General features: G+C 41.3%; 2 protein-coding genes across 7 annotated transcripts; both read left to right on the top strand.

Annotated features, from left to right (window-relative positions):
- Nucleotides 1–14,116: 14,116 nt before the first annotated feature.
- Nucleotides 14,117–59,615, top strand: LOC111149151 (zinc finger CCHC-type containing 4). 3 transcript variants are annotated; one of them, XM_022506099.1, is made up of 14 exons: nt 14,117–14,253; nt 15,045–15,163; nt 15,953–16,035; nt 28,034–28,309; nt 28,766–28,846; nt 36,456–36,528; nt 40,814–40,964; nt 42,855–42,955; nt 47,644–47,703; nt 50,481–50,602; nt 50,834–50,909; nt 52,868–52,919; nt 53,435–53,579; nt 57,500–59,615. In XM_022506099.1, the coding sequence occupies exons 1-14, from the start codon at nt 14,127–14,129 to the stop codon at nt 57,648–57,650; spliced, it is 1,617 nt and encodes a 538-aa protein (XP_022361807.1). In that variant the 5' UTR covers nt 14,117–14,126; the 3' UTR covers nt 57,651–59,615. The 3 variants fall into 3 exon arrangements, with proteins under 3 accessions (XP_022361807.1, XP_022361809.1, XP_022361808.1); XM_022506101.1 differs by lacking the exon at nt 47,644–47,703 and having other exon boundaries at nt 57,524–59,615; XM_022506100.1 differs by lacking the exon at nt 47,644–47,703 and having other exon boundaries at nt 57,515–59,615.
- A 6,437-nt stretch (nt 59,616–66,052) lies between these two features.
- LOC111148974 (anaphase promoting complex subunit 4) lies at nt 66,053–106,242 on the top strand. Of its 4 annotated transcripts, XR_002640727.1 has the most exons (31): nt 66,057–66,160; nt 66,249–66,387; nt 69,243–69,348; nt 71,271–71,403; nt 73,699–73,773; nt 74,124–74,150; nt 74,243–74,287; nt 74,939–75,023; nt 75,701–75,805; nt 77,904–77,987; nt 79,069–79,155; nt 79,324–79,410; nt 79,587–79,651; nt 80,340–80,382; nt 80,509–80,585; nt 82,221–82,321; nt 82,402–82,453; nt 88,267–88,322; nt 90,770–90,816; nt 92,046–92,102; nt 92,450–92,506; nt 94,481–94,574; nt 98,101–98,198; nt 98,792–98,853; nt 98,932–98,970; nt 99,070–99,171; nt 99,966–100,040; nt 100,924–101,097; nt 101,782–101,905; nt 102,410–102,694; nt 106,211–106,242. XR_002640727.1 is itself a non-coding variant. In XM_022505834.1 (30 exons), the coding sequence occupies exons 2-30, from the start codon at nt 66,259–66,261 to the stop codon at nt 102,635–102,637; spliced, it is 2,514 nt and encodes an 837-aa protein (XP_022361542.1). In that variant the 5' UTR covers nt 66,053–66,111; nt 66,249–66,258; the 3' UTR covers nt 102,638–102,768. The 4 variants fall into 4 exon arrangements, 3 of the variants coding, with proteins under 3 accessions (XP_022361542.1, XP_022361541.1, XP_022361543.1); XM_022505834.1 differs by lacking the exon at nt 106,211–106,242 and having other exon boundaries at nt 66,053–66,111; nt 102,410–102,768; XM_022505833.1 differs by lacking the exon at nt 106,211–106,242 and having other exon boundaries at nt 102,410–102,768.
- Nucleotides 106,243–122,948: the final 16,706 nt, after the last annotated feature.

Here is a 122,948-nt window from a genome sequence, read left to right as displayed (position 1 = left end):
TAATTACCTCTTTAAAGGCTCTATCTCCAAATATACAGTCCCAGCCCTCTTCTTCGTCATATGCCTAATGGAAGAGGAAGATCATCATAAGATCTTCTGAAGTAAGGTCTGAAAGGCTTTTTTCTTAACATGCAGAACTTTTCAACTGGATTTATAATAATTATTTTGACTACTGAAATACCTTCTTGCTTATTGCTGGGTTCATGGTGAACAATGAGTTGTGAACCAGAACGGCTCATTTCTCAACATCGGCAGATACATGAATTTGCTCTGGCTCTTTTTCATTTCCTAAAACCCCAACTCCTGGCTGGATAACAGTGTGTATAATAAATATAAATCACTCATTGAATTCAACAAACATTTGTCAGGTACTCTGTATGTGAAATTCTCTAAAAGCTAGTAGGACTACAAAAATCAGTAAAATACATTTTTAACTCTTGGATTCGCACTACAAGGACTGCTCGAAGAGAAAAGAAAAACTCAAAATGATAATAGGACTAAAATCAAATATTTTCTAGAGAATAACGTTCTAATCTTTGTGTGTCTTACACTTGCACTTTCATACCTTTGCCTCTTAGCTTGTAAATTCCTTGCATACAAAGAAGAGGGAGTAAATGCTTTGCAAATTAAATGCTTAACTGCCTTTGGCTTGAGCTCTCAACATATTATTTCTAATAGAAGCAAATGTCTAGATTTCTCTTGGACTGTGGAGGTGTGGCTTTTGTTCCAGCACTTGATATATTTTTTGGAGGTGGCGAGTAGATCATCTCCAAAGATGGTTGCCATTAGTTCCTTCCCACTTTGTAAGCATGCACTAGTCCACCCATCAGGAAGTGCTGTTCCCCTCTCCTTTTCAGTCTGAGCTGGCCTTGCAACTGCTTTGAACATCAAAATGGAGTTAAAGTAAAGCTCTACCAGTATGGGGCTTGGCCTCCACCCTCATCCTGAGAAGTCACCCATTTAAGACATCCAACTCCCCAGAGTCCACCATGCTAGTTACGTGGAGAGACCATATTGAAGGAGAAAGAGAGTAAGGCCATACTATTTACCACAGCACCATCTCTCTGAAGAAAATAAACAAAAGTCTCTATTATCTCATATACCAACAACATTCAAATATCTTCAATTATTTGCCAAATACAAAATTCTACAGCTAAATTTCCTTGAGTTGGGATCCAGTCAAGTTTTATTCATTGCCTTTGTTTGTCCCATCTTCTAATCCAGAACAGTTCCTTCAATTTCCCACAACAGTAACTTTTGGAACATCCTCCCTTCTGAATTTGTCTCATTATTTCCTCTTACTGTTTGGCTTGATCTTCTCTCCTCTGTATTTTCTATAACCTGAAGGTGAGATCTGAAAGCTTGACTAGGTTCAGGTTAAACATTTTTGACAAGAATATTTCATAGATGACTCTGCACATTTCATATTGCATTTACATCAAAGGTTAGATAAAAGAGATTTCATTTTTATTGAAGAATTCATCATGGTGGGAGAGGAAGTCCCAAAGGATCCGGAGAGCTGTGGCAGCAGGAACTCAGTTCACAAATCAAAAAATATTCTTGTCTATGCAGACGGTGGTTAGATACCCCCCATTTCTTTGAAAACTTAATTTTTGTCCCATCTTCTTTATCAAAGACTTTTTCTAAGTTAGCTCTTCTTTTCAATGATGATGATGATAAAGGATGGATGATAATGATGAGTTGGTTTTCATCAAGAAAATGTACTAATCTATCACAATATCAAAAGAATATTGTCATGAATGATATTCATTAAGCCTAAAATCTCAAGAATAAAATTCCTAACTTACAACAAAGCTGTATTTCACTTTTGTGAGCTGTCATTCTTTGCTGTGAGCTATTTTGCTATTATTCAGTGCTTTTCATAGGAAGATCCCTAAATATTAAGTGGGCTCATGGGTTGAACAGTGAAAGTATATAACAAAAATGAATTTATCTAAGCAAACTGCATTATTAATCAGAATCATTTTATTCAGTAAATTTTTAGCCTGTTTCAAAATCCATGTAAAGAGTTCTTTGAGAAAGTAAATCCTTAAGCTTTAGAGTTTTTATTCTAACACCAAGTAATGCAATAGATTTGACTTTTGTCATTTCAAAATACTCTAAACTTACTTATGTTCTAATGTCGCTTATCTTCAATAAATGGAAAGTATGCCACAATTCTCTTTTGACTAAGAATTTGAAATTGGAATAGACCTGTATCTAAGTCCTGGTTCTGCCCCTTATTAGCTCTGTGTCCTTGGACAGAACTTGAACTCTCCCCAAAACAGCCTTCTGGCCACATGTGAAATATATCAGCTAATGGTGACTTCAGAGGTTTGTAACAAGGACATTTAAGATACATTTTGTTAAAAGTGTGGTACAAATTCTGGTAGTTAGGGGTGCCTGGGTGGCTCAGTCCTTTAAGCATCTGCCTCCAGCTCAGGTCATGATCTCTGGGTCCTGGGATGGAGCCCCACATCGGGCTCCTGGCTCAGCTGGGAGCCTGCTTCTCCCTCTCCCTCTCCTGCGATTCCTGCTTGCTCTCTCTCTCTCTCTCTCTCTGTCAAATAAATGCATAAAATCTTAAAAAATAAATTCTGGTAGTTATAAATTGGGTTTCTATCCAAGCATCTGTCTGTGTATATTGACGGTATTTCTGGATTTTCTGCTTTAGATGAAATAAGACTATGTCCGTGTTTATGGGTTTGGATTATTGCATAAAGAGAGTATGTGCACATGCAAATATATGGATTTGAAAACATCTTTCTGAGGGCATCGGCCTCAGATTTGGAATCAAAAGACTATCTTAAAGCTCTTCGTGGTGTGTGACATGGGCTTGACTTGGGGTTGAGAGGAAAACACACCTGAGGTCACTGGATAGAAGTAAGAGATTTATCCAAAACTGATCCTCTGAGAAATGAAATGACATCTCAAAAGGTATTTGTTTCTGGGGTGCCTGAGTGGCTCAGTGGGTTAAAGCCTTTGCCTTCGGTTCAGGTCATGATCTCAAGGTCCTGGGATCGAGCCCCACATTGGGCTCTCTGCTTGGCGGGGAGCCTGCTTCCCTCTCTCTCTCTCTGCCTGCCTCCCTGCCTACTTGTGATCTCTGTCAAATAAATAAACAAAATCTTAAAAAAAAAAAAGGTATTTGTTTCCAATCCTGACTCCAGGTTCCAGCCCATGAAATGCTAAGTGGCCGTCCATGGCTGCTGCTTCAGCCTGTGGGTTTTTTAGCCCTAAAAATTGAAAGCATGTGAAATCAAAAAGCAGCAGCAAGGCTACTCTGTATACAAAGAGATGTGTTCATTTTTCCTTTGACTCCACGAAGCCTGTCTGCACCTCAGCTCCGTTACACAATTCCCACCGGACAGTTCAGGCTTCTGAAACTACAGAGGCTTGAGGGAAGAGCGGAAAAAGCAGGGTAACCCTGCTTCTCCCTGTTGTATAAACGTTCAGGGCTGATGCCTTGGCTGCCAGGGAACTGGTTTAACCAGATTCAGAGATGCTTATGCCTGAATGCCTGTCAGGACAAATAAGACTGCCTTTTATCTCGGTGTGGCTTTGGGACCCAACCAGAAAGCTATTCTATCCTTCAAGTGTTTGTTTTAAATTGCACTACTTAAAGGTAATCAGGAACTGTATTTAAACCAAGGTACTGGTTTAAACCAAGGTCACCACCGCCCTTAGAATAGTTTCTTTCCTTTTCCTTTTTTATTTTTTTTAAAGACTTTATTTATTTGACAGAGAGAGAGAGAGCAGAAGTAGGGGGAGCAGCAGGCAGTGGGAGAGGGAGAAGCAGGCTCCTTGCTGATCAGGGAGCCTGGTGCAGGGCTCTATCCCAGCACCCAGGGATCATGGAGCTGAAGGCGGATGCTTAAAGGACTGAGCCACCCAGGCACCCCACCCCCCAGCATAGTTTCTAAGTGAGTTAACATCTCTGTGTACACTTGTTATCCATGCTGCATGTGAGGAGTTGGAAATGCATAGTTCCTGGAATCTCTAGCTAACAGGATGCTTGTTTTTTTCTGGATAGCAGACCCCTCGATATGTTTCAAGGAAGAATATTATCTTTAAGTTTCAAAAAGTTTCACCGGTGGCTCAGAGAGTGCAAGTTGTCATTGTTGATGCAGAAATTTGGCATAATCTGTAGAAGAATGAAGAAAAAGAAAAAAAAGCCTTTGACTGGGACTTGAAGAGGTTGAAAGGTAGCAGAATAGGCCACTTCCAAATGTGGAGCTTTGGCATAAGGCTGATTTTGAGCTGAAGGCAATGGAAGAATGCAGATTTAAGAAGAGCCCTCTGCATTCCCCCTATATTTGCCTAAAAGCAGGACATAATATGTAAAGATGCTACCCCCTCCCCCAACCCACACCTACAAGGAGGGAAGCTAGTCACTGCAGACAATTCTAGACCCTTCCTTACCATTAGGTTCCCCATATACTTTGTCTTTTCCCAGTTTAGGAAGCTCAAAGTCCTTTTCCTTTGTCTTGTCATGTCCTAAAAATACACCGTTCCTTTGTGAAGGCGCCATCTAAGCCCCAGTTCCAACCAGCCTTTTGAGATACTTATCTCTGAGCTCCCCAGCCTATGCTAAACGCACCTGCTAATGGACTTCTGCTGGTTTTTTCTCTTGCTAGTGCGCTAGTGTCTTTTGTTAGTCTGATATATGGGACCCGAGCGGAAGCATCCGCGATGGGTAGAAGAAAAAGAGTTTTTTCCCTCCCCTCCAAGATCAGGTAGCTTCTAGTGGAGGTTCTATTCATAATTTGGGGAGGTATTTGCGTTTCTCATGCATGTATGTGTGTATGTGTGAATGTCCCTCTAACAGCAAGCACTACCACTTACAAAGTCCTAGTAGTCCACCTACAAAGCTTGCCAGGGGCTGTGTTGAGTGTTTTTCATGCTGGACATCTTCTCATTGCCCATCCAGGTCTGCTTTCCACATTTCCCCTCTGGCGCTATGCTCTGGCAGGCTGACTTCCACGGATGCCGTCAACAGGCACCCCCGTATCTCATCTCCAGTGGTTTTTGCCAGTAGGAGCCACTGACAGATGAAAGCTCTGGGGCCCAAAGAAGGAGGGTGAGGTTGGAGTATTTACCCCCCAGCTTCTTCCCTGCGGGCTAGTCATGGTTGACTGAGGTCCTGCGCTGAAGGTCTTGGCTCTTGTAAAGCTGCCCCTTACAAGTCTCCCCTCTGCCCTGGAGACCCGGGGAGGGAACAGCTCCCTGCTGCTAATAGCTCTAAGAGAATGCACAGTCCCTGGGAAGTGGAAGGGAACTCGGCCCCCAAGCTGGTGAACAGACCCCTTATAAAACTCCCCTCCACCTCCCTCCTGGAGTATGTCCTCTGTTTCCTGCCAGGATCCTGACTGTCCCATGCCTGATCTCATCACATTCTTTCTGCAAGCCAGAAGACTTGTATTATTATCCCCATAGTACACCTGAGAAAGCCTCAGAAATGTTAAACAGCCTGGGGGAGCTTACATAATTCGGTTGTAGATCATCTGGCAGGATTCAAAGGAAGGTCTTTGTGACTCAGCTGGAGTGTCTGCCCTTCACCCTCCTGGACAAAAGATTGTGGTCCCAACCTTTTCCCTTTGTCCTCTCTCTGTAAGGAAGGCTTCATAGATGCCCCTGTTTCTCGTGAAACAAAATTCATACATAATATAATCTACCTAAGGGCCCAATTTTAAATAAAATATAATTTTTTTTCTTTCTTTTCTTATTTTAAGTAGGTTCCACACCCACTGCAGAGCCCAACATGGAACTTGAACTCATGACCTTGAGATCAAGACCTCAGCTGAGATCAAGAGTCAGACATCTGGGATGCCTGGGTGGCTCAGTCAGTTAAGCATCTGCCTTCAGCTTGGTTTGTGATCCCAGGGTCCTGAGATTGAGTCCCAAGTCAAGCTCCTTGCTCAGTGGGGAGCCTGCCTCCCCCCCAGCTTGTGCTCTTTCTCTCTCTGACAAATAAAATGAAATCTTTAAAAGAAAAAAAGAGTCTAACTGAATGAGCCACTGAGGCATCTCTGTAAAATATTTTAAAATAAGAGGAGAGTTACTTACATGTGTTTCCTATGTAAATACTTAGCATGAGTTCCTTGTTATAATATAACAAAGTAGTCAGAGGCACGTGCTCTCTTATAATGAGGACACTTGGATTTAAGAAAAGTAAGGCAAAACTGAATTTTTTACTTATAAGGACATTTTTTTTTTAGACTTTATTTATGTGAGGCCGAGACTGTGAGAGAGAGAGCGTGCACGAGTGGGGGTTGGGAGTAGGGGCAGAAAGAGAGGGAGAAGCAGACTCCTCACTGAGCAGGGAGCCCACTGTGGGACTTGATCCCAGAACCCTGGGATCAGGGCCCAAGCCAAAAGCAGACACCCAACTGACTGAGCCACCCAGGCGACCCTATACAGGACATTTTAAATCAGTGCTAAGTTAGGAGATGAGTGTAGGATCACTCCTCTAAGGTGGATTTGATTTTTTTGCCCCAAAATATTCACTCTATCCCTCCACCTCCGGGGCAGAATACTTTTATTTTTCCAGCCCTTGATTTTTGGGCTTGCCAACGTGGCCTGTTTTGGCATAAAAGCAGACAAGACTGAAATAAGGCTTGAAACATGTCATGCAGTGGGACTTGCCCTCTTGTACCTCTGCCCTGGTCATGAGAAGAGCTCCTCCCAGCTATCTGTTGGCCCTGCAGCCTGGGCCCACCGTGAGGTGCGCAGAGCAGACCTGAGCCCAACCCCAGTGTGGAGCCCAGCCCAGCAGACCAAGTTTGAAGCAGAACCGCCCAGCTGAGCCCAGCCTAGATTGGCCAAACCCCAGCCAACCTGAGATGCATGGGGGAGAATGACTGCTGTTTTCAGCCACTTTGTTTTGGACTGGCTTGTACACTAGAAATTGCTGGCAGATAGAATATGGTGACTGTAACAGCTATAAAGACAGGTAAAGAGGGGTTGTTTGGGGGGGGCACTCAGATAACATGAGTCGTGTTGCTCTCACTCATGCATTTTTTCCACAATGGTGCACGATTCTTTTTTTCTACCCAGACAAAAGCAAAGTATAATTTCTCCTTTATATGCACAGCAGTTGCATTCCTGGTATATACTGGTACATTAAAATTGTACAAAAATATTTTGTGTTTGTGTAAATCAAAGTTAGATTCTAGGTTCAAATAAGTAGAAGCGGGTTATTCACATACATACATGTCTTTCCAGATTCTGAAAAAAAAAAAAAGTTGTGCAAGACTTAGTGGAATTCATTCTTCCTCAAATAGGACTGTCCCAGCTGTTACAGATCATTTGGCACCTAACCCCTACCCCCACATTCTAGTAGGGCACCCCCAAACCCTGTGATAACCAAAACCTCTGCATATTTCCAAAATGCTCCCTGGGAGGTGGCATTGCCCTTGTTGGAGTCACTAGATGAAGTGACTCAATGGTCCCTTCTGTGTCTGATTTTAGTTGTCATTTAATCAGTAAATATGTATTAAATGTCTGTTACGTGTCAGCATCGTGGATAGAAGACTCATATACAACCATTGCTGTCAAAGGGCTTACAGCATGGAGGGAAGCATAAGCCAGCAATTGGGCAATTTTAAATGTGGAGTGATAATTAAAACCACTAAGGTACATTTGGGCTGCTTCAGGAGCACCTAGAAGGAGCAAACAACCTAATCTTGGGGGCTTGGGGCTAAATAAAATCTTAAAAAAAAAACACAAAACTTAAGTGGCTTGAATAGATGAGAGTTTATTCTCACATACAAGAAATGTAGTTAGACCAATTCCTCCTATCTTTTTGCCTTCTGTCTCGAGGTTACCTCAAGGCCCAAAATGGCTGCTGAGCTTCAATCATCACATCTGCATTCCACCAGAAGGAAGGAAAAGGGGTGAAGAATAAGCTGATAAATCTCCCAGTGGAGTCAGTTCCTTTAAGGGTCTTACAGAGGACATCTACTTAGTCTGGGGTTAGAATTGAATGATTGTGAGGTATAGTAGAGCTCCCCTGAAAGGCAACGCTGCAGGGCTGGTCATGCATCAGAGCTGGTCATGCATCATGCATCAGTGCATAAGGCTGAGGATCAACTCAGGCTGCAATGACATCTCTGCCTCGGCTCTACCCCTGCCCTTTCCAGCTCCCCTCACTTCTTTACAGGTTTTTTTCTTCCAAAGACCACTTGCAGAAGAATCTGCAACCCAGGGTCCACATGCAGGAATTCTATGTTCCTTTTTAGCTTAAATCTGCCTTCTTATAATCTCACCTGGGTTCTGCTATGTCCAATGATCTGGAATACATGGAATTCTCTTCTTTACAGAGGCTCCCTCAAACCTTGTGGCACAGCCCTAAAGGAAGAGTGTAATAACTAATGTATACATATCACTGGGCTGTTGACAGAGTCCTATGTGTTCTTTTGTCGTGTCCTCCAACTTGCCTAGTCCTTGATAGCAGTCATGGTTATTTTTACAGGGGAGGGCATGGTTATTTTTCAGGAGGACGTTCAGATAGTGACCTTCCCAAGGTCACTGGGAAGATAAATGGCAGAGCTGGGATTTCTGAGAGGAGGACTTAAAGCACTAGACCAGGTGTGTTAGTTTCCTAGGGCTGCCTTAAAAGAGTGCCTCATACTGGGGGACTTACAACAACATGGAAATGTATTCGCTGCTCTGGAGCCGTGAGCAGCGCTATGCTCCCTCCCAAGGCTCTGGGGTCGATCCTTTCCTGCTTCTTCCTAGAGTCTAGCAAACCCTAGGGTTCACCTGGCTGGTGGCCGCAGGGCTCCCATCTGTGCCTCCCTCCGTCTTCACCTGGCTTTCTCTGCATGTCTCTCTGTGTCCTCTCCACTCCTCAAAAGGACACTCTTGTCAGATTTAGGGCTCCTGGAATCCAGTAGGACCTCACCTCTGTCCTTAACCCATTACATCTGCAAAGACCCTATTTCAAGGTCACATTCCCAGGTTCTGGGTGGGTGCAAATATTTGGGGGAGTCCTACTTAACCCACTACCCATGGAAATTTGCTTTTCATAGATTTATTTATTTTTAAGTTTCATTTCTTTCTTTCTTTTTTAAGGGTTTTATGTATTTAAGAGAGAGAGAGGGTGAGCAAAAGAGCACAAGCAGGGGGAGCAGCAGAGGGAAGAGAGACGCAGACTTCCAGCTGACCAAGGAGCTGCACATAAGGCTCCATCCCAGGCAGGACCCTGAGATCATGACCTGAGCTTAAGACAGATGCTTAACCAACTGAGCCACCCAGGCACCCCTTAAGTTTCATTTCTCTGTGTTCCCAGCAACAGTCCCTGTCATGCATATAAACACATATTCTCTTGTGTCCCTTGTTCTCAGCTCTCATGCTAGAGGGGCAAGCAGAGGCAGGAAGAGATGAGTTGGCAAAGCCCCTTCAGAGCCCCTGGAGTGCTTCCCAGGGGCTCCTTGTCTCTGTTGTTCTCTGAGGTCCCTTCCCCCGGGGGGCTCCTCTCTGTCTGGCCCCAGGATGCTGCCAAGTCAGGCACCTTGGAAATGACCAGCAAGTCTCAGTAGCTTACCCAAATGTCCTTACTTTCAGCATGTTCGGTTCAGAGTGTTGCTGTTTTTCAAAGATCCGAGGAAAACCGCACCAAGTACCTTCGGATCCAAGTCCTTCCCCAGCCAGGTTGTCAGAATTCAGGCTTCTCAGGGGTGGGGAGAGGGTTGGTGAGCTTTCCCTTCAGAAATCAAAGCAGAGAGGGAAAGTCAAGGGTATGCATGACTGTCTTGGTCAAGGGCGGCCACAGCAATACCCCAGCTCTGTGGCATAAGCAGCAGAAAGTTATTTCTCACAGTTCTAGAGGCTGAGAAGCCCAAGACAAGGTGCCAACAGATTCAGTCCCTGGTGAGAGCCTGCTTCCTGGCCAGTGGGTGGTCTGTTCCTTGCTGTGTTCTCACAGGGCAGAGAAAGAAAGAGAGAGAAGGAGAGGGAGAGGGAGAGAGTAGGAGGGAGGGAGAGAGGTAAAGATAGAGAGGGCGAGGAAATTCTGATGTCTCATCCTTTTCTTATAAGGGGACCAGTCCTATCTGCGGGCTCACTCTCATGACTTCTTCTAAAACCTAATTATATTCCAAAGGTCCTATATGATAACATTGGTGGTTTAAAGTTCCAACATATCAGTTTGGTGGGGTTTGGCGGTGGGGGGAGAGGGACACAATTCAATCCATAGCACTGACCCTGTGAGCAGGGAAGTTAGGATCCATAACCAGAGAGCAGAGACAGCCAAGGTGAAGTCTGTAGATTTCCTTCATTTTTGGTGGTCTCCCTGGGAGCTTTCCCTTTAAAAAGAAGTAGGTCCATGGGGTGCCTGGCTGGCTCTGTCAGTGGAGCATGAGACTCTTGATATCAGGTTCGTGAACTGGTGTAGAGCTCACTTAATAATAATAATAATGATAATAATAATAATAATAAAGTAGGCGTATGTTCTTGCTTTGGGGCAGCAAGAAGAAGAGCAGGTTGGGGGACAGGATTCCATGACAAAGGCCAGAAGAGAGAGATAGGGAGGAGGGCAGGCAGACTGACAGGGGGAGTGGCAGGGAGAAAGGAGAGAAGGGTTCGTTGGTCTTGACTGGTAAAGGGTTTCAAGGTGTATTAATACACAGATACATCCATCCCATGTTATGGCCACAGCCATAGACCCATGGAGTTGGCATTCTTGGGTGTGGTTGATGGAACCAACCGCATCTCAAACTGGCTTAAGGAGACAAAGGAACTTAAGACCCTTATAACTGAAAACTTCAGGCATGGCTGGATCTAGGTGCACATATGGTATCCTCACACATTCCCATTTCCTAGTTCTGCTCTGGCTTTTCTGCCAAGGCAGGGGCTCCTTGAGTGGTGGGAAACAGCAGCAACCATAACTACCGCAAATACAACAGGCCCGTGGTTGCTGCTGTGAAAGTGCTTCAGGGACGGATTGTGCTGCCCGCTCCACTTCATCACCCCCTTCTGACCCATGCCCTTTGCAAGGTTCACCAGGCTTGGGCACATGACTCGCCTGACCCAAAAGCATATGGCGGAAGTGACAGGGGCAGCTCCAAGCCTAGGTCTCCAGATGCTTGTCCCTTTCTCTTAACTCTAGTGCTCTGGCCACTCCCATAAGAAAACATGTCCAGGCTGGCCCTCTGGTTCCAGGAGGGGGATGAGAGACACATGGGGCCGAGATGAATTACCTCCGCCAAGGCAACCCTAGACAAGCCAGTCGCCTGTCCCAGGCAAGGTGGGAAGGCTGAACGTGTGTGACACATGAACAGTCAACATGACAGATGCCACTAAGATGACAAATGTAACCCTTGTAGTTTCTTTCCCAACCTTTCCAGCAGCGGCCCCCAGTCATCTGCCCAAATCCAAGCCAGCCCCTCTGGTCCTTTGCATTTCTCCCCCTACATGGGCTAAAATTGGGAAGAGTTGGATTTTCAAAGGGAAACTGAGGGGTTGATTACAGAGAACACAGAGAAGGCACTCAGGCATTACTTAGAAAATGTTCCTCATGCATGAACCATTTTCTCTGTAGTAGATTTGAGGGTGGAAGTCCTTCTGCCCCACTAACAAAGTAAGGAGCGTGCCTTCCTGATCCCTGTGGGGGACCTCATCCTCATCCTCTGGTGGGGGAATTGTTGAGTCTGAGCCCATCTTAGTGATGTGGGAGAGTCGGCTCTGTATGAAGGCGTGCACCCAAGTCTGTCTCCATGCTCTGGCCTCAGAGGACCCGTTTCCAGCTCTGCCCCTCGTTTCCTCTGAGCATCCTGCTGACATCCCTCAGCTTCCTTCTGCTCAAGGATTTTCCTGAACACATAGACAATAAAAAGAAACATTCCCAACTTACTGTTGTGAGCCCCTATCTATGCCCCTCTCAGCAAATATTCAGAGAACATGAATTTTACCATAAATGTCTGAATCTAAGGTGAGGTTTTTTCTTTTTTCCTTCCCAAAATTGTGCCCCAGAAAAGAGGGAACTGCCTTATTTTTGAACCTGTCAAATTCTCTTTCACTAAGGGGTACTCTCTCATTTTCCTTCTTTGGGTCAACACTTGCTATGCTTTTACTGTTTGGGGAAGGTTACCTGTCAAGGCTGCAAATCCATGCTGGTTTGGTCTGCCTCTATAGGTCACCCCACAGCATCAGAGTTGTTTAAGACAGAATCAGAAAATATAGATGCAGTGACAATTTTTGGTGGTATAATCTCATGAACTCAACTGCAAATTTTGTAAAGAACTCTTTTAATGATCACAAATCTGTACCTATAAGAAAATTTTTTAAAGATTTTATTTATTTATTTGAGAGAGAGCAAGAGTGAGAAAGATCACAGAGGCAGAGAGAGAAGCGGACTCCCCACTGAGCAGGGAGCCCTATGCAGAGCATGATCTGAACTGAAGGCAGATGCTTAAGACTGAGCCACCCAAGTGCCCCAAGAAATTTTTTTAAATAGAAGTGTTAATGTTAATGAGAATGTGTAGTTAAGCCTTGAGATAAAATTTCCCAAAGTATCAACATAGCTAGATCTAGAGTTTTCTATCCAGATGACGAGCTCGTGCACATAAGGTGCTCCGGCAACTTGTGCTGGGCAGTTTGAATAGGGACCTTATTACGTCAAAGACTAGATACTACAGGTGAAGGTGAAGGATTTAAGTGAAACTACTGGATGAAATGTGCATGGAAAAATGCAGTGTTTCTACATTAAGACACCACAGAGCGTAAGTGTGTGATGTTACCATGGGTGTGTAAATCAATTCTTCAGTACTGTAAGAGACATTTGACTAGTCCATCTACAACTCTGTGCGTGTAGGTGTGTGTATACTATCATGTCTTGAAGTTGGTTAGACTGATTCCTCCTACTTTAATATTTTTCAAAGTTCCTGTAGCTATTCTAGTTCCCTTGCTTTTCCTATGAATTTCAGAATATCATTTTTATCTACAAAAATCTGGCTGGGATTCTGATAGAAATTGTGTTAAACTTTTTGTTTCTGAAGATTTTACTTAATCACTTGAGAGAGAGAGAGAGAGAGAGAAAGAGAGAATTAGCTGGATGGTGGGGAGGGGCAGAGGGAGAGGAAGAAGTAGGCTCTCTGCAGAGCAGGGAGACCAATGCAGGGATGGAGCCCAGGACCCTAGAATCAGGATCTGAGCCAAAGGCAGACGCTTAACCAACTAAGCCACCCAGGCACCCCTGAAATTGTATTAAACTTGTATATGCACTAAACCTGGGGAGAACTGATATCTTCACTATGTTGAGTGGTAGTAACAGTCTCTGTGTTTATTCAGAGCATTGATTTTTTCATTAGCATTTTGTTGTGTTCTGCATACAAGTCCTGTACATATTTTGTTAGATTTACACCTAAGCATTTCATTTATCTGAGCAGTTGTGTTTTATTTCTAGTTTGGGTGTTCATGGGATCATTCTTAGTACACAGAGGTATGATTGGTTTTTGTGTGTTTGTTTATCTGGTATCTTGCAACCTTGCTGAACTCAATTTCAGCTGGAATTATTTTTGCAGACTCCTTGGCATTTTCTATGTAGACCATCGCGTCATATGCAAAGAGGGACAGTCTTGTTTCTTTCTTTCTGATGTATAAATGTCGATGGATACGCAACTACAACGTGCAATGGGAAGCGTTGCCCAAGAGGTAGAAGAGGACAGTGTGACTCTGACTTTGGGGGAAAAAAAAGAAGAGGATTTTTTCCTCAAACGGGGTTGTTGCAGTCATTTCTGTTGTCAGGTGCTGGTGGTGGTGATGCTGCCTTTCGGTCTGAAAACCCCACCAAATCTTTGCTCCAGTAATCTCATCTTCAGGCTGTATTCTTATGGGAGGAGGGTACTAGAGGTGCTGAGGGTAAAGCAGAAGATAGGTGAACTTATTGCACAGGTCCAGTAAATTGCCGGCAACTCCCCAACCCCCGCCCCCTACTCCCCAAACCCCTACCCCTGCCGGTCCACCAGGGAGGGATCCCTTAGGGGAAGCCTGGGCAGAAGGGACTGCTTTTTCGGGGCTCAGTTCCTCCAAGGAGCATGGGGGCGCTGTGAGTCCTCGCGGAGCACGGCGGCACTCTTTCTCAGCCTCCTTGGTAGGACTGAGACTTTCGGGACGGTGGCGGGAAGATGGCGGCACCCAGGGATTGGCTGGGAAGCGTAGAGGCAGAGGGGATCGCGGGTCGTCAGGGAAGCTCGGGAGTGGAGGTGGTATTTCCTTCCGATCCCGCCACACCCGCCCCGCTGTGCCCTCACGGTGGGTGTGCGTCTGGGTTCAGCCGAGCGGTCCGGCGCGAAGGGCGGAGGTTAGCCTGAAGATGCCTTGGGCTTCTCAGGGCCCCCACACTGTTTTCCCAGATTTTTACCTTCCTCTCTTTTCACCACAGGTGATGCCGAAAAATGCCCTTTTCCGGGGACGTAGTGTTTTCACTTTACTTAAGAAAGTGTTATAGAAAGTCCTCACTGTGGTGGTTTTGGCTCCGCGGCTGTTATATTTTATTTTTCCCCTCAAGGGAAGAGGCGAGCTAGGCAAAGGCGATGCATGTTACTGAGTGAATCCGTTGTCAGGTATTTGGGGGATTTCATTGGTTGTTTTGCTATCCTTTTATGTTAAAAAGTTAGGAAGAAGGATAGTATGAATTGCTCAGAAACCAGACCCAGAGTTTGTTATTTGTGTAGAGAGTATGTGTTCAACTCCAAAAGCCCAGATTTTCACCGAAATGATAATTGGATGGAGGTGGCAAAGTGCTCCGTTCTCTGGATCCCTTCCAGATTTTATTCTCAATACCGGATCATTCACTACGTAGACAGCAACTGACAATGGCATTTTATTTCTGCAGAGACTAGTTTTCAAGAGTTACGTCTCAAGTGATCAGTGCCTAAATATAATAGGTTAAAAAAAGTAATTAAATGGAGTGGTGGGCTTAATTATGACAAATTGTGCATAAAACCAAATCAAGTTTTATTTAAGGGTGGTGAAAACTAGGTACTTGATGTAGATGACTCTAGTTTTACATGTTTTTTTTTTCCCCCCCATTCTGGAACTAGGACCCACTCTTCTGTTTGTAAAGGTGAACCAAGGGAAAGAAGAAACACGGAGATTCTATGCCTGCTCAGCCTGTAGAGATAGAAAAGACTGTAATTTTTTTCAGTGGGAAGATGAAAAGGTATATCAACTCCTTAGGCGTATTTTAAAAAAATTTTTGAAGTATGTGACAATTTGAGAATGTCTAAACCAATAAAAACATGCAACTTGAGCATTAAATGAGGTAAATCTCTTTAGATAATTGAAGATACTTTCGTTTTTGGTTTGAGAGATTGGAGTTTATGCTTACTCTAAACTTAATCTACTCTGAGTACTGATGTTGTAAACTGTCTCAAATACCATTCGTTTTTAAGACAATGAGGTATCAGTACTGGTTGGGTGATCATTTATTTATTTATTTGCAAATACAGATTTCTCCATAAAGAGTTTAGGTTGTGATCATTCTAGGCAGTGTTTTAGAAAAACTTTTTTTTTTTTTTTAAACATTTGCATTGAACATCCTTTACACAGCTACTGTGTAACCACTGAAGGCACTTAGAGATTTGGCTAGGAGCTTGGTATTCTCTTGGACTCAGCTCTAATTAGAGTTTCGGAAAGTTTTGCTTAGAAAAATTTCAGCTGTCTTAGATTTATTGGAAAACAGTCTTGTTTACCACTTCTGCACACCTGTTAAAATCACCATGTGTGAGATAATCTCGCAGTCTTGCTTTAATATGTTAGGTATTGCTTCATAGTACTCTAGAACTTTCCCAGTTTAATGTGTTCTGTTTTTATTTTTCCCTGAAACAGATGCTTGTTTACAACATTGAGCTGCTTTAATTGGCTTTTTAATGTTAGCATGCAAAACCAGTTTTTCTAGGATGGTAGCAAGTTTGACAGTTTATTAAATGATGTTTTTATTCCTTTTCAGTTGTCAGGAGCTAGACTTGCTGCCCGAGAAGCTCATAACCAAAAATGCCAGCCTCCTCTCTCCCGAATGCAGTGTGTGGAAAGGTGCTGATGTGTTATCATTTTTATTTATTGTTTTTGTTTTCTTTTTCCCTGTACCTTTGCATTTACTTTCATTTAAAAAAAAATTATTGTGGTAAAATATATATTACGTAAAATTTGTCATTTTAATAATTTTAAGTATATAGTTCAGTGGTGTTAATTATATCCACAATGTTGTGCAATTTTCACCATTACCTATTTCCAAAACCTTTTCATCACTCCAAACAGAAACTCTGTTATTATTAAGCATTGACTCCTCATTCCAATTCTTCCCAAACCCTGGTAACCTCTACTGTACTCTGTGGATTTGACTATTCTAGCTACCTCATGTAAGTGGAATCAAATATTTGCCCTTTTATGCCTGCCTTATTAACACGTTTTCAGGGTTCTTCCATGTTGTAGTATGAGTCAGAACCTCCTTCTTTTTATGGCTGAATAATATTCCAGTATATACACATACACCACATCTTGATCTGTTCATCCATCAGTGAACACTTGGGTTGTTTTTCCCCTTTTGGTTGTTGTGAATAATGCTCCACTGAACATTGGCAGGCAAATATCTGTTTGAGTCTTTGTCTTCAGTTCTTTTGCGTACATATCTAGGAGTGGAATTATTGGATCATATCATAATTCTGTGTGTAGTTTTTTGGGGAACCACCAAACTCTTTTCCACATTGGCTGCACCATTTTACATGTCCCACCAGCAATGTACCAGGGTTCCACTTTCTCCGTATCCTTGTCAACACTTACTATTTTCTGGTTTTTTTTTTTTTTTTTTTTTTTTTAATTATCTTAGTAGTTGTGAAGTGATATGTCATTGTGGTGTTGAATTTTGGGTCCCTGATGAGTAATGATCTTGATTATCTTTGTGTGCTTATTGGCCATTTGTGTATCTTCTTTGGAGACATGTCTATTCAAGTCCTTTGTTCATTTTTAATAGGATTGTCATTTTTGTTGTTGAGTCATGGAAGTTCTTTATATGTTAAGGGATTTATGCCCTTAACAGATGCAAGATTTGTACAAGCTCTCTCCTGTTCTGTAGATTGCCTTTTCACTTTCTTGATGATGTTCTTTGATGCACCAGAGTTTTTAAATTTGATGAAGTCCCAATTTATCAGATTTTTGCTTTTGTTTTCTTTGCTTTTTGGTAATATAGCTAGGAATCCATTGTTATATCCACTATTAGGAAGATTTACCATACTATTTCTTTTTTGAAATACTAATAAAACTAAAACATTTTTTGAATGCTGTGAACATCACTTTTTAAAAAGCTACATTGTTGAAATGTTTTATTGGGTGGCTGGGAGTTGAATCCTAGATTTAACTCTTTGGAGACGTGTGAAAAGCCACCTCTTCCTATGTCATAGGCCTTATTTGTGTATGCTCGGAGAGGCTCCTTAAGAAGCCCCTGGTTTGGGTTGCTGGAGGTTTTTCCTCTCAAGGCAACTCCTTTGGTTACCTGGGCTGCCGTGTTCAGAAGGATTCTGAGGTCTTTTCTATGTTAAGTGGAAAGGAGAGCTGGGCTCTATTAAAAATACCTTCTTGAACTTTTTACATTTTGAAGTCTTTTGATGGAGTAGGCTGTTTCTTAAGATAACTCGATCACTCCTAACCCAAGTACTTAATCAGTGATAACTACTTACTACATGGAAATTCAGTCAACAACAAAACATATTTACAAGGGAATTGTAAATTTAGCACTACTGTGAGCTGGCTAGTGTGCTGTGTTTGACATGAGAATTACTTAATCTTGCTAAGGTAGTTTACTTAGATGAGAAAATTGAGGCCCGGAGAAGTTGAGTGACTTCATTAAGCTCTTACTGCTAAAATGACTTAGCAGTGACTCCGACTTACGCCTCTGATTCTAAAATGTTATTTTTAAACATAAAAGCAGATAGTAATTAACATATGATGTGTAATGATTTAAGGAGATTTAAGAAGTTAAAACGTGAGTTATATAGAGATATAATGAGATTATCGTAATGACATAAAATGGAATATCAAAGATGCAGAAAGTAGAAAGCATAAAAACGTCACTGGTGGTTTTTCCTTTTGAACCCATCACCTTGTTCATTTTGTAGTATTTTCTCCTGACTTTTTTTACCTGTACCAAAGTTTGTTTGTTTGTTTGACAAGGTCCTTGCCTTAATGCGTACATAATCTCCTGTACTCTGCGTTATGGATTTTATCTGATAAGCCTGTTTTTATGTTATGACTTAAGGGTATTAATGATTCAGTTAAACTCTATAAGAAATCTAGGTGATCTTGTTTCCTTGTGTAACCAAATTTTAGTCTGGAGCTAAACCACTGTTCTGTCTTTGTAATGCCAGGGTGTGTTTTTTTGATAATTTTGGAAATTCATATTTCATGTTAATTAGAAAAAACTGGCTAAAATGTGAAATATTAAAGAATTTTCAAAAGTTTATTTCTTGGAGGTCATACTCTTATCTCTAATCTAGTGTCGATTCTTGAGAGCATATCTTAATATTTTAAATCATCATTTTAAATCATCTGTAACTCATTAACCTTGGATTTTGTTACCCAGGCTTGCTTCCTTCCTTCCTTCCTTCCTCCCTCCCTCCCTTCCTTCCATCCATGTATTCATTCTTTGAGGACTCAAAAAGAACTTAAAATGCTAGTAGTGGACTTGAGATATGTAAAGATAATGCAGTGCTAAGAAGAATATGCTAAACATAGAAAATAGTGATAAGAAAAACCGAGTGCTCTAGAAAGTCAGCAACGATGCTGCTACCTTGTGCCATCGCTGATCAGTACAGTTTAAGGACATGAGACTTGAACAGGTCTTGGAGGATTGGGAGAAGTTGAAGCTTTTTGACAGGTAGTATCACTGATTTCGCTGCCCCCCTTTGTGATTGATGCTGTCATGCTTGCTTAGGGGCTTTCTGTGGAGTGAAACATTTGAAATCAGTCATTCCTCTAAAAATTTAAGCTTTTGGCTTTTTAAAATCCAAAGTTTACTAACGGACTTACTCCATGTTATTAAGTTACCTATTCTCTTAGATAAGAGAATTGAGACTAGCCGTTCATCCTTGTGTGTAAAGGAGCCTAAGAATGGTGTACTGTTACTCGAGATTGTAACTGTTTTCGAAGTTAACTTTCTACAACTCATTTATAAATTATATTATGAAATAAGTAGTCCATTTGAAAGTATTAAAATGCATTTAAACATGATTTCTCTTCTATAATGCAAGCCTTCATCTGTCACTGTGGAGTCACAATAGCTTTTCACTGGTAATTTCTCTTCCAAATTTTTAGAAAGGAATTATGGTAGCAAGCAAGAAAAATGGGCCCATGTTACTTGATTTTTATGACAGAGCTGGGACTGCTCCACAGATGTCTAGGTGCTACAGAACGGGATTTGATAATTCGTTTTTTTAATCTCACTCTTTGAACCATGCTTTATATTTCATGTGCTCAGTTGACAGATTACCTTTTGTGTCTGAGATTTGACTTTCCTTATAGTTGTTAGCTGCCTGTTATGCCTTGAAATGTTATTCTGTTATGTAGTATGTTGGCACCTTATTGTGACCTATGAAGTCTTAGAGAAGATCTATTTTCATGCTAAAATAAGTATTAATTTATGTGCATCCATATAGTTTTGTTTAGTTGATATTTCATTTGGTTATGTGTTTTCAGAGCTCATTTAAACTCAGATTTTCAAGGTCTGCTATTAGGGAAATGCCATAAACATAATTCGTCTACTCTAGGAAAGGCAAATGGAACATCAAACAGAGATCAATAAAAATGACATTTCAAAATGCTAGCCTGCAAATTGTGAATCATGCTGAGCCCTGCGGCAGACTGGATTTCTTCTGCACACCCCGGGTCTGTGCAGAAGGGACAACGAGGAGGTGGCGCTGAGTAAGCCTCAGCCTTCCACTCGCGTGTTCTTCCTCCCGTACTTCGAAAAAGGCTTGTTTCTGAGTGCAAAATTTAAAGCAGTGTCCTTGAATGATTATGATGTGATTTTTGAATAGAAAGAAGTATGCACGAGATCTCTGTTTATCCTTTGTCAGGAAAAGGTTAATAAACTAGCAGGAAAGCTTTCTGAGGAACAGTTTTGACAAGGCACAAAGATAATATAAGTGGAGGTTCATTTAACAGTATTTTTTTTCCCATTGTTTAAAAGCGATTAAACTTGGAGACCTAAGCGCTGTCAGACAGTCCTGCGTATGAGCAAATTATACCCCGGTCCTTCATGGTTTCAAACGGTCTTTCATCTCTTCCTGGTGATTCGGCAGCTTCTCCTGCCCTCAGTGGCCATCACGAGGTGAGGGCGAGGCAGTCCTTCTGATTGCGTTTAAGTAACAGAACCTGACACAGTTCTGTCTATGGGGATCTTCCCTCTCTTTTTTCCTGTAAAGCCCTTGATTGTTGTCATTCTTTCAAGGATGAGTATTTGCTTCCCTAATAATCAAACGTACACTCTGTTGCTCGATTGTGGTTCCTGACTGCATGTATATACCTTTGTGTTTTGGGACTGAAATTGATGCATCAATTTCAATTTCAAGTCTGAGGCCAACCTGATTTTTACCACCCAACAATACACCCTACTCGCTTGTAGTTCCAACAGTCTGCTGTGCTGAGTCGAAGAGATGACAGCATGAAGGGCTGGGACAGGTTTGCACATTGAGGGACCATCCCAGCTACGTCATGACCTCAGTCTGGCTGATGGCATTATATATCCTATCTCTATGTTGTAGATGCTAAAATGTGAAAACGTGCGTCTTAGAAGTGATGAAATGGGATGGTTGGATTTTGCTTTGTGATCTGGTCCATCGGGGTTTCTTTTCATGGGTAGATTTAGCTCATTTGCAGACTGGATATAACAGGTGTGCTTGATCTTGGTTTTGCTGTATTATTTTATGCTTTCTGGTTTCCTTCTCTTTGCTCTTTCACTGTGTGGTGTATGTTTTCTCTTTTTAATATGTTTCTTTTTTTCTTTGTTTTTGTTTTTGTTCTTATAATTGCCTTTGTAGCTTTTTATGCTATATTTAAATGTTTTGTTTTTTAGATTGTCTTCATACATCTAAAAATGAGAAATGATAAACTTATATTTCATCTTCTGATCTCTTTCTCTACAATCACTATCCAGTTTTGGTTATTTCTTTTTAAGGATAACCTTTATGCCTTTGAATATTGCTTATAGCTTTTACTTGATTTTTCTATTTTAAATATCTTTTGGCCTTTGACTCTGACACATGAGAAAATCAGTATATTTACAGCATCTCCCACTTTCTCTGGGACTTCCCCCACCTCTTATATTTGGATTTATATTATTTACATTTTATACTGTAACTATAATACCCGTATTGTTCTGTTTTCATTCTGTAGCTAAATGGATTTGGTACTTACTGATGGCCCCTTTGCTGTAGTTCCTTCATTGATCTCCTATTTGGCTAGAGTTCATCCTCTAGTGGTTTTTGCTTTTTAAATAAAAGTCCTATATTAACCAAAATTTTGAAATCAAAATCCTGTGTTGCTATCGTATGGTTCCATTTACATGAAATATCCAAAACAGGCAAATCTATTGAGACAGAAAGTAGATTAGTGGTTGTTAGAGGCTGGGGGTCGGGGAAAGGGGAGTGACTGCTGAATGGTACAGGGTTTCTTTTTGAGGTGATGAGATTGTTCTGGAATGAGATTGTGGTGATGGTTACCCAACTTCATGAACATTCTAAAAATCACTAAATTGTATACTTTAAAAAGGTGATTATATGGTTCATGAATTAAATTTCAGTAAAAAAATGAAATCTGTATGTGGCAATGGAATCAAATTGTTCAAAAACAAATAGAGGCTTTGCAGAGAACAATACCCCTGTCTCCACCTGTGCATTTCCCCCTCCCCAGAAGCAACTATAGTCAGCTCTTCTGGCTAATTAGTTTAGAATTTTACCTTCCTGTCTGTGAAATAGAAAACATGCTTATATTGCTACTTCTTGATTTATCAAGTTGTGAATTATCTATTTCCTGTGGAAGTTGAGGGTTTATCTTTCTTTCTCTCTTCTCCTGCCCTCTCCCCTCCACCTCCCCATAATCCTATGCCTTTTTCCTACCCCATTTGTATATGGTTATTTCATAATTTTAGTTAGATTCATATTTTATTGTTTGCATTATTATAACCCTTACATGCTGCTCAGAGCTAAACTGTGTAATAAATCAAAGTAAGTTTTTTTCTTTCCTACACGACTTTTTGGTTTTTTTGGAGTTAATAATAGACTTGGATTTTTTATTATTATAGCTGCTGTTTGCTTATTTATGTACATATCATTACTTCAACTGCAAACTCAGATGTCTGAGTCCTTTAAGAACATTCAGATATAGCATAATCCATTGATTTCATCATCTTAGAGAAATCCATCCCAGGGCTTTCAGAAATGCTCCAGTCTGGAATGGCCCTTTACCTGGTACCCAGCTATCCTGAAGGTTTTTCATTAAGGACCCAGATTCTATGACTACATAAACCTGAGTTCTCCCAAGTTCCAAAATATTTATTTCCTTCCTTTATTCTTGAATGGCACTGATCCAGCTATAAAATTATTCAGATTACATATTTTCCTTGGAACAAATGCAGGATTGCTTCAAGGCCTCCACAGTAGTATTTCTTAAATGATCTCTGTGAAAGGATCAGTCTATTGTGTGCTTGTATTATGTTCTTGTTTTTATTCCCTACCCATTAAGATCAGATACTTCTGTAAATATAATGAAAATAAATTACTAGGAAATTAAATGAAAGAAAAGAGAATACATACAAACTACAAGCCCACATTTTTTATTAGTTTGAATACGCGTAAAAGTGCTCTGATTGGTATAAAAATTTCTAAACGTAGACTCTTAATATCTGTCTTTGTCTCATCAGGAACTGGTAACAGTTAACTGCCAGCACTAGTGCATGGCCACTCTGTGAGGAACACTGTTCTAGAGTTAAATTTGGTATTGTAGAAATCTGAGGCCAACCTGATTTTTACCACCCAACAATTTTGAAATCTGTGTTTCTGAAAAAACTTCTCCAGGCTGATACTTGGTTGATCCCTATACAGATGGATGGAATTCTAGGTTGGAAATATTTTTCCCTCAGAATTTGGAAAGCAGGGTTCCATTTACTTTTGTATTCATTGTAGCTATTGAGAAGTTTAAGTTCAGAAGGTTCATTCCTGATCTCATAAATGAGCTGTGATCTGTTTGATCCCTTTGTCATTTTTTTTTTTTAAGAATCTTACTATTCCTAGACATTTGGGTCTGACATTTCATGATTACCTATTTGATGTGAGTCTTTTATATTCTCTTTTGCTGGGTATTGAGTAAATCCTTTCAAACTGGAAACTCATGTTCTTTAGTTCTGAGAAATTTCCCAGATTATATTCCTGTTGCCAAAGAATGAAAAACCAAATTGCATGTGATTTTGGGCTGCATACAACCCATTTCTTGCTTAGTATTTTCTGGGGTCATCTTTGCTTATTTTCTTTGAATTTAATTCTTGCCTTTTCTTTAAAGCACTTTTTAAAATCAATTATTATGGAAAATTTCAGGCATACACAGAAGCAGAGAGAACAGTATAAAGAATCTCCTACACCCACACCCAGCTTTATCAGTCATCAGTATGTGGCTAATTTTATTTCACCTGTACCTTCTACCCTGACTTCCAGTGTAGATATGTATAATTTTACCCATAAATATGTTCCTATGTATCTCAAGAAATAAGGCCTTCTAAAAAAACATAATTACAATATTATTAAAAATACCTGAAAAATGAACAATTCCTTAATATATAACATGTGATTAGTATTCACATTTCTCTGATTACCCTATAAATGCCATTTTATAATTGGTTTTTCAAATCAGATCCATACAGGGTTTATGCATTGTAATCGGTTGGTATCTTTAATCATTTGTTGAAGAAACAGAGTAATTTGTCCTATAGAATTCCTCACATTCTGGGTTTGTTGATTATATGCTGTAATGTTTAACATTTATTCTATCCCTGTATTTCTTGTAGCAGTATCATCAGACTTGTGTTCAGTTTTAGGGGACAGTATTCTTTTATAAGTAATGGGGTATATTTCCTTTTGTATTACATAGATAATGTCTGGTTATTCACTTTGTGTGATTTTAAGATTGATGACGTGCAAATTAGCCAGTCTGTAAGCAATACAGTTGATTTTGTCGATTAATCTTTTATCTTGTAATCTTGATGAGCTTACTTTCTAGTTGTAGCAACTTCTTAATAATATTTCTCCAGGACTTCCTACATAAGAGATCATGTTGTCTGTGGATAAATTTTTTTTTAAAGATTTTATTTATTTATTTGACTGAGAGAGACACAGGAAAAGAGGGAACACCAGCAGAGGGAGTGGGAGAGGGAGAAGCAGGCCTCCCACTGAGCAGGAAGCCCGATGTGGGTCTTGATCCCGAGATCTTGGAGTCATGACCTGAGTTGAAGATGGATGCTTAATGACTGAGCCAGCCAGATAACCCTGTGGATAAAATTTTTATGTTTCCTTTCCAATCTCTGCCTTTTATTTCTTTTTCTTGTCTTATCAAAGTGGCTGGAATCCCTGGTCAGTGTTGAATAGAAATGGTAAAAGTAGACATCTTTGCTTGTGTCCCAGTCTTGGGAAGAATGTGTTCAGTCTTTTACCAGTATGGTCTTAAACTATAGGTTTTTCTCAGATGCCCTTTATGAGGTTGTAGAAGTTCTCTTCTGTTCCTAGTTTTCTGAGAATCTTTCTCGTGAATGAATGATTTTTGTCAAGTTCTTTTTTTCTGCACTTGATGAGATGATCTTTTTTTTTTTTTTTTAACAGTTGTTAATATGGTGGCTTATGTTGATCGAATGCAAACATTGAAGCAGCTTGGCATTCCTGGGCTAACCTACAGTTGGTCATGGTCTGTTACTTTCTTTATATACTGTGGTTTTGATTTGCTAGAACTCTATTAGTTTCTGAGTTTGTGTTTATGAGGTTTATTCATCTTTGTTTTTCTTACAATTTTTTTTTTTCTGGTCTAGTATTGGGGTCATGCTGGCCTGATGAAAGGAATTGGGAACTGTACTTTCCTCTTTAGTGTATTGGAAGGGTTTGTGTGGAATTGGTATTGCCCCACTGTCTTCTTTTTTGCATTGCTTCCAGTGAGAAATCTGGTATTGTTCTTAATCTTTATTTCTGTACATGTCTTTTTTTCTTCTGATTTTAAGATTTTCTCTTTCTCACTGATTTTGAACAATTTTATTATGAGGCATCATTGTAGTTTTCTTCATGTTTCTTGTGCTTGAGGTTCTCTGAGCTTCTTCAATCTTTTGATGTAATTTTTGGAAAATTTCAGCCATAATTTTTTCAAAAGTTTTTCTGCCTGCTCCTCTTGGGGGTCCATTTTCATGTATTTTGATCCTTTGATGTTTCATTTTGGATAATTTCTAAGGCTGTGTGCCTTCATATACACTGATCTTTTCTCTGTAATATCTAAATTGCTATTAATCCCATCTAGGGTATTTTTCAGTTCAGACAATTAAAAAAAACTTTTAAGTTCGATTTGGGTCTTTTTAATATTTTCTGTGTTTTTACTTAACAGGCTCGTGCTTTTTTCTACCACTTCAACATACGGAGTATAGTTACAGTCGATGGCTCTGATGTCTCTGTCTACTGATCATAGCATCTCTGTCATTTCGGACTCAGTTGGAACTGATTGTTGGTGTTGTGCCCCTAGCCATGGGTCATGTGTTCCTGTTTCTTACATACCTGATAATACTTGATTCAGTGCTAGCAGTGTCCATTTTACCTTCTTGTATCCTGGGGAGTTTTTATTTCTTTCCATATCTTTGAGCTTCATTCCTGGAATGCCGTTGTTACTTGGCTGTAGTTTGATACTGTGGAGCAGGATTCAGGAAACTGCAGGGCGAGGGCCAGCTGTGGTCAGGCCTGTTCAGTAACACTGGGTTTTGTGCTACAGTCAGAGAGTGGATGAGACCGAGAAACCAGATGGCCTGCCAAGCTTGAGATTTATTACCTGATCCTGTACAGAAAAGGTTTGTTGTTCCTTGCTTTTAAAGGCTTATCTTTTAAGCTTTTTGGCAAGACTGGGGCACCTTGGAGGGTAGGGCTACATGCTCCCCACTCTGAGGCAATTACCCTCCTTAGCACTGTACCTGATGCTTGTGTCTTAGAAGATTTCTTCATTTGGGCTTGTTGATTGGAACCATTCTGTGTCCTGTTGGGTATCCGGTGATTGTTCCGCCTGCTCCTTTCCAGCGGTTCTCTCCCTCGCTCTGGGGTCTTTCTTCACATGCACATGCTGCTTAATACTCAGCGACAGACTTGAGGGGAATCTTGGCAAACCATGGAGCTCCCTCTCAGTGGCCTGCTTTCTGGCCTGTGGACTCCACATGTATCTTCTCCAGTACTCGGCCTTGTGGATTCCAGCCTCCCTCGCCTCCAGCACTTCTTAACTCTGCCTGGTCAAATCATTGAGCTGTGTTTGGGTTTTCTGTGCCCGTGTCACCAGCTCTCCACAGGCAGTAAACTGGGCAGGTGTCGCAGTCCCTCATGTGTTCCCTTTTCCTCTTCACTGTTGGGGCTGCTTGTCGTCCATTATGTTATAACTGTACTTTCATATGTTTTGTCTGTTTAAGAATTTTTTGAGGGCCACGATGGGTATATCTGGTCTCTGACTCCATCATGGCTGGATGTGGAAGCCTTCAACTCTTTACCTTTAATAATGAAAGGTAGTAATCGTAAATTCAGTGTTTCTGTTGCTGGAGAATGTCCTGGTTCTTTCTACTGCATTTCCTGTCTTAGGGGCTCTTTTCTCTACTGACATTCTTACTTTGAATTACTAGAAAAGTTTCCCCTAATACCGCTCTCCCTTTTCTTCCCAGCCATAGATAAAGCTGTCAGAAGCACAGTTATCATGGAAATAGAAACATGTAAATTACTGACACGATAAGCTTATTTCTTGCTGTAGCCATTCAGAGTATCGATTTGTCACTGCCTTGGGTGCTTTCAAGTGAAGCTGTGCTTAGATATAAAAAGTTTTAAAGCCCACTTTGATTCTATGTGAAGCTCACAGTTTTTCCAGTGCAGTTCTAGGTGTTCGTCAGTTGAAACTGTGGGCCTCTTCTCGAACTCTAAGAACCCTTTAGTGCAGTATTCGACATGCTTAGATTTGGACATTGCCGACCCGCTGCGGGCCTTGATACTGGTGTTTGTTTTTCTTTGGTTTCTTACTCTGATTTCATAGCTGCTACTGCATGTACAAAATCAGCAGTTTTAAAATAATGTGCCATGATTATTTTCTCTCTCTAATTATCTCTAATAAAATGAAAGGGGGGGGGAACCCCAAAGTGGTAACTTTGAAATCAGGTAGGAGGATGACTTGAAAGGGATCAAATGGGATATCAGTACGGGTTTTTTTTTTTTTTTTTTAAAGGCTTTGGATATTGTCTTGCTTTTGGGGGATGAGCTTTTTCAGAACTGCTTTCCTCCATGCAGCTAAGAATAGAGCAAACTTTGTAGCATTTTTTCTCCTAGGAGGTAATTTTTCTTGCTAAGTATGCCATAAAAAATTGAAGAATGATCTTAATTTCTCATTTTAAAATGACTGTCATACTGAGCCAGACTATTTAACACTTCAGAGTTAGAACACATGGATTTGTCAATAAATTTAAACGTGATGGTAGTCTCCATTACTACTAAGTTGTTTGAGTAATATATTATATTCACATTTTAAATGGATATTGATCCTCATTCAGTGACTGAATTGGAGCATCTCAATTCTTATAAAATTGCTGATTCTTTTCTACTTTGTAGGTATGCAGCCGGACATCAATTCCAGCCAACATTCCACAGATTTTTCTTACCTTTGCTTCTTTACACAGTACTCTTTAGGAGGTAATAGTACTTTGTGCCTCCCAAAAAGAGCAAACAGAAATTGTCTTTAAAACACCAAACTTAAAATCTGTGACTTTGTGTTGACTTATGTCTTGAAGGTACGTGAGGTTCATTGAGTTGTCCTTGTCTCAGAGGAAGTTCTGTCAGGGCTGTCAGCAGCTGCTGTTGCCAGATGACTGGGAGGAGCATCAGGAGCACCGGGTGGTAGCTGATATTTCTATCACCCAGTTGAAAAGGCCCAGTCAGCTTCTTTATCCACTGGAAAACAAGAAGACAAATGCCCAGTATCTGTTCACTGATCGGAGCTGTCAGTTCTTGGTAGACCTACTTTCTACCCTTGGATTCACAAGAGTCCTGTGTGTTGGAACACCGAGGTATGCTATATGATTTTTTAAAGACTTCTACTATCCCCACTATTTAAACTATAAGAAAAAATGATCACGTAGTTATTTACTATGTTCTGGGAAATCGCATGCAGTTTCAAATAAGCAAGAGAAGTATAAAGCACAGTCCCTCTCTTGAGGAGTTCGTAATCTACATTATATTTCAGAGAAATCTTTGTAGATTTCTGATATATGACAGGAGATTCCTTCTGATTTGATTTTTTAATTGCTTATCATTTTAGACTCCTCTTTTTCAGATAAGTTCTACCTTTTTAAAAAAACGTTTGAAAAACCGAAACCTTGGTTATATCTGCCAAATTCTCTTCAGTGTTTCATTGAAATATTAGAAATACCAGGAGAACATTGGTGGGGTTGTTTTGGTTTATTTGCTTATTATCTGTGGCATTTGTGATTCCTCATTAAGTTTGCTTTCATGAATTGTTTTAGGTTGCATGAGCTGATCAGATTGAAAGCATCAGGTGAAAAGAAGTCTAACATTAAAAGCCTTTTATTGGATATCGATTTTAGGTAGGTTTATAAAGTCTGATATTTATTCTTGTTCACTGTCTCCTGTTTCTGTTTAATGTTTTTCTCTTATTTGTTGTTTATTACCTGTTGCAGTCCTTTACTGTTCAGAAGTAGTAATTGGTTAGAAGCCACCTTTTTAGTCATATAAACTCCCCTTGTAATCTTCCATATTTCAAACAGAAAGGCAGTGGATTTCTTTTGTTGTTGTTGGGTGTGCTTCCTAAATTTTTCAGTGAATGTGTCTCATTGACTTGGGCTTGTAATTTAGAGATAAATTCTTACTGACTGAAATTTCCTCTCATACACTTATTTTTCAAAAATAAATCTGAACTTCTCCCAGGATTTTGTTTCATCATGTTTTAATATATTTATTTAATGCATATGTATATTTATTTATTTTAATTCATTTTATTCTAATTCTTTTACTGTATTTTACTTTAACACATTTTATTCATCTGGTAAAACACATTTTACCAGATGATGTGCATATTGGCTTTCACTGGATATAGCCTGAATTCAATCAGGAAATAGGTCTTAAAGCAGAGGATTAGCAGACAGCTGGAGTCTGAGGGAGAAGGTCAGAATTAAATAGCATCTGATGTGTTGGGACAAACAGAGAGGAGCACATGTGGCCCTTTAGGTGATAATTTAGAAGCAGATGTGTCCACCCACAGTCTCTGGGATCCTATAAACTTGAAGTACTTTTCCTACTTTCTGCAGTTGTTTGAAGTCTTAAATTGAGACACAGTGCACTGAAAACCCACCAAGTTAAGGTGTATGTGCCAGTGGTTTGGGGTATATTCATTATGTCTTGCAGTAATCACCCCCATCCAATTCCGGAACATTTCCATTACACCGAAAAGAAACCCTCTCCCCACTTGCTGTGATGGTCAGTGATCTGGCTTCTGTCCCTGTGGGTCTGTCGGTTCTGTGTGTGTCCTGTAAATGGCAATCCCCATATGTGACCTGTGCTTGTGGCCTCTTCCATGTGCCGCTGTGTTCATCCAGCTCACGGAATGGAACAGTACTTTACTCCTTTCGAGGCTGTATTGACGTTCCACTGGATAGATGTATCAGATTCTTGTTTTAAATACCACATTCCTTTTCTAAAGAATGACTGTTAAATTATTGTCAGTGTATTATTTTAAAGGTAGAAGTTTAACTCTGGGGTTCTTATCATAACAGTGCAAATAGTAGCTGGTGTTTGCATTGGGTCTTCACACTGAGTGCTTGTCCTGGGTGAAACCCTGCTCTCCCTCAGTCAGTCCTCACAAGAGTCTCCCCTGTACAGTACGTGCTGTTATCCTCCTCGTTTTCCAGATGTGAAAATCAAGGTACGAAGAGGTGAAATAACTTGACCTAACAGTGATGAGTGGCCAAGTCAGGATTCAAACCCAGTCATTGTGGCTCCAAAATTAAGATACCCTCTGGGAATAACTTGCTTTTAAATTTGTATAGAAGCTTTTTTTATGTGGCCTATTTCTCTCTTGTCCTAATGTCTCTCCCTTTCCCCATTTTCCCCCATGCCTGTTCCACAAAGGTTCACATGAGTCAGCAATGGGTTTACAGGTTATTCATATATTTGGAATAAAGCTCTCCTTCATCAGGCACCTTTCCTTGGAGCCTGGAGATCTATTTATGTCAGATAGGACGTATTGGCTCACATGACTGGAGCCTAGGATCTAGCAGGCCTCCATGCAGGCGAGGTCCTGGGCCTTGCCTGGTGTTGTTCTGGCTGCATCTTTCTCTTTCCGCCTCTCGTTCTTTCTCGGGATTGGCTTTATGCTACCATTTACTTCCCGCTCACTGCCAGGGATTTTGGTGGCAGCAGATTTTAGCTCAACTGTCTAGGAGACAGCTCTCTTTCCTGAGAGCCCCAGCAGCACAGCTCCAGGGAGGAACTGGCTTGGCTGGAGCTGTATGCCTATTCCAGAACCTTCTCTGTGGCCTCACAGGTAGAATTCCCTGGCAGCCCTGACCAAACACATTGAGTGGGTTCACCAAAGGAAACCCTCTCTGACCATAGGTACAGGGGAGACACACACACACACACACACACACACACACACACGTACGTCACGTGTCCAAAACTGAATTAGTTAACATAATGTGTATCAGTTGTCAGCAGCACTCACCTTCCTACCTTTGGGACTTTTACTTCAGTGAAAATGGTACAGGGTTGTTTTTCTAATAGTACCGTTCTTTGAAGTTACCACACAGTTTGTTTTTTTATTTCATTCAAGTTTTTTCTAAGCTAGTTGTGGTGGACTGGTTTCTACACAAACTAGAAAAAAATCAGTGATTCATCTTGACTTGTTCAAATTTCAAGGATCTCGTTTACTTTTTTTTTTTTTTTAATAGCAGCTTATTAAAGAGACATGGTCTTTTATTCTGTCACCCAAAACATTATGGATTTTGGCTTTTTAGACCTTTTTATGCATATAAACATTTTAAAAAGTAAAATCAGTCTTTTTTCCCCCACCAAATATCAGGCATATTTTTGTCTTTTAAATTGAGACGTATTTCACATAGAGGAAAGAGGTTTTTAGTATTCTTCACAAGGTTGTGCAGCCATCACCACTACATAATTCCAAACATTTCCCTCATCTTTGATGGTGTCTCCATCATGGTCCCCAAGAGTGACCTCGCCTCTTTCCCCGCTCCCCCAGCCCTTGGCCATCACTAATCTACTTTCTGTCTCTATAGATTTGCTTATTCTGGATATTTCATAAAAATGCATTCATACAATATGTGGCCTTTAGTATCTAGCTTCTTTCATTTAATGTAGTATTTTCAAGGTTCATCAAGTTATACCTTCTTATGGCTAAATAACACTCCCTTATAAGGATATACCAAATTGTGTTTATCCATTCATCAGTTGTTTATGGACATTTGTGTCACTTACGCATTTGGTTCTTTTGAATAATGTTGCTGTGAACATTTGTGTGCAAATTTTGTGTGAATATAGGTTTTATTATCTCTTGGGTATTGTGCGAATTTTTTAGGGCTGCGATAACAAAATAACCATAGATAGGGTGGCTTTAACAACAAAAATTTATTGTCTCAGTTCGGTGGCTAGAAATTCAAGATCAAGGTATCAGTAGGTTTGGTGACTTCTGAGGTCCTTCTCCTTTGGTTGCAGGTGACCTTCTTCTCACTGTATTCTAACACGGTCTGTTCTCTGTGTGTGTACATCCCCAGTTTCTCTTTGTGGGTCCAGATTTCCTCTTTCATAAGGACACCAGTTATCTTGCATCACAGATAACCCTAATAACCTCATTTTATTTTAATTACCTTTTTAAAAGGTCTTCAAATACAGTCATAGTCTGAGATACTGGGGATTAGGCATTCAGTAGATTAATGTTGAAGAGTTACAGTTCAACCCATAACAGGTATTTATCTTAGGAGTGGAATTGCTGCGTCACGTGGTAGCTCTACTTTTAACTTCTTGAGGAACTGCTAAACTATTTTTTAAGGTGACTACCATTTTACATTTCCACCAGCAATATATGCAGATTCCAATTTCTCCACATTCTTGTCAGCTCTTGTTATTGTCTATCTGTATTTTTAAATAAATTAATTACTTATTTTTTTGAGAGAGATAATGAACACAGGCAGGCAGGGGGAGGGGCAGAGGGTGATGGAAAGAAAGAATCTTAAGCAGGCTCCATGCATAGCATGGAGCCCAATGCAGGGCTTGATCTCAGGACCCTGAGATCATGACCTGAGCTGAAATCAAACTCAGCTTGGTGAGCTTAACCAGCTGAGCCTCTTGGGCGCCCCTGTTGTCTTTCTAATGTGGTATCTCATTGTGATTTTGTTTTGCATTTTATTAATGGCTCATGATGCTGAACATCTTTTCATGTGCTTATAGGCCGTTTGTTTATCTTTTTGGAGAAGTGTCTATTCAACTGTCCATTTTTTAATTGGTTATTTGTCTTTGTTTTTGTTAAGTTGAAAAGTAAATAGATTCTGGATACTAGACTACTAAAAATTAAATTTTTTTAAACATTTCATTTTGTATTGTTCATTCCTAGCGTCCTGATTTATTTTTTAAAAAACGGTGATAAAACACACATTGGTTAAAATTTACCACGCTAGTTATTTATGTGTACAGTTCAGTAGTGTTAAGTAAGTTGAAGATCTTCACGTTGTTCTACAGCCAGTCACCAGAACTCTCCATCATAGCTGAATTACTTTTAATTTGTAAGATTTACATGGACCCTTAACTCTTAATTTAAGCTATATGTCTTTTAGTTTTATCTTTCTTGAGCCTGTATATTAAAATTTCCTAGACAGAGTAGGGGGATGTGGATAAAGTTATTTTGTAACTTGTTGAATATACTGATACTTTTTTCTTTTTGTATCTATAAACTTCTGTGTATATGTTGGAAACAAAAACTGAAGGTATTGTAATAGCTTAGCTGCTTTTATACGGAGTCAGTTCTGTAAAAGGTTGACATTGGGTATTAAGAGAGAGCTCGTTGGGGTACCTGGGTGGCTCATTCGGTTGAGTGTCTGACTCTTGGTTTCGGCTCAGGTCATAATCTCAGGGTTATGAGACTGAACCACACATTGGGCCGGTGTGGAGCCTGCTTGGTATTCTCTCTCCCTCTCCGTATGACTCGTCCCGGTAAATTAAAAAGAGAAAGAGAGAGAGATTTCATTTTATTGAAACACGTTAGTGGCCAGAGTGAACAGTCTGTTGCCTCTACTGACGATATTGTGGGGTGTGGAGTAGCTTCAGATTTTTCACAAGGACCACAATTAAATCAGGAACAAATTCCTATGTGATATAGAGTGACAGCAAGTAGTTACTTTGGGCACTTTGACTTTAGTTTGTCGTCAGCCTACAAAAGGTCTGTCCAAGGCTTCAGAGAACTACCCCAGCTCCAATGTTACATATGCTATAAATATCCTCTTTAGGGGGTCTAAGATGCGTAGTTAACATTTGCTAAGATGGATTTTTATATGCTCCAATTTTAGCATGAAAGATGTGAAACTCTGTTTGGCAAACTATCATCCAAATAAAGTTATATCAAAAAAATGGATTTCTTAGGTTCATTTCATGGACTAATTTTATTCAGCTCTTGATTACATTTCCTGTGTATAGAGCATGTTTCACACTTGGTAACTGACTCTCATTTAAAGAGAATGAATGGCCAAATTAAATGAATGTCCTTTTCCAGTTTTCAAGTGCATGCATTTCTGATTGGTTTTGTTTGCCTTATTCAATACAGAGAATAATTCTTCGAGGCCAATTTCATTTTAAGAGGGTAATGTTCAGTGATTTTTCATAATTTAAAATATGAAAAATTATGCTCCCTTGTTTGTATTTGATGGAAACTCGGAGCTGAAATCTTGGCTTTTTTCTCTTTCTGACTCTGCCTACTGCTGCCCAGAATGTTTTGGACAAGTGTGCTGTGCTGAATTTTATGTAAATAAAATTTTCTTTTTTAATTTTTAGAAAAAGACTATTGTATCTTTGAGAAGCAATACAAAAAAAATGGAGAGGGGGTAGAAATATATTTTAAAAGGAATTCTATTTTCCTTTGTTCACACTTAACAGCAATGCAAGAAAGAAGAAAATCCTCAAATGATAGTCGATCCACAATGGTACTGGTATTGAGATATACTTATATATAAAATAACTGATATATCTATATTATCTGTTATTTGGAATTTAGTTAATTAGGAAGACATTTGTTTATTGATGGCAATTGACATTTTCCCAGCATTTTGGAATGTTCATCAGGTTACAGTCTATTTCAAATGTTTTTTCAGTTATCCAAACCTTTTGTTTATTTCTTCAGTGCAAATTTATGTTTTATGAAATCCGCAGATGTACTGACAGTATCTCAAATGATATTAGGGGACATTGTACTTAGAATGAACAGCTGTTCTTCTGTCTCTACAGAACAAGAAGAAATGGGTTTAGATTATAGGAGGAGAAATTTTGCTTGGACATAAATGTAATTCCCTAACATGAGGGGCATTAAGACGTAAATCTTTATAGCCGATACTTATTAAAGTAGCAATGCCTAACATTTCAGTATATGCTATGTAGCTGCTTTGTATTAAACACTTTACATATATTTTCTCATTTATACTTACCAAGTCCAATGAAGTAAGACACTATTATTTTTTTCCATTTTGTAGATGAAGAAAATGAGGCTCTGGTAGGATAACTAACTGACTAAGGTTACATAGGTAATAGTGAGACACCTAGTGTTTTGTTTTGTTTTGTTTTGTTTTGTTTTTTAAGATTTTATTTGAGAGAGAGAGTGTGTGTGAGAGAATATAGGAAGGAGTAGAAGGGGAGGGAGAGGGATAAGCTGAGTGTAGATCCCTGTGTGGGGCTTAATCCCACAACCCCAAGATCATGACCTGAGCCAAAATCAAGAGCTGAATGCCTAACCGACTGAGCCACCCAGGCCCCCCAAGACCCAGTGTTTGAAACCAGACTGTCTGACTACAGAACCTGTATAACTTTTAACCATAGTGTAATATGAAAGGGATAAAGCAGGTCTGTCCATTAGACTACATGCTCATCATGGGTGGCAAGTCAGTTATGGGCAGTAAGGGAGGAGTAGAAGTAGAAGCAAAGTGTCACTCTCACGATTTGGTTAAAGAAGTTGTATAAATAAGCATGTGCCCCTGGATTTTTTTCACTAGGTTATGGATTCTGTACAAGGATAGTGTGGTTCGTGTGTGAATTGTTTATAGCAAAATTTTGGAGGTTCACAATGCTATCCTGATATTATACAAAAAATTCAGAATTCAGCAAGAGCTAACAAGACCCAAATATATAAAAAGGGGGAAGATGCAGAGACAGACAATACAAATACAATTAAGGTGTAAAGAAAACTCAGTCTTGTAAGAAATCAAGTAAATGCAAATTTAAACCATAATGTGCTATGAATTTTTAGTAAATTAGCAAAAATTTATAAAATGTTAATGCCCAAAGCTGGTACTTTCATTCATTACTGATTGCATTTTAAAGTAGTATCTTAGAAGAATAAAATTGTTCAATCAGTAAATAAATATCTCTCTTTCCTGGCACTAATTCAGTAAATATGAAATGCACATGCTTATTTTTCTTATATATTGAGAAGCATATTTTATTGAGCTAATCTGCAATAGACAAGAAATGCTTTGTATTAAATATTTTTTTTGTTAACCACGGAAGAAAATAATTAACAGCTGTTGAGCCAAAATGTTGATTCAATGTTTTTCTTAAAATTATTAAGTATGAGAGATGTATTTTAATTGCCAGCCCATCTCAAACTTAAATTGTATAACAATCTATCAGTAATATCATTGTTTCTGTATAATTCTGTAGTTTGAAGGAACATGTGAATTTTGTATGTGAGTCTTCTGTAGTTTTCTCACTGGTTTATTGACTTGGGAACATAATTTAAGTTTGATATTCATTCATTGTTACTGACTCCCTGAGAGTTTGGGAAAGTATTCTTTATTTCAAGAAACTAAGGAATGATGAAGTTGCTTTTATTAAGGGTGTGATTTTATGGTTTTAAAACTTAGTTTGTATTTACTTACTATATAGCCATAACTGGGGAAATAACTACAGTAATAAATTATTTTACAGGTATTCACAGTTTTATATGGAAGATAGCTTTTGCCATTATAACATGTTTAACCATCACTTCTTTGATGGAAAGGTAAGAATTGCAACCGTTATCCTTGTTATTGTGGAAGAATAAGTTCCAGAGTACCTCCTTTCTTATTTTTTAGAATCCCTCAAGATCAAATCGTGGCTGTTGCACCATTTATTGATTGGCTTTTTTTTTCCTTCATCCACTGAGTGTGTATCGAGCATCTAGAAGTGATTGTGCTATTCTTCTTTTGTGACTTTTCACTGCTTTTTGGATACAGACACACTTTCTTACCACGGCCTCCAGGGCTTTGCCCGATCAGACACCTGCCACCCTCCAGTCTCTCTTCTCGTTCCTGCTCTGGGGTTTGTGTTTGTGTTCTGGATGTATGACTCATCTGGGGCTATCTTTTCCACCACACAGGCTTTTGCCCATGCTGTTCCCTCTGTCTTCTAGTTTTTGTTTACCGCACCTCATCCTTCAAAGCTCTGTTCCAAGTCGCTTTCTCTAGGCTTCCCTTAACCCCAGACAAGGTCAGGCTGTCCTCTGTAGCTATATGATACTGTAATTAAATAACTCTGTGGTTAGTTGTTTGATGTCTGCCTCCCTGGTAAATTTCATGTCCCAGTTAAGGGGATTCATAGTTTTATTAGACTAATTCTTAAAAATTAGACAATTTTGAGAGTGACCCCTTATCTGTGAGCTCTGGGTGATAGTGTTGGTGATAATGGCAGGGGCCCTCAATGGGTAGCAGGGGGTAGCTTCTTTCAATAATACAATGTTAGTAATGTCACTATGAATAAGCAGCATAGCAGAGCTGATACTTTTACTCCTAGATTGAGCTCTTTGTGAGTCATATTACAAGATAAAAACTATACCCAACCAAGTAATCACACCTGACAGGAAGTTAGCCACAACTGTTTGAAATGATCAAGACTACCTGAAGCACATATCCATATATGCATGTAAATCAATTTTTCAAAAATTGTGAACCGTGTATAAATATATGTTGTTTCTTAAAATGTTAATGATAGAAGAAAAACCAAGCAAAACTAAAAAAAAAAACAAAAAACTAGTATCTAGGAAATGAAAACAAATTCTAAATTGTTGGTTGGGATTAAAAAATGAGTCTCCTGATTCAGTCCAGCCAATGATGCACTCCTTCCATGAGACTCAGTCAGCATTGGGGTATATATTTTTTAGCTGTGATCACCATGAAAACCAAGTATTGAAATAAATAGCAGTTAGAAATAGACATAGTTCAGTTTCCCAAAGGGCTTATGTGGTCGATAATCTCTAGGATTTGAGAACTGATTAGATGAGTGTGAAGAAGAGAGAAGAATTGAAGACTCACTTGACAACAGATGACGGTGGACTTCTCAGCTAGGCCAGTGGTGGTGGGGAAAATAGAGGTGGGTTCCGTGGGCATTTCACAGATGGAAGCCAGAAGGCTCGGTGGTAAGTGTACTGGGGTAGAAGTCACAGATGACTTGGTTGTCTGGCCTGGCTTTGTATTTCATTCTTCAAAACAGAGGAGGGAAAGGTAGAAGTGGAAGTTGGAAATGTTGGGTTTGGGGGGCAGGTGGAATATTGCTGTAGAGGTATTCAATATGGCTTCTTGGAACTCTGGGGCCTCAGGCTCCAGGGTGTGGTCAGGGGCATGTGTGTCAGGGCCAGCGTCAGAGGAGGTAAAATAACCGAGTGTCTCTTACTGCTGGATGCTGGTTGTGTATGTGCGTCTTGTTTTTCATACCATGACTTTGCTTTCTATCTTGAATAGTAATGGTGAGATAAGAGTGAAATGACATTTGAATACCTAACAGTTGCCTAACCATTGCTTATATTTTAAGAATAACATGTAGGGGCACCTGGGTGGCTCAGTGTGTTGGGCATCTGCCTTCAGCTCAGGTCACGATCCCAGGTCCTGGGATGGAACCCTGCATCGGGCTCCCTGCTGAGGGAGCCTGCTTCTCCCCTGCCTGCCATTTCCCCTGCTTGTGTTTGCTCTCTCTCTCTCTCTCTCTCTGTGTGTGTGTCAAATAAATAAAATATTTTTTAAAATGTAATATGTAATTAGCCTTTTCCTAGAAAATTCTTTTTAACTTTTATCAAAAGCTTATGGAATTATCTCTTAAGTTTCTAAAATAATGGTTGGAATGAGCTGCCAAGACTGAGCTCTACTTTATTTTTCCCAGAAGAAAACAATTGTGTAGCCCAGGCTTTCCTTTCTCTATATTTTAGGAGCAGCCTTTACATAGCACTGCAACTGTAGAGATTGATCTCCAGAAAACTATTGTCTTGGATGATTTCATGATGGGCCCTTTTTCTGCCTAGTTCCTGAGTCAAGGTTTTCTGTGGAGGCTTACCATCTACTAATCAATCGCTGAGTATTTAAGTATCAGCCAGGTGCCTGTGAAGGTGTGCAGGGTGCTTTGGGGGATATAAGCCCCTGTCACGGACCATACGCACTTCACAGCCCACTGGATTAAAAAGCAGGAGTTCCCTGTGCAGGATTTTCTCATAGAAAATCATATAATCTTTCAGGTAATAGAAAATGTCATATGCCTTAATGGGCAAGGAGATTGAAGTATGTACAGGGGATCGTTACTTAAAGTACCAAGCACCTTGGGGGCTCCTGGGTGGCTCAGTAGATTAAGTGTCTGCCTTTGGCTCAGGTCATGATCCCAGGGTCCTCGGATCGAGCCCTGCTTTGGGCTCCCTGCTCAGCTCCCTGCTCTCTCTCCTTCTCCGTCTGCCCCTCCCCCTGCTCATGTGCATGCACTTGCGCTCTCTCTCAAACAAGTAAGTAAATAAATCTTTAAAAAAAATAATAAAGGGGGCACCTGGGTGGCTCAGTGGGTTAAGCCTCTGCCTTCTGCTCGGGTCATGATCCCAGGGTCCTGGGATCGAGCCCCGCATCGGGCTCTGCTCAGCGGTGAGCCTGCTTCCTCCTCTCTCTGCCTGCCTCTCTGCCTACTTGTGATCTCTCTCTCTCTGTCAAATAAATAAAATCTTTAAAAAATAATAATAATAATAATAAAGTACCAAGCACTTTTTTAGTGGTTGAGATGAAAGACAGAATTAAGACACTGTCAGCATTGGTGGCATAAGCAAGCATCTGGTTTCCACAGGTGGCCAACATTAGGACCCTCAGCAGGTCATGACGGGACGTCATACCATTGATTCTTACCTGGAAACAAATGTACGCTATTGGTTTTTTAATTTGGCTAAGACTTTAGGTTTCATTTACTTGTTTCTTTTATTTTCCTACTTTTAAGTCTAAGGAACTGGAAGGTTTTTCAATAACATCATCTGTACTGTAAGTCCTTGTTCATGTAGGCAGGTTAAGGAAGTGCCAGGCGGCACTTGAAAAATGATTAACCTTCCTGACACGCCATCCCTTGCTCCAGGACTTCAGCGGGAAGTTAATAAAGACTGTCCCCGGGAAAGGGGATTAGGATGTTGTCGTTTTTCCTCTCATCAATTGAGTCTTCTAAATTGATTTAGTAGTAAAACAATATATTTTTTATTACAAAGTACATATGGGTTTATTAAAGTTTAAAATGCCATTAAACTTTAAAGTCTTAGGCTATTCTGTATACTGTTGATTTGCCTTCTATAGGTGAGTGCTTGAAATGACTGCGAAGTCAGTAGACTGGGGTTAGTGTTATAGGTATATCTCTTATTATCTGTTCTCCCGAAGCAGAAAATAATAAATATGCTAGACAGCGCATAATGTTAATTTTACAGTGACTAAAAACACTTCGTTAATAGCCTGGTTTCGTGGCTTGGCCAAGCTTTGTTGATTGTGGACTTTCATTCATTTACTTAGTGTGCGTGTCCAAACATGTCTATCCAACACCTGCTGCCCAGTGACGTGTGCGAGGTGACTGGTAACGCGTAGCTCTTATTAAACTGAACTCGTGGTGGACAAACCAGACAGGAAAAAAATAGGTCTTATTCGTCTTTGTGTCTCCAGTGTTTAGCTCAGTCCCCGCTTCTGTTTGTGGGATTGAATTTAGCGTTTTAGATAGTCTTCATGGGTAATGAGTTTTTCTCTCTTGGGTTACTAAATTTAGTTTTTTAATTTAACCATTTGAAATGTGTAGTCCTCTGATAGTGATGGTGCTTGAATTTGCAATTTTAAAAACCTGCTTATCAAGGAACCCAAAAGATAAAATCTCCTGGGGGCTGAATGAGAGAGGCTTCCAGATGTCACTGAGGGACTCTGGGGTGGCAGGATGGGTGAAGTTTCAGGACAAACAGTGGGACTGAGCCTAATGCATTCTCTGAATAGGATGGAGTGCCTCCCTCTAGTCTTCATTTAGAAATGAATTTTTATTTGTTCCAGGCTGCCCTTGAAGTATGCAGAACATTTTTACAGGAAGATAAAGGTGAGGGAGTCATTATGGTGACAGATCCTCCTTTTGGTGGCTTGGTTGAACCTCTGGCTGTTACATTCAAGAAGTTAATTGCTATGTGGAAAGAAGGTCAAAGCCAAGGTGTGTAATTTATGACTTACTGCAAAATAAACATGTATCTGTGTATCTGCTTCCTGTCAAATATTAGCAGAGCTCAGTGAATCAGAGCTCTGATAAAATATACATGTCTTGAGTTTTGTGTGTGTGTGTTTTTTTTAAACAGGCTTATTTGAGAATGCGAGAGACTTCATTATCATGATACACTTCGCATTATCCTAATCACGTGTTCTCAACATGACTTGTAGGTGAACATAAGGAGACCTTATGAAGAATAGGAGTGAACTGTTGTCATTTATTCAATAAATACTTACCGAGTGGCCCCTGTGTGCAGGTATTGTTTAGGTGCTAGAAATAGAGACTGAACCAGACAGATAAGTATTCCTGCCCGCATGGATCTTACATTACACGTTCCTGAAGTCTTGCCCACAGCTCTAAGAGGGGGCCCAGTTTCTGGCTCAGAGCTCTAAACTGTGCCAAGATTTGGGTAGGAAGATCGGATATGCACGAACCGTACAGTGGTTATCAGTGACAGACAGATACCCACATGGACAGAGGTGGGTTAATGGCTGGGGGTTATTATTTAGTTTAAAGTGCCTTAGGCCTTCAAAATATTTTATTTTATTTTATTTATTTATTTATTTTTTAAAGATTTTATTTATTTATTTGACAGAGAGAGATCACAAGTAGACAGAGAGGCAGGCAGAGAGAGGGAGGGAAGCAGGCTCCCTGCCGAGCAGAGACCCCGATGCGGGACTCGATCCCAGGACCCTGAGATCATGACCTGAGCCGAAGGCAGCGGCCTAACCCACTGAGCCACCCAGGCGCCCCAAAATATTTTATTTAATTAACTGTCTAATTAGTTGGTATGATCATTTTTTAGTTTCCAGTTTGCTAATTGATAAACTGTAAGAGTGTCAGGAATTTGTGATCAGGTTTCTCCTTTAATTATGCTACATAAATAATGTGCTTTGGAGACAGAATGCAAAAGAAATCTGAAACATGACTCATAGTGTTAAGTATTCCACTTATTTTCAGTTCTTGAGTCCACTGATCAGAATGGACAAAGTAAGTCAGTGTTATTGAAGAAGCAATGAAGAGCTCCTCTTCTTTGAATTTCAATGGGCTTGAATTTCAGTTCTGCCACTTATTAACTGCATGAACTTGAAAAAATGACTTAAATCTTATGGCTTCAGTTGCCCTGTCTATGAAATGGGATTATTATTATCTAATTCCAGGGGTAACTATAAGGAGGTAATATATAGAAAGTACCTGGCATTGGGCTCAGCCTGTATGAGGTGCTCTGTAAATAATAGCTATGTCCCCTGTCATTGAAGTTAATTTTGATTGTTTTTAAGAATCTCCCATGCTTCAGGAAAGATTGATTCATCCCTGAAAACAGACATAACGAGTTGTGGCAGAGCTGGGATGCTGACCTGAGGCCTTCTGCCTTCTGGCCCAATGCTTCCTGCCACCATAACGCAATGATCTTGGGGCTTCCAAGTCAGGCTCCTTGTCATTCCCCACTTAATGATGGTATCTTTGCCTTGACCTAGAATATAGAGATTGTGTGTGTAAGGACTATTCTTACATACCATTTATACCTGCATTTAATGTAAATGTAATATTTCCTTTAATGAATTAAATTCATTCATTCATTCATAAATTAATTAATTAAATGAATATTTCATTTAATATTGTAAATGTAATGTAATATAAAAGAATATTTCCATTGACTTTTGGGAAAGGTCAAGTTGTAAATGGCACTCTGGTAAACATTCTTTTCTTTTGTATGATTTAAGTGCATTGAACAATTGTAATTTCTCCCAATATTAGAGGTCTTTCAGTTACAGCTCTTTTATTTTTTGTCGATATCAGTTTCTTATTTTCTTTTCCTTTTTTGTGACCCATTAGATAGCAGTCAAAAAGAACTGCCCATATTCTGGATTTTCCCCTATTTTTTTGAATTCCGAATTCGTCAGTTTTTTCCAAGCTTCTGCATGCTGGATTACCAGGTATAGTAAATATTCTGTTTTCTGGCACAGTTGATGAATGGGCATTCTGCTTAAGTAAATATTCTGATGAGACAATCCATCGATTTTAGTAAATGAAAATATCATAAGCTGTATTAAACATTAAAATTGAAACATACATGGCTTAGTCCAGAGGTTCCTAAATGTAATTCTTAGGGTTCTGAAATCTATATTAAAAATGTAGATTCTTAGGTGCCAAAATATACATATGAAGTCAAAATTAGAGGGTACAGCCCCAAGAAGCCACATTTTACCAAACTTCCAAGGTGATCCTGCAGCGCAGCCAGGCTTTAGACTAGCTGACCTCACTGGCCCCAAAGTCATTGTTATGAACAGGAGTTTTGTCTGTTCAGAGGTTGTAGAGAAGTCAGTCGCTTTTTCTGGTCGGTGGAATGTCAACTACACTTTACTGTGCCACTCAGAGGATGCCAGGAGCTCTGAAGGGAGGTGTGTCTGAGGTGGCAGGTGTCAGAGAAGCAGAGAGGCTGAGGTCCGTGTGTGTGGGCGAGTGTGCTGATTTCAGGGTGGAGTTGACTGGCCCTCCTTCCTACCTCTGCCCTCAACTCTTGCTGCTTTAATGTCCACTTTCCTGCCTTTATTTCCTTGGGTTCTGAAGTTAACCCCCTTGTCACCATCACCGTGTGGGGTCACCAGGTGGCCACTGCTTCTTCTTTTGTAATGAGATCTTTCTATTTGAGCTTTCTGAGCAATGGACTACCTTGATGAAGGCTTTTTCTGCCCTAGAACTAAAAATGAACATGTCTTCACTACCCGTTCCAAGCTAGCACTTGGGTCTCATCTTTCTAATTTTGAAGGCATTTACCATTAGGAAAATTATTTAGAAATTCTGAAAGAAACAATGTTACCAAAAATGAGAGGGCAAACCCTACCTGTGATTCCATCCCAAGTAGCAAAGATCATAATTTGACACGTTTTACGGGTTTGTAATCATAGCAGATGAATCTGAATTCTGCATTCTGCACTGTGTCTTATGTAAGTGTACATTTTAAAATGTAGCTCCATAGTCTTTATGCTATTAATCACTTTATTTTCTTTTAAAGATTTTATTTATTCATTTGACAGCGTGCACAAGCAGGGGGGAGCGGCATGCAGAGGGAGAGGAAGAAGCAGGCTCCCCACTGAGCAGGGAGCCCAATGTGAAGCGTGATCCCAGGACCCCAAGATCATGACCTGAGCTGAAGGCAGATCTTCACCAACTGAGCCTTCCAGGCACCTGCTTTTAATCACTTTAAATTATTTCATTAGCAGGTTATATTATCAATTGTTAGCTTTTTTTTTTTTTTAGACACACAGGTTGCTCTCACCTTTATGGTACCATAAATAACACTGCCATAAACATCTCTGATTCACATAATTTTTTCCATATTTTACATAACTTCCTTAAAATAAATTTCCAAAACTGAAATAGTGTTCCAAAAATTATGTTATCAAATTTAATAGACATTTTTATGGCTACTGAACCGTATAACAGTTCCTTTCCAAAGTTTATAGCACAAGCCATTTTAACCTTGACTTCTTGAGCTCTGCATTAGGCAAAGTCCACATCCTAATTCTTCCCAAATCTGGTTTACTTTCCTTTTCTGGAGCACATAGTTCTGTTTCTTGTCTGAGGGGTACTTCTAGTATTGACATTTGCAGTACAGAGATAGCAGGCATATCCTAAAGACGTTAACTAAATAAACTATTTTCAGTTGTCAGGAGCGCCTGCTGCCTTTGACAGTGAATAATCATCTAGTACATCTAATACAGTGTCTGGCACAGAGTAGTTACCTTGCACTTGTTGAATTTTTGAAAAACAGTGTGAACTCCAGAATTGAGAAGGACCTGAGTTTTAATCCTGGTTCTGCCACTTACTTGTGAGGCCTACACATTTTATCTTGTGACTTGTTAAATGAGCAGAGTAATAATATATCTGCCTCATAAGTTCTTAGGAATTATTTGAGATAATACATGAAGAGGCTTAGCCTAGTCCCAAACACAAAGCAAATGTAGACCAATGGTTATTGCTCTCAGCATTGTCAAGACCAATCAGGTAGTCTCTGGGTGCAGGTAAAACTCTTCTTTGGGTATTTTATTATTTTTTTTGTACAGTATATGAAACATAAGGTCCCTCAGAAAACTGTTCCATGCACATTTAGAAATGAGTTTTCACTGCAGACAAGAGTTTGAAATGGCAAAGAAGCCAAAGAAAGCAGATCCAGAGTAGAGTGCACGAGAGAGGTTCATGTGGAGAAACCAGCCATGGCTTGTTTCGACGGTCTGTGTTACTAGAAAGGAACTTGTGGGAATTCTGGAGTCTCAGTTTTGAGAAACCGTTCCAAGGTCCCAGTTTACAGTGTATGGGTGAAAAAAGTTTCTCTAACTAGGCCATTTCAGACTGGGTATCAGACAAAGTGAAAAGCAGTCTTTAGAAAGGAGAAAGCCAAACTTTGAAAAGAAAAACTAGAATAAGGTCTGTGAAACAAAACAAATCTTCGTTTTTCCTGATTTCTACTAAAGAGAAGAACACTGCAGCCCATCGCATGCTCAGTTGGAGAAACTGATTTTTACCATATCTCCTGTTGTGTTTATAAGCCTTTATTTGTCATACCTGACCTTGATGTTCCGTCCTTCATTCTTTTCTTAATTTCCTTCTTTCTTTCTTTTTTGAAAATTTCTCTGGAGTTATTATCCTTTCTGAAACTTTTGCTTTCTTTTCTTTTGTTATTTTAACCTTATTTTATAGTAATTTCTTTTCTGGTGTATATTAGCTGCCTTCATCAAATGAAAAATTTGGAAGTCTCTTGTCTCCTTCACAGGTCTTCTGCCATAGACCTTGATTAGACTTCTTTCTCACATTGCCCAAGATGATTATAAGCCAGCAAATCACAATGCAGTAAAAAAACCAAAATCACTAAATCTCTTTTGTTTGAAATACTTTTCAGGTAAGAGGGAGGCAGAAATGCTGCAGATCTTCATAAAATGTAAATTATGTAGACTCTTCAGTGATAAAGCACTCGATGAGTACAGAATAAAATAGTCAGCAAAAGGGCACCGGGGTGGCTCAGTCGGTCAAGTATCTGCCTTCGGCTCAAGTCATGATCCCAGGGTCCTGGGATCGAGTCCCACATCAGGCTTCCTGCTCGGTGGGGAGTCTGCTTCTCCCTCTCCCTCTGCCTGCCATTCTGCCTACTTGTGCTCTCTTATCTCTCTGTCAAATAAACAAAATCTTTAATAAAGAAAATAGTCACCAAAGACCTAGAAAAGCAAGAGTTTTATTAAGGGCAGATTAGAAAGGAAGGATGTAATAATGAAAAGAAATTTTGACCCAGAGTTAGAAGTGTGAGTCCTAGCACACTGCCTTTTAGAGGCTCTTTAATTTGAAGAGGGAAAAGTCAGTTTATCTTTCTTGGCCTCTGTTTCCTTACCTGTAAAATAAAATGATTGAATGAGGAAAGAGATGGCAGATAAGTTTCACTTTTAGTGCTAAGCCTGATGAATTCATAGTGACTTTCTGGAGAATTTGTTGAGAATACCAGGCTCAGTGGCAGGGAGTAGTGTGTGATTGATTAGTGATGTCTGCCACAGGGGACCGGTTGGGTCGAGGTGACATTTAGGTCCTGTGTTTACCATATCTGAACTATATCACCTCACTTCCCTTCCACCAGGAACATGCTACGATCCATCTCTTGTTTCTCCTTAATCCGGGACATTTGTCTGGATTGTTAAAAGTAGAGCTTTGTTTTGTTTTGTTTTAAAGCTATCCCTTAAAAAATCATCCTATGTAGAAAACTGTTTTTCAAGGTTAGTTTCATGTTCATAAGTTAAGATATTTTGACAGGAATTTCTGACAAGTGATTGCAAATTATAAATGACAATTGAAATTCTTAAAGCCTGATGTGTAATAAATATAAACATTTAATGGGTTTGGAGTGACAAGGGGAATAAAATATATACTATATATAGATAGCTATTATTTTATTTATTTTTTAAAGATTTTATTTATTTATTTGACAGAGACACAGTGAGAGAGGGAACACAAGCAGGGGTGGTGGGAGAGGGAGAAGCAGGCTTCCTGCTGAGCAGGGAGCCCGATGCGGGGCTCGATCCCAGGACCCTGGAATCATGACCTGAGCTGAAGGCAGACACTTAACGACTGAGCCACCCAGGCATTCCTAAATAAGAGGTATGTGGGATATGGGGACTATGACTAAAAGACCTTTTTGCTCTGGTGGAAGTTGGCTGATGGTGATCTTTTGATGCAGGGAAATTAAGTAGATCACAGTCCCGAGGAAGTTAGGAAAATACAAGTACTCTGTCTTATTTCATTCATCTTTGTTTCCCTGCTGGATGCCTAGAACATAGTAGGTGCAAAATGAATGTCTGTTGACTTGAACGTCTTGGTTTCTGTATAACTGGTTTCAGTCTCATGTCACAGGAGAAATTTGCGTATAGATAAAATTAAAAGTTAAGAATCGCAGAGATTCTGTGCTTTCCCTCATTTCTATACAGTACTTCATCACATTAATCAGTTCCATGGGAGAAATTTTCTATTTGAAAATGCCTCTCATCATCATTGTGAGTGAAATGTCAGAGATAATGATGGGAAAATGGTGTATCAGCTCTACCACTAGTGATATGCAATTTGCAAAATTGTGTTTGCTTTACAGCGCTTCCATAGGACGTTTATTTGTGTGGATGAAGCTATGAAATATGGATGTATGTTAGAGGTACATTAATTTACCCTAGCAGCATGCGTTTTACATACCATATGTTTATAGTTAATTAGCACAACAAACCCGCATTTAAAAATAATAATAATCTCAATTAGGTTATGCAAAATCAAGCAATCAACCACCTTCCTGACACATACATTCTCTGACTCCTTGGGAAACCATAAAGAGATTGTTCTTTCTTTCCTCCTTTTCCATCTGCTATGTATTGTATTGCATGGAATATTCCATTTATTAGAAATCTTTCTAAGGCCCTCCTTTCCAGCATTTGAAGATCTTTGAAAGGTTCTCTTGGGAAGAATTTTTTTTTTCTTAGGACACTCGCAAGTGTTCAAAATATCTTTGTTGAATTTAATAAAGTGTCATATATTTATTTAATACATAGAGGAGTGCTTAGGGGAAATTATGAATTGAAATCATTTAAAATACTTATGGTAATATCTTAAGGTGATTTTGAAGTAAAATCTGCTTTGTATCTTAGCCTCTAATAGGTGACATATATTCATAGAAATTTTAAGTTGGAAAGAACCATTAGGGGTGTAATGTAGGCTAACTTCCCACCGTAATAATCCTCTCCACTAAATTCATGACAAGCCGTCACCTGGCCTCACTTGAATGCTTTCAGTGAGCAAAGTCCTGCAGCCTTACAAGGCAACTCAATTTATTTAATAGCTCTAATCGTTAGAAAATTTTCTCATATTGAGATAAAATATGCTCCCTATTAACTTCTAACCATTGGTCCTACTTCTGTTCTCCGAGTCTCATTTCAATTCCACTGACACCCCTTCAGTTATAAAATAGCTATCAGATTCTCCTAGTTTGCGCTTTTCTTAATAAACACCCCAACACATTAAACGACAAATCCTCTTCATTCCCATTACTTTTGGTAGAAACGAACTGGTTTTATCAGCATCTTCCTTCACATGCAGTGACTGAATGCAGCGCTTCACGTGATCTAACCTCGTCCTTTGCTTGTTACGATATTGCACTTCCGTACAGGGCGGCTGTGAGCCCATGCCAGCTTTCGCACAGTTAGCCAGACTATGGACTCATGGTGCTGACAGTTAGCCGGAACTCCCAGGGTTTGTTGTTTTGTTTTGTTTCCCCACACTGTCTCTTGTCTAGCTGGGTCTCCTATGGCACTTCCCCCCGCCCCACTGCTATAGCTTGTTGATCTCTCTTCCTGAACTCGCTCACCTGCTAACGTGGTATCTGTGGGCAGGGCCGTACGGAGAGCTTAGGAATTTCTCATTAAAGCCCTCTCTTTCCATTGTCAGTAAGTCCATACATTTTTGTGCTTTGCTTATTAAATAGAGCTAGTTTGCAAGCCATTTCTTTTGAACAACTTTTAAGTGTATTCTTGTTTAGAATCTGAACAGTTCATTATAACATATTTGAAAGTTGGGCTGTACCTTTACCAACTTCATAAAAATCTCACAGTATTCTTGTGGATAATCTAGAACAATGGTGCTCAAACCTTAGTGTGCCAGGAGGGCTTGTTAAGAATACAGATTTGAGGGGGGCAGCGTGCCTGGGTGGCTCTGTGGGTTAAAGCCTCTGCCTTCAGCTCAGGTTCATGATCCGAGGGTCCTGGGATCGAGCCCCGCATCAGGCTCTTTGCTCAGCATGGAGCCTGGTTCCCCCTCACTCTCTGCCTACTTGTGATCTCTCTCTCTCTCAAATAAATAAATAAAATCTTAAAAAAAAATAAGAATATAGATTGTGGGGCCTGACCCTCAGGAGCTTCTGTTTTGGGAGGTCCTTTGATGGGGCAAGAATGCGCTTTTCTAACAAGATCTCAGGGGCGACGCTGATGTGGCTGATCCAGACTCCGCGCTCGGAGAATTACTGATCTAAAGAAAGATGGACCTAGTGACTAGGTGGATTCTGAGCAGGCTTGAATCCAAAGTGAGAACGTGTGTGGATAGCAGAGAGGCTGGAGAAGTAGATGAGAGCAAGAAGCTAATAAACATTGAGCCTGTTAGCTCCAGCTTCAGATGCTCTGCCAAGGCTGAAAGCTGAAGTAGGGTTCTTGAGGAGAGGTAAATGTTTGAAATAGTCACAACCATTGTTGTGAATCTCTCTCTTCATCTGCATCTTTCTGTCTCTACCATATATATGCCAGGCCCTGAACTCGGCATTTTATGCACATTGTCTCATGTAACCTTCCCAGCATCTCTGAGGCAGGGCTCAGTAACCTCCTTTTCCAGGTGAGAATTATGTAAATTGGCCTCGAGGCACCAACAGGTGAGTGGCAGAGCTGCTCTCTGGTCCCCAGCCCTGTGCTTGGCCAGGGCATAAGAGGTCAAATGGTGAACGGTGGGGGGTCGAAGTAAGGCTGTGCTGGGACTTGGTGACCTGCAAACTGACAAGCAGCCGATTTCACACACAAAAATGAAAAGCTCCAGCCAAGTCATCACACATCTTCAAGGTTGGAATTCTTTAGCACCAAAAGCTGAATTTGTAATTCCTTAATAGACCTTCTTGTGAAGTCTGTTGTTTTTGGATAAAAGATTACAGTTGTTCTCTTAAGATCAGGCTATATGAATTTATCGTAACAAAGTTTACCTTTTCCATAATGGAATTTCACCGCCACCAAGGTTCCTCAGAGTCTGTTGATTAAGAAGTAAACTTTTGCTTTTAAGAATTTTGTCTTAAATACTTTGGTTTAACTCCTCTCTTGGCACCAGCTTGTTCTTTATTGGTTAAAGAGTCTTTGTAGATGTTGATTCCTTTGAGTAAATCTTCTTTTTCAATTTTTTAAAACTTTCTAGGTAGATTATGATAATCATGCACTTTATAAACATGGGAAGACAGGTCGAAAACAGTCTCCTGTGCGTATTTTCACCAATATTCCACCCAACAAAATAATCCTTCCTAGCGAGGAAGGGTACAGGTAAGATCTTAGTGAGGCCTTGTAATACATGAGTCACTGAGAATCAAGTTCCATATGTCCAACGTCAAAATGCTTTTAATAGTGACTCATATAGTTCTTCTGCTACCTTTAAATTTGGTCTATAATTTTGAATTGAATTTGGATTACACTCAGTTTTTGTAACAAGTGCCATTTACCTGCTCTGTGAATCTTCTTGAAAATGTGCAGCTGATTTAAGTCTTTCTTCCTTAGATTTTGCCCTTTGTGTCAACGGTATGTTTCCCTAGAGAATCAACACTGTGAGCACTGTAATTCTTGTACCTCCAAGGTATAGTTTCTCTAGAATGCCTTCTTATTCATATATATTTGTTTTATTTTAGCTTACTTGTTTCATTACATTTGCTTAATGTTATTTTTTTAAAAAGATTTTATTTATTTGAGAGAGAGAGAGAGTGAGCACAAGCTGGGGGAAGGAGAAAAGGGAGAAGCAGAAGGATACTCCCTGCTGAGCAGGGAGCCCAAAGTGAAGCAGGGCTCAGTCATAGGACCTGGGGATCGTGACCCAAGCTGAACGCAGACGCTTAACCTACTGAGCCATCTAGGGACCCCAATGTTATTTTAATAACATTACAATTTCTATTACTATATTATTTATTATTGTATATCATTTATTATACTTTAATACAGTGTTTCTAATTTTAAAGTAGGACAGGCTTTAAAAAATAAGTGCTTTAAAAAAAAATAAGTGCCTTCATCATTATTAGCAGTTAATTGAGTTCACTTTTTTTGTTTTTTTTTTTAAAGATTTTATTTATTGGGGCAAGAGAGAGCACAAGGCGGGGGGACGGGAGGGCAGAGGTAGACTGAGAAGCAGCCCTCCCCACCCCCCCACCCCTCCCACTCCCCACTCCACCACGCAGGGTTCAGTCCCAGGACACCAGGATCATGACCTGGGCCAAAGGCAGATACTTAACCGACTGAGCCACCCAGATGCCCCTAAATTCACTTTATGTGAGGTACTGTATGATTACTAAAATTAGGAGTGTCTCAAATAAGGCGTGAGGTGAGTGCTGAACTTTATTGAGGGTAAAATTAAGATGTTTCAAATAAGGAACTGAACCACAAGATACCATCCCTATTTTGATGAAACAGTAAGAACATACACTGCGCACTTTTCATGTACCAGGGCCTTCCCTGAGGGCTGTCCATGGATTATCTCAGTTACCACACAAAGCCCTAGTAGAGAAGTACTCTCCAATTTTTACAGGTCAGGAGGGACTACAGGGATATACCTCCTACTCATTGTCTTAAGGAGGTAGGGTGGCCCTTTAGGTGGCCTTAAATCCAGTCAGAAAGAACAGGTGAAGTTTAGATTGGCTAATATGCACAAATGATTCGCCAAAGGAAAGGCTGTATTTTTTATAACCATCATAAAGTACATTTTGCATAACTTTATCATTTTGTTATTGGTTATACTTGTTTTTAACTGTGGTAGCACATCTGATTACATGTATTTTCAGTCAGCGGAGATATTATCGGGTCCCTTATTTTAAAAAAATTATGCCCAGGTCATTTTCATAAAGCTCAAAATGAGGAAACAACATTTTATTATTTAGAGACACACACATAAGTGGTAAAAATAAACAAAGGCAAGGAAATGACCATCACAGAAACCAGAGTACGTGTTACTTGGTGGGGCAGAGGAATGCTGGATTGGGAAGGGTGCCTGGGGGAGTGTCTAGGGGGTCAGCAGTATTCTCTTGACCTATTGGGATTCATCAGTGTGTACTTCATAACACTCATTAAACTGGACTTGTAAGTGTCTTACATACTTTTCTAGGTAGTTTTAGTTAACAGATTTAACATTACCCAAACAGTACCCTGTAATCTCTATCTTTTTAGATGATCTAAAGTTCTCAAATTCAAATTTCATTAAGGATTATGCTACATAGGCACGTAAAAGTTATGAATCATTAATTCTCTTAAAATTTTCATTGAGTCCTTCTTTGTGCAGTTTGGGTTGCTTGAACTGAGGTGGACTTTCAAGTTCGTGTAGATAAATCCCCTAGTTTCCCAGTTAAGGAAATTGGGGCCCATCAAGGAGGTGTTTGAGTTGAGTGGAGAAATGCATAGATTAAAATCAAAGTATTTAATTGTGAAGCCCAGGAAAGTGAGAAATAAGGAATGAATAATTTACACAGATTTTAATAAGACATTTTAATTTTTAATTGTGGAACTTGATTTTTTAATGATACATTAAACATAATTTAAAAATTATTTTTGTAGGATGGCAGGAAATGGAACCATTGCTTTCTCTGCAAAAAGTGTGTAAAACCTTGTAAGTATTTAGACTTAGTGTTTGAGATCCTGTGAAAACATTTTAGAGTTTTTCTTCACTTAAATGGGATTTTTACTTAATTGTATTTATAAGAGAAAAAAAATTAATATAGAGGCCTATGTGGATTTACTTGCTTTTTAATTTTTGCAGTTGCCAAAATACACACTCTCTCCTTCCTGGGGAGACATGACTTTGTAACCTGCTTCAGTGTGGCATTTGGTTTGGCTCATTTTAATAAGGCTTTGTGTCACTCAGCCAGCCCCCATTGTGTCAGTGGCCTGCTGCTCATGACTCATTGAAGAAGGGCTGCACTGGCTGCCATGTATCAGAAAGAAGTTAGTTGCTTTATGTGGGATTCTGATCTCTTAACCTTGGCGTCTTTAACCAAATTATAACCAGTTACACAGATCGGTCACGATGTTTGAAGTAAACACTGTTCATGTTTCCCCGTCGTAAAGGTTGATCAAATGAAAAATTAAATGGACTTCTTCTAAAACTCAATTTTTATTTTATAGCCTGGATCCACTGTAGCATTTGTAGTCACTGTGCTCTTCCAGATCATTCTTGCGGAGCCCCTAAAGATGGCTGCTTTATTTGTGGTGAATTAGACCACAAACGTAGTACTTGTCCTAAGATCGCTACATCTAAGAAAGTGAACAAGTAAGTTGAATTCTTTTATTGCCTAGAAAAAAATTTTCTTTGTGTGATTTGTGTAAAGCAGTCCTCCACAAAAGTATGCAATAGAGGATTCAGAAGTGCTGAATTATTTCCTGTTTTTACTGTTACTTATTGTTTGCATAGATGGGAGGAGGGAGGGCACAAAGATAAGTGAAAGAGTTTTAACATTTTACAGGTAAGACATGAAAATCACCAAAATATAAGGTAGAAACTTGTTAACTTTTTATCTCCTATGGTTCATATGAAATTATAATTTGTGGGGAGAGAGTCCAGCCTTTATTGACGGACATGATATTTAAGTCAGGACAGATCAGATACAGACATATGACAGCAGGTGAGTCTGGAGAAGGCATTTCAGGTGGAATATAGTATGTAATCCCACAGTGAACACATCGGAAAATGAATTTATCTCTTTAAATTATATAAGACTTCAAAAAAACATTAACTATTTTAGTATGTAAAATTTTAATTTTTACCATTTTTTTTCCTATGCTTATTTTCACTTTCTCCACCAGTATTTGGTGTTGGTTATCACTCAGAGCGAAGTTAGACCAGTGACAACAGCATATTTTAAAAAAACATTGCTATTTCAACTGGGCGCAGTTGAATGATTACACTTAAAAAAAACTAAAAGGGATGATAGTTACTGAGTCTTCTTGTTTTGTTGTTACGAAAACCAGATAGATAAATTAACATTACGTGAGAATTGCGATCAGCATAAAATTTCTGAGCCATCTTATGACTTGTGATTAAAAAAAAAATTCTTCGTATTTGAATTATCTGATGTTATTGTAACTATTTATGGTTATATTAGAATTCTTTTCCAGTTGTTCATTTTTTTGGTTAGTGGCAATTAGTTTTTCCCATTAAGGCCCAGCCATTTGAATTCTGCCTACTGTTTTATTTTTCCATTACTTTTCACCAAATTTACTCTAAACAGTTATTTCTACTAAGTAATCCAGAGTAGAAATGGAAGTTTCTAAATTAAGAAATGTATTGAAGAATATTCTAAAAGATTTTTTTCTTAGAAACCTTTAAGAATAGAGACCCCCTAATAAACTATTGGTCTGGGATTGTTGTACCATGTACAGGGTAAATCTGGTTGCAAATCAAGTTATTGTTTGCTTTGAGTCTGTGATTTTGAGTCTTTTGAGTCTGTGATTTTACTTTGAGTCTGTGATTTTATGATACAGGGGAACTGAATTTGCATTTTGGTAATGTATTGTGTAGGCTCTTTGTTGGTCCTCCGTAGCCTGGGCTAGTTGGCTTGGTGGTATTGTACTATTTCCATCGAAGGAAACCATTTAATATCTTTCAGTATTAGATTTTATCAAGTTTAATTCAAGGAGCAAATCCATTAGGATGTGGTGTACCTGATAAGTCTTAAATAGTATTACTTTTTTCTCTCAGAAAAGACTCCTAAACTCCTATGAAGAGTTATCTTCAGGTATTGCTTTCAAAAAATTTTCCTAATGAAATTGACAATGAAAAATGGTTTTTTTTTTCTTTACAATAGTAAAAAATAATTCTAATCATCTTTTTAGCATATATGGCATAAAAGATATCTCATAGCTGTCTTATAGTAACTTGTTTTTCTTAAGTTTAATTTGCCTTTGCTTCTGAACTGGAATGGTGCTGGCTCCCTCTTGTGGTTAATCGTTTTTATCATTACATAAATACCTTTAATTTAGAGGACAAACACTAGGTCAATTCAATTTTAAGGCAAAACAAAACAATGAATTGATTTATACTCAAGCAGTTCAATTTATACTGCGTTGAAAGACTTCATCTCTGGAAAGTTTGTTCGTTCATATTAAAATGAATATTTTTCTTCTGCTTTTGTTTACTGTGTCCTCTAGTGAGGTCTGGTTCATGTTTAGTTCTTCTTATAAGTGGAAAAGCCAAAGAAAATGTCTGTAAATTTTGTATACAGGCACACACAGCTTCACTGACTATGCTGTCAAGAAATTATGCTTCAGGGGCGCCTGGGTGGCTCAGTGGGTTAAGCTGCTGCCTTCGGCTCAGGTCATGATCTCAGGGTCCTGGGATCGAGTCCCGCATCAGGCTCTCTGCTCAGCAGGGAGCCTGCTTCCCTCTCTCTCTCTCTCTCTCTCTCTGCCTGCCTCTCCGTCTACTTGTGATCTCTCTCTGTCAAATAAATAAATAAAATCTTTAAAAAAAAAAAAAAAGAAATTATGCTTCATTAAATTTGCTAAATCATCACTTATCAGGACATTAGGCTTCTTAAAATAATGGCTGGAGGGAAAAGAGACTTATGTAACATACACAGAAAAGTATAAAGATGGCTGTGGTATTTGTTTTATTTATGAACCGATAGGTTATTCCAGTCTATGATCCAAAATCTAAATATGGAAAAATGGAGAGTTGTCAAGCAAAATTCTGAAGAATAGTCATGTGGTACTACTAATAATAGCTAATATTTGTTTAGTGATTACGATATGCTTAGCACATTATATATCTGAATAATTTATAGCAGAGTATATATTACAATGTAATTAAGAGCACAGGTTCTAGAATCAAGCTGGTTCTGCCACTTCCTCAATGGAGGATTTCATAGCCTCAATTTCTTCCCCAAAAAAAGAGTTGGGGGAAGGATAATGAAAGGCGACATCTAGCTTGTCTTCAGTCTCCCAGATCCTTAGAGTCAAAGATGATACCCACTCATTTTTGTATTTCCAGCACTTAATATGTATGTTGTGTGAACCAGAAGTGAGGCCAGAGTTTGCTCCACAGAGTGATTATATTCTGTTTGTGAATTGCAGATTTGGGTCCTGGGAAGATCAAGAGTAAGCTTTTCCCCAGGACTTCTGGTTTAGGAGAAGGGAATCTAATGATTGAAATGGCTGGGTACCTGAGGGGATTTCCCAGGTTTGCAGGAGCTGGCAGCCCCAGCCTTTCCTCAGTTCACTATACGATGAATGGCATGATTCTGCTAGCTTGGAGAAAGTGAATGAACAGACCAGTAATCTTTCTCAGCTATAGGTAGTCTGTAACTCAGTGCAGAGAGCACCAGAAACTAAGGATCTGTTTTGTTCTGGTGTGGTTTAGTGTCCTCAGAGCGTGAGTTCCAACTTGTTCGATGTGAAGCTAGTCTTTCAGGAAGACAAAGACCACAAAGTGTGGGCATCCTGTATGGCACTTGTTAAGACTTTTAGACCCACTGAGGAAAGGAGAATTAGCTGTAGGACTTATAAGATGGGCATCTGTAAGCATTGTCCATTTTTCCATTGTGCTATTTAATTTCTCTGCCTCTGCTAACTGGCAGATGTGTTGGTCCTTTTCCTGAAAAACGTCATTCAAGGATTTGGAGATTGAAGTGCTGAGCTGAGCAGGACGGATGTACCAAAACCAAAACTGTAGCCCCCAAAATAAATAAATAAATAAACCCTCCTAACTTATTGGCTTTATGATTTTTAAAATTTAAATAATATGTATCCCAAATGTTATTTGAACATACAGTCAACATAAAAACTATTGACAAGATATTTTGCATTCTTTCTTCAATATCCAGTGTGCATTTCACATTTAGACACTTTTAACTTGCTTTCACCACGTCCTAGGTTTCCTGGTTGCCGCATGCTGGCTAGAGGCTACCGTGCAGTTCAGCACAGCAGGGGCTTTTCCTGCCTTGACTCTTTACTCTGTGCTGGGTTTGTCGCAAATAAATCTGTAGTAACCGTCTTTCAAAGAAATTTCTTTACTCAAGCGTTTTGCTTAGTCAGGCCTCTGACTGTCTCCTTGTTATTATGGTTAGGATCCTGAGTATTTATGCCTATGATACAGTAAATTCGTTTCCTTCTGTTTTCTTATTTGGTCAGCTGGTTAATTAAATTCCAACATAATTACATAATTCACTATGCTTATTCTACAAAATAATTTAGCACCTTGTTTTTCAGAGCTGTCAGAAAGCAGAAGCAAAGAAAAAGTAATAAGATGAAAATGGGGACCACTAAAGGACAATCCATGAATCATACATCTGCTACAAGGAAGAAGAGCAGGAGAGAAAGAGCCCATCAATATCTTTGCTCTTAAATGTCCAGTGACTTGAGAATAAGAAAGATTTATAGTCCAACCTTTGATGCCATTTTCTGAAAGTGCCACACTGGACTTAATTCTTTCGCTTTCAAAGGTATGCACCTTTCTAAGGCAGATAATGGGCAGGTGGTATTTGCTGGTTTATGGACCCCTGTGCAGCCCCTCTGGAGACCTGGGGGAGGTGTTCCATCCTGAGCTGGTCGACCAGATCTCTCTGTATGCCTTTTTTTTTCTCTCTCTTTTAATTCTCTCTGAATCATATGATTTTGGCCTCTTTTGAAAAAACGGGCATGCAGCGTTCTTTTGCAGAAAGTGTCAGAAGAAAAATGAAAGTGAAAACTTGAGCTCTTGTTTACATTGAACGCAAGTATGTTAAATTAGGTCCAGAAATCTTTTAAGTTAAATATCAAAACATTGTATGATGACTTAAACCCCACTTGCGAAGTAAAGTACAATGAACAATTATTTTTAGACAAAATGATGGGAAGAATTTTGACAAAACTAAAGATATAAAGATTATAATTATGATTTTATTATTAAATATTTGTCTCTCAAGTACTTTTTATAGTGTCCTTTGATATAATAGAACCATTTAAATGTTGTAGGATAAATGAGACATCTAGAATTATGACTTGCTCTGTCATCTCAGTGTCTTTTAACTTAAGCAGTAAGGTTATTTCTTTGTAAAAGTAATAGAAGGCAGGAGAGTTTGGGGATTAAAACCTCTCATCCCTATTCTGACAAACGCTTCCTGACTGTAAGTCATTAGCCAGGTCGTTCACTTGCAGCCCATTTCTTATTATTATATAATTACTTGATTATATAACAGTAGTTATACCACAGGCTTGTTTTCGTGATGACGTTAAATGGGGCACAAGTGCCTGGCTCTCAGTTCTGTTGGTGAGAAATGTTACCAAGTGCAGATGGCTGGAGCCCTAGTGGTAATCATCTGGTGGTCCAGGATCATAGCGGTGAAGGAACCGGGCTTGAACTCTGAGAACAGTCTCCCCGTGTCTCTGCTACGTACCTGACATGATCTTCATAAGACTGCATACTTTTGAACTGCTTGCATTTGCATAATGACTTTTCTTCCCAAACAGCTGCTTTAGAGCAGGTTTGGAGGCATGCTTACTTGGGCTTAGCTAGAGTGCTTGAGTGAAGGTACAAGAGCTGCTCCCCATCTAGCCTGGAAAATCCATCTGGTCTTTAAGTTAGGACTGTTTGATGCCTGATGTGGAAGCACAAACATGGCCCTGATCCATGGATTGGGGTGTATGTATATTCAGGGACATCAAAAGTTGAGCTAAGCCCCCTGGATTTAGCAAGCATCATAAAACTCTTCCCTCACCCCCTTTCCATGTGGGTTGCTATGGTGATCAGAGGGGTGGATTCAGAGGTGACTGGGTGAGATATGAACCTTTTGCAGAATCATTGTGAGTGTTCCCCCCATCCCCTGATTCAGCCGTAGGCCTGGACTTTACTTGACCTTCATGGTGTCCTCCAAACCATGGTAAAGTCTCAAAATCTCCCCTGAAATTCAAGACACCTAAGGGGACCGTGATTCCTGAAGAACTAGGTCCTGCTGATAAATGGGTTATTATCATGACCCCATTTCCTTAGCTTTAAGGTACCATCAATTGTAAAATGCACTATTGATGTGATTGTGGCTTTTCTGGGGGAGAAACCCCATAGCTCATTAATTGTGTATATTAAATTTTAGATGTATCTTATTTTGGAGATACTGAAATGTTAAAAAAAAAAAGTACACCTTAGAATTGAGGAAATAGGGTATTACTTACAATCAGAAATTATGTACTTTAAAACTTTAACTGCTTAGGAAGTTAAAAATAAGAAATTTGATGATTCTGGGGGCTCAGTTGGTTAAGTATACAACTCTTATTTTTGCTCAGGACATGATGTCAGGGTTGTGAGATTGAACCCTGTGTCGGGTTCCACACTTAGCGGGGAGTCCACTTGAGATTCTCTCTTTCTTCCTTACCCCCTCCAAACCCTGCTACCAATAAATCTTAAAAAAAAAAAAGGAAATTTGGTGATTGTGTTCTTTGTTTAATTAATACTAATTTTAAGGACTTTCTTTTCTCAGGGAATAAACTAATAGGATGTAAAAATGTCTCTGGAAGGTAAAGTGTGATGGGAGATGAGGTCATTTGTTCTAATTAGGAATCTGCATATCTGAACATATTAAGATACCTACTCAAAACAGCCATAGAGGAAAATCCCTAAATTTGACACATAAAACTTTCTAAGCTTTTTAAAAGGATGTTTTTTCTTAAATTATTACAGTTAAATTTCACTGTAGTTCTTGCTTATATTACAAAATTTAAGGAAATCCAGAGTTACTTTGTAGGCCCTGAATGATCAGATTTCAGGCTTTTCTTGTATTTAGTTTGATATTTAGACTAATTTATTTCTTCAGTATGCCCCACTATTTTCATCTCATCCTCTTCTTTCTGTTTGGACTATTTCAAGTTTCACTCGCTTTAGGAAGTCTTGCCTGGGTCCCTGCCACCAGCTGGTACCTTCCTCACTGAAGCCTGGGTGTTCTGCAACCCATTTGAGGCACTTCTAATGTATTATTCTGTGATTAAATTTGTAGATTCTATTTACCCCAAAAGATTTTAGTTTCTTAATATCAGTACCCATTTTATACCATCTTATATCTCTCATGCATTGTAGGTGCTCAATAAAAATTTGATGAAAGCACGAAATTTTGTAGATGTTTTCACATAGTGGGTGCATTAGTTTGTTAGGGCTGCCATAACAAAATACCAGGGACTGGTGGCTTAAATAGCAATAACTTATTTTCTCACAGTCCCGGAGGCTGGAAGTCCAAGATCAAGGTGTTAGCAAGTTTGGATTTTCTGCCTCTCTCCTTAGCCTACCTTCTCGCTCCTCCTGTGGTATTTCTTCTGTGTGTATGATTCCCTGGTATCTCTGATATCTCTTTGTGACCAAATTCCCTCTGCTTATAAGCATACTAGTCAGGTTGGATTAGGGCCCACTCTCATAGCCTCATTTTACCTTAATTTTCATTTTAAAGGCCCATCTCCAAATATAGCCCCATTCTGAAGTACTGGGGGCTAGGGCTTCAGCATCTGGATTTAGAGGATGGGATTCAGTTCTTAACAGTAGGCATGCCTAAGATATGGAGAGGACTTGGTCTTTTTCTTGTATTTATTTTTAATTTTTATTCATTTATTTTTGTTAAGTATGTGGGACTTGAACTCATGACCCCTAGATCAAGAACTGAGCTGAGATCAAGAGCCGGATGGCCAACCGACTGAGCCACCCAGGGTCCCCTTGGTCTTTTCTCTTTCCTATAAGGACTGAAAAAAGGAGATCAGGCTTAAACAATATTGGGGGTTATTTAGAGTCAGGAGGAAGACCATCTTGATACTCAGGGTTTAGATGTGTATTTAAGGTTGGGATGTGCTGTGTGAGCAAGACTGACAGCCTTGAAGCTTAGAATAATTCAGCTTCCAAGGTTATTTTAAGAAAAACACTTAGGTTGATATCTGGCCCCTTCAAAGTCATTTACAAAATACTAGGCATCTAGGAGAAGTTTGACTAATTTTTTAAAAGAAAATCACAGCCCACAGAAGGTTCTGGTGTGATGCTTCCTCCTTCACAATGTCATTGTTGGGGTCTCCACTACATGTCTTGCCAGTGAAATAAAAATATGTTTGTGTGTCTTTTCATTTCTAATTCTTTTAAGGTACTTAATGTATGCCCTGTATTAGATCAACTTTTTTGTGCTTATTTCTCCTGTATAGATTAGAAGCTCATTGGTGGCAGGGGCCTATGGACATCGTGGTGTGTGTTCCCTAGCTCCTAGAGCTGTGCCCTGCACACTGTGATGTCTGAGGCAACCAGCTGCTGCCCATGTGACTTCACTAATCCCCCCCGCCAACCCCAGAAAGTGGGCAGCCAGGCTGACACGTTTCCTCACCCACCAAGTGGTAGCTGCTCGTAAGTCAGGACTGAGTGAATGGAAATGCCGTGTCATATACTGCATGAGGTCTCAGCACCCTAACTGGGCTACATGGGGAAGAAGCTAATATGCTTAGAGCTGCCTTGGTAAGGAAGGCTTGCACAGACTGCAAAGGAAAATCCAATTTCACTTATTTGATGCGATTTTAATTGGAACATTAGGACAGGGGTACATTAGTAAGGGTCAGCCAAGAAGGTCATTGCAATCAAGTGCTGATAAGATCTCGACAATTTGATTTCAAGCGATTTAATATAAATGTTAACTCAGCAAGACTGAGGGAAGAAAGCTCCCACAGTGAGCAAGCAGATCTCAGAGCTCTGAGAGGTGAGTTTTATCCCATTAGCTGGACAGTCACAAGATTCTCACACTGTTTAGTTGCTTAGTACCACTGCAGATGAGAAGCGTGACAACTGCTGTTCTGAGAAATGGAGCCCAAGGAGAGGGGCCAGTTTCTTCGCCTGTGAATATAGGGGTGAGGAGTAGGAGAAACCAGAAGAATCAGACTGAATGTTATATATGCCTAATGAGGACAAAAAGAGAAAAAGGGCTTGCCTATTAGCTTAACAATTAATGCATGAGCCAGGTAAATCAAAGAAAATGAAAAGTTTCTCCAGTCTTTCCACCCGGAGAGAACCACAGTCAGAACTTCTGTGTGTGTTCTTCAAAGGTAGATTTTTGTATAAATAGCCATATAAACAGACACTCTAAAATTTCCCCCACAGAAATGCAATTGGGAGTACATACTGTTTTATAATCTTCTTTTTCATAAACATCTGAACATCAGTTTATATTTACAACAACAGTAATACTCTTAAGTATGGGTATATTTTTTAAATCAATATCTGATGTTTGGACATCTCATTTGTTTGCATTTTTTCCCTCTTGTAAACAACCCTATGCTAAACATACTTGTGACCAAATCTTTTGTTTCCTTAGGATAAATTTCTAGACATGAATACTGGGTCTGCAGCTCTTATTAGAACCTCTTTCTTCAGATTGGAATCGCATGAGTTGGTCTCTGAATTTCTTTCACAGAGACAAAACACCCTGGATTTAGACTCTCTGCTGGGATGGACAATCTCCCAAATGCCTTTTGTACTTAAAACTCGGGTAGTTGTGATTGATTGTCATACTGAACAGTGTTGATTGGTTGCGTCAGCAGGATCTTTCCCATTCTCTCCATTGTGTGCCTATTGTGGGGTTTGGGAGAGAGATGACTGATATCCTCTCCAGCTCTTTGGGAGGACTTTTTATTGGGCATAATTCCATACCCTTCTGATTTTGGGTAGGTTCATGATAGGGGTTGGTCTAATTACAGGAAAACTCAAGACTTTGGTTTTGTGATGGGTGAAGAGGTGTTTGTTCTCTCTCTGAATGCAGGTGCATGTAGATCAGTTGCTGTTGGTAGCTTTCCAGTAACCACATGGGGAGCTAGACTTAGGATGATGTACACCCTGAGCTTGGTCAGGGTTGATGACTGAGGTTGCTGGATCTAGCCTGACCTGAACTTGAGCCTATTTTTGGACTTGTAATTTACATGAGCCAGTACATTCCAGTTACTACTTCTGCCACTTTAAGTTGGGATTTTTTTGTTACCTAATAAATGCAACCATGGTAGGACAAGAGATTCTAACACCAATCTTCTACATTTATCTCTTGCCAGCAAATTCGGTCAATTTCTTATTTTGTATGTTTCACCCATTTTAGGACTTGGAAATAGACCTCTCAAAATAACAGCCTTTCACATGGCCTAGATTAGTCACATCCCACATAGTTCTATCTTCCATTCTTGTGTACAGTGTTTCCCACATCTTTGCTCAGGCCCTGACTTTTCCCCTTCAAACCTGCCATTCCAGGTTCCTGTTGGTCATCGTAGGTTCACACACCATACCTCCACCTGAACATAGTCTTCACTCAGCTCCTTTCCTCTGGTCTGCTTTCCCTCCCTTCCCCTTCACACTTCCTTCATTACCTCTGCCCTAAACCAGCAATAACCATTTCTCTGTCCCCTGAGTCTGCATACCCAAATATCCCAGTCTTGACTAGTCCCTTGCTTTCATTCCCTCAATCTAATCAATAATCAGTTCTTTGTATTCTTCAGAAATGTCTGGAATTGTGCCTCCCCCATCCCCACCTAACTAGTCTTCCTGCCCATCTTTACTCCCCCAGTCATCACCCCGTTACATGAGTTAAGGTCCTGAATAATCAATGAACCAGTGTGATGCAACCAATGATACAACTCCCCCCGCCCTGCTGCCCGCAATAAATCTGTTGACAGCAGCCTTGCCCTTCAAAATCCAGCCTTATACCATTACAACACATGGAAGGATGCCTTCGGCATGAGCTAGCCCAAGGGGTGCAGTGATTAAATAAACAGCCTAGCTACCAAAATGTTATTTCACGAAAGCTAGTTGTTGAATTCCGCCCTCCCCCCAAGCACTAGGAAGAGGATATACAGAGCATGGGAATTCTTAAGAGTATTCTCTTTTCCCCTCAAACCCTTATGCTCCCACCCCTATACATTTCTGTCTCCTATCCTTGCCTCCTTAAAAAGCACCTGGGGGTTCTTCCCTTTTCCTCTTGATTCTGTGCCACAGAAGTGCAGGTAAACCAATTTGCCAGAGCAATGTTTTCCATAGAGAATGGGCAAGGCAAAGAAAAGTAAGGTCCAAAATCTCTGGGTCAGTGGGAAAAAGAAGAGGCTGGAAACACTGTGTTAGTGGCTACTTTGTCCTATGGCTACTTTGGACAATTTACAGTGTCCCCCAGTCCCACCAATATGCATGAGGCACTATGGCCACAAAAAATCATTTGCTCTTTCCTGGCCACACTCTGGCTACACGTGTAACTCCACTGCTATGCTGTTTCCTGGGCAATTCTCCCCTGTGAATGCACTACTCTCCTGTTTGGTAGCGCCTTTTTTTTTTTTTTTTTTTTTTTTTTTAAGATTTTATTGAGAGAGAGAGAGCAGGAGCAAAGGCAAAGAGGTACAGAGAGAGAGGGAGAAGCAGGCTCCCCACTGAGCCTGGAGCCCGATGCGGGACTTGATCCCAGGACCCTGGGATCATGACTTGAGCCGAAGGCAGCTGCTTAACAAGCCACCTAAGCGCCCCTAGGTAGAACCTATTAACAGTCCTCCTGTGTTATATGAGGAAATGGGCATTCCATTTCTGTAAGAATGTTAGGTGGATGAATATTGCCTCCCCCAACCCCAGCATCCAGATTATCCATTACTGCCACCCCAGAACATTAAATAATGCCTGAAAATGCATTTCATGAATAACAAAAGCAAGTGCATTCTCACCTTAGAAATGTTGCCTCTGGAAAAATTTGGGGGTCATGCTAAATTGTTTGCAGCAAAGGCAAGGGGAAAAGCCTATCTCTAAAGAGGGGAGCAGGGTAGGCATCAGGTAAGAACAGTTCCACAAAATAGTGCCTCGAATATATGCTGCTGAATGAATGGGTCAACCTCTGACACTTTCTTCCCCGGGGCTAGATCCAGATAGAGAGCAAGAAGATGGGGCTTGTTAAACTTGAAGATTCTACCATTTCTTTCTCCTTTGAATAAGTGAAAGGTAGATGGTTTTCTACCATAGATTTTAAGTTGAAGAATCACAGGATATGGTCACGTTCTCTTAACCGGGGTCATAACTTGTGTGAACTTTTGCACCTGCTAACATTTAAATTTGTCCGCATAAAGCAGTATCTTGCTTGTTGGTAGGCCGAACTGTAAGCCTTTTAGGGCAGAGCCCATGCCCTGTGCCTTTGTGTAGCCCAAATTCTTTCAGATTCTTTTTCCTGGTAGATCTCAGACAGCTGTAGGATAAACCCTGCGGGAGCCCACAGCCCTCATTTATTAAGCAGGCCTGGGACTACTATCACCAATGAGTTGTTGAGGCTTAATGGAATAATCAAGGTATTTGACTACTCAGGGGTTTTGGAGCAGGGCCCTCCCACCTTGGCTGCAAACCAGACTCACCTAGAAGAGTTAGTACTGGGTCGCATTCCTTATCAGTTCTCTTTTCATTGATCTACGGTGCTGCCTGGGTTAGGATTTAGAAAATAAATCTCTTCAGGTGATTCTACTGAGCACCTGGGACTGTTTACCTGTTTAGAGGCTGTCAAGGGAGGCTCCAGCCGATAAGGACTTAATGTTTCCCTTCCTTTTCCTCCCCACAGTCTCTGAGGACTCACGCCCAAACCTATGCCCACCCAGCGACCCCCTAGCAGCTTTCCGGGACAACGGACCCGGCCAGCGAACGCGCGTACACGCGTAGGGACCACGTCTCATCTGCAGGCGGCCCTGCGGCCCCGGGAACACAGGCGCGCCCCCGCCCCGCGCGCCCCCGCCTCCAGGTCCTCTCGCGAGGAAGTCCGGGCTCCGGAAGTGCCTGCAGCGCGAGGCGGCGGAGCGGCGCTGAGGCTCCGGCGGGAAGGCGGTAGAGGGTGGGTGAGGCCGCTAGGATTGCGTGGGCTGCGGAGAGGGGTCTCACAGGTACCGCCGGGGTCCGAGCTCTCCGGGGAGGGCCGGGGGCAGGGCGGTCTCCGGCCCCTGCGTGACTCCGACTGGGGTGTCATTGCAGGGCCGCCCCCATGTTGCGTTTTCCGACCTGTTTCCCGTCCTTCCGGGTGGTGGGAGAGAAGCAGCTGCCGCAGGAGATAATTTTCCTGGTCTGGTCACCCAAGCGGGATCTCATCGCTTTGGCCAACACGGCGGGCGAGGTGAGTGAGCCCGACCCGACAGCAAGCGCGTTGCAGCCTGACCCAGCCTCAGTTTCCCTTTTTGTGGACTTGCTGGGCCGCCTGTGGACCCCGCCCCCTTCCTCTCCAAGCAGCTGTAAATCTTAGGTGAAAGTAGAAGGGAGCATCTACGGGAAGGATCATTTATGTGCCCATTTCCCCTATTTCATGGCAAAAACAATAGTTTTCACACAGCGCAGTCACTCAGTCCTGCATTCCTCGGTCTCCTTTAGTCATTTGTTAGGTGGGCTTTTTAAAATCCCATAATGTGTCACTCATCAACTAGACATCGTAGATCCACAGATCCTGCCCTGAATTTGCTTAGGGTTACGTAGCGGAAGGAAGATGAGTTCCTCTCAGACCTGAGCCGCGAATGTGCATACATGCAGCTGCCACAGAGAACAGGTTAAAAAATCGAGAATCTCTTGTCCAAGTTCCCTACTGTGGAGGGGATCACCACCTCCTCCTGAAAATACCTTTAAATTTAGGAAGGGAGTGATGCTTCCCTGGGTTCCTGACGGAGTGTACATGAGTGGTGTCACTTAGGGGTTCCAGTTCATACCACACTAGGCTTCATCAAGTATACCCGCTGCATCTACCTTTCTCTGGAGAGTCCTTGGTTACCTGGCAACCATTTTGTGAGGAAACCTTCAGCTCCGCATCTTTCCCCCTTTGGCCTTCGGGCAGGTTTTTAGGAATTACCTGGCCAGGTGAGAGTTGTGTTGTGTGCAGACGGACTTGGACACCAGGTGGTAAGCAACACTTAGCATCCGCAAAGCTTAGTCGCTGTGTTGACTACTAATAGCTTCTCACAAGGCACTGAGGTCTCCTTTCTCGAGGCCCTCTCTGATGTCTCCTGGTCCCTCTCCTTTGCCACTGGGCCTTGGAACTCTTCATGCTCTAGAGAGGAGAGCCGCAGCAGCAGGATGGAAGGGAGAGAATGGGGCATCGGTGCGACTAGTTGTGTAGATGTAATAGGCACTTGTTTCTGTGTCCTCAGTGAAGAAGAAAGTGGTGTCCAGGAGTGAGGATGGAGAAGAAAATACTGGAAGTTTGAGGAGAAAGGAGGGGTATGGAAAGCTGACAAGGCAGGCGGACTAGGGAAACTTAGTGAGATTGCTGGTACTGACCAGGTTAGTGGTCTTGTACTTTGAGAGACTCTAGTGAGCACGGTTGTGTCTCTGTTGTTCTGTTTGACTGGGTGAGTGTAGACATGGTTGGGTTTCACCAGGGTTGTTGTTTTGCAAATGAGACATAGCCAGAGAGATGCAAGGGAGTTAAAGTTACATGTCAGAGGTGCGATGGTAATGATCCTTGGATTCTAATACGATTAAGTATGGAAGTGGGGGTATGTGAGTGAGGGACAGTGAATAGGTGGAATCCATGGATTATAGGACTTGGTGAGGTTGAAGAAGTGAAGTCGGGTATTAGTAGGGATGAGCTAGAAGGGTAGAGGCAGTGATGGAAGGTGGGAGGTTTGAGACACTATGGCATTGCTTGTAACTAGAAGGATGAGGTCAGGGCGTGACCCTGGAGTGGCTGAGGTGAGTAGAAGACATGGTCATTGGAAGAAAGGTAATTGAGAACTGAAAAGTCAGGACATTGTGGGTCTTGAAATCATCAAGAATGGTGATGAATAGTGTTGGAAAGCATGAGTGAACTGGACAGGAGTCTGTATCTCCCGGGAATGAGGGGAATGCCTAGGGGTCTTTAGGGAACAGCAATTAGGGGGAGTGGGTGATATGGTGTGATTGGATATAATTCAGAATTAGAGGATTTTAGAGAAGAAAAGTCATCCAGAAATGGCATCAGGGATCAGGGAGGAAACTTACTTTATCTCCTGGCCCAGTAGAATGGAGAACATGGGACGCAGCACGGCTATCAGCTGAGAATCCTCTGGAAAGTGTTGTCTTAGGGTGAGAAGCAGATTTCAGAGAAGAGAAGGAAGATACGAGCATCATGATGATACCTGACCATGAATTTCAGAGGGTGCAGAGGAAAGGTTTTGGAAGTAAGAAATGGCAGAGACGGGCTCAGAAAAGAGCAGTGTGTCTAGGGAATGAAGGATTCCATGGGATTCCTGGCTTCCTGTGGGGTCTGATGTACCAGGAGTGAAGAGTGCTGTGAGCTAAGGGCAGGAGAGGTGAAGCTGTGAGTGTGGGGACCTGAGAAGGTATGGAGGCTCTGCAGGGGTACATACCATTTCTTATTTTCCATGGTTGTATAGAGGATGAAGTAGGCACAGCCTTTGTTTTGAGTCAGAAAGAGCTCTGGGGGCAAGAAAGAGCTCTGGGAATTTTCCCTTGTGGAAGTGGAAATTTAGAATGACTAAGTGACTTGTCCAAGATCTATGGCCAGCTGAAATTCCATCCCAAGGTGTCTGATTCCACTTTTGGTGTTATTTGACTATTACAGCTAGTTTTCTGTGCTGTTTATGTTCCTTGTTTCTTTCTCTGTTGTGATCTTCTTGGACAACCTCATTTCTTTCTAAGAACTGTCTCTTGTTGACATTGAAGATAGGAAAATGTATAGAGTACAGGGTTAAATAGGTCTTGTTTCACCCATCACTTTGAATATACCTTCAGTTCATTCAGACCTTGTTGTCTTCTCATTTCTTCTGATAGCTAAATATTATGCTTTGAGATTATTTATTTATTTTTATTAACATATAATGTGTTCTTTGTTTCAGGGGTACAGGTCTGTGAATCATCAGTCTTAAACAATTCACAGCATTATGCTTGCGATTATTTTTAAAGATTTTATTGTGATGATCTAGGTTTATTTCAGTTTTGGAAATGGGTTTTTTATTTTTTGCCTTTGTATCTGTTTTGTCTTAGGTTTTACTTCATCGACTTGCAAGTTTTCATCGAGTTTGGAGTTTTCCACCCAATGAAAATACAGGAAAGGAAGTGACCTGTCTGGCATGGAGACCAGATGGCAAACGTAATGATAGGAATCTTTGGAAAATACGTTGTTATTATTATTATTATTCCCCAAAAAAGTCTTTTGTAAAGAAAGCTTATTTCCAGAAAGAATGTATTGTTCTTACTATATTCTTATTACTTACTAAATATCAGTTTGGAAACTTTGCTTTTTGGAAGCTTTAAAGTGTTTTCATAGAGATGAGGTTAATTTTGCTGTGTTGTTTCCTTGGCTGAGCACTCTCTAAAATGAAATTTGACTTCTTGGCAAAGCTAAAATCAAATCTGATGGAATGTGCAAAATACTTAGGCTTTGCTCTTGATGCTGTCTTGTCCTTCCATGATGGCCCAAGCTCCAGCTACATTCACTAGTACGTTCGGTACCATTGTGGTCTTTTTTTCCCAAAATGTATGTTAGCATTAAATGTGTGGGTCATAAATATTCTCTTAGCATGAATGCTTATCTCACCTGAAGGACTATCAGCTCTGACCCCATCCCTTCCTCTTTCTCCTCTAATCTTTATTTTGTAGCTTCTTATAGCTTTGACGACTGAACTCTGCTTCCACCTGTTGTTTTTACAATGACAGTCATAATTTGAGCTGCTGTACACAGAGTCAGTACAGTAAAATGCTATAAATTATACAGGTTGAAGTTCATCTGTTATCATTGGTGCTTTGAGGAAAAAAAGCTGAATCATTTTTGTAAAATGATATGTACTCCTTATTGCCTGTTTTTTTCTAGTAAATATAAATGAGTAGGTAAAAACATGCTGAAAGCCTCAACTACCTGTCCATATTCATTTTGTTCAGCTCTTGTTCTTTTAGTAAAAAAATGGGGGGGAGTGTATATGTAAAATTAGAGGACTTTTATAAGTAACATCATGAGATCTTGCACTATTCATCCCAAAACACCAGAATCTCAAAAATAAATCATGAAAGTCCATGTGTGTTGAAATGTATATAAGTAGATGAAGTTTTTTTTTTTTTTTTTTTTTAAGATTTTATTTTTTTTTTTTACAGAGGGAGTTTAAAATTAGGAAGAGAGAGAGATGGGGGGGGGGTGGAGAAGCAGGTTCCCTGCTGAGCAGAGAGCCCGATGCGGGACTCGATCCCAGGACCCCGAGATCATGACCTGAGCCGAAGGCAGCGGCTTAACCCACTGAGCCACCCAGGCACCCCTAGATGAAGTTTTTATCATTAAAAAATATGCCTTGTGTTTTTGGACAGTGAAATAAGGTTTTTTAAGCAATGATTATTTCAAGATTGCTTTATATTGTTTGAAGAAGAGGAAATGTGGATTGCCTCACATCTTGTAAAACTGTGTGTCTTGATATACTGTGAAATGCGTAGCTCCCTACTTAGAAATTCTTAACTTTGATGTGTTAGGAAGATATTAGTGACATATGTGGAGAAACTGTACTAGATAATTCAGCCACAGTGAAAGGAGGAAGACTCCTCAGCATTTGATAGTCTCGTTTCCCATTAAGGGTTAGAGACAGAAGGGGACACTGAGCCTTCTAAGAACCAAGCAGTTGGAATCGCTTCTTAACATTTTAGGCTTGTTCACTAGACCAGCGTCTCTTGGTGATAGGATATTGTTGTTTGTCTGTTGAGACCTATTCTGTGTCTTCTGCTGGGAAGCAGGGCTCCAGTCCAGAGGCTTTGATGTGTGAGATGTGTAAGACACTAAGTACAGTACACTAGGAAGTAGTAGGTCCCTCACGAGGTTTTAAGCCTTTGAAAATAAGCTTAGGTAACAGCATAAGTACATGTAAAGATATCTTTCTGTATTTAAAAATGTTATTGGAAGGAAGGATTTTTAGGTTAAGTAATTTCTGTGATTATGATGCATTTAAAATAGTAAAACCGGGCAAGAAGTGAAATAGCCATTTTGTTTTCTCGAATGTTACGGTAGTTTGTCCTGATCCTCTCTTCTTGTTTCAGTTTTGGCGTTTGCTCTTGCTGACACCAAGAAAATTGTTCTGTGCGACGTAGAGAAACCTGAAAGCTTGCACTCCTTCTCTGTGGAGGCGCCAGTGTCTTGTATGCATTGGATGGAAGTGACTGCAGAAAGCAGGTAGAGGAGTAGAAGGAGGAGCTCCAGCGGCCACAGTGGGACAGTTGTGCACTTGCCGGGACTAAAACACACCCTTGGGAGGATCTGAGTGTTGAGCCTGGGCACATTTTATTTCACTTTGGATTTTCAGTTTATCAGGATAAGATTTTGTAATGCTTTGTTAGGTTTTATTTTCTTCTGAAAAAAAAAAAAAAAAAAAAAAAAAATTTTTTTTTTTTTTTTATATTGGAGCAATAATGCCTGAAAAGCTAAGATTTTTCTTTGTTTTTTTTTTTTTTTTTTAATTTTTAGTAGTTATGTCAGTGATTTGTACTTTATTATTATTTTTTTTTTCCTTAACTTAAATTTTAGGTAGTTAACAGTGCAATATTGGTTTCTGGAGTAGAATGCAGTGGTTCATCACTTCAGTACAGTGCCCAGTGCCCATCACAGGTGGCCACCTTCATGCCTATCACCCACTTAGCCCATCCCCTGTCTGCCTCCCTCCATTAGCCCTCGGTTTATTCTCTATTGTTTAGAGCTTTTTATTACTTATTTCTCTCCTTTTTTTCTTTTCCTCCCTTCCTGTGTGTTCATTTTTTTTTTTTTTTAATTCTACATGAGTGAGATCCTATCGTAGTGATTTGTACTTTCAAGTAATAGAAATTAAAATCAGTGATTAACAAGTTGAGGTTCTTTGTTCCTTTTTGCCGCCAATTTCTTTTGGAGCTCGGGGTTTTTTGGCATCTTCGTAAATATCCTCAGAGTATAGAAAGTGCTAAGTTAAGCACTCTGGGGGTTTTGTTTTGTTTTGTTCGTTTTAAGATTTCATTTATTTGAGAAAGAGAGTGAGTGAGCACGAGTAGGGGGCAGGGCTGAGGAAGGTGGAGAAGGAGACCCCCCACTGATGTGGGACTCCATCCCAGGACCCTGATCATGACCTGAACTGAAGGCAGATGGAGCCACCCAGGCACCCCTGAGCACTTTGTTTTGATGCTGAATGAGCTCTTTCTGTGTCTGTGGTCCTGATAGCTTGCTGGTCTCATGAAAATAACTGCCTTAGTCTGCATTCAAGTCATATACCAGGTTTGCAGTCAAGATGGCTTAAAGGATGAGTTTGTTTAGCTAATAACGAAAATAAAAGGTTTTCTTGTTTGTTTTTAGGAAGTGTGATAATTTTCTTACCAGTAGTTTTTCCTTTCTAATAAAGTGTTAATTTCAAATTAACTAAGGGGGAGTCTATAATAAGAATACTAAGGATCTCACCTGGTGTTTGAAATTCACTATAGATAAAACATTTATCTATAATTGATGTATCATCAAATAATCCAGGGTTGCAAGTAGCCATGTGAATTTATCAATGCTTAGAGGAGCAGACTATACCGTGTCATTTCTGTCCCATTCCAGGTACCTGCTAAGTGTATTCCTAATATACTTTCTGCCAATAGTTTAGAAATAAAATGTGGAGATTCTAGGATCTCTCAGGACACCTAGTTTGTGTTTTAAGTGGGAAAAAAATGCATGCCAAGTCGCCACTTTTTCACCTTTTCACTCATTACCACCCTTATTTGGAGGTAGAATTGAGAAACAGGAACAAGCAAGACTATTTCAGAATGTGTGGTGCTGTCTTAGATACCTGTCAGGTTGTCAAATCCCAAATGCGTATAAGCCACAGAACCCACGGTTAAATGAGGTAATAACTGCAGTGTTCTTTAAAATCCATTCATCCTTGGTACTCATATATGTTTAGTGTTGGTTCTTAGAGTTAAAAAATCATAAATTCTTGGGGCACCTGGGTGGCCCAGTTGGGTAAATGTCTGCCTTCAGCTCAGGTCATGATGCCTGGGTCCAGGGATCAGGCCCCATGTTGGCCTCCTTGCTCATTGACGAGTCTGTTTCCCTCTTTTCCTCTGCCCTGCCTCCACCACCTCCTGCTCATGTGCTCTCTCTCTCTCTCTCTCTCTCACTTACTCTCTGTCTCTCAAATAAAATCTTAAAAAGGAAAAATTCTAAATTCTTAGTATCTCATACTGAATACATAGAGAAAATTGTTTATTAGTATTTTTCCTCTAAGTAAAGTGGCTGGGTTTTTTCCCCCCAGAAACAAAGCCCCTCATAAAGGAAGAATTTCCTATTTTTCTCTTTGTTGTCTGTGATTGTTACAATGACTGTTTTATAATAGTAAAATATGTGTGGCATCTGTTTACTTGATAATGTATATAATGTATAAAACTGGGCAATTTTTTAAAAAGTACTTTTTAATGGAAAGACAAAATCTTTGGTAGTGTTGTAATGCCTCTTTGTTTTTCTTTTCAGTGTTCTAACATCCTTTTATAATGCTGAGGATGAATCAAATCTTCTCTTACCTAAACTGCCCACCCTGCCAAAAAAGTAAGTATCAGTTTAATTTCATTGGAATCCATCTTGCAGATTTCTCTTTCCTTTACCTTTATTTATTTTTTTAAAAAAAGGTTTATTTCTTTGGCAGAGAGAGCGAGCGAGCACAAGTAGGCAGAGAGGCAGGCCGGGAGGGGGGAGCAGGCTCCCCGCTGAGCAGAGAGCCCCATGGGGGACTCGATCCCAGGACCCTGAGATTATGACCTGAGCCGAAGGCAGAGGCTTAACCCACTGAGCCACCCACGTACCTCTTTCCTTTACCTTTAAACATTGCGATGATTTTCTCATGTGTTTTAAAAAATATATTGTTACTGCTTTTTACACTAGTCTCTGTTTTTCTCTAGTTACAGCAACACCTCAAAAATTTTTAGGTAAGATACGTCTTTTTTGTTTTCAGGTCAAATAATCTTTTGTTAGTTGAAAGATGTAGTTGAAAGGTAACGCAGTTGTTTTTATATTTTAGTGAAGAAAATTCTGATGAAATTATTAAGCTTTTGGGAGACGTCAGGTAAATCTTGCAAATATCTTAAATAACAAGTCTAATTTCTTAACATTGATGTTTGGTATTTGAGACAGGGTTCAGAGTTTCAAGGGCAGTTCCTTCATGTGTTATGTTATTTCCCTGCTGACAAACACCACTGAATAATATACAGACATTAGTGTCTATTATTTACTTGTTTTTATTGTATGGTCTTTTAAATATGAAGTATTTACTTGTTTTTGTTGTATAGTCTTTTAAATATGAAGTAAAGGAAGATGTTACTAGAATTTCTAAAATTTAAATTTAAATATTCCAGATTTTTTAAGCCCTTTTAATGCATTTAGCATCAGAGCCATGATACCACTGATGGCGCTTTGCTCAGCTGGAAAAAAGATTGTGTTATTGAGAGTATATAAATACAGTAGTTGTTAAAATACTGTATCCTTATTTTACTATAAACTGATGTTTTTAGGCGACAGCAAATTTATGTTCCTCTGAGAAAAGGAAGCAGCCCAGTGTGATTGAATATTGAGTATTTGTGAATTTGTTTGGGGCTTGTTTCTCCGCAGGGGAGCCTTATTAGCATGCAGATTATTTGAGAGCAAGAACAATTTATATCTTAGTTTAAGAACTTAGTCTTTTCTGTTGTCCTCAGCTTGTTACATTCCTTTTAATTAGGCTTAATATTCTTGTCCTCGGAGGAAGCTCTGGATTTATTGAGCTTTATGCATATGGAATGTTCAAAATTGCTCGAGTCACAGGGGTAAGTTTTCCTTTAAAATTTTCACATCATTTCTCTTAGACTATACCACCTAGAATATAACAGCTAACTGATTTATGGAAAAAAAAAAAACAAAACACTAGGGTTTTTTTTCTCACTTTCAATTAATGGAGTTATTCATTTTTAAAAAGTTAGGATAATTTTCTTACTAAGATAAAATAGTGGTGATATGATATCTGTGAAGCTCAGGTATTCTTAGTGGAATTAGTCAACTTTTTCTTAACAAAAAGATTGATTCAGGATACAGTTGATTCTGACTCAGTGTCTTTCTAGCCTGTAGTCAGGGCGAGAGCTGCAGTTTGTGACTGGAATGTGAAGGAACATCATGAGAAGTGCTCGTCTACTCAGCACCAGATCTGTGCTGGTTGCTCAGTCTTGGTCTTCTCCACAGCTTTTCTGTCCTATTCTCACCATTTCTGAGGGGGGAGAAATACTGTGGGCTCTCCAGCACTTGATTTGGTTCCCCTTATGGAGGGGTGTGTGTCCATGAGGGATGTGGACTGGGGGGACACACATCTTCCCTCTCTTGCACGTGTGGAATGCGTCAGGCTTGTGTGGTTTTGCTTCGGAGAGTTCCATTAGTTTCTGTTGCCTGTATCGTAAGCAGGTGCAGACTAGCAGTGATACTAAATGGACCAGGGGATTTGATTGTCTTACAGATCGTTGGTACTTGTCTTGCATTGTGTTTATCCAGTGATTTGAAGTCATTATCAGTGGTCACAGAGGTTTCTGCTGGCGCTGCTTCAGAGGTCTCATACTTCCAGGTAAGTGTGGAAACCTGGTAGCAGCAGACAGTAAATATCTATATATTTTTTAAAAATTTTATTTATTTATTTGACCGACAGAGATCACAGTAGGCAGAGAGGCAGGCAGTGGGGGGTGAGGCAGGGTCTCTGCTGAGCAGAGAGCCAGATAGGGAGCTCGATCCCAGGACCCTGGGATCATGACCTGAGCTTAAGGCAGAAACTTTAACACACTGAGCCACCCAGGTGCCCCAGTAAATACATTTTTTTAAGGTTTTATAGTTTTTATTATTCTTATTTTTGGATTCTAATGGTTATTAAAACAAAGCAAAAAGAAAAAAATAAAAAAACTTGGAGCTTCTAAATCTCATGTATAGAATCTTGCTTTAGTGAACATTTCATTATTCCCAGAGTCCAGTATAGTTTTCATAAAAACAGTGTTTTGATAGTTTATTAATGACCATGTTAATTGGTTGCTATATCAGTCTGTCTTTGTACCAAGTATTTTTTTTTTTTTTTAAGATTTATTTATTTGAGAGAGATAGTATGAGCAGGGGGAGGGGGAGAGGGAGAGAGAATCCCAAGCAGATTCTGTGCTGAGTGCAAAGCCTGTCATGGGACTCCGTCTCACCACCCATGAGATCATGACCTGAGCTGAAACCAGGGGTCACACATGTAACCAACCAAGCCACCTAGGCACCCCTGTATCAAGTGTGTTCTTCGGACTCTGATCCTAGGGGCACTTGGGTGGATCTTTTGGTTAAGCATCTGCCTTCAGCTTAGGTGGTGATCTCAGGGTCCTGGGATTGATCCCTGCATCAGGCTCCCTGCTCAGGGGAGAGCCTGCTTCTCCCTCTCCCTGCTATTTCCCTGGTTGTGTCCCCTCTCTGTCAAATAAATAAATTCTTTAAAAATAAAGAAAAGGGACTCTGATCCTAATACTAATAAAAGCTAATACAGATCAGTTGTTTAATATGTGCGAAGTACTGAGTAGTTTAGTATAATTCATTTGAATCTTCACAGCAACCTAATAGGTAGGTCCTATTATTATCCCCATTTTATAGATAAGTAGAAACTGCAGAACTTGCTCGGCATAACTCACATGGAAGTGATGCTGGGCAGTGTGGCTCCAGGGTCCGTGCTCATCACCAGCACGTTGCCTCTTGTGTCAGATGATCATTTAACGTTGGGAAAAGCTTTGTACTCTGTGCTGTTTATATGGAAGCCATGTGGGCTCCTATAGAGTATTTAGATTATAGCCTTGCCTTTAAGAAAGTCTTCCCTAGATAGGTGTTTTTTTTTTTTTTTTAAGATTTTATTTTTAAGTAATCTCTATACCCAACAAAGGGCTCAAATTCACAACCCCAAGATCAAGTTGCACTCTACCAACTGAGCCAGGTGCCCCTTCCCTAGATTTTTGTGCTAGATAACCCTGCTGCTTAACCTAAGGATGCACAAATTCTAAACAAAAATAGAACAAAAAGATGCATTGTGCACTCTGTCTGATGATTTCCAGTATTTGTTGTTGTATTCATAGCACCAGGGAGCTCTTGACTTCCTAATTGCCCGGAATAGTTGGTCACATTTGCGCTTCAGCTTAGGGTTCTGTGAAAATATGATTTCTAGGATTGCATTTGGTGCTGTAATAAGAAGATTTGCTATTTCTTTGAAGTTTGGAATGGATATTTTGTTAAATAATAGCTTTTTAAAGATACGATTTTTATTTCATTGTAATGGATACGTAACTTGTGTTTATCAGTAGCATATAGTTCTTTAAAACTTTATATGTATATTTGTAATCGTTTTTTAATTTTATCATAATAGTTTTACAAAATAGATTGTATTTATCTAGTTATGGAGATGGCACTGCAAACTTAGGGAGGGTTGATCTGTGCACAGGTAAACATGTCAGATTAGAAAATCCTAAAGTTCTCTTCTGTTAGTCTTCAAAGTAGTAGGCTCAAAGATAGCAGAATTCAGACATGGTCTTTCTGACACATACTTAGACCTTGACTTTAACTCTTTAAATTGTAGGATTTCTTTTTTTGAGCTGGGACTGATTTATCTTTAAAAGAAGTGTGTGTGTGTGATTGTAACTCACTTTATTTTGATTTTACAGCTTGAAACCAATCTACTGTACTCTTTCTTACCTGAAGTAACTAGGATGGCTAGAAAGTTTACTCACATTTCAGCACTTTTACAGGTATTTATTTGTAGCTTGTTTTATGTGAATATTTGCTCTTAAGTTTCTCACAGTCTATAAATAAAACACTTGCAAATTTCATTCTGTAAAGCTAACTATCTGTGGTATAAATGTCTGTTCTGATAATCTTGTAATGTCTGTTAACAAGAAAAAGGAATTTAATTGAAAATCTATTCCCACCAGAAAAGAAAAAAGTAGTTCAGATATTTTAAAAATACTCCCCTAAGTGAAATAACATTTTGGAATTTTAAAAGTCTTACTGCAAATCAAGCATTATGGAAAACAGCCATTATGTCAGTTCACTCTTATGTGTAAAAACCCACCCCAAATTAGCTGATTCCGCAAGTCTTAGTCTGGGCTGGGCTCAGCTAGAAGGTTCTGTCGATCCGGGCCAGGTCATCTCAGCTGGGCCTGGTCAAGCATCATTGGCCAGCTGGCTGTTCTGAGTGTCCCTCAACAGTGGTGGCTCCCCACGTGACATGTCCCAGAAGGCTAGCCCAGGCTTGTTCGTGAAGTGGCAGCCACAGCACGGGTGTCAGGAGTGCAAGTGGGAACATGCAGAGCCTTTGGAGGCCTTGGACTCGGTGTCCCTTCTGCTGTGTGTTGGTCACAGCACGATACAAGGCCAGCCCAGACTCAGGGACTGGGGAGGCCGAGTCTGCATCCAGATAGAGGAGCTACAAAGAACTGTGGCTTTTCTCTTTCAGTCTGCCACAGTCCCTGACATGTCAAAGATTTCTGGATGGTATCTTTTTAAGGATTTTGTTTGAAAATTGAATAGCTAACTCAACCAGCATTTTGACAGTTAGTGTACATGAAACATATATATAAAAAAAGCTGGAGGAGGTCTGTTTTACCAGATAAAAACTTAATTTCAGAATGTTTGATGGTTAAGTGGTTATCAAGCATTAGTTGTGGTCTTCTCTTTCACAGGCTGAGTGAAAAATGATTGAAAGTAAATTCTGGATTTCTTTGAGATAGTTGGCAGGAAGAAGCATGTATTACTTAGCACATTGATTTAATGTAGGTTTTTTTGGTTTGTTTTTACTATTCTGATATTTTGTTTCCTTCTTGTTAATAGTATATAAATTTGTCACTAACATGTATGTGTGAAGCCTGGGAAGAAATACTGATGCAGATGGATTCTCGCCTCACCAAGTTTGTGCAGGTAATGTTTGTGAAGTTTCCCCTGGATGGAGTGAAAGCAGGCACGCTGTGCTGCTTTCATTTCATTTCATTGACTTGATGAGCTGCCTGGTGGATACTGGTCGGGTTTGTAAAAGGTGAACGTTAAGCTTTCAGATGGCTCGATCTAACCTCGCACTGTTTTCCGCAGAGAGAAAAGGCTCCCCTCGCATTGGGACAACCTAGGTGGGGACGGGTCTGTGAAGTGGAGCCAGTGGGGAGTGGAGAGTCAGGACAGGTACTGAAGAGCTGACTGGGTACTTGCCATGAACTGACAGATAATCAGTTTAAATAAGGATTTGAAGGAAGGTTAAGGAAAAGGAAGGGATTCGTGCTCCTGTAGTTTTAATTTTGAATTATACATGTAGTTATAATTTTAAAGATACATATCATGATGTTACCCATTTTGTCTAGGAGAAGAGCACAACCACTTCCGTACAGGATGAATTCATGCACTTGCTGTTATGGGGGAAAGCAAGGTAGTGAACTCATACTAGGTGCTCTTGTGTTTTCTTCCTTTTTTACAGTGTTTTGTTTGTTTTGTTTTTTTAAAGTAATTCATGTTTGTTGTAAAAAAATAGAAAATTCTGGTACATAAGAATAAAAAATAGTATTGATTTTTTTATTCATCTTTTGTAAATGTAATCATTTTCTGTGGCTATAATATATGTATGTATTTCTACATGTGTAAAAAAATTTCTAATTTTTTATGGTCCCATCGGTTTTCTCCTTTATGGTATCCGCCTTAGTGTTATTCTTAAAAAGACCTTTCCCATCTTAAGAGTATTCAAAGATTGATCTGTATTTTCGTTTAGAGTTTTTGTTATAGTTTATGTTTTATTCCATCTGCATGTTCCAGATGTGATTTATTTGGTTATATGCTATGGAAGATTTAGATAATTGCCCAGCATAATTTATTGACTATTACACTTTCTCCTTATGGATTTGAAATGCCATTTTAGCATTCAGTATGTCTTAAGTATACTTCAGTCTGTTTCTGGACTTTATTGTTTTCTGTTTTCTGTCTGTTCCTTAAGTCTTAATTTTTGTTGGAGTTTCTTTTTGTTTGTTTAAAAATGTTGTTTTTACTTTTAAAATTTAAAGTTTTAAGTGATGGATTTACATTTTGAATAGGGAAGACTAAAAATACTTCCTTTTTCATTGTAGTGCTGAACTTCAGACCCTCTTAATGAACCAGTTAACAGTAAAGGTGCAGTTAAATTATCTTTGTCTTTAAATGGCTATGTGCACTTTCTTGATTTTTTTTTTTTTTTTTTTTTAGAGCAGCATGCAGTGTCTTACTTATATGCTAAATATATTTTTTCCTCTTACTTAGGGCTTAAAGAAGCTTGGCCAGTCTATAGAGTCATCATATTCCAGTATACAAAAATTGGTTATAAGTCACTTACAGAGGTATGAAGGTGATGTCAAGTTTTTGGTGTTGTGTCTGTATGTACTTGGTGTCGGTGTTCTTCATCAGCTGTCATTCTCTCTTTTTTAGCCTTTCTAGCTAAAATTGTTGCATTGGCACTTGAAGGGAATCTTGGAATGCCCAAGATATAGAGAGTCAATAATGGTACATCTTGAAATAATTTTCAAACATCTTTTCACTGGAGTAGGCCCTCTCTCTGGGTTTTTTTTTTCCTCAGCCAGACAGCCAGGACATATATTTTGGAAAGACATATACCCTTTTTTTTTCTTTTAAAGATTTTACTTATTTGTCAGAGAGCGCACAAGCAGGGGGAGCTGCAGGCAGAGGGAGAAGCAGGCTCCCCACTGAACAAGGAACCCAATGCAGAACTCGATCCCAGGACACTGGGATCATGACCTGGGCTAAAGGCAGACACTTAACCAACTGAGCCACCCAGGCATCTCCGTATACCCTTTTTTGATCAAGGAAATTATGTTTATCATTTTACAGTTTATAAAACATGATACGTGTTTTTACATTTAACACTTTTACAAGGTGTTGATTATGATTATCCTCCTTTCACACAAAAAGAAACTGAAATCCAAACTGGCCTGAAGTTACTAAGTGTCACAGCCAGACCCTGATCTTCAGGTCTCATGCTACTTCTATCCACAGCTCCCTCGTGAAGCAGTTTGCATGTGGCTGCTCAGTGTTTGACTTAAATTTCAATATATCCCTTTATGCTGAGTTGCCTAACCCCTACTGCATCACCTCAGCCTTGGATCACTGCAGGGGCCTTTGGCCTGGTTTCCAGTCCACAAATAAATTTGTGCCCCTCAAGTAAATTCCCCAGAGCAGATCTGATCATGTTACTCTTCCTTAAAAACTTCCAGCACCTTCCTATCGCTCTCAGGACCAAGACTTTTGCATTAACACACCTGCCTCTCTGCTTCATGCACACTGGTGGCCTTACCAGACTTGACATTTTTTTCTTCCAACCCAGGGCTTTTGTGCATCCATCTTGCCTTCTGGAATATTCCCACCCTGCTCTTCACTTGAACCCCTTAACTCAAATCTCACTTGTTCCGAGAGGCTTTCCCTAATTCCTCAGATTAGGTCAGGTTATTCCATTACACCTGCGCTGGTGTGCATTTCCTTCCAGGCACTTATGATAGTGGGAATGATATAATGTCTGATTGTGGTTATGAGTGTCCTTTCCCCATGAGACTGTCAGTGCTGTAAGGATCCTTTTGTTTTGGTCACTGTTTTATCTCCAGTATGTAGCACAGTGCTGACTTAAAGTTAGAGATTATACATGTTGAATGTTAAATACATATCTTTTGGGTGAATAGGATGACCATCCGACTGTCTTCAGGGTGCCAGGTCCAACTGTAGAACATAATGTGATCTCGTAAGATTAAATCTTGCAGTTGTGTATTCATCTGCATCGTCAGAATGGCCAGATGGTTCTGCTAGTTTTTAGAGAAAAGTTTGAGAAATGATCATTTCTCACAGAAAGAAAATTGTTACTTTCAGTTTTTATTTCTGAAAATTTGGAAATGTTTAGGTGAGGTCATAGCTGTCTGCCACCTTGATGATGGTAATGATAATAACTTATTTCTGCTCTGTTTTGATAGCGGTTCCGAGTCTTTATTATACCATTTGAGTGAACTGAAAGGAATGGCTTCATGGAAGCAAAAATATGAACCTCTTGGACTAGATGCTGCAGGAATTGAAGGTAGTAATTTAGTTTTTTGGTAGAGTACATTAAACACACTTTACTTAATGGACAAATGATACTTATTTATTTCTCTTTAGATGCTATTACTGCTGTGGGTTCTTTCATACTCAAGGCAAATGAACTTCTTCAGTAAGTATTGGGGATACCTAGAATCATTGACGTGAGAATATTTTATTCTAACAAGCAAGCACCCAGCAAATTGTCATGATTTTCTTAAAATTGGCTTTATAAGTTTTTATCAAAGTTATCACCTTTACATGATTAAAACAAGCCAATAACATAGCTGTCTTATCAGTTAAAGCGGTATTGTATTCTCCCGGTTGTCCTCATTCGAGTCCCCTCTCCAGGGGGAATCCTTGAACTCTTGTAACTGTTTCTGTTTTTAGTTCTTACCTCCATACCTCTAAATTGTGTAACTATACTGCAATTATTTTATTTATCCAGTTTTAGAAATTCTTCTGTGTTTGTTTCATTTTTCCTAGACTTTGTTTTCTCTTTTCTTGTGTTGTTTGCCTTTTTTATATCCTTAGATTTTTCCCCTGTCTCCAAGGCAGGATCACACCCTGGGACCCCCTCCCTCCCTGACATTTCTCCTCCAGCCTTCCCTCCCCCACACTGGTCTGGATGCGCTGTTGTAGCTGCCCCAGCAGCCTGCTAGGCAGGCATTTTGGTGCTTTCTTGGGTTAGGTCCAGACATCACAATCACCTTTGCTTCTTGCTTCCTTTCATCACTTTGTTGGGAAACATCTCCAGTAACTTGCTCAGGAAGTAGTTATGCAATGATAAACTCTGTGTCTTTTCTCCTACCTTCACGCTTTATTGATGGTTTCCAATGGGTATAGGATGATGAAGGGGAAATCATTTTCTCAGAGAACTTTGAAAGTATTGCTTTATTATATGCTGGTCTTTCTGTCGCTGTTGGAAGGTCTGGTGCTTCTGATTCTCATCCCTCTATAGGGTTTTTTTGTTTTTGTTTTTCATCTCTCAAAGCTTCATTCTTTATCCTTGATATGTTGAAATTTCACAGTAGTGTTTTTAGATGTGGGTCTTTTCATTGTGCTGATAATAAAATATTTGAATCTGAATTCTACTGTGCTATTATTTTAGTAATCTCCTTTTCTCTTTCTTCTCCTCTCTCTTTTTTTTTTTAAAGATTTTATTTATTTATTTGATAGAGATCACAAGTAGGCAGAGAGGCAGGTAGAGAGAGAGGAGGAAGCAGGCTCCCCGCTGAGCAGAGAGCCCGATGTGGGGCTCGATCCCAGGACCCTGAGATCCATGACCTGAGCTGAAGGCAGAGGCTTTAACCCACTGAGCCACCCAGGCGCCCCTCTTTTTTTTTTTTTTTTTTTTAATTAGATTTTTTGTTCTAGAAACTTGGTTGGTCAGATACTAGGCCGTGAACTGACCTGTGTCTTCTGTTTTTCTTCATGTAATTCTCATAACTGTTTCTTTTCTATTTCCTGAGAAATTTTCTTAACTGAATTATGCAACATTGTCATTCATCGTGGACCTTTATTGAGTACTTAACTATATTTTAAACATTATTCTAGATGCTGAGGGCATAGCAGTGAACAAAACTAATAAAATCTATATGGGTCTTATATTCTAATGTGGTGAGATAAAGAATTGAATGATGAAAATACATAGCAAGGCAGATAGTGTCAGGAGTGGTGAGAAAAACCAAGCACGGAAGGGGGACCTTTGGGATGCGATTTATATAGGGCAGACCTCACCAAGATGATGGTATTGGAAGGAGTAAGTCATCAATATTTGGTAAAAGAGATAGCAAGTATGAAGGCGCTGAGTTTGGAGCGTGCCTCAGGAGCCACTCCAGCTGAAGTGAATGGAGCAGAGTGTGAGAGATAGAGGATGAGCTGAGAGAGCTCATGGAGGATAGGCCACGTTGTGTAGAGCCTATAGGCAGTTGGAAGGACTTTGGCTTTTACTCTGGATGTAAGAAGAAGCAATTAAGGTTATGGAGTGACAGGATATGACTTAGGTTTTCAAAAGATCCTCTTGTTCATTGCTTAGTTTTGAGAATAAATTAAAAGAGGGCAAGGACAGAAGCCAAGAGAGAAATGGTGGTTACAATCCGAAGAGGTCAGAATCTGGGTACATTTTCAAAGTAGAAATAACAGGATTTGCTAAATGATTGTGTGGATGGTAAAATAAAAGAGTTATGGGTAATTATGAATTTAGGGTCTGAGCACCTGGAAAAGTAGGATTGACATTTACTGAAATGTGGAAAACTAGGGAGAGAATATATAAATTATATATGTGTATCTTACGTTCCTCAATTTGGGTTTATCTGGTATTTTTACAATTAGATTTAGGTTATACATCCCTGGCCAGAATATACATAACTGGTGGAGTGTCCTTCTCAAGGTGTCACATCCAGAGGCAAATGATATCTGTCTGCTTCTCCTTAGTGGCGTGAATTTTGATGACCTGATGAGTGTGTCAGCTGTATTAAATTTGAAATGTCTGTTAGATACCCTCATGGGTATCTGTCCAAGACATTGTTGATCATATTAGACTAATATTCAAGGGAAGGGTCCAGGCTGGAGATGGCAATTTGAGAACCATCAACACATTGGTGTTATTTTGAGCCATGAGGCTGGATGAGGTAGTCTGTGTGCTTAGAGAAGAGGATAGATCTGAAGACAGCGATGAGCATCCCAACATTTAGAAATGGTATTGATGGGGAGCTAGCAAAGGAAACTAAAGAAGCAAAAAGATCAGGAGAGTGGGTGAGTATCCTATAGGCTGAGCAATGGAAACATTGTAAAAAGGAATGAGGGATCAGTTGTTAGATGCTGCTAAGTCAGGTAAGGTGAAGACCAAGAATAGAACAGATAATCAGAGTATTACTAGAAATGATTATTGGTGACCTTTATCAGAGCCATGTCACGGAGTCATGGAGCCATTGGGATGCAGAATGAGAGCAGATGCAAAGAAAACAGCAAGTATCATCTCTTGTGTAGTTTTGTTGTGAACGGAATGGCCAGTGGTTGCAAATAGTTGTTGGGTTTTTCTGTCTTACGGCAGAAGTTAGAGCATATTTATATATGATGGGGTGTTCTGGAAGGGAAACAGTTGATGATGGCGGAGAGAGGAGAGGATTGATGGAGTAAGAGTATGGGAGGGGAGGGCCATGTGGTGCATGTGGGGAATGGTCTGGAAAGATAGTGTATCTATAATTACAGGAGAGAAGGCTGTGTAAAGGGTCACAGACTCTAGTATCTGGGCACATGGAGGCTTGGGGAGGTTCACTTGCAACTGTTCTTACCATCTTAATGAGATAGGCAATGTTCTGTCAGCTGGAGGTAAGAGTGGGGAGGTGGTTTAAGAATAAAGGAAAAGGTGTGAGCCAGTTGCCTTCAGGGAAGTGGGAGAAAGAACGGGTGAGTGAAACAGGCAGATGCTGCTGGTGCTGAGGGCCACTTGGGGAGCCCTTGTGAGAATGTAGAAATGCCCCTGGTCAGCGTGGCTGCTGGCTTTTCTCCAGCCGGGGTGCCAAGTGTGCCGGGGCACAGGGCAAGTGAGCACTTAGATTTGCTAGGCTTGGTGACCAAAGCGAAGCCAAAGTGGGGCCAGGGAATTAAAGCGAGGGCAAGATTCAAATGAACCTTGAATTGGAGCTGGTTTGGGGGTAAAGTGGGAACACAGTGTGGGTGAGAGACAGGGAGGAGAGGTGGGGGAAACCAGTAGGTGGTAGTTAGGGAGACGAAAGCTGGGGTGCTGAAGAGAGGTCCCTGGGAAGACAGGTGGTTGTTGGTGAGTGGCATGCTTGATGTTGAGAGTCAGAGGGTTCAAGTTGGTAGTGAAGGGGTGTAGGCTGTCAGCTTTGGAATTAGTAGTCAAGGTGAGTGGAGGACTTGACCGTTACCTGAACTGTCGCATTGAGTTCTTTATCACAGAAGTCCTTGTCTTTCAATTTCCAAATGTGTTTTCTTATTTCTTTAATCATTTTTCAAAGCTGTGCTCTTGCTTTGTAGATGACATCTTCTCAAATCTCTGAGGACATTAATTAGATATTTTTATAAGCCTGCCGTTCCCTGAATGATCTCCACTTCCCGGGTCACTTATCTGTTTGTCTTGGTCTCGTTGCCAGCTTTCTTCAGATACCCGATGCTCCAGTGTTTACTCATGTTTCTTCATGAGGTGATTTGAAGTTGCTTGGAATCTATGTGCCCAGGGTGGCTTTGGCACCCGGGCAGGCATGTAGAGCTGTGTGGTGGGCCGCCAGGACCTGCATGGGACCACCTCAGCTCTTCCCAATTTATGCGCTTTCTTGGGAAAACCCTGTTCATTTCTGTTTGGGGCATAGACCCATAGGCATTCATGTTTAGGAGGAAAGAACATATTGACTGCTCTGTATTTCGGTTTGTCCTCCTGTGTCCAGCCCCGTGTGTCATCCTGAGGGCTGCTGTCGAGCCTGACATTTGCAAGGTCCAAAGTGTCCCTGGGATTCTGCAGGCCGGAAGTGCCGTTGCTGGTTGTCCTCTCCGTGTTCTGCGTGTGACTGCCTCTGTTGAGCTTCGTCAGCCACGTGTCCTTTCTGACATTTCTGAAATTAATGTCTCTTCTACCATCCTTTTTGTTTTTGTGAGTTTATAGTACATCCCTCCCCCCCACCCCATTATCATTTTAATGGGGTTTTAGAAGGTAGAGGTTGGAGACATTTGTGTTCAGAAGACAAAATGAGAGGAAGGATGACATTGCTTTTCCTATATGTTGAATTATTTTTTGGTTCACCGTATTTGCAGAGTAGGTATAAAATACTAAGCTTTTTGTGATCACTTTTCAATATGAACGGAAGGTAGTTTATTTAACTTTTTTGCTCCCTGGAAGAAGTTGAATATAGCATTGTTATTTTAGGTTATAGATGAAGAAAGTGAGGCAGTGAGAATTTTGATGTTCTCCTCCACCATTGCTTTCCGGGTATAGGGGCCGGTCAGAGTATTGATTGGGATAGACAGAAAGGAACTTTTCTTTCCTTTTTTCATTTTGCCACAAGAGAGTTTTGATTATATTACTTGGTAATATCAGAAATGTGGCAGTCTTTTTATGTCGGGTGTTTTCCTCTAGAGAGCTAGGTTAATGATGGTGACCCACCTCTCCAGTAGTATGAAACTTCTTTCTTGGAAGGGGCTTTGCAAGTAATACCTGCATCTTAGGAAAGAAAGATGCAGTTATTACTTGCTTAGAGTAGTTGTTACCCTGTAGATAGGAGCCTAAAGAGATTTTTTTTGAAGTGATAGCCCTGCCCATATTTAAAGATAGTTTCATCGAAATGAACATGACTTCCACTTTTAATACTTAAATTTGGGGAATCCATTTCTGTAAAGCTCAAGGAAATTCAGTTTTTGAGATCAGTTTACTATAAGCATCAAAAATCAACTTCCAAAAATAATGTCCACTGATAGCAGAGATAGTGACATAGTACAAATTTATAATCCTGGTTTTCTGTTGGCGTTGATGTTTTTTCTTCCTGCTGACCAGTGAGTATTTTTTTTAACTGAGAAAAGTGCTGAAAATGGTTTTTTGCCGACTTCTTTTGTTTGCAAAGTTGAAAAAGGATTTCATACTTTACTGAATGGTGGGAAAGACCATTACACAGTTTGTGGCAAGACTGTTATAACCAGTTAGAATCTGAGTCATTTGCTTTATTTTTGAGAAGAATCAGGACTTGCTCTTCTGAAGCTTTATTTTTAGGTATGTTTTTGATTTGTAAAATCAAAGGTTTAAATGTCCTTCAGATAGGATAAAAGAGAATGATAAGGATGATTATATCCCAGAACAATTGAACGATGATATATGAACCACACATTATAATTTTATTTTTGATTTCTTTTATTTTTATCTTTTCAGTTATAGATAGTATGAAAAACCTCAAAGCATTTTTTCACTCATTTCTTTTATTTTTGTCTTTTCAGAGTTATAGATAGTAGTATGAAAAACTTCAAAGCATTTTTTCGCTGGCTTTATGTGGGTAAGTTGATCGAATGAAGCATTCTTATTACCTTCACCCTTCTTTAAAAATTGTGGGTGTATCAATTTAGAATATTTCAGTTATTCTGATAAAATTTCAAGTAACTGTAGGAGTAGAGCCTTTTACCCTTCACGGGTGTCAGTGTTTTCAACACACAGCCCGCCTTCCTCCCTCCGTACCACCGGCCCCAGCCTCCCCAGATGTCACTTGTAGCACTGGTTGTCCCTGTCACTCACTGCTGAAGGGTAACCTTTTTTTTTTTTTTTTTAACTTTTTTTGACCTAGTAACTTTTCCTTAGGTCAAAATAACATTTTTGCATCTCAGCTATGTAGGCGTTAGGTTTTTTAAAACAAGACGGGGAAAAAGCCAAGATCTGGCCTCTGCTCTTGAGTAGCTTATTTTCTGTTCTGTTTCTTGATCTTCCGTTTCTAGAGATATGCCATCCGTTAGGGTAGCCAGTAGCCACCTGTGGCTCTTTAAATTAGTTGAAATTACGGGGCCTCTGGGTAGCTCCGTCCATTAAGCAGCTGCCCTTCAGCTCAGGTCATGATATCAGGATCCTGGGGTTGAGCCCCGCATCTGGCTCCCTGTTCAATGGGGAGCCTGCTTCTCCCTCTCCATCATTCTCTCTCTCTCTTTCAAGCAATAAAGGAATAAAATCTTTAAAATAAATAAATTAGTTGAAATTATGTAAGTTACACGTTCAGTTTTTTAGTGACGTTATACACATTTGAAGTACTCCGTAGCCACACACTGTTAGTGCCTGCCACGTTGAACAGCACCAAACAAGAAGTTTCTAGCATCCTTTCCATCAGACACTAGTGCCGTAGCTAAGTTGAATGCAGACCACTCATTGCCTTTCTTTGTTCTACATAGCGTCTTTTCATTTGTGGGTAGTTAACCAGGATTTACTGACTTCATAGTCCATGTTCTAATGCTTACTCTGCAGCATGTGCATATTTTATGTAGGTCCATTTGAACTATTTTTGTGACCCCCCCCTTAATATCATTGGAATAATCCAGCATACATTCCCTTCCAACACAGGCAAAAATTTGGTTATAAATGAGATTTATTCCTCGTTTGTTAAAATTCTAAAGAGTAAATAAAATAGAAGTTAAATTATCTGTAATGTGCTCACATCTTTTAACAAATGTCCAGATCTTCAATTCTGGTATCTTACAAACAGACTTTGTATTTGTCAGCGTAATGTAATTGCTTGTGGTAAAAAAAGAATGGGATCCACAGATGTTGGCATTTAAAATTCTTTTTTTTTTTCTCCTCAAAACCGTACCAATGCTAGCCAGAATGGGGAGCCAGAGTGTTCATCAGGCCAGCCTGCTTAATATCAGAGATGCTGATTAGAATAAATTACAATATTAAAACTCAATGAGATCTTTGAAATAATTTTCTTTTACAGAAGAGGTTTGGTTTTACTTGTAATTACTGGCGTAGTTGAGGCAGTTTATATTCTATTGCATGTCCTAACTCTAATGAGAAGCCTGATTAGGAGAGAAATGAATTACTGCTCAACCTTATCATTAGAGCAGGGCAGCAGAAAGCACGCTGGATGGGAGAATCCGAGACCTCATTATAATCCTGGCTCTGTCATTTGTTAGTGGTGTCGCCTGGGTTTGCTCCTTTGGAAAATGTAGCCTCCATGAAGGCAGGAACTTCTTTTGTATTGCTATATCCCCAGCACCCATAGTATGCTCAGTGAGTACTTTTTGGATGGATAAATGAATGAATGAGTGCACTAGATCGTGGCTTGTTTTTCAGATAATTTAGAAGTTTGAACTAATTAAGGACGGTTTCTAAAATAATCCATGTTTGCAGAATCACATCCAGCATGCTTATTCCTGACCGAATGCAATTACGAGGGATATTCAAACAGTGCAAAAACACATGCAGCATTCCTCTTGACTTAGGTGGACATAATATAAAAATACAACCCTCGGAGAGGACAACAAGAATTGGCTGCAGATATTAGAGAGTCTGTAAATACACGTATATTTAAGTGTATGTATGTACACAAAAGTCTTAGTGCAAATATCTTTGTGTAGCAAAAGACCCAAGGGAGAGAAACGTGTTTGGTATTCTAAGGCTTTTGAAGGACCGAATTGTTTGCAGATTTTAAGAGAAGAAATGCCATATGTTAGGAGAGGAATGAATCTGGTCAGTGCACGTCGTTGAGTTGATGGAGAAAATAAAAAATAATAGTTTAGGATTGTTAGACCAGCCTTTTTGAACCTGAAAATACAAGTCAAATTTAGAGTCTTCACACTTTAGTTTTTAGAAGGAAAATAAGTTTTCCTTGGTGAAAAGATTTCTTTGGTTGAATATTGAAGATTTAGTCCAATGAAACACATTTAGTCTTTGAAATGTATCTATATTAAAGTTAGGTTTGTACCTTTCCTTTAAAGATAGTTTTTTGATTTCTCTTTCCAGCAATGTTGAGAATGACAGAAGACCACGTGCTTCCAGAGCTGAATAAGGTAGTATGTGGTAGTACGTTTTCCAATGTGTTAACTGCTGCTCTGACTGAGCTCAGCTTGGCTGCTTGGCTCAGTATTCATACACCATTGCTAGTTGACAAGGTGTCAGGCTGTAGACCCTAAAGGCAGCTTAGTAATTGAGTCTTTTTTTTTTCCCTTTAAGAAATTTTATTTTTTCATCTCACAAAATACCTTTACTATGGCTATCTAATTTTATAATTTTCATGTTTATATAAGGTTTTGTAATCTGTATTATGTAGGGTGCTTGTATTCTTTACTTTCCTTAAGTTTTGAATGCATTTTTATTTCCTTGGAAATCTGGTACTTTAACTATTAGTCCCAATGCTGATGTCTGGTAAACAGTAGTTTCTCTGATTACAAGGATTGTGACCGTGGCAGTGGAATTTCCTTTAAGTAAGAACTTTCAGACTAGGGCAACATTCCCACCTGATTTCTCTGGTCACTCATCCTCACCCCTGCCCAAACTCTGGTTCAGATAGATGAGGTAATCTGGGGCCTGTGAAAATGGAGAGCATTAGAATTAGCTCCAGTGGACTGGATGAATAAGGGATCGCCATTCTGAGACTCTTACAGAAAGCAGATCTTTTGTGCTGTGGCTGACTGGCCTCACAAACCAGCGAGGTTCACATTAGCTGTTTCGCTGAGACCACTGTTGTTTGGGGAAGTAAAATGCGTCTGTTATAGGGGGAGACCCCTGGGTGTAATCCCCGGGTATAATTCTGTGAGGGCTGAACAACTCGGGGGGCGGGGGTGAATGCAGGGTCACTGCAAGAAGCAGGCCAACCACCAAGCAAGCACCACTGTTGAGTTGTAGGTGCTCACTCAAGTCAAGGTGACTTCTCTGGACGTAGGCTCTTCTTCCAGAGCAGGGACCCTATACACAGTCTTATTAGCACAAGACCTAAAATAATGAACAACTTCAGGCCATAAGGAATTCTGTAGCTCTTGGATTAGCTGATTGGAAAAAGGGGTATAAAATGTTTAATTACATGCTTGTCAGAGCTTCAAGATTTCATATTTTCACAGTTGCATAATCTTTTGGATTTCTATTGATGTTTCTTTGAAGGAACTTTGCCTCTTTGTATCATGGCTTTTAGTAGATAGTAAAAAAAAAAAGTCACATTTATTATTACATAATATAAGATCTTTGGGGAAGCTTTCTTTTTCCTTGACTTGTTTTTCCTTTTGTTCCTTTCTGATTTTGATAGATGACTCAGAAAGATATCACATTTGTTGCTGAATTTCTTACTGAACATTTCAATGAGGTACGGAAGTGTTACTTCTATAATGCTGGTTTTTTTTTTTTTTTTTGAAAGAGTTAAACAGTTGCCATAAACCTGGGTAATGGTGAGAAGTAATCACATTTAATCCAATTTAATTGACATTTTTAGCAGCTGTGCTTTTTAAACTATTGAACTAATTAATGGCAATACTTATTTTAGAGCCTTTATAAATCCAACTTTTGTTTGGATGTGTGTCATACAATCCCTAGAAGAAAAAGATAACTGCCACTAACAGCTCTCTTAAAAAATAAACGTTTTCATTAAGCTTAAGAATTTTTTTTTCTTTCTCTTCTGTGAGTTAAGAGCTAAACTATGCTTATTCTTTCTAGGCTCCAGACCTTTATAATCGAAAAGGAAAATACTTCAATGTTGAAAAAGTTGGTCAGGTATGGGCATTTGATTGAAAGTGGATATTACTTTTTTTTAGAAATTATTAAAACTAATGCTAAAACTTTAGCAGTGTTAGTCTTTATTATCCAAAGTTTCTGGAAAATAATACAGTGCTAGCTTACACAGCAGCCCTTTTCTTTTAGTAAAGTAACCAAAAAGGAGCGGTTTTTAAACTTTTGGTCTCAGAACTCGTTTATATTCTTAATAACTACTGAAGACTCTGAAGAGTTTTGCTCTTTATCAATGGGAGATATTAGTAGGCATTAGAAATATAACAGAATACAAAATTATTTAAAAGTAACAGCAATTCCACGTAACTGTTACATGTTACATAAATATTTATAATAAAAATGACTATATTTTTTTAAAACAGTTTAGTGAAGAGTGACATTGTTTTGTAGTTTTGCAAATCTCTGCTGTCTGCCTTAACAGAAGACAGCTTCTCATAGCTGCTGCTTCGTCTCCTGTGTTGGGTTTTTATGTTTAATGTATGTAAAGAAAATCTGGCCTCACATAGGTTTTAGAAAGGGAGAAGTATTGTAATGGCTGTTTCAGATAATTGTGGATGTTTTTTGATATTATACCAAATCTTGATAAGAGATAGTATCTTAAAGGTTACCTTTAATATGGAATCTAAAATTGCATCAGTGAACTTTTCATACTCTGATACATTAAAATCCATTCATCAGTCTTATGCTTTGAATGGATCTTTTACCTGTGCATGATTTTGTAGTATTATGTATTGGTCATTTGGAAAATACTGGCTCACTGAGTTATGCAGATCTTCTGAATGCTGACATCTTTCCGTATGCAGTATCCAAAAGTCAGATTTATGAATATCTGCACCAATATCATCAGAAAATCTTTAAGTACCATGGCTGTCAAGTACACAGTAGTAGATACAGATTTTCCAAAATTTTAATTTTTGCTTGAATGTTTAAATTTTATCATTGGCAGCAAATACTGTCAGTTGTTTTGCTTAAAGTGACAGGTTTGCTTTATTTTCAAGAAAATATCTACCAAATACCCACGTACGAATAATCATAGCTTATCTGCCAGTCATTCTTTCAAATAAAAATGGAATTCCATTAACAGCAACAAATTGCCTGGCTTACCCCACAACTACAGCAATTTCTTAAATGTTTTTCCTCATGGTCACCATTGTACTTTGGTATTGGCCAAAGTGCTTTATGTTTACTTCCCAACTTTGTGACAGAGAACAGTAAAAAGATTTGTACTCCAGGGTTGAGATTTAATAAAATTAATTATTTTAATAGCTTCATTAAATAAGTGAAACTGTCAGTATGTAACAAAAAGGAATACAGTGCCCACTAGTGTGGCTTAAGACCACCACCTTGCCTCCCAGCGTCAGTTTTCCCCACCTGTGCTTTTGACCCTTAGTGCAGATGTCAACAGAGTTGAAAGGGCAAATAACATTTTGACATTATAAAAATAGTGTAATGAAATCTAGAAATACTAAAAAAAATAAAAATAAAAAAGATAAATAAAAATAGTATTGACCGCATGGATCCTTGAAGCATCTTTAGGGCTCCAGGGGGTCTGTCGACCACACTTTGAGGACTGCTGTCCGAGAGTAGATTGACAAGTTGATACTTTTAAAATTAATTTATAACATAGGTGCGCATGCGCGATATCTCTCTCTCTCTCACACACACACACACACACACACATAAGATTAAAGTGTCCTTCATGAAAATGGAACACAAAATTTAAACTCTGTGTGTGGTCTCTGCATCCATAGCATTCTGATCTTCCAGAAGTTTGCAGCTTGCCAAGTGGCTCGGCATTTAGTGAATTTTGGTCACTTCACTTGGAATAATAGCCGTGCAATTTCAGAGCACTTGTCAGTAAAACAATCACTTTTAAAATAGAATAATGCTAACGATAAGTCTTTGAAGCCTCCTCCTTTGTTTATGACATTTAAAATTTTGATTTGGTATTAATTCTAGTACTTGAAAGATGAAGATGATGATCTCGTGTCACCGCCTAACACAGAAGGAAACCAGTGGTATGATTTTCTTCAAAATAGCAACCACCTTAAAGGTATTTAATGAACTTTGTGGATTTGGGCCATGTTTATACTTGCTTTGAGACCAGTATATTAACTAGGAGTGTTGCTGGACAATTACTGAATATTTATTTCAGGTCTTTAGATCATTTGTGCCTATTGTTTTTGATTAGAGAAACAGCAAAATAAATAGTATATGACTTTACTGTGATAGAAAACAGTCTGAAATTAACTGTGATAGGGTAAGATTGTTTATTCTCAGATCCTCTTGTCTGTTTTGTACCCTATGAAAAAAATAGGATATTAGGAAGAAAATTACACAGCTTGCTAGTGAGAGAAGTCTTTTGCTGATTCCCGTTTGTGAACTCCTAAAAGCATAGTGATGCTTAACTATTCTCCTGAGATTTTAGGGTTTTTTTGTGTACTTGTGCTTTTCATTCTCTAGGATCTTGAAATGTTGGTATAGTAAAATGATCCAACATTATTCAGGATGCAACACAAAATAGCAACCACTAAATATATCAGAACTTCACTATTTTAGATGCAGATATTTTGGAAGCAGTATTTCTTTGCTTGCCTCACAGAGTAATTTGATCACAGCCTGTCACTTTCTTAGGTCATTAGGGTAATAGCCCCCAGCATGTAGTTCTTTCCTTCATGCCCCCAGGAACCTAGGCACCTGTTATCCCCATTTCTTAATAACGAAGCTGAAGATCAGAGAAGGCCCAAATCACATAAGCTGGTACGTGATGAAGCTAGGTGTCTGCTGACCTCAAAGCCCGAGTTTTTAACTCAACTCAGTGGTGACCTCTGCCACTCTCTCTGGTTTCTGTTTATCTGAATGAATGAGGTTGGATGGGAGAAGGAGAGAATTCTCTGAAGCCCAAAACTTGGCTTGTTGCCCTTTTATTTTAACCCTAGAAGTTCAAATTCTTTTTCAGAGCAGGACATTTTTTATTTCTCTATTTCTTTATTTCTCTATTGATTCAGGTAGTTAGTTCAGTTAGTTATTGATTCAGTTAGTTCTTTTTCAGAGCAGGACGTTTTGTATTTCTCGAGATCTATTGATTCAGTTAGTTATTGAAAGGAGGGAGAATAAAGGTACAGCTGACTCAGCTCATTGCTGTTTAATCAGGATGCATCTCCAGCCTAAGGAGGGCTCATGGCAGTGTGCCAGGAGTGGTGGCACCAGCGCCCTGTCTGAGAGTGGGTTAATACTGGTCCCAGGAACTTGGGTGGGCTAAAAATGGGCCCTACCCTCTTTTTCCTCACATCTGTGGCTGAACAGGAAGGCCTAATCTTAGCTAGGAGCATGATGTTTAACCAAGATAACACTTCGTATTATTAACTTCATCTCAAGGTTTTGCTTGAGTTCATTAATTATCGTTTCTTAGTCTAGTGTGAAGAAATACTCTCATTATGGAACTGTGTCTGGTTTTTGTCCTTTTTTGTAAGATTTATTTATTAGAAAGAGAGTGTGTGGTGGGGAGGGACGGAGCAAAAGGGAGAGAGAATCCCAAACAGACTCGGGGCTGACCGTGAAGCCCAACACAGAGCTCAGTCCCATGACACTAAGCTCAAGACCTGAGCCAGAACCAAGACTTGGATGCCCAACTGACTGTGTCACCCAGACGCCGCATCGTTATGGAACTGTTAAGAAAACTTTCGTGAAACTTCTTTCTAGCACTTTGCAAAAATTATGTGCTAAATATTTGCTACATGTACTTTCTCAGGGTACATGAGGGAGTGCTGGGGCTGTAGGATGGGTGAAAGTCGCTGCTCTGGGCTTCGGGGGTTGGAATCTGCTCTGCAACTTCTCGTGATGTGACTGAGGGCAGACTGTCTAACCTGTCTGTGCCCGTTTTCTCATCAGTAAAATGAGGGCGGTAGTGGTGCCTCCCTCAAAACACCATTGTGAGGATTCTGTAAATGCAGGTGGAGCGCTGGGTGCCCAGTTCATGGCTCCTGAGCAGTAGGGGTGCTGTCACGTGAGCTGTGGTTACTCAGAACACTTCTGACACTAAAATGAGAGGGTTTTCCTCCTGAGACCAATTCTGATACCAACTGTGTGTCCTGTGATTCATTTCTGATGCTGACTACCCAGACTCCACAGCTTCCATGGCTCAGTCCCACCGGACCGCCTCTGTGGCTTCTTCAGTCCTGAGGATTAGGTCCCCGGATGGCCTACATTTCTGTTCCCACCCTCGCTCCCTCCCCCTTTCAGGTTGGTTATTTGCTAAAATGGCCCACAAAACCAAACACTTCACTTAGGTTTACTGCTTTATAATAAAGACACAAGTCAGAACAGCCAAGTGGAAGAGCTGCAGAGGCAGGGTGTGGGGGGAAGGGCTCAGAGCCCCCATGCTTGCTCTGGGTGTGTCACCCAGCACCCAGAAGCCCTCTGTTCAGGGGTTCTTTATGGGGTTTTCATTATGCGGGTGGGATTGATTAAATGATTGATGACTGGTGATTGGACTCAAGTCCAGCTCCTCTCCCCACCCTGGTAGTTGGGGGATGAAGGCTGGAAAGTCCAGGCTTCTATCAGGGCTTAGTCTCTCTGGTGACCAGTCCTCATTCTGAAACTATCTAGGGATCTACCCACAGTCGCATTGTTACACCAAAAGATGTTCCTATCACCCTTATCACTCAGGAAATTCTGAGGGTTTTAGATGCTCTGTGCCAGGAACCAGGGACAAAGATCTGATACCTTTCTCTGCTCCCACAGCATCTCTCACCTGTGGGAAGCTTAAAATGTTAACCCAATTAAAACTCACTTTGTCCAGCATAGCTGGGACATGAGATGCTGGGAGTGAGGGAAGCCTAAAGAGCTCAGGAGAAGAGGGTGGGCCTGGGAGTCCGAGGGTTGGATTCAGAGGTGTGAATTCATTATCATTTTCACCCCAGGCAGATTGCCCAAACCTCCTGGGCCTCATTTTTTAAATCTGTAATTTGGAGAGTGCGATGCTTACTTTGTCCAGCTGTTGTAAGCAATAGAAGTAACAGGATGGAATGTCGTATAGTTGCTACCCCTGAGCGCTTAATTATGTATTACTCGCTACTTGGTAAAGTAGCCTTTTGCAAAGTAAAGTGCTTATTTACACAGCACTAGTTTCTTGTGTCTTGTTTCTGTTTTCAGTATTATACTTTTCGAAAACAATACTGGACTGCTGTTGTCAGCCCATTGTGGCAAAGAGTAGAGAATGAACTCTATTTTATTGTGTCTTGTGGTTCCCAGATCACCCCTTCCTTCTTATACCCAGCAGAAGCAAACTGTCAGATTTGGGTAGGGGAAAATAGAATGAAGAGTACGGAGCTGCTAGGCCTCAGCCTGCAGTGGGTGCGGCAGGTTTTAGTGGGCCGGCAGCAGGGGATGGTGAAGAAAAGGCAGGAGGCCACGGTCATTGGTGGTGAGGTTGTGTGAGGGGCTAATGACGCAGCCAGGGAGATTGCCACTGTCAGATGAGCCGTACGGGCTGCCTCTGACAGATTATTTTCTCCTAATCGCTTGGTTTACTCTAACTTTGTGATTTTGTTTTTGTTTCTCTTCTTGTTTGAAACCAGAAAGTCCTTTGCTGTTTCCTTATTATCCCCGAAAATCATTGCATTTTGTGAAAAGGCGGATGGAGAACATTATTGATCTGTGCTTGCAAAAACCAGCAGTAAGTTTGAAAAAGCAATGCATGCCTTTGTGGAGGAGTGAGAGTATCCACAGTATGGGGTTCGCTTATGTAAATGGTCAGAGTTACTAAGGCGAGCCGTGTGAAATGCTGTTCACCCTCTGGCTAACAAAAATGGCAGGTTCACTGGGTTCACCCTAACATTTCCTCTTACTGTTAGTTTCTTACATAAACTAAGAAGTAAACAGATAACAAGGTTATTAGGAGTGTTGGTATCCTTATTATTTTATTTGTTCCTAGAACAAACTTCTTATACACAGTCTCGGCTAGAGAGCTATCATGTGTCTAGCTTACTGCTGCAGGAGGGAAGTAAGATGCCGTGAGATGCCATGAGAGAAGGGGATGGGCTGGGTGTTCTTAGTCTTCTATGCATACTTCTTTCTGGTGTACTTTTCAGAATTTCTTCAGTCTCTTTTCCTTGCTGTTAGAACTGTCATTGAAGTTTCTTGTGTGAAAGCTTGGTGATCTAGATGGTTTTTTACTAGACTTGAATAGTGAAGATCAGGTACTTTCTGTAGAGTACTTGTGTGTATGTAAATGCTTTGATTGTACTTTTAAAAATCTATTTTATTTAGGATGTCATTGGAAAATCGATGAATCAAGCAATCTGTATTCCATTATACAGGGATGCTAGAAGGTAATTCTATTTACTTTTTGGGTGGTAAAATTTAATGGCCAATTTAATTTTTTCTTACCTTTTTTTCTTTTGTTTTAGTCAGGACTGTACACGCAGATTATTCAAATTTCCTTTTCTGTAAGTGTGTGTTTCTTCTTGTCTCATACGAGCAATACAGTTTTGTTCTCTGATGTGATAGCTAAATACCATGTTTTGACATTAAATGTTTTTCCTCAGGTGGAATAATAAAACCTCAAATCTACATTATCTTCTTTTTACTATTTTAGAAGATTCACTTTATAAAATGTGCATTTTAAGGAGACATACTGATATTTCCCAGTAAGTATTAATCTAAAGTTGAGATAGAGAGTGAGATTTTATTATTTTTAGTAATAAATGTACAGCTTCCCTCCCTTATATTTTGGGGTTCAGTTAAGCTACCTTATGAGTTTAGGCTTGCCGGTGCACTGTTCTTAGTCTTATATTTCACATCATTAAGATGATAATGCCAAATCACAAGCTTCATGATCCCTTTTGATTCTAGATTATTAATTTTGTACAGGTGTAGTTGTGACTTGTAGGATTTCTTTAGCATTAAGAAAAATACAACAGCCGAACACTCTGGATTATATCTCATGAACTTGAAGCATTCGGAACTGTGGCTTAGGTTCCTTATGGAAAGGATTTTAGCCTCGGGTTAGGTATGCCTTTCATTAAACAAGAGGCCTGCCTGTAGAGACTTCTTTTGAGAATCTGAAGTAAAAGTTCTAAAAAATAAATCACGTACAGAATATCATTAATATCGTAGATGGTTTTAATCTGAATTTGAAGGAGATGTTTTGAGACCCGAGATGGGCCGAAGAAAAAATAATTTGGTTGTTCCCAATTGTCCTTAATTTTATAAGGTATCAGTGACTAAGATTTAAACAAGTTGCAATTTGATGTAGGTTTGTCTATCTAGGGGTTTAAATTAATTGTTGGTTTTGCAGAGTGAGCATAATGGTATTTTGGGTCTGGGACTTGGCTGTTTAGGTAAATATACTAACACTGACAATCATGTTCTTTCAAGCATTTAGATTATTGGCTATCCAAGTTGTTCCACAGTCTTTTTTCTCCCCCCTTCTTTCTTCAAGATCTGTAAGTAATGGACTAATTGCTATTAAATTTGGGAGCTTCACGTATGCCACAACTGAAAAAGTGAGACGAAGGTAAATCTTGAATCTTGTTTGGATGAGATTATATACATATACAAATGATATGTGCATATGTTTAATTATAGAAATATGGTCAGACTCAGGTACAGTGATTATGTTACGCTTAGGAGTCCTTTGTAGCTTGCAGCAGAGTGCACAGGATTGCTTACATAGCTTCTACTTCGATTGACTTAACAATTGAATAGAATCTTACTGCCCTTCAGGAACTTACATAACTGTGGTTTCCTGTGAGTAATACTTCCGAGCTCCCTGTCTGTTGAGAAAGCAAGATGGTTCCAGGGGGCCTGTGACTGAAGTTGTTGTTACAACAATAGTAACGTGTGGTGGCCTCATTGTCACTGCTCTGGGATGTTCTTAGAATATAAAAGGGTAACAGTAGCAAAGTCATCCCTGAGGCTGTGGAGTGGACACGCCTCACAGGCCAAACCTTTTCTCACTCTCTTTTCCTTACATAAAAGGAGTTTTTTATGATAATGTCTTTAAAGTTGTTGTGACTTTTCCTCCTTCAATCTTGTTTTTACTTCTCAGTCTAGTTAGCCCAGTTTGTTTAGCCAGTATATCTACAAGGTGCCATTCCTGGAATTTCCACAGCCTTAAGGCCTGACTATTGGTATCAGGAGTTTTCTGAAACTGTGAACCAACCTCACCCTCCCAGATTTTTCTTTTTTCATGGTGACCTGTTTTTTAGGGCCTACTTCTGTTTGTGAATAATCACTGCAATTGGTAACTGATTTTAATGCAAACTGATAATGTATTTTCAGTGTATGAGTATAGAATGTCACTTGGTTTTTGTTGTGTTAAATTTTTGCATGGTACCATAATACTTTCTCAGTTGTCCCAATCATCTATGATGTAACAGAACGTCATTCACTTCTAGCGCCTACAGCTGCTTAGATGCACAGTTCTATGATGATGAGACTGTAACAGTAGTTCTGAAAGACACCGTGGGGCGCGAAGGGAGAGATAGACTTCTGGTCCAGTTGCCATTATCTTCAGTGTATAACAGCGAGGATGCCTCAGAGTATCAGTTCACGGGGGCTTACTCCACAAGGTAACTAACTCATCAGTAAGAAACTCTTGCTGACGAAATAGTTCTATGCTTTTGAATGTGTATTGTACATTGTGGTTCCTTAGGTATGCTAGGCAGTGCTTACAAGGAATAGTAGGAAAATCAACTGGACAGAAGTACTATTTTTTTTTTTTTAAATACTGGCTACAACAGCTCTCCTGCCCTTTTGCTTTGCTAATAAATCAAGAGTATTAGGTGAAATAAGGTGGGGAATTATTTGGAGTAGCGAATGGGACTTCTGTACTATTTTTAAGGGTAGCTTGAACCCCAGTTAATAACAGAATTAGTTATTTTAGATTTGCTTCTATTGGTTTCCTCCCAGAATCAGGACTTCAGTAGCCAGTGGAGGGTACACAGCCAATTCTAGAGATGGCTTTAGTTTTCTTAGATTTAAGTGAGTAGGTCCCTTCTCTAATTAAAAAATTTGTCTGTTTGCTTTCCTTGAGCAGGAATCAGAAACCTTAGTAAGATGCCATTTTAGCTATTTGGAATTGCAGTATTTTCCTAGGATATAGGAAAATGCCTTTTATACAGTGGCTGATAGAATTATTTTGGAACTTGGAATGTTGGTAGAAATCAAACCCATAGTAGATCCTCATATTACCTCCTTGTAAACCAGAGAGAAGATTGCCTTTTCATTTTGGGGTTGCATTTTCCCTTCTCCAGGCTAGATGAACAGTGCAGTGCTATTCCCACACGTACCATGCATTTTGAAAAGCATTGGCGATTACTGGAAAGTATGAAAGCACAGTATGTTGCTGGGAATGGTTTTCGCAAAGTGTCCTGTGTGGTAAGTATTTACAGATTGTTTACTTACAGAGTAATGGGAGGAAGTGACTTTGGATCTATAAGGTCCTTTCAGAAAGTGTAAACATTTCATGGTGTATTACTTTTATTGATTATGAACATGTTGTGGTCTTAGCTATGTAGCTTTCTTGCTCTGAGAAAGTTGACTGAGTAATACAATTCTAGATGTTAATTAATTATTTATTTATTTTTTAAAGTAGTCTTGACACCCAGCCTGGGGCTCAAACTCATGACCCTGGGATCAGGTATCTCATGCCTTTGCGACTGAGCCACCAGGCACCCCTTGATTTCAAATATTAGGAAAATTGTCACTATTGTATATAGAGATCCTTTTATAGCAAATGAGGCTAAGTTTAGTGATTTTGTTGTAAATCGATGGAAAATAACTTTCATACAAAACCATTTTTCAAAATTTTGATTTCTTATATATTATTTATTAGTTCAGCCATTAATTTAAAGATTCTTTATTTGATCTTTTCTTCTCCAGTTAAGCTCAAATCTCCGTCACGTAAGAGTATTTGAAATGGACATAGATGATGAATGGGAGCTTGATGAATCTTCTGATGAAGAGGAGGAAGCCAGTAATAAGCCCGTGAAGATAAAGGAAGAAGTGTTGTCGGAGTCAGAGGTTGAGAACCAGCAGGCCAGTGCTGCCGCGTCTGCTCCGGAGATAGTCATCAAAGTGGAAAAACTTGACCCTGAGCTGGACTCCTAATCTAGCTTGCCCTGATTTTGTGTGTCCTCATTATGTCAGGAAGGACATGGGAGATGGGTAAAGATGTTTTGGATCACTTTTCATTTTCTTTGTATAACAAAGAAATAAACCATACATTTTATTTTTCCTTATTCTGCTTCAGCTTCTCTTAGTAGTAGAGTCACTATGATAGACTTTCTTTTTGGTGAGATTTCTTTTTAATACTGTGTGCAGAACTCATGTTTAAAGAAAACATAAATTGAATGTGAAGAAAATTTCAGTCTTTTCTGTTAAAAGATAGGTATCAGGAATCATTCCTATATCAAGAAGAAATTACATTTAAGTAGTCATTCATCATTAGAATTTTTGATGCCTTTAGTATTTTGAAAACATAGATACTTATTCCTTTTCCGTCTTCCCCCTTCTAGTTGATTCTCGGTCTCCAGAATGCTTTCAAAATTATATTTTCAAAATTATACTGCTTTACTGTAATGCTAAATAAGCCAAAAGATGGGTACTGTCTTTATCATCTAAACAGCAAAAACACTGCTTGACACCTACGTAATTATCTTCTCATTTTGTTACTGGATGTGAGCTCTGAATACTTTGAATTGGCAGCGTTTAGATGTGTCTTTCTCCTCTGTTTAGAATTGGCCAAGGACACATGGTGGCTTTGTGTGCAACGTCTTATAAACACAAGAAATGTGGATCAACTAAGCCTAATGTAGCATTAGTGCACATGAGCTCCTATTGATTTCCTGGTGCTCATTCCTAAAGTTGAGTAGTGTTCTCCTGAGACTTTCAAAGAGTTTCCGTTTTATATATGAATTCTAGTATCAGTTCATTGATGAATGAAAGCATCACTTTTTAAAGCTTTCAGTGTTTTCAGGCAGGAAAATGCACTATAACCACGTGAGTGGCTAACTGCCGGATTCTGTGTCATTGTCTGTTTCTTTCATAACACCCGGTGCACTTGGAATTTAGGTACGTCATGCTTTAGATACTCCAGGTACCTCAGTTGGTCTGATCTGTGTTGGTTTCAAAGGGAAAACTGAAGAGAAGCCACTATTGTGTGCATGAGTTTGGCGATGAGAACTATGATCTTCAGGAGCCCAGCTCTGTCCATGTGTGGCCTGGCACATAGCAGGCCTCTAACTTGCTTAATATATGGTTTACATCAGTACTTCGTGGTGGTTGGTCACCTGGTTTCATGGCATAGTGCAGATGTCTTGAATGAGCTTTTGTGAGCAAGAAAGGTAATCTCTCAGGTGACATTATAGCTTGTTAGAATGAATTACAATTTCACAATGAGCCACCAGTTCATCAGACGGTAATCTGGCCCATGTGACTTCAGCATGAAATTTATAAAGATTTTTTGATATGTACACGTTTGCTTTCTGCAGTTCCAGGCTAGGGGTGAATTGAAACCAATCGCCTTCATCTCAAACCAGGCATCAGTACTAGTTCCACCGATGTACTAACTATCCCTTATCATCAAGTTAAATAATTGTGAATCATTCCTAATTTCAGGAGGAGTGCTTTTCCATTAATGATTTTAATGATTATCATAAATAATTTAGGAACTGGCTTTGTGTTACACCAAAGCAGAAAATTTGAGCTGATACCTGAATTCCTTCTTAAGTTTTAATAATTGTAGTGCAGATCATGTTTTATCATTATATTTTTAGATAGAGGCTATGATTTCCACACCATTAGAAACTTTACTTTTAATATTTAGAAAGAATTTGAGCATTGTAGACTATCATTTCTAGTTTATTTGGCAGATGCTGAATTTGAGTTTTGAATTGAGTTAATGACAAGAAAAATGGGACATGTGGGATCCTGGTCCCTGACCTTCAGGGGTCAGTGGGGATTATCGATTACCTATCTCACTGTCTGAGGACTAAATGGGTGTCGTAGAGCATTGTGGTTGGCCCATAGGAGACACCTGATAAAGATCAGCATTTATTAAAATTCTGTGCTGCTCTTTTCCAGGATAAAATGTTTTGATATTTTAGGAATTCAAATAGCGCCCTGCCCCCCCCCCCCCTTTTTTTTTTTTTTTTTTTTTTTTTTTTTTTGGTGCCTGACTTAATGGGACTATGATAATAGTCTTGCTAAAGCTCTGGCTTTGTAGGTTTTTTTTTTTTCCATTTTCTTCTTGACTTTTTTCCAAAAAAAAAATTTTACACTTAGCAAAATGCTAAAACATTTTCTCTTCTTTATTCAGAGCATTTGAATATAAATGTGAAGAAAACTATTCATTATAGAATAACCTTGGGTTTATGACCCCATAACTAGGGAATGTCTCTTAGATAATAGGTACAGATACAGATGTCTGAGTTAATCTAAATACTTGCAGTTCTTGAGGAAATCCAGCAAGCAGACGTGCTAAATACTTGTAGAAAATGCTATAATTGAAATCATGGGTTGCATGAATTCTCCAGGGCAAATCAGTTTCTTTGGCACCTCTTGGCATTTGTGACAGTTACTGTAGACTGATTGCATTTATTAGAATATGCATCTGAATGTCCAACATACCATTTTTAGTTCTGAGTAGAGGGAGATGGTACTTAGGATTATACCAAGTCAAGGTCACAAAAACCTTAACAGTATGAGAATAAGGATTATTTTAGAGCAGGCAATAGTACGTGAACTCTTAGGAATATTCAGTTTAGAAATTCTCACTTATTAAAGGGTTGGTTTTAAGTAAATGAATTATTAATATATAGATAATGTTTTTCACTTTCTGGGGTCACTGGAGCAGGATCTTACATGGAGCACACACCTATCACATCAAAATTTCCTGGGCCCGTGATTAACAATGCAAATTTATAGGTGCCACCCAAGACCACTCAGAATGTGGAGGTAGGGCCCTGGCCTGCATTTTTAACCAACTGATCTGATCTTATGCCCACTAAAGTTGAGAACCTTAGTAGTCTACAGAAGCTATTTTTTAATAATTAGATGTTTATAATTTTTTAATTAGAAGCTGCTCCCTTAGATGCATTGGAAACATATTTTTTTCCCTACAAATAACCCTGATGTGATTAATTTTACATGCAACATGCTCACAGTTCTGTAAATCTGTTTAAACGATGGTGAGCCCAATTATCCTGAGTCTGTGCACCACAGCATGTAGAACCCAATCCCAGAAGGCCACATTTCAACCCTAAGCTCACGTTCCACGGAATGGTAGATGCCGAGTGGGTCTGAGTGCCGAGATGCCAGGCAGGCCAGCTAATAGACGATTATGACTCATAAATGGCCTCGCTCTGGGGTGTGTAGTCAGACTGAACACACAGTACCCCAGATGCTAAGTGGACTGTGTGGTTACTGCCATCCAGATGACCAGCCCACCCTGCGGACGTGACTGCCTGACGTGTGGCACCAGCTGCATAGATACTTTCAATGTTAAAGCAGGGAGACAGGTGTGTAATTCGTGCCTCCTCCCCTTCCAATTGCCAGTGTTCCCATATTCCCCCAACCAGGCTGGAAAACTTTAGGAACTGTTTCTATTCAGTTCTGTATTCCTAATTCTTGTTCCAGAATGACCATTATTATTTTAAGTTGTATTTTTTTCCCACTTTACAGATAGTAGAGCGAGAAGCAGATTTCCCGCTGAGCAGGGAGCCTGATGAGGGACTCCATCCTGGGACCCTAAGATCATGACCTGAGCTGAATCCGGCGCCCTTGTAGAACTGGGTATTTAGGAGCCCAACCAGATACTATGAACTGGCACCTGTGACTGTCGGCATGTCAAAAGATGCTGCGAAGTGTTCTCACGACGATAACACGTTTTCCTGTTTTCCCTTCCACCACTTACTTTGCACCACTGTGCCCTGCCTGTCTACTGCAGGAAGAGGTATGAAGGATGAAATGTAATATATATGGTACGGTTTGCTGTCTTAGGCTGTACAGTCAAGATCTCTGAGTCGCAGAGTGGACATGGAAGGGGCAAAGACCACGGCCGTGGGGTCTTACGGGGTGTAGAACCCATTCTCTCCCTGCTGGGGAAGGAGCCATCGGAGGAGACTTGGGAAGAGTGGTCCCTAGAAGCAGGAGGAGACCCAGGTGACGTCTTTAATGGCAACCCAGTCAGGGGAGCCTTCAATCCTGTCGAATGCTGCCCAGAAGTGGAGGAAGGGAGTGACGAGGATTGGCTAGTGTGTCTGAACACTTGAGTCAGCGGTGGTTGCATCTGGAGCAAACTTCAGTCTTGCGAGCATGTCCCCAAAGCTCAGCAGCCCCTGCAGTCTTCCCTGGCATCATCTCGCGGCTCATCTTAGTTTTCTTTCCCCTTCTTGGAGGAACCGGATTCTTTCTGCCCCAGAGATTTGGGACGTGCCGTTTGCCAGGAATGCCCTTCCCTTACTCCTGACTCAATTCCTCAGGCTATGTCGTTCTCAGAAAAACCCCACTGAGATTTCAAGAGTCTCTCCTCCCCTTCCCCATCATGCCAGATGTCACAATTTGCACTTACGTCCTAATCAGGTGCTTATTTTATTGCCTAAATTAGATTATAAACCCTGTGACAGAGATCATGCCCATTTTGTTTACCTCTCTATACCCAGTGCCTACCAGAGTGCCTAGCACATAGTAGGTGCTCAAGAAATACGTCCTAACACACAGCAAAGTGGACACTAGTTTGAGGTATGAAAGATAAATTATCTTGAAATTTTAACAACAATACAGTGCTTTGAATTGTTCACAAACAGGTTGGACCACCAACTTTGCAAACTGATTGACAGATTAATTCGTCTCCTTAAAAACTGCCATGGATGGTCCAGGCTGCGCCCACTGAAAGGGACCATTACCGATCTTCCGGGAGCCTGCCCTCCAACCAAATACTGGTGACCTGACACCCATATTTCCAAATCAGGATCCCTAGTTTTCAGCCTCCACATAATTTTTAAGGCCTCTGTTTTTGTAAGCTTAAGAAATGATGTATTTAAAAGATGACCTATAGTTAAAAAAAAAAAATCAGTCATGACAACAGCAGGCATGGTTTCTCAGTGTGGCGGAGGTGGTGGCGGCAGCTGGGTGCGAGTGGGTGTGGAGCAGGGGTGAGGTGAGAAGCAGAGGCCACCCAGAGGGGCAATGCACAAAGAGTTTTGCTGCAAGAGTATGAGGGGTCATGTATGGCATCAGGAAGTTTCAAAAAAGACCGATGACACGGAGGCATAGTTAGACATCCACAGCAGTGACGTGCTGAAGGGTGAGAGACTGGCCATGTCTAGAGAGAAGGGGAAGCGTGAGAGTGCAATCCTTAAGAAGCCCAAACATTTGAGACCCAGCGACCAGGGGAGATCTCAGCACTGGAAGGGAGCACGATGTCCCTTGCATCCTAATGGGGGCTGCGTGGGGACACGGGTGGGCGGTCCATACAATTTCCCCAGGGAACTTAGGTGTCAAGATCTCAGCCTACAGCCCTAAGCCGTGGCTTCCCCCTGCTTGCTGGGGAGGTGGGAATGTCGAGGGTGCCCAGGAGACCTGTCCATTTCAAGGGAATCCAGATCATGGGATCTTCTTCTCCGCTGGGGTGTTGAGTTTAATCCAGGTTGGGGTTTTGTCAACCCATTAGGACCAGACAGAGAGGGTAAGGGGGTTGGGAAGGTAGTCACCCCGTGACAGGGGCAGTGGGTTGGAGGGTGGGGAATTGTGGGATTCTGGAATCAGCATTGGGAGGACAAGGAGATATGGTGGCCAGAGAGGGCCATTTTCAGTGACTGTTCCAGAACTGATGGAGCCCATGTGTTTCCGGCAGGGCAACTGCAGGGCTGGGGGCTTCCCCCGGGAATGAGGGACTCACTGGAGCCAGGTGGGTCAAGAACGGAGGGGCCTGAGTTTCAGGATGGCTATGACAGTCCTGGAGCGGTGACAGCCGCGATGGTGGGGAAGGTAGGAAGGTGTGGACCAGAGGTCGCCTGTGAGTGGTGAGGACAGGACTGAGCACAACAGCAGAGAAGGGAAGATGTCAGTGCTTCCAGAGGCCTGGAGGGAGTCAGCGACTCACTTACTTGCTAGGTGATGAGGCTGGGATTTGATCCTAAGCAGTCTGAGGCCATGCCAGCTCCCAGGTCCTAGGCCAACTGCCCCAGAGGAGCTGGAAACAGATAACCACGCTGTGTCTAGGGTGGCCGTCTGGCCGATTCCTGCCCTTGGTGTAGGGCTGCTTGCAGAAACAGCTGTGTGGCAGAGCATGCAGGCCATGAGGGGACTGCTTTGAGCTTGAGGGAACCTGGCTCAAGGGCTGGACAGGGCCCTGGAGGAGCTCAAACAGAGCCATCCGCCTGCCCTACTGTGTGGAGGTGCCGGGCAGGGCCTGTTGGCTCTGGGTCAGCAGACTTGGCTCTAGGAACCTGCAGGTCTGCAAGACTGTATGTGAAAATCCCGTGTGCTTGGGGCTACAGGCCTTCTGGGGCCAGGTCTGAGGCCTTCATCATCCCAGGGTCTTTTCCTGCACCTGCGGACGTCCATCCCCTTCGTCCTTCTCCACCTGCAGCCTGTCCAGGTTTCCCTATGCAGACGTCTGTCCCAGAGGACGAACAGCATGGGAAGGACCGCAAGGTCCCCTAAAATCCTCTGATGAGCTCTGCAACCAAGGCACTGCTATCCTTGTTTTATAAAAAAGAAAGTAAGTTCAGAGGGCTTTGCTATGTCTCAGACACACTCGTAGGTGGTGGAGCCCAGAGGCAACACCGATGATCTGAGCCCAGGTAACAACGATTTCTGACTGTGTTCGAGGGCTTAGGAGGCACTATGCACCGTGCCAGCCTCCGCTCATGAGTAATGCACTGATGCCCACCATGGTCCTGCAAGGCAAGTGCTCTTACTGACACCATCCCTAATTCACAGATGAGGAAACTGAGGTGGAGGGCAGTTTTCTAACCTGTCCATGGCAGTGACATGGGCAGTGCAGGGTGTGGTGGGAGGGGGGGTGAGGCCAGGCAGTGCAGGGCAGGACCCTTGCATCTGGGGTCTGGTTTGTTCCACAACACCCCTACCCCCCTGCCAGCTGCCTTGCCCACAGTTGTCTCTTGAGCACAGTCTTCCTTCAATGGCCTGGTCACCATCCTGTCTGTGCCACGTGGACCGGATGACGACGCAGCTTCCGCTCAGGCCGAGCTCCTTCATTCAGGACTGCTGTCAGCTCTGTGAGCAGACAGGCTGCGAGACGGAGCAACGCTTTTCCTCCTGCAGACATGGGGGCGGTCTGTGGTCCAGCCGGGACGCGAAGCCCAAGTTCTGCCCCCAAGAGGAGGGTGGTTTCCTCCCAGGCAGTACTGCCCACAGCCAACTGCCCGTGTCCTCTTCCTTCACCTCCTGAGAAGGTTCTGGAATGTGTGGGTCCATGTGTCAGAGAGAGCCGTGCTTTCTCCCCAGCAGGGCCCAATTCATCAAGACTGTGCTGCGTTTTGTTCGTCTGCAGACTTTCTGTGGGTAAGGACGCCCGCAGTGGATGGAGAGCGGGTAAGCTTGGGAGAGGCAGGGAGCTGATCTTCAGGCTGAAAACATGGGCCGAGCAGAGGGCGAATCTGCAGTCTACAGTGGGCAAGCCATTGAACCCAGGACGGTCAGTTGTGAACCCTGAGGAAGACGGTGAGACTCCATGAAACCCAAATGAGAACAACACACTCGGGCCATTAATTGTAGGCTAGAAACTGTGATAATGCAGTCAGGAAACACCAGGGACATCTTCTGTTTTTGCACAAAGTAGCTCGGAACACCACAGGCCAATGATGCTGCTTACTCACCCGACAGGTAAAGGGGGTGTGATAGGGCGAGAGAGACTGGCAGGGGCGGAGGGGCGGTGTGGCAGAGCGGGGCCATGTAATAATGCAGCTTCCATCTGAGAAGTGGAAGTTAAAGGAACAGATTTGCAGATTGGCTCAGCAAAGCCACTCACTTACGATCTGTGGCCGCTGAGAAGCTCTGCCTCTGAAACTGGTGGAGTCTGAGCCCCCTGAGTCCTTTTTGGGAAGCCACAGCACTGCCTGGGGCCTGAGAAAGCTCACTTGAGCCCCCCGTGGGCCAGTGCCCCAGGCTCCCAGCCCGCAGGGCCAGGTCCACAGAGCCAGCCATCCAAGGTAGGAGGGACTGCTCCCCACGGCCACAGCCACGGCCACAGCCACAGCCACATGGTTTTCTGAGGGGAGGGTGCTCTGTGGGAATGCCTGCACCCAGGCAACCCAGGCACAGCATGGGCCTTCTGGCTTATGCTGGTCATCAGGCAGTGCTCTGCCAGGTCCAGGGGCCTGCAATGGACATCCCTGAGGGGGAGATTGTGTGGGAGGCTCCCCATCTGGAAATGGGGTCCCCAAGGTCGTCTTGGCCTGGCAGTTGGAGGAGGTCAGAAATCCCAGCAGAGGGCAGTAGTTCGCTTGTTTGCGCATTCCTGTGAGGCTCGGCTGGCTGGGCGACCTGTCAGTGGGTCCGGAGCTGCGAGCTTGGAAGGGCCAGGCTTAGCTGGGGCTAAATGAGGACCAACCAAGTGAGCAGAAGCAAAGGCTGCTTACCCTGAGCAGGGGTGCCAGCCCCTGTCCCTTGCGGGTTGGTAGAGACTCGAAGGTGGTGGAGGAGTGGGGAAGCTTTGGAGGGCAGAAGAGGGGAGGCTTCAGGCGGGGAAGCGGGAGGCAGGCAACCTGGAAACTGGGCCGCCTCCGGGACTGGTGCGGGGTGCAGGCTGAGCGTCCTCTGGGTGGTGCCAAGTGGGAACTGGGAGCAGACACTAAGGAAGCTCTTGCTTATTGATCAAGTCCCGGGCACTTGGGGAGGGTTGTTACAAGCGTTACTGTTTGGCCTCCCAGATTGTCACAGGAGAGAGCAGTGTGACTTCCTGCAGGAATGACAGCCGGCAGGCTGGCTCCCTGGGCTGAGCGTCATGGGTGGAGTGCTGGTGTCCTGGCCGGGCTGCCGCCGGCTGGGCGTCAGAGTACTCCTTTTATACATGCTCCTGGCCACTGACCATCCATTTGGAGGTTCAGTCTGTCACCCTGCGGTTGCCACCCGGGGATTCTGGACAGGGGTTTCCATATTTCCACATCATCCCGGGCCCCGTAAAGGCCATCATTCCCGGGTTCATCTTTGGACTCATGACCAGGCAGGCTTGCGTGTGGTTTTGGGTGGAGGCTGATCGAGCTGCAGGTTCCCAACTTTTACTTAGATTGGGAGATGGTACTGTCCCTAGGAACTGAGGGCCTCCAGCAGGGGGTTGGGGGACTAGCCCAGACACCCAGGAGAAAGCCCTTGGGGCCTGGCTGACAAGCCCTTTTCCTTCTCAAGCTGGCAAACCTTCTGGTTTGCTCTTTTCTTCCTGGCATGGCCAGTGTCTTCTGGACCGGGCGGGCGAGTTTGCCGTGAGTGCTGGCCGAAATGCTCGTCTACCTCCACTCCAATCTTACTAATTCGGATCCTACTCATTTCAAGTAGAGAAGTTTTGGTCTATTTTGGGGGGAAAAAAAAAAGATTTGCTAAGCAAATGCACTGTGCAAAAAGTTTGCAGGGAGAAGGGTCATATTTAATTGGTTGCAAAAGCAACATTTTCAAGCGTCTCAGCAGTACCATGTTAATACAAAACCAGTGAATGACCTTACAAGTGTAAAACCCAATTTCAAGGCATTCTTTGCTATTCCTTTGTTGGAAGAGATCCTTAAGAGGATGTGACCTCTGGTTGACCCAGGAGCTGTTGTCCCCCCCCCACCCCCCGCAATCTAGCAATCCTCACCCCCCTTCCCCTGGCCTTGGAATGTAGCTCTGCCCACCTTTTCCACAGGGGAAGCTGTTTCAAGGATGTAGTCTTGGTGTTGAGACCATCTGGATGGTCTAGATGTAACTGAACCACGGTAAGGCTTCCACATAAAGTTTTACGGTTGTGGCGGGCAGGGGTGGGGGCGGGGATCTACGGGTCTTGCAGCTTGATGACACCTGCTGCCTACCAGTCTGGAGTGGCCTTTTTTTTCAGTGCCTCGTTGCCCTCTTGTGTATGGGGCCAGTTTCGGATTTCACCTGGGGAACTCCCCAGGTTTGCAAATCCACATTCTTGCAGGGACTCCCCTCGCCTACCCTTGTAGCCACGTCAGGGCCCCTGAAATTCTCAGAAGCAAGAAAATGGAAACTTTTTACAATAATTTGCTAATCTGGGCTCACTGCAAAAAAAGCAACATATGGCTTTTTAAATCCTTACATGGAAGTGTTGGGGCTTTTTTGTCCATATTAGTGGCTGCTCCCCCTGTCACAGTTCTCCCACGGTCACCCAACTTTCCTCCATCCTCCGCCCATGCCAGGCCCTCTGTGTCAGCACCCTGCACAAAGCCAGCCTCCCCAAGCAGCGGTCCCCCAGCCCCTTCCCCAGCCCTGACAGAGCCTGGGGAGCAGACAGAGCCAGCTCCCAGGCCACACTCTGCCACCTAGTAGCCACGAGGTCTTAACCTCGTGGTTAACTACTTAACTTCCCTGAGCCTCAGCTTCCTTGTCTGTGAAATGGGACAATGGTCCTGCACTGCAAGGGCCCAGGCCCAGACCCACAGTCTGCAAACCCGCTCGAAACCCGCTCGCTTGTGGGCCTAGCTCTAGATCAGCACCATCACCTCACTGCTGGGGTTCAAGTCTGCTTTCTGGTCAAAAAAATATTCCCATTTCCTATCACCTGGGACATCACGGCTGTGAATGCCCTCCAAACTCTCAAAGGATAACAGCCTTTCTCCACGGAGGGGGTTCAAGAGAATATGCCACAGGGGGCTGTGGGCAGCGGCCGAGGAGGTCCTCCCTGAACTTTGGGAAAAGCAGTAGTTTGGGTTGGAGTAGAAAGGTGGCCTCCCCCATGGCCATTGGCAAGGAGCAAGAGCTCATTTGCATGCACAGGACTGACGGTTATTTTGGAAGAAGCTGCCCCACTCTATAGCCCCACCTCCAAAGCAGAGTGTTGGGGGAAGGGCCGTGGATACGGTAAATGGCGTGGATTAGTAACCAGCACCGGGGGTACTGCCACCCTCCTCCACACCAGGTGTCCCCAGTTCCCCCCTGTGACACTATCAGTTTCAAGACTGTTGCATCTGGCTGGTCCCGGTGTGGGTGGCTCGTGGGACAATGTGGTTGTGATGCTTTGCAAACGCCTGATGCTTACTTTGGTACTGAGTGGCCAGAGAAAGAGAGTCAGTGCTCACTAAACGCCTTACCTGGCCATCGGCACCCTGCCCCAGTTTCTTGGGGACCTCCATCCACCTACCCTCCCTCGGTACTTTACAGCCTTCACAAAAGTCTCTGGGAAGCCTGAGAACACCTGAGTTACAGACTAGAAAACAAGATTCAGATGCACTTTCTTTTGATTGAACCAAACCCAAGGGGTTTTGACCCAAGGGTTTTTCAAACACAAGTACCAGGCTTCTTATAAATGATGTGGAAGATGATTGTCAAAAATGTACACAGACCAAGACGAGCTTTTTGTCCTACTCCGTCTGCCCAGAGCTGTCTCGGCCGGAGCTGGCACTCTCCCCGCCACCAACAACACCCCAGGATTCCCTTCACCTCTGTTCCTGGGTCCCTTTCCTCCCTCTTTCTGAGTCAACCCCCCATTTGGGAGGAGCACGTTTTCCAGAAGCTTCCTAAGGAAGGGTACATGAGAGTAGCCTTTCTGAGACGTCTTGTCTCTGAAAAAGTCTTTGCTGTGACATCCATTGGCACTTTGGTTGGGTGCATGTTTCCAGGTTAGAAACCACTTCTGCTCAGGGTTTAGAAGGTGCTGCTCCCTTAGCCCCCAGCAGTCCGTGTTGGCCAGTGACCTGTCCTTCCTACATGATGACCTGGGCTGTGGGTTTGTGTCTGTTTTCTCCTCTGGATGCATTTAGCATCATCCCTTTCCCCGCCCCAGTATTCTGAGATCTCCATGATGTGTTTCCATGTGGGACTCTTTGCGTTCATTTATTGGGACCTTAATGGGCTTTCATCTGGAAAGCCAGATCCTCCATTTACAAAGAAGAATAAAATATGCAGTAGGCTTTGCTCTAAATTCTACATGGCCAATCGATTCTCAAAGGGTGCTTTCCTTGTTGCTGCTGAACTCTTAAATTGTAACCGACCATTAGCTCCAATTCAGGCATGACTGACTGGACAAAATCAGGCTATGGGTTTATTGGCCAGTTCAGCCAAGGGGGCATTTGTGCCATTGATGAACCTGTGTACTTCCTGAAGGGTTGTTGGTTGTTGTTCTGTTCATGTTAAAGAGTAAGACAAAGTCAGACAGCAAAGATGTTGTACGTTGCAGACACAACAGGTATAAACAACCTCGAAGGTACAGAGAATAATAGTAATTCATAAAATGTCGCAAACTAATGAGAAGTAAGGCATTTTGAATGTTCATTACATTTGTTTTTAATACAATTTATTTAATCGTAAGTTTACATATCTTTTTTTCTTAGTAGTTGTGTTTAGAAAACACCTTGAAAAACTCCTGAAAATTTAAAAAGTGGCTGTCACAGGTCAGAATAAGACCACACCCACTCACCCCTGCAACCTGTGTCCTTCATCTCTGGGACTTAAAAAAAAAAATTATGATTTCTTGACTTTTTTCTTCTCTTCATTTTTCTCTGTTCTGGAATTTGTGTGAACTGGTTTTCTTATTTTTAAAATCTTTTTTCTCTTTCTTTTTAAAAAAATCTCACTGCTTTTTGGCTTTATTTTCTGAAAGATTTCTTCAACTTCGTCTTCCAATCTTTGAATTAATTTTAATATTTTTCTAGCATATTTTAATTTCCAAGAGCTCTTTCTTTTTCCTCGATTATTAAGATTTTCCTTCTCTACACCCATTGCCTTCTTCTGCAAGATCCTGTTCTTGTCTCCTTGTCTCATGGGTGTCTCTGTCTTGTCTGATGTCCCTGAAAATGTATGCGATTGAAGTGTGTGTGTAGTTTTTATTTCCAAGCATAATCTTTAGCTTGACTTTGGACACATGGTATGAGAGGTGCCTACGATATATCCAAGTGTGGTTGTTGGCTATCGGGGGTGTTCAGAAGAGTGATTTAAAATTGGGATATAGGGGCACCTGACTGGCTCAGGTGGTAGGGCATGAGACTCTTGATCTTGGGGGTCATGATTTCAAGCCCCATGTTGGGTCCAGAGCTTACTTTTAAAAAAATTAAAAATGAAGAATGAAAAATAAAAGTTGACTATAATTTCTGAAATTGGCCTGGGAGTGATGAGATGATCTAAGGAGGGAACAGAGAGTAAGATATGCACAGGGTCTTGGTAGAACCTGTCTGTAGTCCTCCCAGATGTGGGAACTCTGCAAAAGGGAAGGAGCTGCAAAGAAACCCAAGAAGGAACAGCTGGGAGGGTCAAAGGATCCCGGGCACATAACGGTCAGAGAAGCCAGGTAGGGCTTTCTGGAAGGAGAGGTGGTCAAATGTGGAAGATTCTGAGAGGCCTGGTAAGATAGGGAGTGAAGACTCCTCTGGTGAGAAATCCCATGAAGTGGTTTGTGGCTCATCATTTATTTGTTTATTTTTTAAAGGTTATTCATTTGTTTGAAAGAGGGGGGGGGCCAGGGGGAGCGGAAGAGAGAGAGAAAGAGAGAATCTTAAGCAGACTCCCTGCTGAGCATGGAGCCCAACTCTGGGCTTGGTCTCATGACCCTGAGACCATTTTGGCCTGAGCCAAAGGCAAAAAGTCAGATGCTCAACCAGCCAAGCCACCCAGGCACCCTGTGGCTTGTCATTGAGACCCAAGTGTCTGCCACTTCTTCATTTCCATTTTGTTCCATGCCTTTCGAGCTCATACTCCCCTAGATGCGATATTTCCACATCAACACCCTCCTTCCTTCCTGGCACCTTCTGCTTTTCCTTTCCACGTGCATTTGCGTCCTTAGCACCTATCACACGTGGCACTGGGACCCATGTCTCTTCCTCACTGTGTTGCCCTTCACAGGAAGCGCAGGTGGCCTCCTGGGGACAGTTGCGGTGCTCTGTGGACTGTCTTTAAGTCTTGCAACAACACCAAGGTCAGCGATTCGCAGGGGAGTCACAGGCTCCGGGGGAAAACTGCCCAGGGTCACCCCAGGGGAGGGGCCCACAGGACCCCCAGCCTCATCAGAACAACTTCCAAGTGTTTTCAGCTCTTTCCTTTTTCATAGCACATCACTGTGTCTGGTGCACCCCAAGCCACGACGCTTAGATCGTCCTGTCCCACTTTCTGAGGAAATGTCACCCCCTTGGCAAGACCCACTTTGATTCCTCAGGGGGTCTGTGACAGGGGTGAGAAGTCTCAGGTCTTTGGTCTCGGGCTAACTTCAGACTGAGCTAAAGAGACATCTTGGACACTTTTTGCCCTTGCATTCCTTTCCCCACTTACAGACACAAGCCTCATCGTCCCTACTCCCGGAAAATGTGGGGTGAAAACAGTGAGCCCTAGGCTTGCTTTTGAAATCCCACCACCTGGATAAATTTTCATCCAAAAGCACGCAGACGTTGGGTGGGCCCGTGGTGGGAGGGGGGCTCCAGGCCTGGACTGGATGGCTGTGAGTCCTGGTGCCCCCTTCCCTCTTAGGAGGCCTTGGCTCACTCATGAAGCCTCGGCTCCTTCAGTGGGAAACTGGGGGCAGACGGGCCCACAGAGGGTGTCAGAGAATTACGTAAGCCAAGAGGTGGAAAGTGTGAAGTTCCCTGTACTCTTGGAGATGTGCTCTGAAATGTTAGTGGCCCCTGCTGTGGGCAAAAGAAGAAGTGAGAACTCTGGTGGTCCTAGGATCCCCCACCACACCCCAGATCCACCCCTCCCTCCCCACGCAATGCCTGTTGAATAACCTTGAGTCAGTCACCGAATTGCTCTGTGCCTCAGTTTCCTTATCTGTAGGTTGAGGATTATCATGTTACCTACAGCAGAAGGCTGTGAATATGTGTGTGTGTGTGTGTGTGTGTGTGTGTATTTGGATTTTATTTTTTTATTTGAGAGGAAGAGGGGGAAGAGCAGAGGGAGAGGGACAACTGGACTGTGACCTGGTTTTCAAGGGACTTGAACTTACATGTTCTGAGTTTCTTATTGATGTTAGAACAAAGTTTTGAGCCTCTTGCTCAGGATTTCTGAAACTTAAGTTATTTATGATGTCCTTTATAGGAAAAATTTTTACAGACCTCTGAGAGTTTTCCATCAGTGAAACTTTCGGGTATCCTGGGGACCTTGTTTGAGAAACAGTGCATTAGATGGGATTGGTAAATGAAGAGAAGGTGAATCAATGGATGGATCTGGGCAGCAGACACCGGCCTTGGCAGATAGCCACCCGGGGCCTATTAAAAAGGCTTCCGCTGTGTTGGACGTGGAGGCCTGTGGCCGTGTTCGTGTCTGTAATGCAGGAGTGGTTCAGACCAACAGCAACCATGCGCCGTTCCTGCTACTGGCCATCCATCCTGTCTTTTGACTCCTGTTCAGACTTCTGTTTGTTCTGTTTGTAGCACCCAGGCTACTACGTCTGTGACTGTTTCCACCTACCCATGACTCTAGTCGGTAACCCGCTCCACCAACAGGGAAAGATGTGAGATTGTCTGTATCATTCCAACCCACCACCACTGAAGCCTGTATTTATCCTCTGCCCCTATTAAACTAACAGAGTCTTAAAATCCTTCAGGGAAGTATTACCTGCAGCCAGAAAGGTAAGCCCATGATCGCCGTGTAGTCTGATGAATTATCATGACCCGAGAACTTCAGGTGACCAGCCCTCAGATGAAGAAACAGGATGTTGTCAGTATCCTAGAAGCCTCTGAGATGCCCCCTCCCCACGGGAATCCCGTGCTGACCATCCATGACCTTTGCCTGCCCTTGAACTTCATATAAGCAGACCTCTATGCAGGCTATATGTATTTTTTTGCGATGTGTTTAATTTCTTTCTCTGAACAGCGTCTTTGTGAGATTCTTCTGTGTTACATGGAGTGACAATCTGATATTCTCATTGGCTTATCATATTGCATTGTCTGAGTATACCAGAATGTATTGCTCTGTTCTATTGCTGATAGATATTGAGTAGTTTTCAGTGAAAGGCTCTTCAAAATGAAACAGCCATGACATCCTTGTACATGTATTTTGGGTAACCCATGTAAGCATTTCTGCTGGCATATACCTAGGAGTGAGGCACGAGATGTATGCCAGCAGTTTTTCCAATGGTTGTACCAATTTACACTGCCACCAGCAGTGTAGGAATGTTCCAGCAGCATGTCTCTTTGCCGAGACTTGGCATTGCCCCCGTCTTTCACCTCAGCCTTTCTGTTGGATGTGTGGTACTATCCCATTGTGGTTTCACACGCATTTCCATAGGACTTGTGAAGTTGAACACCTTCTCCTGTGGTTATTGGCCATTTATAAGTCATCTTTGGTCAAGAGCTGTTTCAAGGGTCTTACCTGGGGAAATGGGATGGGAAAGAATCCAGAGATGGGCCAGGGTAAAGCCGTGAGGACTTTGGGGACGCCATTTTACTGAAATGTAAGGACTGACTCCAAGGTGACTGGGAAACAATACCCCGTTATTCTGAGTTGTCCGGAGCTGCAAAATTCTTTTGCATGACACGGTGCCTGCCAGGAGACTCAATCCCTCACGTGAGCTGGACCCATAAGGCAGATGAGAGCTCGTGAGGAGCATGTCCTAGCCTGACTCGTGGAAAGCCTGCTGTGTGTCCTGGGCCATTGGAATGTCAAGTTCCCACCATCGGCTGGAGCACAGCCTGACTCCGTAATACCTGAGAAGACATCGGCTGTAGTGCTACTGAAGCTAAATGAACCAGCCCTGCCTGGCCCAAGTCATGCATTTGGTCAGAATTGACATAATCCTCTCCATTCTGAGTCTCATTACAGTGATTTGCCCACCGTGTGATGCCTATTGAAATGGTGAAATTTGGGGCGCCTGGGTGGCTCAGTCAGCCAAGTGTCTGCCTTCGGCTTGGGTCATGATCCTGGGGTCATGGGATGGAGCCCCACGTCGGGCTTCCTGCTCAGCGGAGAACCTGCTTCTCCCTCTCTCTCTTTGCCTGCTCTCCCCTGCTTGCGTTCTCTCTCTCTCTAAAATAAATAAATAAATAAATAAATAATCTAAAATGATGCAATTCAACACCTCTCTTAGTCTTCTCTATAGTTCTATTTTTTTCATTTTTGTAAAAAAAAGATTTTTATTTATTTATTTATTTGAGAGAAAGGAGAGTGAGAGGGAAGGAGAGAGAGAATGAGCAGAGGGGAAGGCAGAGGGAGAGGGAGAAGAAGGCTCCTAGATGGAGCAGGAACCATAGCGCAGGGTCCCCGAGGCTCATCGTTCCATCTTGGTTTTGCCACAGGAGGCGCAAGTGTGCTCAGTGTGCTGGCTTAGTGCAATCTTCTTCATCATTTTCCTGTACGAGGCACTATGCTGGCTCCGTATTTACTGAGGATTCTGACCTTCTCGGTGCCTTCAGCCCTGTCTCCGCAAACCAGGTCTGAGCCCAGGGAACTTCTTCTCTGTATGTCAGATGAAGCAGATGATCTCCCCTGGTGTGCTGCAGTGTAGACGGAGAAGCGCCCAGCTCTGGATCAGAATGTGCACGTCCGTGTCTCAGTGCACTATGTAACCCGCTGTGCGATTTTGAGCGAATCACTGTCCCTTTCTGCTGCTCAGTCTCCTCCCCTGTAACATGGGTCTCCACTCCCCACAAGGAGAGAGTTCAATCAGATAATTGATGCAAAAACAAATCATGAACCTTAGGTATCAGGCAGATGTGAATTATGATTTACATTGAGGTATGGACCTGATACATTTGGTCAAGCAAATCAGTGAGAGGAGACCTTGGCAAAGTGTCAGCCTTGGGGGCCAGAGCCAGGGACCATGGCGAAGGTGGTAGAAGGGACGTGGAGTAGACTTTGGAAAGCTAATGCCCAGAGTTCTTTTAGGAGTGAAAAAAATCGAAAAATCACAACGTACAATTGGAAGTACAATTTTCTAACCATCCAGGGACTCATTTCTGCCAACCGGGACATCATTTTTCTGTAGTAAAATTGTGCGGGATGCCAACTTTTGAGCTGTAAGTTGACTGGCTCACCTGGGTCTACCAGAAGGATGGGCTGCCTTGGAGTGCTGTGTGGGCCTGGCCTCCAAGGGCCTTCGGTGGTAGCATTTGATTTCTGCAGAAGGGAAATCCCAAGGCCATGGTGGGGGTCCAGCTTGAGAAAGAATCTGTTTATTTCCAAAACCAGGAGAAGAAGAAGAAATAGAAAGGCCAAACTTTGAACAAATCCATTTTCCTGATGCTAATGTTAGCAACTTCTCTGGGAAGTTTTAATGTGGGCAACACCAAAGGGATAAGAGAGGGGCATCTGCACATTTTCTCCTGGACTGGGGGGAGGGGAAGGCAGAGGGGGTCACAGGTTTCTAGCAGAGGCGTCAGCTAGGCGGCTGTGTCAGCCTCAACCTCCTTACCGGGGGATTTCACTCTCATTTCTACTTGGTATGTGCACGGGGGACCTGGGTAGGCCATGGCCAGGTCCTGGGGCTGTCTCCTTTCCCTGCACCATCTGGCTCTCTGCCTGGGCTCCCCCAAGCTAGAGAGGAAGTGCTTGGGGTCAGAAGCAGCTCAAGAGAGTCCTGAAAAATTTGGAATTTTACTTTCCCCTGTATATGCACACTTGGGTATTTGCACAACAACTAATTAGCATGGATTACCTTTGTAATTTTAAGAGTGATGTTAAGAGAAATACAACTCAGAAGGTTTGGCTGATTCTTTCTCTTATTCAGCCAACATCCGTTGGGTACATGTGGGTACCAGGCTCTCGGTTGGCTCCTGCAGATTCAAGATGATGGAGGCCCTGGCCTTGCCCTTAAGTGGTTGGAGGAGGATACAGATGGACAAGCACCTAGGTGAGATAAGAGGTGTAGAGGCTGGAGTATGCGAGGTACCAGACAGAGGGGTGAGAGGGATAGATTGGTCCGTGGGAGCCTGGAAAGGCTTTGTCAGGATGTAGAGCTCGAGCTGAACTAGAACTAGAACTAGAACTAGAACTAGAGTAAGCTGTCTGCAGACTCACAAGGGAGGGGAGGGCATTCCAGACAGTACATTCTGAGCAAAGGGCTTGGGTGCAGTCAATGACTGGGTCACCTCCCCAGCCCATCAGTGTTCAGTATTGTTGGAGTATTCTTGGAGAGAAGGACAGGACATCTGGCTGGAGAAGTGGGCAGGGGCCAGATCATGGAGAGACTGTGTGTCATGCTAAGAAGTTAGGATGTCATTTATTCATTTGACAAACATTTATTGAGCATTTCCTATGTGCTCTCACCACTGTTGGCACTGGTGATAGATATCCATTGACACTCCATCCTTGCCCTTATGGTCTTACATGCTAATGGGGGGAGGGATAGACCATGAAGTAAACAAATACATGAGCAGAATTATTTCAGATAATGGCGCTGCTTGTAAAGAAGAGTGAAGCAGATTAAGGAGCTCAAGAGGAGGACGGAAGGAAGGAAGGAAGAGGAAAGAAGTTGCTATTTCAGGTTAGGCAGGGCCTTCTAGTAGAGATCTGAATGAGGTGGGAGGGGAGTCCAGGTGAATATCTGGGATAGATTCATTCCTGATGGAGGAAACAGCACCTGCAGAGGCCCTGTGGTTTGCACATGGGGGCAGGGAGGGGGCAGGCAGAGGTGGTAGAGGCCAGATATAGCAAGGTCTGTGGGTTTTATCCTGACCGAGATGGAACAACACTGGAGGATTTTAATCAGAGGAAGAACACGACCTGATTTCTGTTCCAGAAGAATCATTTGTGCTGCTGTGTTGAGAACAAAGTGTAGCGGAGAGAGGGCAGATAGAGGGCGACCTGTGAGGCTCTTGCAACAGTCCAGCACAAGGTCTCTGGTTGGGCAGAGGAGGGAGCAGTGGAGGGGTGAGAGGTGGTCAGATTTCATCTGCCGTATCCCCCAGGCCAATGGTTCTTGAAGTGGGGTCATGGGGGCATCACCTGGGAATGTGCTAGCAATGCAGAGTCTCAGGCTGACCGAGACCTGCTGACCCCAGAGATTCAGGGGACGGACCCAGCACTTTGTGGCGCGCACACACTTCAGGTGACTCAGTGACAAGCAGAGGGTCACTGCCCACACATGATGGGGGTGATCCTGAGGAGTCTGGGGCCAGAAGCTGGACTGGATGATTTGTCGGCTGAGAAAGGGGGTCTGGGGGCCCCATGGAGGAGGAGCGGGGGACCCACTCTTTGGCAAGAGGTGACGAGGACGCCCTGAGGGCTGGTGTGACTGAGGTGGACATAGGAGGAGAAAGGATGAAGGCCACAGAATGGCACGCTTGAAAAGGGCTACAAAGGCACATTTTACGTCACATGGGTTATC

This window comes from Enhydra lutris, unplaced genomic scaffold, assembly GCF_002288905.1.
Source record: "Enhydra lutris kenyoni isolate GAN:26980312 unplaced genomic scaffold, ASM228890v2 scaffoldscaffold21, whole genome shotgun sequence".
In the NCBI taxonomy this organism is placed as follows: domain Eukaryota; kingdom Metazoa; phylum Chordata; class Mammalia; order Carnivora; family Mustelidae; genus Enhydra; species Enhydra lutris.
The sequence above is the reverse complement of the archived record's forward strand: the minus strand, read 5'-3'. Positions and strand labels throughout refer to the sequence as shown.

Bases quoted from the DNA above. Each gene is read 5' to 3' on its own strand.
- LOC111149151 (XM_022506099.1), top strand. From the start codon at position 14,127: ATGGCGGCACCCAGGGATTGGCTGGGAAGCGTAGAGGCAGAGGGGATC. The intron at 28,310-28,765 runs GTATGCTATATG...GAATTGTTTTAG, and splicing joins CTGTGTGTTGGAACACCGAG to GTTGCATGAGCTGATCAGAT. The intron at 40,965-42,854 runs GTGTGTAATTTA...GTGACCCATTAG, and splicing joins GAAAGAAGGTCAAAGCCAAG to ATAGCAGTCAAAAAGAACTG.
- LOC111148974 (XM_022505834.1), top strand. From the start codon at position 66,259: ATGTTGCGTTTTCCGACCTGTTTCCCGTCCTTCCGGGTGGTGGGAGAG. The intron at 71,404-73,698 runs GTAGAGGAGTAG...TTTTCTTTTCAG, and splicing joins GAAGTGACTGCAGAAAGCAG to TGTTCTAACATCCTTTTATA. The intron at 75,024-75,700 runs GTAAGTTTTCCT...ATTGTCTTACAG, and splicing joins AAATTGCTCGAGTCACAGGG to ATCGTTGGTACTTGTCTTGC.